This window comes from Artemia sp. Qi Xiang Cuo, chromosome 20 (assembly GCF_049724085.1).
Source record: "Artemia sp. Qi Xiang Cuo chromosome 20, ASM4972408v1, whole genome shotgun sequence".
Classification (NCBI taxonomy): domain Eukaryota; kingdom Metazoa; phylum Arthropoda; class Branchiopoda; order Anostraca; family Artemiidae; genus Artemia; species Artemia sp. Qi Xiang Cuo.
In genome coordinates, this window is record NC_142813.1 from 54663407 (window position 1) to 54794409 (window position 131003).

At 35.3% G+C, this 131003-nt stretch overlaps 1 protein-coding gene and 1 pseudogene across 1 annotated transcript; both read right to left on the reverse strand.

Annotated features, from left to right (window-relative positions):
- Nucleotides 1–11744: 11744 nt before the first annotated feature.
- Nucleotides 11745–77494, reverse strand: LOC148940379 (nuclear RNA export factor 1-like). The gene is made up of 13 exons (XM_089106387.1): nucleotides 77389–77494; nucleotides 64930–65162; nucleotides 62653–62733; nucleotides 52750–52848; nucleotides 49555–49699; nucleotides 47491–47684; nucleotides 43064–43179; nucleotides 37704–37740; nucleotides 35881–36125; nucleotides 30036–30204; nucleotides 19581–19751; nucleotides 16145–16275; nucleotides 11745–12523 (listed from the first exon to the last, which is right to left on the reverse strand). Exons 1-13 carry the CDS (start codon nucleotides 77465–77467, stop codon nucleotides 12424–12426), a joined length of 1800 nt encoding a protein of 599 aa, XP_088962513.1. The 5' UTR covers nucleotides 77468–77494; the 3' UTR covers nucleotides 11745–12423.
- Nucleotides 77495–94151: 16657 nt separating this feature from the next.
- LOC148940380 (hypoxia up-regulated protein 1-like) lies at nucleotides 94152–96131 on the reverse strand (annotated as a pseudogene).
- Nucleotides 96132–131003: the final 34872 nt, after the last annotated feature.

Below are 131003 nucleotides of genomic sequence, written 5' to 3' on the forward strand. Positions count from 1 at the left end.
CTAAAAACTCTAAACTCTTAATTAAAACTAAGCAAAACTAGAACTCTAACAAAAACTCTAAGCTAAGACTCTAAGCTAAAAACTCTAAGCTTTTAACTAAAACTAAACCCACTTAAGACTCTCATCTAAAATGAGGGGTACTTCAATTTTTAAATGAGTTTTGGATGGTCAATAATAAAGGAACTCTCTCTGACAGAGTATTTGAAAATTATTTATTGTTGCTTATGTATAAAAAATTATTTAAAGCAAATTTTTATGTGAACAAGACAGGTACTTCCTATTATACTCTTAGTTGAGGATTGACATTAATAAAAGAGATGTGTCTTACAACAAATTTAAATAGCATTTACCTATTTTGGGTAATTACATAGCTGTAGAGTCTAACCGTTAGTAATAAAGACGGGTACTAAAAGTGGGAAAATAGGTTTAGCGTGGACATTATGAAAATCGCGGGATCTGAAATGCCCTTTGAAAAGTATTGCTTGGTGTTGTGGCCTTCAAGAGCTGTAAAGTAATGTTGTGGTTGAAAAGTATGGGTACTTCAACTTGTAAAATGGGTTTGGGAGGAAAATTAAGAAAAGAACTTGTACTTAAATGCGTTTTGAAAAGTAATTCTTGGGGTTGGGGCATTCAAAAGCGTTAAAGTAAAGTTGTGGGTGAGAAGGATGGGTACTCCAACTTGTAAAATAGGTTTAGAAGGGACATTAAGAAAATAACTTGTTCTGAAATGCCTTTTGAATAGTATTGCTTGGAGTTGGGGCATTCAAAAAGCTGTAAAGTAAAGTTGCGGGTGAAAACGATGGGAACTTCAACTTGTAAAATGAGTTTAGGAGGGATATTAAGAAAGTAACTTGCTCTGAAATGGTCTTTGAAAAGTATTTCTTGGTGTTGAGGTATCCAAAAAGCTGTAAAGTATAGTTGTGGGTGAAAAAGATAAGTACTTCAAGTTGTAAAATGGGTTTAGGAGGGATATTAAGAAATTAACTTGCTTGTCTTAGTTGATTACGGAATTCTATACCCATAAATGAAGCCCCGTCTTGACTTTCTGATAAGGTTCTACCGATTATGTAATCAATTTCTGAGAAATCCATTTGTCCTATTTGATTATTTTATTCTATGTCCTTAAATTGATTCACGTTAGGACCTCCTGATAGGGTTCTACCGATTATGTAATCAATTTCTCAGAAATCCAATTGTCTTAGTAGACTATGTCATTCTATGCCCAAAAAAGAAGTCCTGTCATGACCTTCTGATAGGGTTCTACCGATTATGTAATCAATTTCTCATAAATCCATTTGTCCTAGTTGATTACGTCATTCTATGCCCATAAATGGATCCCCGTCATGACCTTCTGATAGGGTTCTACCGATTATGTAATCAATTTCTCAGAAATCCATTTGTCCTAGTTGATTACGTCATTCTATGGCCCATAAATGGATTCCCGTCACAAGCTCCTTATAGGGTTCTACCGATTATGTAATCAATTTCTCGGGAATTCTCTCCCTTCGATTACGCAATCAATATATCTCTTCCCCACCTTCCCCTTAGAAACATCAAATTAATTCCCCTTTCGTGAATCAATAATTCCCCTTAGAAACAACAAATTAATTCCTATTTCGTGACATATCAATCAATCTTGACATCACCTGTCAGACATTATTAAACTTCGCCTGGAAACAATATGATTAATGATTGACAGTACCTGTCAGATATTATTAAACCTTGCCCCGACACAATTTGGTTAATGACTGACAGCATAGGTTGCAAAGGCTCAATCACTTTAATTAACCATGTGGTCTTCCAAATAACCTTCTGCAAATGGCCAAAAAAACAAAAACAACAATATTTACCATGAAAAATTAGTTCATTGACCCCATTAAACATAAGTTCTCCCTATAGAGTCTATGCCCATATTTGGGGTTAGGACACCATGACATACGCCTCGAACAAGTACGTATCCAAAACAACAACAAATGCTGTTTTCTATTTCTGGATCATAAAATTCGCTGAGAGCATACACTTACAACAACAACAACAACCTTGACCTTGACATTCGCTGAGAGCGTGCACTTACAACAACAACAACAACAACACCTTTGGAAATTTAGGTCATTGACACACTTTGATTACGCAATCAATTTCCCAGAAATCCATTTCCCCTAGGGACTCTATGCCCATATATGGTGTGCAAAAAAGTTTTAGGTGGTAGCAGGGGTGAATCGTGGGACCTATTGAGGCCTTTCTACTGTCAATACCACGCTCTTTACGCTAAAAGTTAAAAAAAATTTTGATTCACAAACCCCTGAATCACAAAGGCCGTTTAATTAGAATAGATAGCTCTTTTGAAAGCACTAAAAAAAAACTGTAGCGTAAAGAGCGAGGTATTGACTTGGGGGAGAACCCCCTCACATACGTTATAATTTCTGTTCGTTTTAAGTTCTAATATTCCTTCTTACTTTCAGTTGAAAAAACTTGTTTTTTTATATTTAATTTCTGATCATTTTTTAAATAATGCTTGGAAATCCGGCACCCCCTTCCGAGAAATGTCCCTTACCCCAAAGAAAAATCCTCCACTGAACTATTCTCCAGATTACCCCCCGCCTCTAGCCCCCCCCCCCTCCAGAAAAAAATCCTTCCTGAAAATGTCTGTATGCTCCCCAATCATCAATAAATAATGCTGGCAAGTCCGGCCCCCTCTTCATGGCAATTTCCCTTCCCCCATGAAAATTTCCTTCATGGACAGATCCTCCAACATAACCCCCAACCCACCCTTCCCTCCCACTACCAGAAAAAAACCCTCCTGAAAACTTCTGTATACTTCCCAATAACCAATACTATATGTTAACTTTGGGTAAAGTTCATAACTTTTAGCCCTCCCCCTGGGGACTTCGGGGGATTAAGTCATCATAAAAGACATATTTATCATATTTTCGACCATGTTGAACAAAATGTCTATCTCAAAATTTTGATCAGGTGACTTTGGGAAAAAAATGAGCGTGGGAGGGGGCCTAGTTGCCCTCCATTTTTTTTGGTCAATTAAAAATGGCACTAGAACTTTTAATTTCCGTTCCAATGAGCCCTCCCACGATATTCTAGGACCACTGGATCGATACGATCACCCCTGGGGAAAAGAAAAAAAAAACAAAAAACAAATAAACACGCACCCGTGATCTTTCTTCTGGCAAAAAATGCAAAATTCCACATTTTTGTAGATAAGAGCTTGAAACCTCTACAGTAGGGTTCTTTGATACATTGAATATGATGGTGTGATTTTCATTAAGTTTCTATAACTTTTAGGGGGTCTTTCCCCTTTTCTCGAAAATCATCCAAATTTTCTCAGGCGCGTAACTTTTGATGGGTAAGATTAAACTTGATGAAACTTATATATTTGAAATCAGAATTAAAATCTGATTCTTTTGATGTATCTATTGGTATCAAAATTCCGTTTTTTAGAGTTTCGGTTACCATTGACCCGGGTCGCTCCTTACTTACAGTTCGTTACCACGAACTGTTCGATGACACATGGTTTCAGTCTGCATTTGATTACTCAGATTCTGCAACAGGAAAGGTGTCCGATTTCAGGAAAATTGCAGACTCATGTAAATATTGGGCTGTACCTGTTTCAGTGATTAAATTAAAAAAAACAAACAAGTTTTTTCAACTGAAAGTAAGAAGCAACATTAAAACTTAAAACGAACAGAAATGATCATAGACGGCGCAATCGTGCTGCCTAAGTAAAGAACGATGTTGGCACAATGTAAATTTTTTTTCCTTTAGACCAGGGTACTTCGTACCGAAGGAGTTGTCGTGGAAACATGGAAAAGGGCTCATTCGATTGGAAATAGGAATGGCTAATGACCTTTTTAATAATTGAAAGTGATTGAAGGGAAACTAATCCCCCTCCCCCGCCCCCCCTCCCATTTTCCCAATATTTTTGAAAACAAAAATTTGCCTTAATATTAAAAAAAAATTAACTGTGTTCATTTCTAATGCTAATTCCCAATAAGGCATCTCAGCAGTATCCCAAGGATGACTGAGGGTATTATGTTCAAACTTTCAGGGCTACTTCTGCTCTTAAAATTTGACCAAATCAAAACAGCGTATGTGTATCCAAGCTATCAAAGAAAGTAAACAGATTTTTTTGCGAATGGTATCAAGTTTTCTATTTCAGGTCAACTAGAGGAGGTATGAAGCTATATTAAAAACTAATATTTGTGTCCAGATTTTTTAAAGAGTGTATGTTGTTAAAAATTGCTGAAAACTTTTCTTCGGCACTCAAATAGCAGGCCAAACTATAAAGTCTTAAAAAAACAAAAAGATTCAAACTATTATTTTCTTTTTCTCTGAAAAGATTATGTCAATATAAAACGAACAGAAATTAATTAAAAAAAAACTTTTCCCACAAAATAAGTTTTCAAAGAAAAGTAAAGAACCCCATTAAACCAAAATGAGCAAAAATAAAATCAAATAATCTACCAAGCGTTAAACTACCAAGCGTCAAAATTGCATCGATAAATAAATGAAACCCAAAACAAACGGAAATTACAATAAATAACCGAGTCAAACTCAAAACGAGCAGAAATTAGCATTAGTAGGGCTCAAAACCCCTATGCCTTCCCAAGGCCAGAACATAATTTACGGTTTACTGAAAAAAATACAAATGAATGTTCATTGTCAGTTTAATATACATATACTGATATTTACTAATCACAAAGTCAATATTATTTGATTTAATAAAGTTATAAAAGTAAAAACATTTATATTTTTTCAGTCAAGTACAAGTTATGTTCTGGCCTTGGGAAGGCATAGGGGTTTTGAGCCATACTCATGTTAATTTCTGCTCGTTTTAAGTTTGGAAAAGTTTGCTAAAGTTTACTTATATTGCTAAAGTTTGCTAAAGTTTACGTTATAAATTTGGAAAAGTTTGCTTATAAATGGTCGTAAATGGCCAAAAACAACGACTTTTGTTGGACAGAAGTAAAATGTTTCTGTTGTAATATTTGAAACTCCGAACAATTTCTTCAAGTACTATCAGGAGTAATGTACTGTATTAGAAGAGAAAGAAAAAAAAAAGAATGGAGAAAGAAAGTGAATGAAAATGTCTTATGCAAAATTTTCATAGATAGTACTTTACGTCACCGACGATCCGCGTATTACGCTTCGCGTAACACGTGGAAAAAAGTTTGAGATATGGTACATTTTTTTGTCTTTGGTACATTTTTCATGGAAATTGTGTTGCATTTTGTTTTGAGGTGTTGGTAACACTGAGAAGTAGCCCCTAAAGTCTGAACATAATACCCTCAGTCGTTCTTGGGATGCTGCTGAGATGTCTTATTGGGAATTAGCATTAACACAGTGCGTTTTGATTTAATCTTAAGGCAACATTTAGTTTTTAAACATAATGGGCAAATGGGAGGGGGACTAGTTGCCCTCCAATCACTTTCGACTATCAAAAAGGGCATTAGCCCTTTCTATTTTCAATCAAATGAGCCCTTTTCGAAGTTCCTAAGACAACTCCTTCGATACGAAGTGCCCTAGACCAGGGCACTTCGTATCGAAGGAGTTGTCTTAGTAAAGTAATAGTAGTTGAAAGTAATTGGAGGGCAACTAACCCCCTCTCACGCCCACCATTTCCGCAAACACACACAATAAAATTTTGAGATAGCCATTTTTTCAACGTAGTTGAAAGTTCTAGAAATTAGGTCTTTGAGGATGGCACCCCTTCCCCCCCCCCCACAGCCGTCAGGGCAAGGGTTGCAAGTTATGCCCTGGGGGCATATATGGTTTTATAGAAAATTTTGTCGTAGAAACCTCAAAAAGGGATCATTTGATTGGAAATTGAAAGGGCTATTGCCCTTTTTAATAGTCGAAAGTAATCAGAAGGGGAACCCTCCCCCCACGCCCATCATTTCCCCAACATTTTGATATGGCCATTTTGTTCAACGTAGTTGAAAGGTCTGGCAATTATGCCTTTGAGGATGACAACCCTCCCCCCATAGCTCTCAGGACAAGGGTCGTAAGTTATGCATTTGGGGCATTTAACGTTTTTATAGAAATTTTTGCAGTAAAAGCTTCAAAAAACCTCGTTTGATTGGACATTGAGAGGACTAGTGCCTTTTTTATTAGTCGAAAGTAATCAGAGGGCAAATGTCTCCCTCCACATCTATCATTTCCCCAAACACTTCCAATCAAAATTTTGATATAGCCATTTTGTTAAGCCTATCAGAAAGGTCTGGAAAATATGTCTTTGAGGATAAAAAAAAAATACCCCCAGCCCTCAGGTCAAGGGCTGTAAGTTATGCTCTGGGGACATATAGGGTTTTTATAGAAAGTGTGGTCATATAAACTTCAAAGGGGGCTCATTGAATTGGTTCTAAACCATTTGCTTTCTAAAAGCAAGAATATAATTTGTACTTCACTGAAAAAAATTCCTTTAAATGTTTTCACTTTTATAACTTTAAGATATTAAAAATTAATTAAGATTTTACAGAATAAATATCAGCATTATGTATATTAAACTGACAATGCACATTTTTTCAGTAAATTCATTTAAATTTGTTTCAGTAAAGTACAAATTATATTCTGGCTTTTAGAAAGCATAGGGTTTAGAAACCTACTCAGATTAATTTCTGCTCGTTTTGAGTTTGACTTATTTTAATTTCCGTTTGTTTTGGGTTTCATTTATTTATTGATCGTGATTTGTGGTAGTTGTATGCTTGGTAGATTATTTGATTCTATTTTTGTTCATTTTTGGTTTAATGGAGTTCTCTACTTTTTTTTGAAAAACATATTTTGTGCAAAAAGTTTTTTTGATTATCATACTCAAAGACCTAATTTCTAAAACTTTTAACTACGTTGAACAAAATGGCTATCTAAAAATTTTGATTGAATGTGTTTGGGGAAAAGGCGGGCGTGAGAGAAGGGTTAGTTGCCCTCAAATCACTTTCGACTATTAAAAAGGGCACTAGCCATTTGAATTTCCACTCGAATGAGCCCTGTTTCAAGTATCCACGACAAAGATTTCAATAAAAACCTTATATGCCCCCAGGGCATAGCTTATAACCCTTGCCCAGAAAACTGTGGGGGAGTGTCCTGCTCAAAGATATAATTTCCTGAACGTTAAACTGCGTGGAACAAAATGGCTATCTAAAAATTTTGATTGGATCTGTTTGGGGAAATGGTGGGCGTGGAAGAGGAGTTAGTTGCCCTCCAATCACTTTCGACTATCAAAACGAGCACTAACCCTTTGAATTTCCAATCGAATGAGCCGTTTTAGAAGTTTCTAAGACGACGCGTTCTATAAAAACCTTATATGCCCCCAGGGCATAACTTACAACCCTTGTCCTGAGGGATGTGGGGCAGTGTCTTCCTCAAAAACATAATTTCTATCTGGAAATCTACACTGAATAAAATGGCTAACTAAAAATTTTGATTGGATGTGTTTGAGGAAAAGGTGGGCGAGAGAGGGGGGCTAGTTGCCTTCAAATCACTTTCGACTATTAAAAAGGGCACTAGACCTTTGAATTTCCAATCGAATGAGCCCTTTTTCAAGTTTCTAGGACAAAGATTTCAATAAAACTTATATGCCCCCAGGGCATAACTTATAACCCTTGTCCTGTTGACTGTGGGGGGAGTGTCCTTCTCAAAGGTATAATTTCCTGAACTTTAACTGCGTGGAACAAAATCGCTTTCTAAAAATTTGGATTGGATGTGTTTGGGGTAATCGTGGGCGTCGAAGGGGTGTTAGTTGCCTTCCAATTACTGTCGACTATTAAAAAGGAAACTAGCCATTTCAATTTCTAATCGATTGAGTCCTTTTTGAAGTTTCTATGACTACGAGTTCTATAAAAACTTATATTTCCCCCTGGAATAGCTTACAACGCTTGCTCTTAGGGCTCTGAGGCGTTTGTCATCCTCACACACATAATTTACAGAACTTAAAACAACGCTGAATAGAATAGGTGTAGCAAAGTATTGATCCCATGTTTAAGGAAAAATGTTGAGCCTGAGAGGGGGGTTAGTTTCTCTCCAATCACTTTATACTAATAGAAAGGGCACTAGCCCTTTCAAGTTCCAATCAAAAGAGCCTTTTTTCAAGTTTCTACGACAACGCGTTCTATAAAAACCTTATATTGCCTAACAGCATAATTTAAAACCCTGCCCCTGGGGGTTGTGGGGGAGTTTCTTTCTCAAAAACATAGTTTCTATCTGGAAATCAACAACGCTGAACAAAATGGCTATCTCAAAATTTTGATTGGATGGGTTCGGGGGAAAGTTGGGCGTGGGGGGCTAGTTCCCCTCCAATCACTTTCGACTATTAAAAAGGGCACTATCCCTGAATGTTAACCCCTAGTTGAGCCTTTTTTGAAGTATCTGTGAAAACAACTGCTATAAAAACTTTATCTGCCCCCAGAACATAATTTACAATGCTTGCCCCGAGAATTGTGGGGGAGTGTTCTCCGCAAAAACATTTATTGTAGGTTTGAATTATCTACGCTGAACAAAATGGCTATCTCAAAATTTTGATTGGATGTGTCTGGGGAAATGATGGGCGTGGGGGGGTGGCTAGTTGCCCTCCAATCATTTTCGACTATTAAAAAGGGCGCTAGCCACTCCAATTTCCAATCGAATTAGACCTTTTTTAAGTTTCTACGACAACTCCTTCGATACGAAGTGCCCGGGTATGGAGAACAAAAAAGAAAAAAAAATAATATATTGTGCCCACATCGTTTTTTACTTAGGCAGCGCTATCGCTCTGCCTATGATGCTAGCTACCGCTGCAACCCGGATCAACAACCTTTAGCAGTAAAAAAGCTTGCCCGGATTGAACAGATTTTGTTTGAACTTAAGTAATTGTTAAAGTATTATCATGAGTCTTCAGTAGTAAAAAAAACATCTGTGAAATGTCCCAAACTTGTAATTTTTTATATATATATTACCATTAACCTTCAGCAGTAAAATGGCTTATCCGAATTAATCAGGTTTTGTTCAGACTAAACCAATCGTTAGTTTATTATCATGAGCCTTCAGCAGCAAGATAACTTGTGTACCTTAATTAGATTTTTTTAACTTGATTAATTTTTAGTGTATTATGATGAGCCTTCAGGAGTAAAATTACTTGTCCGAGGTAATCAAATTTTGCCTGGACTAGAAATTTTTAGCATATAAGGATTAAAATGAATCTGTCCGAACTTGTCAATTTTAATATGTACTTAAAATGACCCTTTAGCTGTAAAATAGATTGCCCTAATTAGTCCCAACTCTAGACATTTTAATATATAACATGTACTTTTAGCAGTGAAATGACCCATTGGAGTTTGTCTGATTCTGTCAGAACTCCACTCCCATTTAAAGTGTCATCATATTATTGTGAGCCTTTGGTAACAAATTAAGTTAATGAAGTAACGATATCGAAGAAGACAAGAGGCTTCTTGCATCACCTGTCTTTCGTCTAGAATGTACTTCCAATAAGATTATCCAAACCTTAAAGATAAATGGACACGAAAAATTCGAAATCCATTGAAAATCACAAGAGTTTTGCTATATGTTAGACCTTTGGTTCTGTACGAATGCGAAACATGGTCGGTGAAGCAACTACATGAATATGCACTGAAGGTGTTCGAGCATACTTGTCTACGAAATATCTTCAGGATACATCTGCGTGACCAATTATCCAATGTGGATATGCGATGAATGTGTGGCATCAAAAGAAACGTTGCCCTCACAAAAAAAAGAATGCCGACTGAAATGGTTAGGCATGTTTTACAGAAGTCATCAGAGAATTTGCCATGTCGAATTCTTCTAGCTGAGCCCCTCAGGACATAAAAGAGACACCAAGGAGGATAGCGGGAAAACTAGTGGAACTTGACCAAATCAGACCTTAAACCTATCGGGTGGTTCAGAAAGTTCTTACACAGATGGACAATCGAGCAGCTCCCGCTTGCAGAGCATCTGACAGCAGACCGCACTACATGCACTATAGAAGTCTTAAAGTTCCTCGATGAAGGGCAAGGTGGGACCATCTGATTCCGCCCCCAGTAAAGTAAGCAAGTATAGAATAAAGACGATATCTAGCCGGCCAACAGTCTAAGGCTAAACAAAAAGCAGTTGTTGTACCCCAATTGGGCAAGAAGAGCTCATAAGGAAAGATTTAAAGAAAATTGGAACTTTTAGGGAGGGTGTGGAGGGAGGCCTTGAACAGAATGGGACGGAGGAGGAGCGTGCGTGGCTGTGTTGGCCTCAGGTGGTTTTATACTGCAGTGAGTCGTTAGCAGCAGTATTAGTAATAAAGACGTCATGACAAAGAATTTTTTTATTGCAATAAAGAAACTCATAAAAGAAAAAATTGATAAAAAAGTAACACTTGGTAGACATATACACGAAATATTAATAATTACAACAAAGAATTTACATAAAAACTGCGTTTTTAATCTTCTTAATATTCCTTTTCTGTTTTATTACCCTTCTTAATGGTACTCTCCCTCATGTATAGTAATTCTCTTTCGCTTTTTTTTTTTTTAGCGAATATTCGCTTATTCCACTTGATTTCATCATGTTAATTTACTGCGACTTTCTGAGAGATGGCGCGCCACCTTACCTGACTGACCAAGTTCTTCCCATACATCCTTTATTAAAATCCCCGTAGACAGGTTATTGACCTCAGAACCATAGAGGTAACATGATAGGCATGGACTTTTAAGGCCTAATGCAACCTCCACCTTCTTTAAGAAGGATTTTCTCACTCAAAGGCAACAGCGTCTTCAATGGGGTTTCGTTATCAGCTACTCAGTAACAGCGCTTAAAACCTCAAAGAAAGGTGCTTTTTAAAGTTTTCTCAATACAGCAAAAAAAAAAAAAAAAAAAAAAAAAAAAAAAAAAAAAAAAAAAAAAAAGTGAAAAGAATTACTACACAGAAGAAACCATTCGTCCTAGCTTCTACTCACATTGTTATATCAGTTTATATTTGTGCTGACTATAAAACATTAAGAAAATAAATTACACAACAACCAAAAACGCAGTAAATTGCCAAGTCAATCATAGTCCCATTCTTTAATTATAATTACATCCCTTCTTTAACCCCACCCCCATAAAAATAGACGTAAATTCGAATTTGCAAAAGAGACCATTCCCTCTTTTGCTACCACACACTAATTTTGGACACAATATATCGTAAAACCTCTAAAATCCTTTTAGAAAGAAACCGAGACATAGAAAATTATATATTCAATACTCTATTTATTCTGTTAGACTTTTTTTTTATCGAAAAGCTCTCGCCTCGAATTTAAAATAAAAATAAAATAGGAAAAAAGGTACTACCGCCAAGATGTGCAATACTAACCGAAATATTTGTTTTGCTTTCTCCTATATTAAGTAAGTATATAATGTACAAAGTAGAAAATACATAAAGAAAACCTAATAATATAAATAGCTATGAAGTCAAAGCCAGGTTTCTTTTTCCACTCAACCCGATTTATACCCAGTCTAATACCCCTTCTATGTATATTTTCTATTCCCCAACTTGATGAAAATTCAAGGGGTCCTTTAGTCTCACAGCAGGAGATGGATAACAAAAACTAAGAATGAGCAATCCATCAAAAGTAATAACTCCGAAGGAATTCAGTTTACGGCCTACGGTAAGAACAGGCGGTAAACTGATAGGACTTTACGTCACACATAGGCCGTAACACATAGAACTTTACTTCAAGAGTGGGACCTGACGCATGGGGATGGGGCAAAGAAAAAAAATTTAAACTAGTGATCCTCAAGCTGAAGAATAACAGCACAAAGTGAAAAGACCATACAAATACACATCATTCATTTACCATCTGATCCTAGGAAAATAAATTATGGAAATATCTCTGACAAAGAAAACATCTAAAATCAAACAGAAACCTGATTATATAAATCTATAATATGAGACTATATTTTTCCCCGATACTGACATAAATTTTATCTTTGACTGAAAAAAACCTAAAAACTTCAAACCCCTCCCCCTATTAAACATACTATTCTACAGAAAGATGGCTTACTAAGATATAAATTTAAGAACAAGACTCAATTATGTTTACTCTTTAAGGTTAAGGAATGCCAAATTAAGTGCTTGCTAAAGTGACTCACAAGTGACGTTTCTTATTTAACAAGCAATAGCATGGTATTAAAGAATCGAAAAAATAGTGGTCCAAGCACAAGACATTTAAGCTAATTACATCTCACAGTTGTAACCAGTTAAAAACAACACTTCCGGGTATTAGATGACTATCACTTGAGTCCATTTTTTGGGTATCACATGGGTACATCACATTGAACCCATTCCTTTTCAGTCCCCATCTTTCAAATTCAATTAGTACTCTAAAAACCAGGATATAATTTTCAACGAATAGAGATTCATGAGCAATCTTTTCTTCTAGAATATTCGGTGTCGCACTATCTTTGAAAAGCCTCAGGAGGTACAGCGTTTGCCGCAACCATCTGTTGAAAGAGTTCAGCCGCTGCATTGTAGTCCCAATTACGACTTTCAAGACATCTAAAAGGAGGAACAATCAATCTCAATACACGAATATATTCACCTAATGCCTAACAATGGGATCAACTTTCAACAAATACATTTATGTCACAAGAAAATGGTCAAAACACAGACAAGTTATACACGGTAGTTAAATATAAGTTGGTATCTTCCAAAGAAGACGTTGGAGGGGGGGGGGGGGTTCAGGATTCTTCAAATTTCATAAGGCACCAACAAAATATAGTCTATTTTAGGACAGAAATTGAAGTACATCAGTGATTCTTTACGAGGAATTTTTATTTTTTAAGGAAGTCAAGAAAGTTTTAATAATACTACAGTGCCACTACATAAAAAGCTACAGATGAGGTTAAACATCTGCACCATGATGGGTTTAAAAAGCCTCATTTTTTTTTAGTGAAAAGTGCATCAAAAACGGAATTCCGATGACAACACCCCCTATCGTCTCCCAAGAAATTTGATGGCATGCGCTTCTGTTAGACAGGGAAAGATATCTACATTGCAACCCTATTCCTTGTCTGGTTTCATATCCAACATGTTAAGATCCTTATGCGTTTTATTTTCTCATGCTTTCCTACTACAGAATTTACAATTGTATTAATATCTTTTTTAAGCCTAATTCTGAATCTCTGTCAACTCTCTAATCACAGAACGTCTATTCAGATCTCTTTCGGTTTCAAATCTAGGGGAGAGAATTTGAAATAATTAAGCGGATAGAACGCAACATTTTCTCAACAGCTTAATTATTATACATTTCTTTCAACAATTTTTTAACATCTGCGGGTATGGTCTTGGAGGATCGTTATTGATCAGAGCGCAACGATAAAAATATTATATTTTTGTCTCTGCATAAAAAAGGGTCAACTAGATTTCAAATAAATTAGGAAAAGGATTTATAATCACGAACTTGATGCACCATTAGATCGTTCAAAACCAAACTCATAGACATAGTCACCTCTTACTCTGCATCTCTAACCCATAGATCATAGTTACTAAAAAACTTGGCATTGGCACCATAGATCTAGTCAGTGTCTATACTAAGGCAAATTTATTTCACCTTCACAAAACAAAGGTAATAAAACGATAGCAAGTTACAAAAACTCACACCAGTTTGCCTGGCGTGACTTAAAAATTGGAATAAAATTCATAAATCGGTGATGCGCTAATTGTCTCCATTATTCTTCATAGATAGGAACCATGGCTTTTAAAGCTTTAAGACTGTACGTAAATCAGAGACAGGGGCACCAATTAGTAAAAATGTGAGAGGAGCAAGAATTTTTTTTTCCGTTCTAAGGATACAGAGAAAGGCCTTATTTTTTTCTTTGTTTCTGAGAAAAATATCCCCCTCCCCTCAATTTTTTTGACCTATGAGAGCAATTAACCATTTAGATTTGGAAAATGCTTTTTTTTGTATCTCTGTTCAACAAAACAAAGAAAAATCAAAAATGGTCCTTTGTATATTTTGACATACCTTCATTAATAATCAATATCATGCCTCCCTCACTACATATTCAAACAGAGATAAATCCTATGCGATCATAAACGAATTTGAAGGCGAGTTGCTAGACTACCAGTCCAGCAATTGACTTAAACGAATATGTTTAAATTCGATTTTATAAAAAATAAGAATTAAACGATATGATAAAGCGACTCTATGCTATTTACTTGCAAATTTGGTTTTTGGTATCTACGGCTGAAGTTAAGAATACTAAAATCAAACATTTCTCTTCTGAGAAGTCTGAAAATCTCTAAGTCTTTGCAGGAGAAGAACATAAAGTGAACGCCGATATGCGCCAGCAATGGCATTGGAGGATCTTTGTCTTCCTGTTTTCAATTAACTATTATTATTATATATACTATACATTAACTATTAATTTAACATTTTCACTTAATCAATTCGGTCAATGGTTAATTGAAGCATAAACTGTTTTAGAAGCAACTAAAATAGGATACCCGAAGAGTTTAATTTTTTAATCAGGTAAGCAAGGGGGAACAAGGATATTTTTCTGTTTCTTTTTTTTCCGTTCTGAGGATACAGAAAAAGGCCTTTTTTTCTGAGAAAAATACCCCCCTTTCTTCAATTTTTTAGATTTGGAAAATACTTTTTTTGCATTTCCGTTACAAAAAAAAAAAAAAAAAAAAAAAAAAAAAAAAAAAAAAAAGGCCTTCCTATATTTTGACAGATCTTCATTAATAAATCAATAACATCCCTGGCTCTCTACATTTTCGTCAATTGGCCCTACTACATGGAAATCAGAATCAATCACAACCAGAGGAGACTGCAATCAAATGTTTCTTATCAGAACTGTTGGTGCTCCAATCTTAACTTGCACTGTATAGACTCCTATGAAAACACCATTTGTATGTAAGTATCAAAAGAAAGATGGCTTGATGAAAAAGAAATTGTCGAAATTAGGAACTGTTTCACGATGAAATAATTTATTTTTTTCCACAACTAATCGCAATTGCTGTAAAAACTACTGTAGAGTAAACTGAGATTGATACATGTCACGCTTAAGAAAAAGCGCTTTAAGCTGTAAGAGTAAATTATCTTGTTAAACACTGGATTGCCGAACACAAACAATAGTTTTATTGCATAGCCCGAACCAAGAGGAAAGGACCAAACCCCCACTAAAAAAAAATATTTAAGAAAACATTATAGACAAAGACAACATACATAGATCTACATTAAACAGCCAAACATCGAGGCAGGGGTCCTCTGGATCAATATCAGCAACCCCCCCCCCCCCCACCCCCCATATAAAAGTTTAGAGGGGGCATTGTTATGACAACTTTGAAAATTTTATTTCAGAGAAGGGCACTTAGAATTCCTGCTTATGAAATAGCTTTAGCAAAGATAAAAAAATCCACCGAGATACCAATCCCCCCCGCCCTTCCCCCCCAAAAAACCATCTCTAGTCTGGAAAGAGTTAAATATTTACAATATACACTTGAATCAAAGATCTACGGTTGTAGCTCTTAACAGATAGGATAATGGTGACGAAATTAGGATTTCAGTAGTCAAAGAAAACATGGGCGAAAGTTAAGCACATGCTTCCAAAAATATTCTTTCCGAAAATTGTTTCAGTTTTAGCAATTAATATCTAATATTTGTGTATTTTTGATTCCTCGGCAATCATAGTCTAAGACTTTTCCAGGAGGCAAAAGGTAAAGAATACTGCACTGGACTTTATAGTCCCTACCGGCGGAGCTAATCTTCATTTCACGGCCCTTCAGCCAAGAAGTGCATGGGGGGGGGGGAGCCATCCTTTGCTTCCGCACACTCTTCCTGTTTACCTTAATTAATTTCAATACTATGTGTCTTCTGCAGTGGGCTAATAGTTATGCATGATAGATAAAACAAAAAACCTTAGAAATATAGATGGAGCGTTTAATGTACCCTCAGCCTGCTAAATTAGATTGCGAGGAGGGGGAATGATATGTTCAACTCCAAAACTTCTTAAACATGTTTCAATAGAAAAAATATGGACATATTATTAATTGTGAAATTAATCACACAAGGGTCTGGAACCCAAGAGAATGGATTCTCAGAGCGAGGTCAATGCTCTATTCCCCGCACCCCAGTCCCGAGAACTTGAATATAAAAACAACGGCAAGCCTTACTGTTGAGCATATATCAGGTTCATTCCACTCTGCAGAGAAAACTGAGCTATCATTTCCCGATGGACTGTCTCTAATCCTGATGAAGTGCTTGGCTCAACCTTCAGTGGTGTTTCCACTGGCTTAAATGCCACCTATTAATAAGAAAAGATCATTAGTCTAGGTCAGAAAACAAGACGCAGCTAATCCTGCTAATTCAAGTAAATGATTGGTCAATCAATATGATTGTACAACCTTCGAAAATTTCGAAGGCGATGATTGGCTGGCCAATAAAATCCGGCCACGCTGCTGGTAAGGTAAATGATGTCAATCAAGACGAGGGTTAACCTAGTTGTTACTTCGAATTGGGTATTCGAGATTTTCAGTCGCCACATTTAACGCATGAATGATCATATGGCCTCAATGAACATTTAGGCATCTACAGCCGTTTGTATATTATAAAACGAAAATGTAACGATCAAAACTACTAGGAATTTTTTGTCTCAGTCTTGGGAAACAAAACAGTTCTAATAAATTTTATAATTACTTTTTGCAAAAACATTCTTTGAAATTTTACTGAAAGTACTTGAGGTGGGTAAATAAAAGACAAGTTTGGATCGAAATCGCCTTCTAAACTGGCTACAATAAGAACAGAAGTTCTCACTTCATTCTTATCACAAAAACTATTTAATTTATTTTTGAGTTTACCTTTATTTTAATTATTTACAGCAAATTTTTAAATCCCATTTCCCCATATTGAGACGGTCTTCACTAAAAAAGTGGCACGTTACATAATTTAATTAAATAGCATTTAATTAAAAATTAAATTTAATTAAATAATTTAATTAATTAAAATTAAATTAAATTTATTTTTGTGACATTGTACGAGTACAAAGAAAAAGAAGAATAGAGTTTGTTTTCTAACAAATAACCAATATTGTCTGTGAAAAAACTAGAACTACGAGTAGGGGTCAAGATAGGAGGTTTTCACAGCAGTAACCATACGAATAAAAATAACAAAACATATCTACTGCTGAATACACTTGCTAGTATATCTAACAACAACAATAATATATTTCACGAATCGTTACCTACCACAATTAGCCCGCTTAAAATTAAACTATTTCAATTTCTGATTACCATATAATCACAATTTACTGTCAGACTCACATTGAGTTCAAGACCAATTCACTTCATATCATTAATAGTTAAGATGGTGGGGTCATGTTCATTCCAAAAAGTAATAACATGTTTATGTTTAGCAAGAGAACTCTTAGGCCTCCCAGTTAAAATACAAAGGCCCCCTCCAATAACATCTTGGATCCACTAATTATTTGAATTCCAATAGTATATAGCAGACCTGTCTTATGACCCTTCACAGGCCCAGGATTCCTCTCGCCTTTTCAAAAACTTGAATTCTGGGATCATCTTGGCTCCAGAAAACCATAGTATTTTTGGGCATTTTATATACGTATCCGCACATTCCAGATGTACGCTCTCTTAACACGTTTCTGCAACCTGAGTAAAAGGCAGCCACGTTTCTACATACTTGAATGTTCACTGGCATATTTACATATATATTTACTACTACTACTACTAATAACTCACTGCAGCAACAAGCCACTTAAGGCAAAAAAGGCACGCATGCCCCTCCTCAATCCCATATTCAAAGCCTTCCTCTTTTCACCCTACCAAGAAGTTGCAATTTTCCTTAATTCCTGCATTAAGATCCCAGTACCCTTTCGAGGACGACCTGCTTTTTGTTTGGTCGATAAGGACGATCTTTGGCAATCTGTTATCGTTCATTCTCAGGACGTGTCCAAACCATCTCAACCTCCCTCTCATTACAGCATTAGAAAGCATGATTGAACCAAATTTTTCATATAGCTTAATGTTTGAAATACAGTCATTCAGACGGCTAACCAAAAGAGTCCATGTGCAATTCCTCTGGAAAACATCTAGCAAATCCTCCGCCGTCTTTCGAATCCCCACGTTTCAGAAACATACTTCAACACTGTCATCATAATGACTTCCAATATTCTAATATTGGTTCGCAAATTTATTTTCCTATTCTTCCAAACTTCTTTTCAACTGCGAAAAAACACCATGGGCCTTGACAATTCTACTTTTAACGTTTTTATGCATCCGCCATCTTTAATTATAATATTACCCAGGGCAGTGAAGCTATCCACTTCAGCAATCTCCCCACGAGGAGGCAACCCATAGTAATTGAATTAGCTAGGAAGTTTTTTCAGTCTGAAAACGCCCAACAAAGATTAATTAGTTTCTAATTAATTTGGATGTACTGAGGTCATTTAACCCAAAATCTGACCTGTAAAAATCATGAAAAGTCAGTCTGTAGTTAGTGAAGTGGATTAGTGTGGGTAGTAACCCATACATAAAATTGTGAGGCTGATTTGATCACATGAACTATATAATTATATATATATATATATATTTAGTTTTAATTTTAGCTAGAAACTAAGAACTAAAGTCCTCGTCTAGTCTTCGTCTTTTTTCTTATACTATAGCATTAGATTCAGAGCAAGAAAGTAGAATAATGCCATTCGTAGGCTATATAGAGGAAACCAGTTTTATATCCTTTTTTCTTGAAACTCTTCCGGCTCGGCAAATATTTCAGTCATTTTCTGCCTAGAAGGCAAATAGCTTGGTTTGCCTATTTCTAATAATATTTGTTTCCAATCTGCAATCGCTTGAAATAAAGCAACATATCTTTTGTTGTTTATGCACTGGCTTTGTATTTATTAGTTACAAGCAATTTACGTACTGTTAAAACAACGACACAAATAGTTTTCTAATCATATGTTTTAACAATACTTGTATGATATAGCCCCGACCACTCAAGTTGTTCATCCATTGACGCACTGTAAAACCGTTTTTTCCGTTAGTTTCTTTCAGCATAGCGTGAGAAAAGACAAGAGAAGTGACAGAATAGATGGGAAATATATAATTTAGGCTATATATTTGCACATTGAGGGGAGGGGGGGGTAAATTATTTGGAAACTGTGAAGTTAGAAAACAATTCTTACTTCAAAATATGCAGAATAATTTTACCTAACACATTAGACATGCAGACACGCTATAGTATATCCCCACCTCCCCTAATATGAAAATATATAGCCCAAATTTGTTTCTAAAATATTATATTTTTATCACACTTGAGTATATCTAATTAGGATTGAGCGTTAGAGAAACAGGTTCTACTTAGATGAAGAAAAAAAGGTCGGGGCTATATAATACAAGTACCGTTTCAACATAGTTGACACAAAAATAGAGAAACAGTTGAAAGAAGAAAAGAAAGGTGAAAAGCTAAGAAGTAATAAGTTAACAAAAATCAGTAGTAGTGATAGATATAAGAAATAAGCATCTGTTGTCGCCAGAAGAAACAAACAAGAAAATTAATCTAGTTAAGAAATAAAGAAAGAAACGAAAAACCAACCTTTTCTTGGGCTTTAGACGCATTTGAAATGAACAGTAGGTCGTTTATGATGTAATAGCCTCCACGTGGGTTAGGACAAATGACAAAAAATCTTGTAAATGACCGAATAACACTTTTAGTGTCAGTTTCTTCTCTAAAGACGCCTTTCAAATTTATTGACATCAAAATGTCCTAAAAATACAACATTGATAGTTAAAAAAAAACTAATGTTGTATTTTTACATTGATAGTAAAAATACAACATTGATTCATAAGCTTCCAGTGGCCAATCGACCAAGAAGTTTAAAACCCTCCTGGGCTTGGTTGTTATCAGTAATTTTTTTTTACGCTTGAACCAAAGAAATTAAGAGACATTAAAACTTAAAACGAACAGAAATAATTCGACAAATGAGGCGGACTACCCCCCCCCCTATTTGCTAGTTTTCTAGTGGGTTACAAATGCTTGTTTTTCCATATCCACGGCCCTTGTGGTTGAGTGGCAGTTCTTAAAGAGTTGGGATAAAGTTAAACTTAAGCTGTATATAGAGAGGGGGGGGGGTTCAGGAGGGGGAACGCCACCTCATTTGCGGAATAATTTCTGCTCGTTTTAGATAGTATACCCAGGATTGCACTAAGTGCGAGGAGGGCTACTATCTCTCGCACCCGACTCTTTAAATCATAATTTAACTTTTATGCAGCAATGCTTAAAGAAAAAAAACCTCATTTAGTGCATTTGCATTTAAGAAAAAAGTATAATTTTCCAAATTAAACAATCATCTCCTAAACATGGGCGTATATATATATATATATATATATATATATATATATATATATATATATATATATATATATATATATATATATATATATATATATATATATATATATATATATATATGGATATATATGTTCGCTAAAACGGCTCCATATTTATCGAGAAAATTGGTATCTTGGGATATTCTCGCTTAAAAAAACCATCTAGATAGGTCAGAAGTCTGAAAAAATTCGTTAAGCGCCTTAATTTTGGTTTTTGCAAATGACGTCATGTACTATGTTATTACATCATATAAGCATTTCTTGTGACATTATGTAAAGCATTTTCTTATATGATGTCATGTATAGCATAAATAAGGTTATCGATTGTCCAACACATCAGTTATTTATATAATATAATGTCTGTTGGAAGGCCCAAAAAATGAAAATTTGCAGTTGGAGTTACTATAAATGGTGATTCTTTGGAAACAACACCTGAACTATCAAACGTGATAAGAAGTGAAAATTGACGACATGGACCATCAATTGCGACAACACCATTACGGGCAGCTAAAGCAAAGGCCATTGCTAAATTGTGTGAAGTAATCCAAGTCCAAAAATTTATCAAAAATGAAAATTAAGAGCAAAGCAAGTCAATGAAAATCAACCTGGAGAGCGAGAATCGAAACGTGCTAAAATTAAAAATGATAGCGATGATGATTAGGTTTGGGATTTCGACATGGATAAGGTCATAAGGTCAGATATGCTTACCATATCTTTGAAAAAAACAACAACAAAGGTTTGGCAATATATGTCTCATAATGACGAACGACATGCCGAGGTAAAACGAATCAAAGAAATTGAAAATGATAGCGATGATGATTAGGTTTGGATATTAACATGGATAGGGCTAAGGTCATTAATACCTACCATACCTTTGAAAATCAAAACCTGGACCGCCGGGCTCCCGCTACTATATATATATATATATATATATATAAATAAATATATATATAAAAAGAAAAGAGAAAAAGATGTTTGTAAAAAAAGGGCCCAACCGGGCCATGGCAAACTGAACATGTATACACAAGCACAAAAAACAAACACAACAGCTATTCCAAAATAAATTTCTCGATACGCCATACTCACACGGATCAATTTACAACAAACTTTTATACTGATAAAATATTTGTTTTCCAAAACCCCAACAAACTACCCTTCTTCACCGTTTTCTACACAATCGAGAAAAAAAATGGAATGAATATTCATCATTCTCTCCACTAATCGGCCAAAAATAACGACCATCTTTAACCTTAACCCTCCCCAAATATTTTCTTCTATCGCCAAGCGGTAAAAAACTCCCTCTTAATGAAATTAACCTTTTAATATTCAATTTTAAAATAATTTTAAAATATTGTGCTAGCATATTAATAAATTCAGAGGGAGTAGTTAATCTGGACTTGTCCCAGTTAAAGATAGGAGTGGCGCCAACAATTAGTGATAAGGAAAGAGTTAGAGATGGGCAGAACATTTGAGAATTTGCTAAACCGGGATAGAGCTACAAGAAAAGGTATAGAGGAAAATGAAAAAGTTTGTGACACCTTGGATGTGAACCAAGATTTATTTTGTGAGGAAGAATTAGTGGCAGTACTAAAAAGATTAAAAAATAAAAAGGCCCCAGGTGCTGATAGTATGCTAAATGAGTTTATTAACTATGGTGGCTATGAGGTTAGATATAAGTTACTGAAGATTGTGAATAAGTTTTTTAAAAAAGGGGAAGTATCTATCGATTTAGGAAAACCCTAATTAAGCCCATGGATAAGAAATGTGATAAGAGTGAGTGTGGTAATTATAGAGGCATTAGCCTGGTTTTCCTAGGTAGCAAATTACTACTACTACAAACAACCCACCGCAGAATCATGCCATCTGAGGCCAACACAGCTACGCACGCTCCTCCTCCATCCCAAACTATTCAAAGCCTCCCTCTTTACACCCCCCCCAGGAAGCTCCAATTTCCCTTAAATATTTTTTTTTACATCCTCCCACCCCAACCTCAGACGACCGACTTTTCATTTAGCCCTAGACGGTGGGCCGAAAAGGACAATCTTTGGCAATCTATCATCCTTCATTGCAGAACGTGCCATAGCCATCTCAACCTTTCTCTTATTATAGCCCTAGAAAGCAGGATTGAATCGCACTTTTTGAATTTTTCTTCCCCATTTGATTGACCTCCATTTGTATGACGATAATTTTTAGACTTCGAGATGTTGCAGACAAATCTTTAAGAAAAGAACAGGGCTGTTTTAGGAAGGGTAGAGGATGTGTCGATCAAATTTTCACTCTTAGGTTAATAATTGATAAGTACCTGGGTTATCAAACACATGTAGTGTTTAACCTAAACAACTAAACTTGAACCTAAATGAGCCTCCTATAAAAACCGCGAACGACTTAAACCACCACCTTAGTTTGATTTCCCAACGTTACCAACCCCTGAATCCGAAACAAATTTCCTCCCAAACCTCTGAATATAATTTACCAATAATCACAAAATCTGAGATTACAAATAAAATCCAAAAATTAAAAAGAACCCGTATCTGTCCCCTAAATATTCCGATCGTACTCCACTCATCGTAGAGCCACTGGTAGATATTTTCAACGAGATCACAAAAACAGGCCAATTCCTGGCTCTTTGGATACAAGGTTACGTAACTCCAGTTCCTAAAAAAGGTGCCGTGGTCGATTTTTACAAATTTAGACCAATAACATTAACACCACTTTTTTCAAAGCTGCGTAAATCACTTTTATCTGACTGGCTCAGGGTCTCAATTGCAGAACGTATTGAAATCCGGCAATTTGGAAACGTCTCAAAAGTGTCAACGTCCCACTATCTAGTACATATGTATGACCCAATACTGAAAAACCTAGAGACACCAAATACCTGGGCTAATCTCATCTCAGTTGACCTAGAAAAGGCTTTCGATTATGTTGACCATAATGTTTTAGTTGAAAAACTTTCCCATAAATTCCAAATCGACCCCTCTCTGGTAAAAATTATGTCATCATTTTTAAGCCAACGATCTCAAGTGGTCAAATACATGAATGCTTATTCTGAACCTCTACCAGTCTATAACGGAATACCCAAAGGTAGTATAACTGGACCCATCTTATTCAGCACTATGGTAAACAATTTGGCAGAAGATATCCCCTTACGATGGAAATTTGTGGATGATACGACTCTACTAGAGGTTGCCAGGAAAAACATAAAAAGTAGTCCACTAAAAATCCTTGAAAATGTTACAATAGATGCCCTCAAAAATAAAATGCATGTAAACCCATTGAAATCTACAATTCTAACAATCAATTTTCTAAGCACAGGCCAATCATTTACGTCTATTATTCCAAGTGAACTTATGACACAGAAAATAAAACTTTTAGGAGTAACTATAACTTCCAATCTTAAATGGGAAGCCCATATTTCAAATATAACCAAACAAGCCAATATCTCCCAAGCTTTCCTTAAGCAATTGGCAAAATATCAATGCCCTGCTTCTCATATTCTGAAATTTTACTTATCTTTTATTCGTCCAACTCTCGAATATGCTTGCCCTTTATGGCACTTCTCACTAAATAAGTATCAAACCAAAAGGCTGGAAACTATTCAGAAAATGGGTTTAAAAATAATCGCACGGGAAGGGAAATTGCCTTACTCCTACTTCTTAAAAAAGCTTAAAAACAAAACCCTGGAAAATAGACGACATGACCTGTGCCTCCGTTTTGGTGGTAATGCGAGAACCAACATTCGAACTGAAGACCTTTTTCCGCCTCCCCATAATCCTGAACGGAAGCCTCTCCAAAGACAGGCAAAAAATCCCATCCCCATCCTAGAACCTGTAAAGACTAAAACAAAAAGATATTTAGATAGCTTTATACCAACCTTCACTCAAATCCTTAAGACCTTCAATACCTCTTAATGAATTCTTTTTTTATTTACTCTTTTGACACTTTTTTTTTATGACTTATTTTATTATATGCTGTTTTATGACAAAATTTTTACCTTTAATACATGACCTGCTTGATATGACATTATTTTAATGCTGCTACTTTAATATTTTTTCTTAATTGTTTAATTTCTATTTGTCTGTTTATATTTCTTAATGTTTTGGTGTCCCTGATCCTAATTTCATTGAAGTGCTTGTGATGGTTGTTGTTTACTTCATTTTTTTTTTGTATGACACGAACTTATATTCGGCGATTTATCACTTGTGAAAAGTTTTAAGAATAAAGCCTTATTCTGTTCTATTCTGATCGTTTGATTCAGCCGATATAAGAGCTTTAGCGAAGGTCTTATCCTTGCATAGTATACCAAACAAATACATTAAAGTGATTAGTGATATGTACGAGAATAACACTGATGCAGTTAAGGTAGGCAATGAGGTAAGCAACTGGTTTCGAATTAAACCAGAATTTAAGTAGGATTGTATTCTATCCCCATTTATATGGACCATTTTGATGGTCTTTGTCTTAAAGAACACAGGAAAGGGAATGGGAGAACACAAAATCAACTGGGAAAGAAAAACTTCCCTAGATTTAGTTTCTGCTTATAATTTGAGCATCCTCGATGATAGTATGGGCAAAATGAATCAACTTTTGTAGGTTTTACGAGTTCAGGGTGCTCGAAAAGGTTTGAAAATTAATGTTAAGAAGGCTAAGTCACTAAGGCTAGGAATAAATGAATATGAAAATGTGACGTTGAGTAACGAATAGATCGATCAAGTGGACAGCTTCACTTACCTTGGTGGTATTATTAGTAAAGACGGTTGGCGCAGTGGATATGTTAGAAGTAGAATAGCCAAGGCCCAAGTTTTTTTTCACATTTGAAAAAAGTTTAGAAGAATAGGAAGATAAGTCTGCGAACAAAATTAGAATATTGGAAGCTACAGTGATGTTACAAGTCAAATGGGTACTGAAGCATGGGTACTCCGAAAACCGGAGGAAGAATTGCTACAATTTTTTTCCAGAGATATAGCATGCGCAATATTTTTGACAGACTAACCGTATTTCAAACAGTAGGCTGTGAAAAGTGTGATTCAATCCCTTTTTCTAGGGCTATAATGAGAGAAAGGTTGAGATGGCTAAGGCTCGTTCAGCGGAAGAAGGTTGACCGATTGCCAAAGATAGGACTTTTCGGCCAACCGTCTGGGGCTAAACTGAATGCCGGTCGTCCACGACTGAGGTGGGAGGAAGAACGATTTAAGGGAAATGGCATCTTGGGAGGATGTAAAGAGGAAGGCTTTGAATAGATTGGAATGTAGGAGAAGCGTGCGTAGCTGTGTTGGCGTCAGGCAGCTTGATGCTACGCTGAGGTGTTAGCAGTAGTAGCGGTAACATCCAATGTCCCCCAACCCACTTTTAAATATAATTACTCCCCACCTTCTTGTACTATTTTAGTAAAGCCATCTTTCTCATTTATTCATTTCTGACTATCTATCTTTTAATAACCTAGCTACTATTTCTACTTCCATATTCCTACCTTCTCCTTCATTCCCCGTTCACTCAATCCGCAATCGTCCAAAATTGATTTAACTGGCCAAGTCTATTTATTTTTCCTATTCTCACTAAACAGATGCATAAATTCCAACTTAACTAGCCTAGTATCCGGTTATTTTGCAGTTCTTTTTCAACATTTTATCCTAACCAACCTATGATTTCTTATTGATCCTAGCCCTAAATCCCCCCGTTAATATCAATTGAATGAATTTTGAACTAAACCGTCCATTTGTATCCAATCTAACTTACACATGTTCAGGCTCAAGGGGTGCTACCATTTTGGCGAACCGTCACAAGTACGAAACGTCATAACATTGAACCGTCATAACATCTAAAAAAATTTATAAGTTTATATAATAGTAATAAGTATATAACATTTAGAAACAAATTTCGGCTATATATTGCACATCAGGGGGGTAGGGGTAAAGCATAGCATATATTAAATGCGCAACCTAATCTAACCTAGGTACCTTTCCCCCCTTAAACACCAAAAAATGAAGTTTAAAAATTTTCGATGTTATGACGGGTCGATGCTCTTAAGGATTTTTTTGTCGATGTTATGACGGATTTTGTACTGCTCCTGACGTTCGTGCTCCTGATAGTTTGATGTTATGATTCCTTCCCCATTCTCAACATAAAAAAAAAAGAATTCCAAATTTTGCAGATAGCAGCTTTAGGTATCTTAAACATCACGAATTTCTTTGCATAGTTTCCACCGAAATGGCCTCCCTTTTTTAGAAGTTCAATTCCTGTTGCAAGCTTTTATCAGCTAATAGTATTTAGCGAGTAACGTTAAAACTAATGCATGTACACATTAAGAATCAGTATGAATAATATACATTGTTGTTGCGTGTGTTGTAATACAAAACTTTTTAGATTTCCAGTTTCTATTGACAAGGCTTTCTATTTCCTTACAGTTAATCATGAATGCGCTGTTACCCAAGGTTCTCTTAAATGTGAAGGAATGCTCCTACTCACATCTTCAACTCAGTTTTTGCGTTCCAGTTTCGTAAAACAATGTTTCAAGCATGACATTCATCCCCACAAAAAAGTTAATCCCTTGAATATTTAAGAGTAGGATGAGGATGGGGAGGGGGGGGGGCATAATGTCAAAAGTCATTTATAGGGTTATCATTTCTTAAGTTTTAAAGGCAAATTCTTCAAACAAACCTATTTTATAGGGATGTTGTTCTCTTGGACGCCAGTAGGGGGGTGATGCCCTCAGCGAAACAACAGACATCAAAAGACAACCTTACCATGTAAACTCGATGAAAACAAAGCGTCTGGTAGTACTTGCCCCCCCCCCCCCCGTCCAAGCCCCATCTTCACTTTTTCACCTCCGCACCGGTACCATATGAATGTAATCTCTTTGGCTACACAGAAAAAGTTTATCGAAATGAGAGGGACACTACCGACCCAACCCCCTCCCCCCCATCAACACCAAGAGGAATTTACTTTAAATTTCTACAATCCCTCCTTCAAAATAGCTGATGCTTAATTATACATCACTGAGCATAATTTTATGAAGAATCAAGTAAATTATCAACTTAGTGAAATAAATGTTAGTGTTTTGAATGAATGAGTAACCTGACCTGACCTTCTTTGGATCAAAATAGTAGTTGGGTGCCCCTACAGGGGAGAAAATGCCACTATCCCGTCAGACAATTTTCGGCCACTAAAAAAGGACACTAGAGCGTTTCTTTTCAGTTGGAATAAGCCCTTCCAAGATCTTCTAGGACCATTTTCTCGATACCATTAGCCCCCCTTTCCCCAAAAACACGCCCGTGATCTTTGTTATGGCGAAAAAAATACCAAGCTCCAAATTTTTGTAGATAGGAGCTAGAAACCTCTACTATAGAATTTTCTAATATACTGAATGTGATGGCACGATTTTCATGAAGAACACTTCCGTTCTTGGGGGTGTTTTCCCCCAGATTTGAAAATAAGACAAATTTTCTCAGGCTTCTTGCTTTTGATGGGTTATTTCAAACTTAACTATTTAGAACCAATACAAATTACTTTTTTGTTAAGTTTTGGTTAGCATTAGCCCGATTTGCTCCTTACTTAGAGTTGGCTATCACGAACTGTTGGACATACGGTAAGGAATCACTTCTTGGACAATACTTTCTACAATATTTAATCAGAATCGTAGAGCAAAACAAAGAAGAAAAATGGCAGAAAACCTCTCAGTACTTAAACCTCTAGAGTCTACTGAATGGTAGAGCTTTTCCTAGGACAACAGCTTCACAGTGTTGCCTGAGGTGTATGAATTACAGCTACCACCAAAACCGTTGCTCCCTGAACTTAATTTCTTCTGCGTTGAAGTAAAGAAGGTTTGAGCTGTCCTAGCCAAGTAGTTAGGGCGCTGAAGTTGCGATCCTAGGTCCTTAAGGGCTGGATTTTGAGTCCCGGTGTTGCTGCTTATTTGGTTAGGGATAGGGTCGGTGGCGTGACTCAGTAGCCCTAGCCAGGGTCGACCCAGCTCTAAATACGCACCCGTTGGAATTTTGGAAATTTAAAGGGGAAGGGTGTGCAAAAGCACAGGGTGGCCGGACCCCAATTCTCCATTGCACTTCCTGGATGAAGGGTGATGAAAAGTGTATGAGCACCACCTGTTTTGACGATAAAGTCTAGTGGCGCATGCGCATAGGAGGTAAAGATTAAGTACATTTTACAAACTGATGTACAATATACATTTAGAAAAATACATAGGATTAAGCAGATACATAGGTTTTAGTGCTTGACAAAGGAAAAAGTTAAAACCCTGAAGTACCTAATAAAAAGCGAGGATAATTTTGAAATAGAACAACACTGAAAAATCAATCTATAGCTTAAACTTTAGATATTTAAAATATACACGAGAAAAAAAGTACCCAAAGACGACCATCATACCGATCGTGTGCTTAAAAAGTTTAGGTGCAAAATATTCTTATTCTAGGAGGTGGCTCACAAATAAATATGTTATTCAAAGTTTATACCGTATCTTCAAATTTGGTGTTTGGCAGACAAGCTATACTTATCAAGCTTAGAGTCAATCATAAAGAGCTTCTGAGACCACACTGCCTGAACAGCAAAAAACGAAAACTGAAAAACATGAAGAATATATACTGACAAAACAAGCAAGCATGATATTCAGCCAGTGAATAGCGGCAACAATGCAAATATTTTGGCAACGATATCCGCTAAGTTGTCTTCACAAACACATTTTAGTTTTCATTAGGGTTACTTGCAAACTATTTTTCTTAAATGGCATAGATGTATATATATTTTTTTAGCATTAAAGGCGGCTTAGCAAGGGTCTTTACAGAAACATCTGCCTCGTCTCCCTCATTCACTGGCTCTAAATTATCTTATCTATTCTCTTTTATTCATTTTTTTTTTCGATTTCGTTTTTCTGTAGAGACAAGACTGCAGATACATAGATAGTGAGAAGAAGAACGATATTTTCTTATCATTATTTCCAATATTACCATTTGAATATAAGACATGAATAACAGGCGTCAGGTTCAAATACGTGTCACTGTCATGTTTCATGCAATATAAAATATTATCAAAATAAAAATAGACTGGATTAGAATCTATATTATAATATCGAACACATTTCTGTCTGTATGAAAGTCCTCTATGCATTATTACTGTTCATCGGCTCACCAAGAAACTTTTAGAAGCTGCTGAATACGCTCTTACAAAAGTTTTGGGTATAAATCCCCTTCTCCGGCCCTCTTGACAATTTTCGCACTGACTGAAAAAAGAGGCCCCCTGAACCCAAATACTTGACAGCTGCTTTTGTTAAAATTATTCAACCTTTCTGGATACAAATTATCCAACAATGCTCGGGTAAGTTAACAACCCTTACTTAATCCTTCAAATACTTTTAAATTTATAAATACAAACGTTATTTTACTGGTGGGAAAATTTTCAAGTGGGGATATTCCGGGGTGGAATTATCTGCGGAAGAGGAGTTTTACACAAGGGGGAGATTTATCTAAGATAGAAACAATTTCAAATACTCATAATTTAAACATACTTTGACTATTAATAAGCGGAGGAGAAGGGGATTTTACGCGGGTGAGGTCAGAATTTTTCCTTTTTTTTAGATCGCAGCAACACGGGAAGGGTGGATTAGAATAGCCTATAGTAGATTAGAGTGGATTAGAATATCCTATAAATTACTTACAGTTACAATAGTAACATCATAACGGAATGACTCTGGGTCATGTACTGATTTAGGCAGAGTCTCGAGCAGTTTAATTGTGTCTGTTCTTCCACGTCGAACCTTTTTTGATCGGACGCTCGACTCTTTGATTCTCATCAAATTTCTTGATTCCATAAAATAAGCACCCAATCTGCAATTTAAAATAATTTCTAGCTGAAAATATATTTCAGCTTTAACTTCCAATTCCAATGGTTCCAAAAGTTGTATAAGCTTTAGAGGTGGCTCATTTGGTTGAAATTGGAAGTTCTAGTTCCCTTTTAAGAGTCAATAGTGATGGAGGTAAAGTAGCACACCCCCCCACCCCATTACCCCTCTTTTCACCAAATGCATCTAATTGAAATTATGCGATGACAATTTTATTTGAAATTGTCCAAAGAACATATAATAATGCTTCCAGGGTTGGCACAACCCCAAGAGTCCTAGGGTAAGGGCCTTAAGCTGTGCCCAGGGGGCATAAAAGGTTTCTTTTGAACGTGTGATCGTATTAAATTCAGATGGGTCTCATTTGATTTTAAATTGGAAGTTATAGTGCCTTTTTAAGAGTCAAAGTGCTATGAGAGAAACCTCCCCCCCCCCTTACACCCATTATTTCCCAAAACAAATATCCAAACAAAGTTTTGCGACATCAATTTTTTCAGCATTGTTGAAAGGTTCAATAATTGTGCGTAGCAATAGTTGTAGTAGCAGTATGCAAATAGCGCCTTTTATTCAACATTCCCTTCAACACACGATGAAATTTTTACCTTAATACGATCAACCGGTCCTGAAACATTGCTGACACGTCCTCTTGACAACATATATGGCCATAGTGTGTTTCGATTTATTTCAGTACAGTTACAATATTGCCCAAAATTTTCACCTTAATGCCCTTAGGTTGATTAGTTGTAGTAGTAGCACCAGTAAATATAGCAGTAGCAGTAGGAGTACAGTTAATAGTAGTAGTCTAAGCTTTAGTAGCAGGAGTAGCAGTAATAGCAGTAGTAGTTGTAGGAGTAGAAGTATTAGTATTATAATTCAAATATTGTCTTTTGGTTAGTTCAACATCCCCCACAACAAGCGTAGTAAGTTTTAATTTCACATACGAAACTGTTCCTAAGATATTGCTGATATGCCCTTTTGACAACCTGCATACGGATGGCGGGTTGTCATCAGTACAACAGAAATATTCTCTGAAAATTTCACCTTCATACCTTCAGAGGTTGTGGATTTTGAGCCAGCCAGAAGACACTGTGTGTATTCACTTAATGCTGCTTCTAAGACTACTGTAACTAACGACGCTACTGGCATTAGGTTGAAACTTTTAGGGAACGCTTAGGAGGAATTTCAATTAAACGAAAAACTTATATGCATGCAGGTATTAAAAGGGCATGTAAGCAATATAGGGCACATAAGGACACAGGCAGCGATGCTCTATCATAGCTAGTAGTATCATTGATATTTTAAAGGGGCTAATTTGATTGAAAATTAAAAAGTTCTAGTGACCTCTTAAGATTCAAAAGTGATTGGAAGGTGATCAGTCCTCCGCTTTAACTCACAATTTTCCAAACGCTTTCAATCAAAATTTTAAGACAGCCATTTTGTTTAGCATAGCTGAATGGCCTAGTAGCTATACCCCTAGTGTTCTTGGGTAGTTCAACCCCCCACAGTTATGGAATTTGCCCAATATGCTTAAAAAATAAATGTTGCTTTAAAATTAAATCAAAAAACACTGTCTATATACTGGTTGCCAATAAGACATCTCAGCAACATACCAAGAACGACCGAGGGAATTAAGCTCAAATTTTCGGGGCTACTTCTATTACTACTTCTGCTCTTAAATTTTACTAAATCAAAAGAGTGTAAGTGTATCCAGTTGTGAAGGAGCACAAATATAATTTTTTGGGAATGGTATTAAGTTTTATCTATCATGTCAACTACGGGATGTATATAACGAAATTAAACACTACTATTTGTGTCATGATTTTCAAAAGAATTTATGTTGTTAAAAATTGCTGCAAAATTTTCTCCAGCATATAAATAGCAGGCCAAACTGTAAATTCTTAAAGAAAATTCGGAAAGATTCAAACTATTATTTCCTTTTTCCTTGAAAAAACACTGTCAATATAAAACGAACAGAAATTAATTAAAAAAACTTGTTCCACAAAAATAAGTTTTGGAAAAAAGTAAAGAACTCCATTAAACCAAAAACGAACAAAGTAGAATCAAATAATCTACCAAGCCTACAACCACCACAAATCAGTATCAATAAATAAATGAAACCCAAAACGAACAGAAACTAAAATAAATAACAGAGTCAAACTCAAAACTTTCTAAAAGCCAGAATATAATTTGAACTTTACTGAAAAAATTCTTTTAAATGTTTTTACTTTTATAACTTTAAGAAATAGAAATTAATTAAGATTTTAAGGAATAAATATCAGCATATGTATATTAAACTGACAATACACATTTTTTTTCAGTAAATCCATTTAAATTTGTTTCAGTAAAGAACAAATTATATTCTGGCTTTTAGAAAGTATAGGGGTTTTGAACCCTACTCATATTAATTTCTGCTCGTTTTGAGTTTGACTGTTATTTTTTTTTATTTCTTTTCGTTTTGGGTTACATTTATTTATTTATACTGATTTGTGGTAGTTGTAAGCTTGGTTAGATTATTTAATTCTATTATTGTTTATTTTTGGTTTAATGGACTTCTTAACTTAAAAAAAAAAAAATTTATTTTGAGGAAAGTTTTTTATTAATTAATATTAATAAAAGAACAGTCTTGCCCAACACTGTATAAATAAAAATTGGGAACATTTAAAACTATATGATTAAATATCTCTGTCTTGATTTGCCAAGATAAGGGTGCATTTCTTATCACAAAATGTCACATGTAAAGGTAATTACGCATACAGTTTTTCCGGGGGAGGTCTATAAAACAATCAATTACTTAAACAAGAAATACCCTGAAATTAGGGTAAAATTTTGGATTCCGTGAGGGGGACGGTGCAAAAAATAGCTAAATGGAGGCAGATAGGAAACGACCCACATGAAAACTCTTTTCATAGTAGTATCGGCGAGCCAGCCCCTACCTCGAGATGACAACCAGCAGAGCAGACAAAGAATCTTAGACGAAAATTCAAAGGAGGCCTAAAATCATCAGGAGATTTCCAGAGGCATGGTAGGAGATAGGACAGAGATTGACTGAAGATTGCACGGAAGGCGCAGCCGAAAGATCGAACTGGTAGTTTAAGGTGATTCCAAGATCTGTTTATTCCGGGCAGGACACCTCATCGTCGGGTTCCAATCAAGTGAAGTTAGTAAGTGGACATTAGAACAAGTTAAAAGATAAAACAATACATTCAAGAGATTTGATTAATTTTAAGAAAAACATTAGGCATATATTACTTTCAAATTATGAATTTTAGATATATTGGATGTTGGGGAGGTTTTTTCTTTTTGTATACTTATGATTATGTTTCACGTCTGGACTCCAGTAAGGAATTATCTCTTTTTCTCTCCTTTTTTTAAAGTTTAGCTAATTAAATTTTCCCACCAACATGGACAAAGTCTGCTTCTTGGGAGGGGGGGGGATTATTTTTAGAGCTTTAAAACGTTTGACACTTTTTTTTACGAAAGAATTAATGCATTGTAAAAATATGAAAACAAAATTGAATTTTAAGCCAATCTTATGAATTTCTCAGTTGAATCCTTTCAACAAATCCGTAAGGGGGATTCCTAGCTGTTTGTAGGTATTGATATTAAATAGACAATTTATGGATTTTTTTTTCAACGAGACTATGAATCCTGAAATTTCTAAAATCACGAACTGAGAGAGAAATTGCCCTACTGATTGGAAATTCATTCTGAGAAAACTGCAATTAAATGTTTAAAACGTTCCGTTTCGAACCCTCTGTAGTCCAGTCAATAAATTTGCACAACCTTAATCTTTTCTTCCGCAGTTAGCGTTTGGTAAAACAAATCAGTGGGATAGATAATTTCTTAGACCTCACTGCTTTTCTATTTACAAAAATTGAGAGAGATCTAACTAGTCGTTTAAGGTGATTCCAATATCCATTTGTTCCGGGCAGGACAGTTCATCGTCAGTTCCCCATGAACTGAAGTAAGTAAAGCTTAGAACAAGTTAAAAGATAAAACATTCAAATGATTTGATTAATTTTAAGAAAAAAATTAGAGAAATGATACATTTAAATTACGAGTTTTAGATGTATTGGGTTTTTGGGAGGTTTATTAGTTGTTGTTTTTGTGGGTATACTTATGATTATGTTTCAAATCTGGACTACAGTAAAGAATTATCTCTTTTTCGCTTCTTTTTTTCCTTTTTTAAATTTATGCTAATTAAATTTCCAACCCCGTGGACAAAGTCTGCTTCTTGCAGGGATCATTTTCAGAATTTTAAAACGCTTGAAAAAACCTTTTTACGAAAGAATTACTTCATTGTGAGAACATAAAAAAAATTGAATTTTAGGTCAATCTTTTCAATTTCTCAGTTGAAACCTTTTAAAAAATCTGTAACGGGGATTTCCATCTGTTTGTAGGTATCGATATTAAATAGACGATTTATGGGGATTTTTTTCTCAACGAGTCTAAGAAATTGCAGGCTATGCATCCTAAATTTCTAAAACCGCGAACTGATAGAGAAATTGTCCTACTGCTTGGAAATTCATTCTGAGAAAACCACAATTAAAGATTTGAAACATTCCATTTCGAACCCTCCGTAGTCGAGTCAATAAATTTGCGCCACCTTAATCTTTTCTTCGGCAGTTAGTCGTAAAAACAAATAAGAAGGATAGATAATTTTTTAGATCTCACTGCTTTTCCATTTGCAAAAATTGAGGGAGAAAAAAGGACAGTTCTTACAGTTTTGTAGTTCTGGGAGTGTTTGAAATGTGAGTTGTATTTATTTATTTTTTGTTGTTGTTCTTTTTTCGTTTTTTCTTTGTGTTTGGTTGTCGTCTTCATTAGATGTGTTAATCTTAAAGATTGTTTGTTTTCCTTCAATCATTTTTTTTCCGTTGAAAAAGGCTCCGAAAGTGGAGTCGGAATATTCGCATGTTTTTTATTATCTAAAGTTTTGTTGTTGCTTTTTTTAATTTTTTTTTCACTACTTTACTTAAATTAAGCCCATTTTTTCTGTCAGTTTTTGTAATATACATACGGCATAAGATAATTGTAATATACATACGGCATAAGATAATCCCCCCCCCCGAATGGGGGGGGGATTATGTTGTTTGGAAGCAGAGCTCCAAAATTTTGACACTTTATGGAATAGGATAATTGAACTCTCAGGTTGCGAAATATCGTGTCCAAACGGGAAAAGACAGTACCCATTATTGACCTTAACGGAATTTACTTTTAAATTTCGATAAAAGGGTATCAATAATTCAGGCAAAATTTTTAAGATGAGCAAAAAGTCTTTTTATTTAAGAAAAGAAACGCATAACATAAACATGATCACTCTTGGTGATCAAATATCATAAATGATAATGATGATAGACTTCTCTGCCGCGTAATACTTGCCTCCTTTTCTTCCTCCCATTCAAATACAAGGACTGTCCATAGGAGATTAGGAAAGGCAACTTAAAATTTAATACAATATTTATGCATAAGTTTTTCTTAAAATGATCTTAGTAACGAACTTTATTTTCTTATCCCCCCGTGGACAAAAATAGCTTCTATCACCCGTCACTTGTCTTTGTTGCTATGAAACCGGATTTCTGAGATCTAATCAAAGCGCAATTCTTGAGTGTTTCGTTTAATTAACAAGTGCCCATTCTTTTATTTAAGAAGACAATAAAATTACTTGAATTGATTTTCTTCATTTTTGGGTAGGGGTCCCGCTGTCAGACTAAATAAGACATCTTCTTGGTACGCTTCGCTTAATTCACTTCTTCGACCTTGGTCGTAGAGATTGTAATACTGATTGACAAACGTATGTAAAACGTCGTTAACTTCTCCATTAACAAGGAACTTCGGCTGAGTGTCGGGCACCTTAAAGCCATCGGGTTCAACATCGAACGTTACAGGCGCAGGTAAAACATCAGAATCCTTAAAGAAGAAATACAAAATACAAAAGAAATGTAAGATGAATGTAAAAAAAGAAAGAATAAATTGGTACTTGTATGATAGACACCTTTCAGTTTAGCATGAAAAAAGACAAAGAGAAGTGACATAATAGATGGCAAATATATAATTTGGGCTATATATTTGCACATGGGGGGGGGGGGTGAAAAGTATTTGGACAGTATGAAGTTAGAAAAAAAAATTCTTACTACATACTTTGCAGAATAATTGTACCTAACAAATTAGGGATGCAGACCCACTCTACTTTTCCCCCCCCCCCCCCCTAATGTGCAAATATATAGCCCAAATTTGTTTCCAAAGTATTATATTTTTATCTTACTTTGGTATATTTCACTAGGATTGAGCGTCAGAGAAACATATTAGAAGAACATAGGTAGGGCGTATATCATACAAGTGCCGAAATGTACAAACGAAATGTAAAATACACATGCACATGGAAAATTTTGCACCAAAGACATTAATGTGAGCTTTTTACCATGTACTTTGGTGGTATTAAATTTGTTAAGAATTTCCTATGCAGTGGAGATTTGGCAGGTGAATTTTTAAAGATTACTAATGGATTATAAGGAGAGATTTTTATAGGTAACAGAAGTAAGCTTGCAGATTTTATTTTGATGTATAATACAAAATGTTATTTTTAGCTAGATATTAATGTTATCTGGCGTTGTTAAGGACTATTTGGTCGTTTTTTTTTCCTAGCTGTTCCCCACGAGGCATACGCAAAGAATGAATATATCCATCTGTCTATTGCAGGGCAATAATCGGCAAATTTTAGGTAAGAACAATTGCTAAGGTAATTTATTTATTTGAGGGTACTATGAAGATGTTTTTTTTTTTGTTATTAAGGATAGGAAGTGTAGTCAAGATTAAAAGTATAATATAAAAGTATAAGATAGGAAGTAAAAAGAAGAATAAAGAAATACGAAGATTTTTGACAGACTGGGTTGTATCCAGAAAATTGAAAGAGAGATATATACAAAATTGACTCATTTTTCTCATCTAAGCTGATCAAAAAACAAAACCACAGATGTTTTAACTTTGCTGTTTCAAACCAGTTAGCAACGTATTCAGCCAAAGTTTTTACACCAATAATAAAAACTAAGTTATAATAACGTAACACTGGAATACAAAGAGAACTCTGAGCTTGATTTTCACTCAAACAAAGCTCAAGTTCGACTAAAAAAAGAAGAAAGTACAAAAGCAAGCAAGGAATGTATTATTCAATTATTTTTCTTCTTTTAAACAGCTAATTTAAAGGATTACAGAATTTCAAACACTTAGAAAATTGACGATTTTATCTAACTTAGTTCTGACAACTCTAATAGGAAAGGTTTTGTTAAAAGAAAAAGAAGAGAAAGAGAGAGAGAGAGAGAGAGAGAGAGAGAGAGAGAGAGAGAGAGAGAGAGAGAGAGAGAGAGAGAGAGAGAGAGAGAGAGAGAGAGAGAGAGAGAGAGAGAGAGAGAGAATGTAAGAGAGAAGCAGATAGGGAAAGACAGAAAGAAAGAGAAAAGGAGAGATGGAGATAGAGGAGAAACAACTTACCAACACAACCACCTTGGGGAAGAACCGTCGAATTTCTCTGCGAAGAAAAATATTAATTCCCAATTCCATCCTAGAGGCCTGAAAAAGCTTCTAGAAAGAGCTGGAGAACAATTAATGACATATAAAAACACTACTATTTAATATTAACTAATGATGACGAAATCACGGAGACTTTTGAAGGGTTTACCCACATGGGCGTAGGGAGGGGGTGGCAGGGGGAGCAGCTGCCCCCTAGACCTTCAAATTTACATTAGATATGGCTGAAAAAGCAGACGGTTGGAAAAGCAGGTGATAAAAGCCCCTCCATCACACTATCGACTGACCCCCCTTCCCCCTAGACAATATGCTGCCTACGCCCATGTTTACCCATACATGAGTCCCTGACGTCTCGTCTATTTAATGCATATGTACAATAATCAAACTCATTTTTGGGAAGAAAACCATAATATAAAATAAAAAAAGTGGGAAGAAAAAAGGGAAAATAACTTTTTATTGAAGAAATCATTCTTCAGGGAATTAGCTAACTATTTATAACTCTGAATAATACCTTTTTAAATAGGAGAAACACCGTCAAGCGCGCATAATAACATTTCATTTTTGCTTTACGTTTAGAAAAATAATTAATTTTATTGTATTTTTACACACATAATTCCTGCGCACGCGCCTGCATGAACAGTTTTTTTTCTTAAGATTTTCTCACGTTTTACGAGACAGGCCTGAATAATGATGCAAGAACACCCACAAACAAAGTAGATTTCATAATTTAATCAAAACCGGTTACACAAAACGCAAGCACACACAGAGTAACAAGTCTGTCAGAAAAAAAAGCCCGACCTGTCAACTATATGAAAAATATATAGTTGCATTATATATATAATATAGTCGCACATTATATATGATTTATACATTTACTTGAGTATGCATGTTTTGTAAACTTTGAGAGTTTGCTGCAAGAAGGCGAATTATATGAACATCATAAAACAATATGTGGGAATTGAATGGCAAGAATTGAATCCTCGTGTAAATCCCAGATTGTAAATATAAGAACTCGAGACGTTGAACACTTAATACTACTACTAACAACTCACTACGACACCAAGCCGCCCGAGGCCAACAAAACTACGCACGTTCCTCTTCCATCCCAATCTATTCAAATCCATCCTCTTTACACCCCCCCCCCCAAGAAGTTCCCATTTCCCATAAATATTTCCTTAAGACTTCCTCCCCCCCATTTGGGGAGTACCTGCTTTTCGTTTGGCTCTAGACGGTTGGCCAATAAGGACAATCTTTAGTAATCAGTCACCCTTCATCCACAAAACGTGTCCCTCAGCAACCTCATTCTTTTGCTTAGCACATCATTAAAATACTATGTTTAATGCCATTATTGACAGTCATATTCGACGGTCATTAGCTTCTGTATAGCATATTTTCAACAGAATAAATATTAAAGCTAAGTTTAGAAGGTAATCTTTCACCACAGAATTGAAAGGTATCAAATGATGTTCGGATGATGCTTTGGAACCTAGAATGAAAAAAAGAGTTAAATAAAGAACACAACTATATCCCGTCATAGACAAATAACGACGTTCCATATTATCTCTCTTGTTGAGGCTTAAATAATTTCTGAGACCACACTGGCTAATCATTATAAAACAAAATATCGCGAAGAAAACGAGGACAATTAAAAAAATCAATTAAAGTCAGTGAAAAAAATTGAAAAATTATGCAAATATTTCGGTCAAGACCTCCGCTTGACCGTCTTCAGTGCAGATTTGCACTTCAGTACAAAACTAAAATTGGACGACCCTTTCTCAGTAACGGTGAAAGGGTAACTCTTTCGGTGAAAGGGTACGGTAACGGTGAAAGGTTACTCTTTCACCGTTACCGAGAAAGGGTCGTCCAATTTTAGTTCTGTGTTTTTATTTTATGTGTTTTTTTTTCATTAGTTTCATTCTGCACTAAGGACAGTCAAGCGGAGGTCTTGACCGAAATATTTGCATATTTTTTCATTTTTTTTCACTGGCTGTTAATTGTCCTCGTTTTCTTCGCGATTTTATGTTTTATGAGGCTTAAAGGCTCGAAAGAGGAATTTGGGGCCTCTATACAGCAGGAGACAGTATGCAATAAAAATTGTTTTCCGACACACAATAAAAGCTTTTGGTCAATGACATCCTTAGAAATTTGTTTTAATTTCATATTTAATACCCTGAAACTCCTCATAGTTAGAAATTACTCACATTTTTCCTGCTCTGAAATTACTATACTCTATCAGTGAATGCAGTCACTTTAAAATGTGAATGATCACGATCAGAGAATTTTCTCCCATAGCTTAATTATTTTGTTGTTTTTGGTTTGCTAAAGGTTTAATAAAACTACTATATAATTAAGAGTATTGGTGACATGACCAAGGCTGTATCCAGGATTCTTGTTGTTGGGAGTAAAAAATAAAACTGTACAAAACACATCCAAAAGTTGGACAAAATTTAGGCATAAGGGAGGTACAAACACGGTACCCCCATGGATATCACCTTGGAGATGAGGCCCACCAATAGATAATATGAAAACTATGTGGATAGTATTCATCATATACTAATATGAAAAAAGGGATATACTATAGCGTAGGTGGCGCCAGTTTCCTTCGAGAGCGGAGACCAAATTAGTCAATTCGTTCTTGGATGCTCATAGAAGAGAATGTTTTGCAGCTAAAGACAGGCACATATATTTTGTTACGGATATTGAAAGCAGCCAATAGTTTTACGAAAAGGTTATGGTTATTATACGTAGTTAGGTAAGCAAAACTGTTTTTTTTTTCACAGTTCAAGGATAAAGTTGGAACTTTCAGGAAAACGTTCCCTCTTTCTGAAGTGGAAAAGGGGAAAAATATTTTTCAGGTTCCCACGAAACAAAAAACGAAACGAAAAATTTTTTTTTTTTTTATTGCATGTGGTTAGCCATGCATGCATGCATGGCTAGAATATACACAAAATATATGATATTTATAAATATAATATACACAGGATCTTACTGTGACAGGATCCAAAATACCTTCAGTGACCCTTTCAAGACAGGAACATGCATTTTAATTTATTATTATTAATTTCTTTTTTAATTGTGACTCGTTTCTTTCAATTATAAAATTCACAATAACAACCCTTTCGTATCCGCAGAATATAAGACAGATCTCGAATTTGAAACAAAATTAGTCTAGAAAGGGAAACTTTTCGGGACATAAGAAATTTGATTCCTTTCTGAATTTCTTGGGATTGCTGGAGTGAAAAAATTCACTACAACAACCTTCAAGCTCAAAACTTTTAAAAAAAATTATCTTGAACTTCGTTTTTCTCTAATTCTTTTCTTTCTTCTTATATATAGAGAGAGAACTAATTTATTCGATGACAAGAAAAGAACAAAAAATATAAAGGTGGCTAGCCATTAAGCTCTAGGGAGCCTGTGTGACTAAAATGCGCAATCCCATAAAGCAGCTGACAGAAAAAAAAGAAAGAAAAGAAAAAATCGAAAAAAAAAATTAACCTAAAAAAACACGCAGGGTCATGGGCGTACGTAGCTTCTTCTCTGGGGGGGGGGGGGCAGCTCATTCTGTGACAAAGGGTGGAGGGCTGAAGTTATATTGGCAGTTCACAAAACCTTACACTGCCAGCAAGTTCTATCATACCTATGAAATCTTTATCAATAAATAATCACCAAAAATCATAAACCATCAATAAGCTTCAGCATTAATCAATCCTCTTGGATTAGACCTAAATCTTTCCAAGATACTATGGATAATTACTTCTTGTTCGACTTTTATTCTGTCATTCCAGCTGTTTATTTCCTGCTTTTTCAACCATCTACCTTTTATCAACTGCTTTTTTAGCCATCTAACTTTTTTCAACTGCTTTTTCAACCATATCTAGTGCAAATTTGGAGTTCTAGAGCAGGGGCAGCTGCCCCACTCTGTCCCCCCCATCCGTACGCCCATGCTCAGAGTTACATAATTATTGTAATCCTAATAAGCCTAGCAAATCCATGAACTAAATTCCCAAAAAGATATTAAAAAAACAACAACCAGAACATGTAATCTTCTTGGATTAGACCTAAATCTTTCCAAGATACTATGGATAATTACTTCTTGTTCGACTTTTATTCTGTCATTCCAGTTGTTTATTTCCTGCTTTTTCAACCATCTACCTTTTATCAACTGCTTTTTTAGCCATATCTAGTGTAAATTTGGAGTTCTAGAGCAGGGGCAGCTGCCCCACTCTGCCCCCCTTCCGTACGCCCATGAACAGAGTTACATAATTATTGTAATCCTAATAAGCCTAGCAAATCCATGAACTAAATTCCCAAAAGGATATTAAAAAAACAACAACCAGAACATGTAAACTTACCTAAAACCTCCCGAAAGGGGCGAAAGATCTGATCTGAAGAGCAACTAACGGCCTTACATAACCCAACATATTTTCTGAATATTATTTTTAAAAGTCCAACAGTCAACAGCACTTTGCTCAGAACATTGGACCGCGTTTTGGGACCCTGAAGGGGAAAATGGAATTTCCCTGGAGGCGTTCTGAGAATAAAATCAGCCTGTCTCGTATTATAACAATGAATGAAGTTACATTACAATGACAAAACGCATTCCGATATTATTATTCAAGATTTGATACATAAATATAACAATAATATGAAATATTAAAATAAATTTGGTATGGCAATGGTAAGCCACTATATGGACACTTTATGATCAAACCCTCCAATAAAGCGAGGTTTAATTTATTTTTCTGTTAATGAAAACAGGGTTGTCCAATCAACTTTCAATTCGAAAGCACTGGCTACGCCAACCACTCATTCCCTTACAATTGCTACCTCCCAGGTTTTACCAGTTTGGTCATAACCCTTTTTGACCTATAAAAATGCCCAAGACACAGTGAGAATTAGGACTGGAAATTCATTCTTGACCGTGAAAGACCATTCTTGACCTTCAGAAAAGGCCTAAGAGAACTCTAGACTTTGGAATAGAAATCCAATATAATTAATATTAATACTTTACTATCTAACTTTTTAGCTATAATTGAAAAATACCATGAGGTACAAATTCAGTAGTGCAAATATTCGTAGTAAAAAAAATGATGGATGTTTGTAGCGAAATAAACCAATTAAAGCCATGATGCTCCTTTTAAAGAAGCCTTAATTCATTCACAGAGTCAGTTTATGATAGTATTTGGGCTCATATCAGAACCGAAATAAAAATTTCTATTTCCCAGCCTTTTGCTACTGGTGATGCTTCAAATTTCATTAACACGAAGTACTAATTATGTAATCAAAACTTTCGGGGTTACCTACTCGTCTTCTTTGAATTTTACCTGCGATACGTATCCTTCCCTTTTTCTTTCAATCTCGTTGCAATGGGATTATCATCTAGCATAAGACTCTCCAACGGCAGCCCCTTCAGTTTTGCAAAAACGTTCAAACTTTGTATCTATAAAAAAAGAAAAAAGAAAAGGTAAACATGGTAAATATGGTAAAAATGGTAAATATGACAGGCTTCGGTGAAAACCTCACTTGAGGGACAAAAACAGGGTAGTATTTTGTTCCTACCTATTAAGATATATTTCTTTAATGCCACTATGATATTAACCGACAAAATGATGAATCCAGAGGGGAAGGAGAACTCCCCTTAAGTGGGACTGCTACTACTAAATACCTCACTGCAGCACCAGTGACTTGAGGCAACAAAGCAGCGCACAGCCCTCCTTCACCCGAATCGTTTAGAACTCCCCTCTATACCCCCACCGAATAAGCTCCAACTTTTTTTTAAATCCTTTCTTATGACATCTTTCCACTCCATTGAAGGACGACCTAGAACGAGTCTCAGTATTATCATAGGAAATTTCTGAGCGTGAAAAGGATGTTAGGAAAAAATGGTATATTATTAATTCTGTTCTTAGACCTACTCCCCCCTCCACCTTCAGTTCTACAACGCTGATTGTCGATGGTAAAACTGTACAAGGAGAAGAAGATGTTCAACTGGAGCTTACGTCTTATTTTAATCAAACAGTTCGTGGTAACGAACTGTAAGTAAGGAGCGACCCGGCTCAATGGTAACCGAAACTCTAAAAAACGGGATTTTGATACCAATAGATACATCAAAAGAGTCAGATTTTAATTCTGATTTCAAATATATAAATTTTATCAAGTTTAAGCTTACCTAAAAAAAGTTACGTGCCTAAGAAAATTTGGCTGGTTTTCGAAAAAAAGGGGGAAAGACCCCCTAAAAGTTATAGAACCTTAATAAAAATCACACCGTCATATTCAGCGCATAAGAAAACCCTACTGTAGAGGTTTCAAGCTCCTATCTACAAAAATGTGGAATTTTAAATTTTTTGCCTGAATAAAGATCACGGATGCGTGTTTATTTGTTTGTTTGTTTTTTTTTTTTTTCCCCAGGGGTGAACGTATCGACCCAGTGGTCCTAGAATATCGTGGGAGGGCTCATTGGAACGGAAATTAAAAGTTCTAGTGCCCTTTTTAAGTGACCAAAAAAATGGAGGGCAACTAGGCCCCCCCCCGCGCTCATTTTTTTCCCAAAGTCACCCAATCAAAATTTTGAGATAGCCATTTTGTTCAGCATGGTCGAAAATATGATAAAAATGTCTTTTAGGATGACTTGATCCCCCAAAGTCCCCAGGGGGAGGGCTGAAAGTTATGAACTTTACTCAATGTTAACATATAGTATTGGTTATTGGGAAGTATACAGACTTTTTCAGAGGAGATTTTTTCTGGTAGGTGGGGGAAGGAGAGGGTCGGGGGCTATATGGAAGGTTCTTTCCATTAAGGAAGTTTTCAGGGGGGACGGGCCAGGGCTATGACGGGGGCGCCGGATTTCCCAGCATTATAAAAGAAAAAGATCAGGAATTAAATAAAAAAAAAAACAAGTTTTTCAACTGATCAACTGATTGTGATTAAGAGGTCATTTTTAAAGAACTGGAAAAAAAAATTCAAACTATAGTTTAAAGAGCAGGGTATTGACTAGGGGCGAACCCCTAATATACGTGTTAAAAATTTATGAATATAGAAGTTCGTTACGTAAGTTAATTCTAAGTTACGTATATTTATTACTAATAAAAACGTTCGTAAATAAAATTAAACAAGTTTCGAGAAAGCCATTTAACCAAATATAATATGCAAATTTTGTTTTAATTATTCGTGTACGGTGAGCCAAAATCAAAACCTGCGTTAATTCAAAAACGTTCAAAAATGAAATAAAAAAAACAAGTTTTTTTAACTGAAAGTAAGGAACGACGTTAAAACTTAAAACGAACAGAGATTATTCCGTATATGAAGGGGGCTGACCCCTCCTCAACGCCTCGCTCTTTACGCTAAAGTTTGACTTTATCAAAACTCTATTTTTTTAAAACAAAAAAAAACTTTATCGTAAATATAGAGGCGTTGAGGAGGGGACCGCCCCCGTCAAATACGGAATAATTTATGTTCGTTTTAAGTTTTAACGTCGTTCCTTACTTTCAGTTAAAAAAACTTGTTTTTTTTATTTAATAATACAGGAAAGACGACTGCGTCCTCTATAACTTCTCGTTGTGATTTCAGAGCCTATCTTGGACTCCTATGTTTAAAGTCTATGGTCTTGAACTTGGTTTCTGAGTTTTAGGTAGTTTGTATCGTGAATGCTCTTAAAAGATCATCGTCTTCCAGGCCAGACAGAATTTCTAAAAGGCTTATCCGTGCCATTCACCAGCTATTCTGTCACCATTGGCTAAGCTTGTCAACTGTCTTTTAAGGTAGGAATTTTCCCTGAATCTCTCAAGCGAGCTAAGGTTATAGTGCCGCATAAAGGTTGGATTCGGACCGACCCTGCTAATTAAAGGCTAATATTTCTTCAATCTGTTTTCAGCAAAATTTTTGAGAAGGCTATGCTATCCAGACTGCTTAGTTTTCTGAATGTAAAAGAATTTTTGCAGAGTTTCCAGTTCAGATTCCGAACGAATCACTTTACAGAGTATGCTTGCGCAACTCTCTTGAATTTCATTCATTCGGCAATATATTTTGGTCTTATCCCGGCAGTTTTATTTTTAGATGTTCGTAAAGCTTTTGATTCAAATGTTTTTTCTTAGTTTGAATCATATCTTTCTGGTAGACCTATTTCGATTGATCCGCTTTTCCCTAACCCTTCTGAAATAGAATATGGCATCACTCAGGGATCTGTTCTTGGCCCGTTTTATTTCTGATTTAATGTTAATGATCTGATTTCGCAGTCAAGAAGACCAGGCCTCTAATATACTGTAAGCTGTATAATCCGGATGTTCCTTCGTGTTTCAATACTAGTTACAATGAAGATTGTCTCGTTGCTTTTGCTGATGACACCACACTTGGGACCCTTGGGAAGACGGATTGTGATATCAGGTCGAACTTTCTGGCAATACTCGAGAGAGTAATTTCATGGTTTGATGGGAATTAATTGGCCTTCAATGTACCCAAGTCACATTTTCTTATTTTTCTAGAATTGGTAAAGCTTACACACCTTCAAGTGTCACAAGGTTAGTGCAGACGAGAATCGTGTGGTCCGGTTTCTTGGTATTCTGCTTGATGAGAACCTTTCGTTTAGACACCATACAGCCATTATTATGGTTAAGGTCTCAGGATTTTAGTATCATTTGAAAACTCGGACACACCTTTCCTGGATCTATTCTCAAGCTTATTTTTTTCTGCCTTGTCCGGTCATATATTTATTGCCCCATATGTCTACTTTTCCTTCTACACTGCGGTCTCTTTGTCAAATAAAGCACGGCGTCGGGTTATGGGCACTAGCCGTTTCTCGCCAAAACCACTCCTAAACATAGTCTTTTCACATTCTTTCTTTTGCTTCTTTTGTCTGTCATCAGCTTCATGGCAATCTTCCAAATCTATTCAAAAAACTCCTGAGTTGATTCCTGATTCAGCTCCACACAGTCTTCGTTCTTCACATATTATCTGTATTCCTCCTACCCCTACTATATGGTCAGATTTCTATCCCCTCATTGCTAGTCAGCAGGTCAGGAATTCCCTACCTTCTTCAGAACAGAGATGCCACTTGTTTGAGACTTTTAAACGGAATTCTTAAGGGCCATTTAGTTAAGAATCAAAATGAGTAGCTTTTTCATTTTATTTTCTTTTCTTCTGTAGAGTTGATGTCCCCTGAGTGTTTATTTCATGATATATGGCGGTTTTCTCTGTGCTTTGACTCCCAGGCCTCCGGTATGCTCTCTTTTTAATCTTACATGGTGTTTGGCGAGCGATCTCTTTTTTTTTACTGTTGCTTCTATTACATTTTTTTATCCGCCTTGTATCCCTAGCCATGGAGCCTTTCGAGGGGGAATATGAGTATTGTGGTTCTAAAATGTAATTATTGGTGAATTCTGAATAAACTCTGAACTCTGGAAAATTATTTAATGACAAGACAAGCTCTACTGTTAGCCTACTGTAGCCTTTAAAGTTGACCCCCCTTTTATAACTGTCGTGATAAACTGCGCAAGAAATTTGGCTCTCTGAGCTTGATTTTCACTCAAACAAAGCTCAAGTTCGACTAAAAAAAGAAGAAAGTACAAAAGCAAGCAAGGAATGTATTATTCAATTATTTTTCTTCTTTTAAACAGCTAATTTAAAGGATTACAGAATTTCAAACACTTAGAAAATTGACGATTTTATCTAACTTAGTTCTGACAACTCTAATAGGAAAGGTTTTGTTAAAAGAAAAAAGAAGAGAAAGAGAGAGAGAGAGAGAGATAAGAAGACTCACCCTATTATTTGAAACATTCAAAGCTTTTACTTCCAGCGATTTGTCCACTAGAATCTCCAAATTATCCAGGTTTTGAAGTTTGTTGTCACTCAGGTCCAAGTTTTTTAAGTCTTTAGTGTTCTCAGTTATAATTCGCATAACTTCTTTCATATTCATAGGACGTGATAAAGGAACGTAGTATTCATGACATAAAGCTATAAGACAAAAGAATCCAGTAGAATTAGGCAAGACCAACGAACACTTGGACACGATTCATTGCAAACCCCAAAATCAATTATTAAGACTAATTTATAAAATGGCACCAAAAACTTCTCTATTTGAATCTAGTGGTAGCAAGACAAATTTAAAAGACCACACAGAATATTTGCACTCAAATGAACTCTTGGCCATCTCTCTACGATATTCTAGTGGTCTCCAGTGGTCGTCAACCACTGTAGAGAAAAAGACGCATCAGTACAACCCAGGCTAAAATATGCCCATTTTGTTCGGGTTTTCAAGGCAGGGGCACAAAAACCTCTGGTTGTAGGTTTTTGACCATGTGAATTCTAATGGCAGGCTTCTTATTTGGACTATTAAGTATTTTCAGTGAGTTTTAACATCTTTTCCAAAACTATTAAAAAATTCTTTTTGGGATTACTTCTTAATATTAAGCACAAACTAGATAATATTCATTGTTCATGATCAGCTTCAAGTGGAGATCCTTCCGCATTAGGTCATTTTTTCTTAATATACAGTTTGAAACCTTTCTTAATTAACAAGTCTGCGAACAAGACCAATATTCAGGTTATTTGTTAGGAAAAATGATGGTACTGAGAAATCGATAAGCCTCTCATTCCGCTTTGAGACGCCCAAACTGGAAAGCCTCTTGAAAAACATGATTACTAAAATACAAAAGCAACTGTAACAAAAACGCCCAGGTATGGTTATACCCCATAAGCAGCCATTAGCCGTAGGTAGAGGGTGGTAGCGATTCCGGCACGCCACCTTAAATTAGAAAGCAACAGCTTTTGGCAAAATCTATCACCCAAAACACTAGTTTATTAAAAAGTTAAATATACTCCCATATTTAACCTGTAGAGTTCATAAAGAGAGACACATTGGTTATCATTTCCCTTCCTTTTCAAGCAAGATATATTATATTGAAATTGTCTCTTAATTCAGTTGAGAAACAGCATTCACAAAACCTGTATATGAGTCATAACATTACAGGATATCTATTGGTTTTCTAAAATCTCTAGTTAAACTTCTACGCATAAAATCTGAAAAAAAAAACCAACTAAATTTAGAAAATAAGCGTTATATCTCACACACTAGCTTTCATTACGAGCCCTGATCTGGATTTGAAAATAAGCCCTACGTTCAACTAACAAAAGTCAAAATCTGTAAAAAATGACAGAAAATTAATAACGGAACACATTAAAACCAAAATTATGCCAAAAAAAATTGGAAATAACGGTCATTATCTTAAACACTGGATGACGAATTCAAGGATTTTACCCAAAAATCTATAAGTTCCTAGACTTTCCCATATTTTGATATTTCCCTACTTTTATAGGTTTCCCCTGGTTTGCTAAAACAAAAGTGACTTAGATGATGAAAATTAAGGCAATTATTAAATAATGTCAACCAATTGGTAACCTTACCTTAATTTAGGGTAGCCTTTTCTTATGGGCCATAAAACAACACTTACGGCTGACAAGGTTAGATAAACTGGGTCCAAATTAACCCAGAAGGTAGTAAACCAATAAGATCAATTGCCGACAAGGCCGTATCCAGGGGGGGGGGGCTTGACAGCCCCCCCTCCCTCCCCGAAATGTTTGTCCAACTCGTAAAAACGTAACAAAAATGAATGTAAAAAGAATTCTTTTGGGTTTTTTTTTGTAACCCTCCCATCGAAAAGATCTTTTTGTAACCCCCCCCCCCCCCACACTCGAAAAAAATCCTGGATACGGCTCTGATTGTCAAGTAGCAACAAGAATTTCCGAATAAAAAGAAAACAGGCTAGGGCGAAGGGATAAAATACGGTTCCACCATGAAAGAGGCAATAAGCAAAACGAAACTTACACTCGTCATAATGGAAATTCGACAGGTCCAGAGACTGGGTAAGTGGATCATAACGTCGCTCGAGAACCTGTCTCAATTTTATTTGCATTCTTTCGTCCACAGGGATGTTTTGGATGGGCATGCGCCTGGTCTCACCAAATTCAATCTAAAAATAGAAAAGAAATAACACAATTAGGGAGAAAAGTAATTTTTTTCCTATTTCGTCCAAAAATTTTCGTATGTGCGATAGTGCTAAAGTGACCAAAAAAAGCACAAGTGAGACGGATGGCAACACTGAAATATTTATACTTCATGGTTATACTGACAGGCACCGCTTGTAGAATTGTAGAACTCAATACCCAGACGACGTCTACATTTTCTTAAAAAAAAAGCCATTACATTTCTTGCGCGAGAATAATCCCATAGCCGCAGATGGTTACTTAAGTTAGTGAGGTTATAATTAGGGAAATTTTATTTTTAAACTCAACATTAGTAACTCTAATAGATTAAAATAACATACCATGTGAAGATAAAATATTCACTAATACTTTTGTATCTTCTGAATTCAAGCCTTATTCATAGTTAAATAAAAAAAACTAGTTTTTTCAACTGAAAGTAAAGAGCAGCATCAAAACTTAAAACGAACAGAAATTATCAAGTAGATAAGAGGAGTGGCCCCCACCTAGCTCTTCACGCTAAAATTTTTTAGTACTTATTCAACAACCCTTGTATTTGAGGAGTCATTCTTAAAGAACTGGGACAATATTCAAACGTAAAGAGTGAGGCGTTGAAGAGAGGACCACCCCCCTCATATAAGTAATAATTTCTGTTCGTTTTAAATTTTGATGTTGCTCCTTTATTTAAGTAGAGAAAACTTGTTTTTTTATATTTAATTCCTGATCGTTTTTTAAATAATTCCCAAAAATTCGGCTTCATCTCTACGGAAAAATCCCCCTTCCCCATGGAAAGATCCTCTAAATAACTCAATTATGGTGAAAATTAGCCCAGTACAATTAGGCCTACCTTACCATCACCGCGCATAAAACTGAGTCAGCAAAGAGAAAGTAAGACAAATAAATATAATTTCGTGTAGGAATTCTGGCAAATTCCCCTAGTGTAAAATTTCCCCTGAAAAGTTCATCCCCCGGAAATTTCTCCACGCAAAAAATTCATCCTCCCCCCACCCGAAAATGTATGCACCCTTCCCAATAACAACAAACAATGGGCAAATTGTATATCTTAAAGACATTTCCTTAGTGGCTGTGAGGGGTCAAGTTATCTCTAACGGCACACTCATTGGGCCTTTCAACAATGTTGAACAAAAATGACTATTTAAAAATTTTGATCAGACGAATTTGGGGAAAAAGGGGCGTGTGAAGGGGCCTAGTTCCCCTCCAACCTTTTGGATCACTTAAAATATGGCAATATAACTTTTATTTCCGTCCGAATAAGCCCTCTCTCAAATTTTCTAGCACCATTGTGGTTCGATAGGATAACCCATGAAAAAAAAAACATAAGCAAAACAAAAAAAAATAAATAAACATGCGTCCATTATCTTTCCACTAACAAAAAATATAAAATTCCACATTTTTACAGATAGGAGGTTCAAACCTGTACAATAGAATTCTCTACTACGCTGAATCTGATGGTCTGATTTTCATTACGATTCTTAGACTTTTAAGGGGTGTTTTCCCCCTTTGTCAAAAATCAGGCAAATTTTCTCAGACTCGTAGTCTTTGATGGGTAAAACTTAACTTAGTAAATCTTATGTATTTTGAGTCAGCTTAATAAGTGGATTTTTTTTATATAAATTGCGTTTTTTACAGTTTCAGTTACTATTGAACCTCATCGCTCCTTACCACTGTATATATAATTAGGCAGTAAGTTTACCGCAGATGATTCCTGGCTCTTCATTCTCGGTGCAAACAAAAAGCTCCTCCCACTTATTCATGCATTAGCGGGTTAGTGTGTATGCGTCAATCAATGAGAAAGGGTTCGAAATTGTATTATTCGTAATTGCGAAATCAGAAAAAAACTTGGTGAGCCGTCTTCTTGCTGGAAACCGGGACTAACCAATCGAATTTGGCTTGAGTGCAAAGACCTGAATTGGGAAACTGGCTGCGAGGACTTCCCCCTTGAACAATTTATAAGATTTTTTTTCGCGCACACGTGCATATTACGAAGTAAAATTTAAGAATCGGGAAATCGAGAGACGTACCTATCAAGGAAAATAGACTAGCAAGTAATTATTTTAGTTTTAGTAGTTCAAATATTTGATTATCTCCTTAATGAGCTCCTCAGTACTACAGACAACAAAAATCAAACCAATATCAATAAATATATGTGAAAAGTGGAAGCCACTATATTTAATTTAGCTGCAAGTCTACTTCATGCCTACCACGTAATTTCCCTTTGAGAAAAAATTGATAAAACCTTTAAAACTGCAATATCAATGCGAAGCGCCAAATATCATAATCAAATGTCATAGCGTTATGGCATTATACAAATAGAACTTATTTTTAACTGGATTACCAGTGTAAGTGTATTCTTTTTTTTTCTTTCCATTCTTGAAACAATGTTATTGTGCCATTTGCTGTATAACAGCCCACTATATACACATTTTTACAAATTTACATACAGTGTAACCGCAATGCCAATTGCTCTCCTTTCTTTTTTTATTCTTTAATAATAATTTCTGATCGTTTTGAGTTTGAGTTATTGTAGACTTCTATTTCTACTGATCTTAAGTTTAATATGGCCTTTACTTTTGTTTAAAAAAAACTTTCTTTTTCGTAAAGTTTTCGTAGTATTTTTCGTAAAATTCATACGGCATTTGTATACGGCAGTGAATGGAGTTTGTTTTTTTAATATGTGAGTTTTCTTTTCCTATTTATTTATATTTTTTCTTTTGTTTTGTTTAGTATGTTTTTTATGTTTATGTAAGAATTTTTTTTCCGTTGAGAAAGGCTCCCGGATGTGGGGCCGAAATATTCGGAGCTTTTGTGTTTAATTAATTGTTTTGTATTTCACTGCTTTATAGAAATTAAAACCCGTTTTTCTTGTTTAATTTTTTGTATATGATTTTCAGAACACAAAACAGACTAAAATACAAAACCTTACAGTTTGGCATATCTTTAAATTTTTAAACGACTCAAGCATTGTTTCAATCTAATCTTAGTTCTCTAAGATAAAGAAACAAAACAAAAACAGGCATACCTTTCCTTGGACAGGTAGCGTTATGTGCAACCGTTGTATTGCGCTAGCTGCTTCAGAAGATTCAACAAAGAAAAAGCCAAACTCTCCACGCAGGTGATACTAAAAAAAGAAAAAAAAAGTCAAGGATCATACTTATTATAATCCCGTGTAAAACAAACAATAAATAGAGAACGAGCCCCTCCCCCCCTAAAAAAAACAACTCATTCGTCCATACTTTACGTAGGCTATATTTTCCTGTTTGGGAATTTGGATGAAGTTCAGCAACAATTGAGACCGACCAGCTAAATTGTTTATTGGGCAAATTATAAACACCAGGCCAACTTGCACATATTTTTGTTCTCTATCAAGTTGAGCAGGCTTATGTTAATAGTCACATTATTCATGTCACTAAAGATGTTCTTGTGACACTTTCTAGGGTAATTTCTTAAATGACATCCACAACTAACGATATTCCAATTCCGAATTAATTACTTTCAATAGGTCTTTTACGGCAACCGAAATACAGGCACCAGAAATAACAACGATACATAGTTGGTTACCGCAACAATTTTTCTTACATAAGTTAACATGGTCAGTTAGCATAAATAATAAGATCATATCGTTATCGAAAAAAGTTCATATCGTTATCGAAAAAAGTTCATATCGTTTTTTAAAGCATTAACTAAAGATTATCGAGGTATTTCATGCTTTCAACGACAACGATAACGCAAACTCTCCAAATTTTTTTGTTGTACAACGGATATTGCTGCCACTCTTAAGGTATATCTGCCCTGCATCAATTTGCCATGTAAATTTCTTTACGCCTGTATTTCCTTGTACTGTACTAAGAGCTTGTTAATTTCTGATCGTTTTTCGAATCATGCAAAATCCACATCCGTAGAAGATTTTATGGTAGCCAACTTACGTGTTATCCCGACCACACTCCTGAAGTTGGATCTCCAGAAGATGCCAAAGAACTGTACTTGAAAAAATGACACCAACTATTGAACAACTCAAGAAGTTGCCCGGCATTACGGCTAGCCAAGCCGATAATCCCAAATGGATTTCTAAGAGATTGGAAACTATTTCAAGTACACGATTCTATTCAATCTGTGTTCGGCGACCTGCCACATCTTCCGCGAGATTGGTCAAAGAAATAGTGACAGGAAAACAAATACATTATAACTAGCAAATGACGCACGGAATCCAATGTGAGCCAATTGCAATTACGTGTTTCGAAAGAAAAAAGGGCGAAATTGTTCAAAGATCAGATGATTTTGGCCTTTTTGCTGATAAGGAAAGGTGGTGGCTTGTAGCTTCTCCTGACGGGATATGCGACTCTGGACTTGTAGAAGTTAAAACAATAGCAAATATTCCAAAAGAGAAAACAACAAAAGAAGCTGTACAAGAACATTTAGTGAATAGTTTTTTCCTTAGGTGGGATCCTGTTGAGAACCGTATTGTACTCAAACGTGATCACAAATACAATTACCAAATACAGGGGCTGCTTAATATCTTAGACCGAGAAACTTGCTTTCTAATTGCTTTTGTTGACGAAAGTGATTTCGAAATTGTCGAGATCCAACATGACACGGAATTTTGGAAAAAGATGTTGCCAAAGCTCGACTACTTTTGGGAACAATGCTTGCTACCCGAGCTTATTGACTCAAGGCTCGTACGAAATATGGACGTTCGTGAGCTTCCTGAGGTCAGAGAGGCTCAATCAAAACTGAAAGAAAAAAAAAGATGATCTCTGTAAAGAAACGGAGAATTGACGAAACCTAATTTCAATTTCTGTCTAATCTTCCCCAGGACAATTTTTCCAATCTCCACATGTAAAAAATAGTCACCAAAGAGAAAATAAGATAAATAAAAATAATTTTTATTGGACGTTTCAACTATGCTGAATAAAATGGCTGTCAAAACTTTTATCAGAACATTTTTGAGACAAAAGAGCGTGGTAGGAGCGCTAGTTGCTCTCCATTCTTTTTGGTCACTTAAAAGGTTACTAGAGTTTTTAATTTTCGTTGCGATGAACCTTTTTCCATTATTCTAAGAATACTGGTTCGATACAATCATCCCCAGGGGAAAAAACTAACAAAAGCAAAAAACACAAACTCGCATCTGTGATCTTTCTTCTGGAAAAAACGGATACAGAGTTCCACGTTTTTGTTTGATTTTCAAAACCCCTTTAAGTATAAGAAATCACGTTTTTTCAACTGAAAGTAGGGAGTATCATTAAAACTTAGAACGAACAGAAATTATTATGTATATAAGGGGAGGGGTGGGGGGTGCCACCTCCTAAATACCCAACTCTTGACGCTAAAGTTGTTTTATTATATTTCCAAAAAAACTTCTGATTTTAATTAAAGGGCCCTTGTATTTCAGTAGTCTCTCTGAAACAATTGGGGCAATAAGTCATACTTTAGCATAAAGAGTAAGATATTGAGGAGAGGATAGCCCCCTCAGATACGTAATTATTTCTGTTGAAACACCTAAGTCTTTCAAAATATTTCAGTCCCCTGTTTTGCTTACAAGCACAGTGTCTACTTTGTCCGTCTTGAGTCAACCCAAAAACTTGGTCACCCCCATTGCAATTCCAGTTGGCAAAGCTCATACAATATGAACAATCTCAGTCACCCACTTTCCTGCAAGTCATGTGGAAAAGGTCGGTCATTAATCTAAGAATCATTGTTGGTCTCCAATTACCTTCAAATGGCTTGCAGAACTGATAGACTATTCGAAATGCCCTTACTTACTACTACTTACTTACTTACTATTTACTTACTTACTCGAAATACCATTAATATCGATATCTACCGATAATTCAAATAATTTCAACTTTCAGTTCATTTTATTTTATAATATTTAATTTGTGATCTTTTTTTAAGAAATGCCTGGAAAATCTGCTCTTCTTCCTCCATGTAAACGTCCCCCCCCCCCCCTACCGAAAACCTCTCGCAGAGAAGTTTCTACCCATATAAACCCCCTCTCTCCGTCAAAAAATTCCTCCTGACAATTCCATTCTCGATTCCTCAATAGAGAATTTCTCTCGCTAAAAATTCCCCATGAAGAATTTCTACCGTGAAAATCCCCCTCCCCCACCTGGAAAGAAAATTCGTCTTAACATCGCCACATGTAAAATTGAGTTGGTAAAGAGAAAGTAATAGGATAAAACGGAAATAATTTTTTTGGTTATCTGTTTGTCATTTATTAGGTCAGAAAAAATACCGTCATAGGGGGGGGAGGCACTGGAAAATTTGTGAACTTCAAAGAACACATTTAAGTTTCCAAGATTTTTCTTTTCTTGTCGTTAATCAAATAAAGACCGCTGATAACGATGAACGATGTGTTTCCGTTTGGAAAAACAAAAGTAACCCGTCGGCAACAGTCTTGTCACTGGTCACATCAAGACTTTTAAATAAGAATGAACTTTGAATTCATAAATCTTATGTGGGGATAATTAAACTAAATTCATCGTATTCTAAGATCGGACAAACAGGAAGCAGATTACATTTTTACTTCCAATTTGCTATTTAATAGGCTAGAAAAAGATTCAATGAAATGCAGGGTAGAGTTTGGCAAAATTTGTAAACTTCAAAAGAGATTTTTTACCTTTTCACTTAGTGTCCTAACAGTTTTTAATTCCAATAGGAATCCAGCCTTTTGAAGTCTTCTATTTTAAAAGCTGGCAGAAAACCAAAATCCTCTATATCATCTCTCCCTCTTTTTATCTTTTATTAATTTGTTATTCGTTATTTATTAGCTAGTGTTTGACTAGTATTCGTATTCCCTCCTTTTCAGGCCGTAGAGATTTTGTGGGGATCAGTGAATTATGTTTTTCTGATGATATTGTATTTTTATAATTATTGTTTTATATTATTAAGATATGTTTTATTATTGAAAAAAATAAAGGAAATAAAACATTTTTTTTGCTATCTGTTTGCTATTTAATAGGCTAGAAAAAATGCCTGCATAGGAGAGAGGGCATTAGAAAATTTGTAAACTTCAGAGAAGACATTTGAGTCTTCAAGAATTTTTTTTCTGTCGTTATCCAATTTAAGACCGGTGATAACGACAAACGATGATTTTCCCGTAAAAAAAAAAACGTCGGCAACTGTCTTGTCACCTTTATGCAAAGACTCGTAAATAAGAATGAATTTCATTGGTTGGCTTCGGCTCGCCTTTTATTTTCATTTTGACCAATGAACTAAGTCGGGATGAAATCTAAAAAGATTGATTTCAACACTAACTAGCGGATTTGGTCGGTCCAGAGGTAAGGTATAAAATACCTTGAGGAATCATTACATAGTGTTTTTTTTATACATCACTAATGATTCTACTTCTCTTGCCTGTTGTGAATAGCAACAGAAAGGGTTTACCTTCTTTGCAATCAAACTACCAAAATGGCAGAATTTCTTTCAATTCTGGTTCTTTTTTAACCACTGATTTCTCTATTTTTAAAGTTTCTTAACAGATATCCCACCAATAGACGGTTCTAGGGGAAACTTGCCCCGGGCGGAGAAATTTTAGGGGCGCAAAATTTCATTATCCCAGACAATTGGCAAACACTGCCTAAATTATCGCACTTGAAAGATTTATGATCTAAATTTGCGAATTTAAGGACGAAGCAGTTACACTTTTTGGCTTCCAGTCACACAAATTGAAATTGTCGCTTGACTCTCATTTCAACTAGATGTAACATATCCGTCTTTCTACTAGCAAAACATTTCTCAAACCACTTCATTAAACGGTTTGTCATTTTTGCAATTTATTTTTACTTCTTTGTGTTTATCCAACCAAACTTAGAAAATACATGTCCTGTTTGGTATTTCGCTCTAAGAAAAGAACAAAGCAAAGAAATTGAACAGGTTCAGAAGAGATCACTACAAATCATCTACGGAAGATTCCCGTTGCCTTACTCTTCTATCTACACGCATTTCAACTTGACTCCCGTTATATACGTCGTAAGAGGGTTGTACATAAAATTTGGCTCAACCCTACTCCTCCATCCCATCTAAAAAATCTTCCTCTCGCCCCCTTTTGTCCCTCTTAGATCCCGACTCTCTAAAGAGGCACCTGTCTAAGTATCCAAAATTAGAACTAGTTTACTCCAGATCATAGCGCTATTCATAAGCCGAAGTTTCATAAATATTCGAATATAATATTCAAAAAAAAAAAAATATAAATAAATAAATAAAAAAAAATAAATTAAATATTCAAACAAACCGAAGTTTTGTTTGTGTTTTTGGTAAGTTTTTTATGATTTGAACCATTTTGATTATTATAGTTTTGAATTTTTTTTAAGTTGGGATCCATTGATTTTTTTTTTTTACTTTTAGATACCATGTTTGGGCAATGCTTATGGAAGTTTGTACCTTTTTTTCGATAAATCATTTTACTGCATTATTCGTGGATGCACTTTTTCTGAACAATTCGACCACTCTGATTAAGAAGATTATCTTGAAATTTTCATCAAAAGAAATTTGAGACTAAAAGCCCAACTGATTTCAGCCTCAAAAAGTGCGCAACAAACTTTTATTTCCAGTCGAGTGAGCCCATTCTTCCAGCTTCTAAAACTATGGTGCCAGAAAACAAGAAGAAACAATACTTTTAACCAAGGCAGCGATACTAAATTGACTTTGAAAAGCGTCAACACTGGTAAACAATGAACTATACAGCTCGTTTCAAGTAAAGAACAAAAAAAAGAGAGAAATTTCAATGAAGAACAAACGAACGGGACTACTGCCAGTAGAAAGAAATGATAAAAACCAAAACGATGCAGGTATTTCGCCTATATGAAAACGAGGTGGAGAATAAATAAACTAAGAATAAATTATAAACAAATAAAAAACAAACCCAAGGAAACAAATTTGCTTCGGTCTTCGCATCTAAGTGGCTCTATTACCTTCTGTGGCTTATGATGATCAGTTGCGACAATCGTAGATATTAATGTTGATTTTTTTTTTCTTGCTTTTGGTTTTTATATGTTTTTAATTTATTCTTAGTTTATTTATTCTTCACCTCGTTTTCATATAGGCGAAATATCTGCATCGTTTTGGTTTTTATCATTTCTTTCTACTGGCAGTAGTCCCGTTCGTTTATTCTTCATTGAGATTCTTCTCTTTTTTTTTGTTCTTTGTCATGGCTGGCCAGTTCGGCTGAAGACCTTTCACTTGTTTCAAGTATATTTTGTTGTGAAACAGGATTGCCTTTTTTATCTTTCTTTTGTTATTGCGAGGGACTTCCTTTTGCGTAAAGTCTACTGAGGAAGTTGATAATGTAGGACCGAGAAGGGAAGAAAAGATGCATTACATTTAGATAATGCCAGCGACCCTGAATCACGCAGGAAAAGTTTGGAAGAATGTAACTGTGTCAATAATAGCCCTTGACAAGTTTCTTTACTTTGGCAATACCATTACTATGGGTAGAACCATTACTATGGATAGAACCATTACTATGGATAGAACCATTACTATGGATAGAACCATTACTATGGATAGAACCATTACTATGAATAGAACCATTACTATGGGTAGAACCATTACCATGGGTAGAAGATGCAGGGAAGACAGGATGCAAAAAAGCAAAAGCGCAAGTGTTTTGGTCGTCTTAGGGTAATAGGGGAGATCAAAGGACTGAGGAACTGAAGTGGAGACTCAGGCTTCCAGAAAAACAGTAGTGAGTGATGCTAAACAAGGCACAGAAGCACAGCCACTAGAGAAAAAAAGAGGAATATACGAAACATGTTCTTCACGTTGTTCAAGAGTATTTTTGCGCGTAAAATTTTACAATGCCATGCCAAAGGCAAATTTTAACCTCACTCAGAGTGGATACGTTAAGTGGCTTATGTAGCTGTGATTAAGTAGTTTATCCTGCATGAAATTTAGCAGTCGACTCTTATATACCTGTTATGTTTTAAAACGCCATTTAAAGTTAAATGAAGTGGCTTATTTTTAATGAAAAAATTTAAAAGTTAGTTAAGTGACTTGATTAATTATCCAACTTTAAGTTTTACTTTACCATTTATTAAGTATTACAGGATCGTTGGAACTTGTTTATATTACTCAATATGCCATATGATGTTTTAAACAGTAATCAAAAGTTATTCAATTGGCTGATTATTGCTCATTGAAATTGAAGTTAAATACATGTTTTGTTTTAAAGGCTCATAGGTAGTATGAATACGTTTGAAAACACGTTTAGAAAAACGTGCCACCAAAGATTGTTGAACATCCATTGGATCCAAAATATCCAAAACCAGTCAATACGAGATAACACTAGACAACCACTTGTGGTCGACGTCATCAGAGTGCGTAGATTGAGATACTTAGGACATGTTCAACAAATGGATGACAAGTTACTTCCCAATGCTGTCCTTCAATGGTAGCCAGCACGCAATCGTCAGAGGAGAAGGCCCAGGAATACATTACGGCAAAACTACCAGACTGACCTATGCAGCCTTAACAATCTTATCTAACCAGAGTGGGAGGATGTAGTAGCTGCAGCGAACCAAAGGAATGAATGGAGGCTCTTCTCCTTGGATGCCTCTGGCTGTACAGACCGTAAGTTAAGACAGTGTCCAAAGTAAGACAGCAGCTTATAAAGTAAGCAGCAAGGAAGGTAGCAGCAGCAAGGTAAGCCACTTACTGATTAAGTGGCTTACTCTGCATTCAATTTGAGATTCAATACTTATTTTGCTTTAAAGGGTCATTCTGACTCCGATAAAGTGGAGCCAGTTTGTCAAATAAATTTATAAGGTAATTAAGCTGCATGATTGGGCGATTAAATGTATTGTTATGCCAAGAATTTGATATTAATGGTAATTTAAAGTTAGTTAAGCGGTATTTGTTTAAATACACTTTAAAATACAAATAAGTTTAATATAAATAAAAATTTTGTTTCATTTAGAAATTTGTATTAATATTGATATAATTAATATGAAAGTTAGTAAATCAGCATTTGAATATATTCAATAATAACGGTTTCAACTAAATTTTAATTAATTTAATTAAAGAGTCCCTAAAAGTAAATGCCTTTGAAGGTTTTAAAAAAATTACAACTAAAAAAATAAATAGACTGAGACATGGAGTGGATGCTGCTATTGAATTTTGTTAAAATAGCAAACTATTTATAAACAGACCATGTTCAAGCTAAACAAAGAAAAAAAAAGCAACAGTTGATGAAGTTTAAAAAAAAACACAAAAACATGACATTCAATTCTAAAGCAATGGAAAAAAACAACAACAAAAACTATTATCTGGTCAAAAGGACGATAAATATAGAGCAAAATCAGCTTTTTTAATGTTAGAACACAGGAAGTTTATAATCTTCCTATCTGTTAGTCTTAGTCTAAAATGGTATCTTCGTATAGCTCATGAAGCTGAATACGCAATGGAAACATTAATAATTTGTTTGCCCAAAAGCCAACAAGGGTTACTTGAAAACAAAACAACAATCAACAAAATTGAGTAAACCATTATCAGCCTATAGAACAAAGTCCTAGTCTTGTTCTAGTCTAGTATTGTTCAGTCCTAGTCTTAAAATTTCCCAGCTTCAAAATTTTTCAAAGGTCTTCTTTTTCAGCAATTTTTAGAATAGGCCCGCTAGCTCGAAATATCCTCCTCGGGATATTTATCATTACAAAACTACCAAGAGTGGGGTTTGATTGCAGAGCAGCTTAAAGTTTAAGCAGCACCTTCAGAAGTGACACTTTAGGTGCTCCATGCCAAAAAGACTTCTGGGAATGGATATCCCAAGGTATTCCCAATGGATTTCCCAAGGTATTGCAAATCAGAGTTTTATACAACCATCTCATTGGTTCGATATGATTCTCTCGCAGAAAAGAAAAAAGGAGAAAAAAACTAACAAAGGTAGAGCAGCTTAAAGTTTAAGCAGCACCTTCAGAAGTGGCACTTTAGGTGCTCCATGGCAAAAAGACTTCTGGGAATGGATATCCCAAGGTATTCCCAATGGATTTCCCAAGGTATTGCAAATCAGTTTTATACAACCATCTCATTGGTTCGATATGATTCTCTCGCAGAAAAGAAAAAAGGAGAAAAAAACTAACAAAGGTTGAGCAGCTTAAAGTTTAAGCAGCACCTTCAGAAGTGACACTTTAGGTGCTCCATGCCAAAGACTTCTGGGAATGGATATCCCAAGGTATTCCCAATGGATTTCCCAAGGTATTGCAAATCAGAGTTTTATACAACCATCTCATTGGTTCGATATGATTCTCTTGCAGAAAATAAAAAAGGAGAAAAAAACTAACAAAGGTAGAGCAGCTTAAAGTTTAAGCAGCACCTGCAGAAGTGGCACTTTAGGTGCTCCATGGCAAAAAGACTTCCGGGAATGGATATCCCACGGTAAGCCCAGGGAAGATTCTTCCGGGTCCTGTAAGTGAATACAGGGAAGATTTTGAAGATGAAGTGAATAAAGAAGCCCAGGGAAAATTCTTCTGGGCACTGAAAGTGAATACACTGTGAACACCCCTGGACTTAAAAGTAGTAAAGACAGTACAAACAGCAGATAACAGTTCTAACAGGAGGTGAGTCATTTTTTGAAAAGTTTTGGTTTGTATAAGATTGCCTTGGCGCAAGAATGCAGCAAAAAGTTGGACATCACCAGGACTAAAAGCCCTTTGAAGGTGATTCCATGGATTTGAGCTAGTTCTGGATTCAAACTAATCAGAAGATCAGAAAGCTGCAGTGATGAATGCATCTATCCTTTTTGCACGTGTCTCCCCAATCCCTGGTAAAAGCCTTGGGTATCCCCCTACCAGTGAAGAGGAATATTATTTAAGATGTTTATATAATTTAAATTAAATAAATTCAGAACGGAAGAGTAGACTTTTTAGCCCCCCACCCCCCAAAAAAAATACGGTAGCTTCTTCTGGTTATAAAAAGTATAAAGCAAAAGACTTACATAAAAAGGCACAAAAGGTACAGGACAAGCTTCAATTATCGATTTGAGCAATTCATCTTTTGTAGCCTTTACATTCTTGATCTGAAAAATAAGAAAATATAAAAACAGAAATATACCAAAACATGATGAAAATATAATACTTTAGTGGGCTATATATTTGTACATTAGGGGGGGATGGGGTGGAGTAAAGCAAGTCTGCACGCAAACTGTGTTAGCTAAAATGATTCTGCATATTATGAAGTAAGAATTGTTTTCTAACTTTACGCTTTCCAAATACTTTACCCCCCCCCCACCCCCTAAAGTGCAAATGTATAGCCCAAATTATATAAGTCCAATGTATTCTGTCACCCGTCACTTTTTTCCACCAAGTGTAAGCTGTTTCTCTCTTAATATAGACAGATAAAACCGGTTTGTTCTCGAGTGTGTACCATTATGTACACAAGTACCTTTTTTCTTCTGCTTTTTCATTTTTGACTTAATATAAGAAAAGGAAATGACCAAAAATGAGGGTTTTAAGGCCAAACGAGAATACTGAATAAACAAACAAAGTGAATATTTCGAGAGGACAACCGCCTCTCTTCTTCAGCGCGAAACGAAATAATTTTTTCAAGAAAAGCGCCAAAGAAAAAAAACCCAACAAAAACAAACACGGAAAGTCAATGTGAAAAGAAACCAAAAAAACAATTAAAAAACCAAATAATTAAAAGATGAATAAAATTCAATAATAGCCAAGAATTACAAGAATTAAAACCAAATACCTGACAACCATAAAAGCGAGTCATTCGCCAATATCCGCGATTTGCACAAATTCCAAAAATTATAAACTACCATCAACGGATACTAGCAAACAACTCTTTTAATTATTATTCATCTTTTATTAATATTTGTCTTTTAATTATTATTTAATTATTATTAACAATTATTCATCTTTTGGAAGTACCTTGAAAAGCAATTGAAATCTTAGGACTACCTTGCTGAAGCAATCGAGAATCTTGTTGATTGTGTAACTTGGTTTTTGTAAGGACTCCAATTAAGCTTACTACTCTAAATTCTGAACCAAATGTTGATGTAGTAAGTTGAAAGTTGTAACCTTTGACACGCACCTATCCAGAAAATTAGAAAAGATTGTATCCAACTTCTCATTTCCTTAAGCTTTGCTTGAACTCTGTTAAATACCCATTCATAACGGATGTGCTGTCATAACTTTGGGCAATACACAGCATCAAATCTACGCCAAGATTTTCTATAGTTTCACATTCCAAAGTGTATAAGCTCAGGGAGACAAGGTTTTGCATGTAAAAGCAGCCAATTGGACACTACTAATTTTCCATCTTATTTATAACTGAGTGTAATCACCTAGAAGTGTCTTTTTTTCTAGAAACGTCTTTTGTCTCATTGACAATAGCTAAGTCAATAGCTGAAGTATCAGCAGCAATTATCTTAAATTCTGAATATGCTGAAATGCAATGCCAATCTCTTTCAGAACGATCATGTTGCTAATATAGCAGAATTGTCTTTCCATTTGCAAATCTTAACTCACCAAAAGCCCTTTTTCCAGCAGTTCTTCCAGTCCATAGACCAATAAAAAAATTCAGCCAAAAACAAGCCCAATCAGAAAAATAGCAACAAGCAACACAAAACATGGTGTTTAAGTTTCTCAAGTATTTAATCCATTCATATGTCTTAAAGTAGATGTTCCTGCAGCTGAACCCTCATGTAACTGAACCTTGTGCAACTGAACCACTGTGCAACTGAGTCCCCGTGCAACTGAACCCTCATGCGACCGAACCCTTGCACTCAGTTTTTCAGTATTCTACAAATATGAGGCAATATCATGGGGTAAAATACAAGTTAGAATCTTTACATGTTTAATCTTGTTGGAAATGTTTGTTTTTAAAGTCATAATATGTAGAGATGTCTGTCAAGATCATTCATAAAACAGGTCTTTTATGTTTTGATCTTCTACATTAGTAAATTTTAAACTCTTGAGTTAAGTATTTAACTGTTCCTGGAAAGTTTCTCTCAACTTTTATTCTTGGAGTCTATCAGTGTCAACAGCAAAACTTAACTTTTTTATGATTCATCTTGACAGGCATTAATGTCATGACTTCAAAAAGCCAATTTGGCTTGTTTAGTATAGCACATATAAGAAAACAACAATGAAATAAAATAGCAAAATTAAAGTGGACAGCTCCACACCACCTAATTTAAATCACTGTCTTTTAAGCTACAATTAAAGTTAATTTAAATTTTGTCAGTAGCCTCCTTGTAACTTACAGTTATTCTATTCCAAAGTTCAACACCACTAGGAATATGCCTTGGTCCTCCTCTTCTATAGTCACGCCTTGGCTCTTGCCTTTCTTCTCTAGCATAACTTAAATCTTCTTGTAGCTGCCTATCAAAATGGTATTTCTGCCCCTTTTTCTTCTGACGACCAATTCTTCCATCCCGAAACCGAGGAAAATCTTCTCTTCTATGATGCATCCTTTGATCATAGCATTCCTCTGAATCTGAGAGAAAAACAAATTACTTTACTAAGTAAAATAAACATACAAAAACTCTCAGTTTATTATCATATCATATAATCAGATATTGCTGTACCTGATACATGTCTGTATCTCTTATTATCACAACAAGGAGTGGGACAATGAACCAGAAATGAAAATTTTGGCATAAAGTTTTTTATTGATGTTTTGATCCTTGTCCCTCCTTACTCAGATGACTCAATAGTCCATGAAGGATGAAAATACATTAAATTACACAAAAATATATCAATGGAAAAGAAATCAGAGTGAAAAAAACTGATAAAAAAGTATAAAAGATAGCACAGAGAAATATTAACACAGAGTACAAAGAAGAAATCTAATAGTTAGACTCAATGGAGTGTTGTTCTTGGCCTATTATCTGTGTTGATGTAAAGTATCAAATCTGTTGCAGTAGATGTGGTCCAGGGATTACAGTTGGAGAACAATACTAAATACAATTTCTCCTAGGTAAGAACTTGTTTGGACTATCCCACCTCTGTTGTTTGCTATTAAATTAAAAAACTTAAAAACAAGTTGTATGGGCAAATAAAAATCCTCAAATGTAAATTCTATAAAAACTGTCTTCTTTTATTATTTCTACAAATCTTGGGATAAGTATTGGCAACTTTTTGAGATAAATTGTAGCAGTTTTCTGACCATTTTGTGCATACAAATTCTTTCTAGCACAATTTAAGCATTCTGCATCAGTTTCTATTTTGCAGACAAAAATACTAAATTAAAAGTAAGACAAGCAACTTTTTAACTAACATCTTTATTCTCTCTCAGAAACCCATAAGCATTACTGAAGATAATGATTGACAGTTACTTGAGTGCTATAATTGCCCAAATTTACATGCTATGCAGCAATCTCTGGTGCTACAGTAAACAAAAATTGCACGCATCACAGCTTTAACAGCAACACATGCACAGTCTGTTTGAGTGTACTTAACTTTGTTTTTATTTCAATTTTGCTGTTTTTGCAGTATTTCTATTGTAATAGAATAAAATATGTATCCTGAGCTGACCAGAGCATTGAATGGGGAAATACACATGCAAAGCTAGTATTTAAGTGTATTTAGATTATTGTCATGCATAATAAACATTGAAACATATTTTGACGTGAGACACACCATGTAATTGCATTTTCTATACCTATAGCACATGCCAGATTATCTGTTTTCTAGAAAAAGCAAAGGGAAAACTAGAAGCAGGAGAAGCAGTCTAGACTTAGTGTTTTTTTTATTGTTTTAACAGGTTTATCAGCTATCCCAGGGCTCTAGCCAAGAGTTTCTTCAGGGGGAAGGGGGGCTGCAATTTTTTTTTTAAGCACATCAAAAATTTATTTATATGCAATTTTGCTACATATTTTACAAGTTTGGAAAAATTTCAGGGGGGGGGGGTGCGTACGCTCCTCCTCCATCCTAAGCTTCTTTCAAAAGCCTCCTCTTCACACCCTCCCATTTCCTTGAATCTTTTCTTACAACATCATCCCACCCCATCTGGGGACAGCCTGATTTTTGTACAGTTGGCCAACAAGGAAAATCTTTGGCAATATGTTATCCTTCATCTACAAAATGGTTAGATGCCATCTCAACCTTTGTCTGATTATAGCCCTAGTAAATGAGGTAGTACCTCATTTTTGTACAACTTACTGTTTGAAATAAAGTCAGTGAGTTGGGTACCCAAAACAATCTGTTGGCAATTTCTCTTGAAACCATCTAGCAAATCTTCTTCTATTTTTGGAGCACCCACACTTCAAAACCATACTTAACCTTTGTCACCACTGCAGCTTCCTATTCTTCCAAAAATTTTTCAATTGTGAAAAAAAACCTGGACTTAAGCTATTCTACTTTTAACATCTTTACTGTACCTACTATCATTAATAATAATAAAATGAAAAAAAGTTTTTTTTAGACTGAATAAAGGAGCAGCATTAATTCTTAGAATGAACAGAAATTATTCTGTATATGAGAGGGGTTGTGCCCTCCCAGATACTGTGCTCTCCACTCTAAAGTTTTTTAGTACTTTTAAAAAGCTTCTTATTGTTTTAATTAAATAGCCTTTGTTCTTCAAGAATTCTTCCTAAAGAACTGGGACAATGAGTCACACTTTAGCATAAAGTTGTTCCTTACTTTAAGTTGAAAAAAAAACTTGTTTGTTTTAAATTTAATTTCTGGTTGTTTTTTTAATAATGCCAGGACATTTGGCCCCCTTCCATGGAACCCCCCCCAAAAAAAAATACAATTCCTCCAACCTATAATACCCCCCAGACAATTTCCTCTTAATGAAAACTCCCCCTCAAAAATTTCTGTGATAATTCCATCTGAAAAATTATCCTTAGCATACTTTCATTTGGAAAAAATTTAAATCTATGTTTGTTTATTAAATTATGTCCAAAATCCCCCCATGGAAATGTTTTCCCAGAGCCCCCCCCCCCCAGTACAAAGGTGCTCCTGCAGATAATTCTTCCTGTAGAAAATTATCACATGGAGAATTTTTCCCATGGACTCCCTCCAAGGGAAGTTCCTCCAGATCTTTCCAATCACTTGCCAACAACTGAGGTGGCAAAGAGAAGGCAAGACCAATAAAAATAATTTTGATTAGGAATTGTGGCAAATTCACACTGGAAGCTCCTAATGCAGGGTTTACACCCTGAACACTTCCCTCCCCACAGAAAATTATCCCTATGTATAGTCCCGCCAGCAGAAAATCCACCCCCTCCCCCAAAAAATGTCTGAAGGCCTATACTTCCCCACAAAAAAATACTATACAAAAATAATGGACAAATTCCATAAAAAACTTTCCCAAGGGGTCATCTTATCCCCAAAGACATAGTTAGTGGACATTTCAACTATGCTAAAGAAAATTGCTATCTAAATATTTGGTTGGACAACTTTGGAGGGGGAAAGAAGGAGCATGGGAGGGGGCAAGTTGAATTTCAATCTCATTGAACACTGCAAAAGGCACTGGAACTTTTAATTTCTATTCAAATGATTTATTGAACTTGAGCTTAGTATGATTTTGAATTTATTCAGTGACTGGTGTTAATTCAATGATCATTCTTTTAAAATATTATGATAAGGAACTTTAATTTCTATTCAAATGTTTATTGAACTTGAACTTAGTATGATTTTAAATTTATTCAGTGACTGGTGTTAATTCAATGATCATTCTTTCAAAATATAATGATAAGGATTAAAAGTATTTACAATCTAGTGACTTAGTTTCAGGATATTTATTAATGTTGTGAATAAATAGATATTTCCATTTAAACTGATTTCTAACTAAGGGTGCCAAGCCATTTTCTTGTATTGTTGGAGATAGACTGTGCAGAAGAAAACAATAGCAAACAATCAAGAACTGTATTGGAACCAGCAGGATTTTAATTCTAAAGCTGCTTGAGATAGGTGGTTTTTGTATCCAGACTTCCCAGAGATTCTATCTACTATGGAAATTTTAAAGCCAGTAAATATTCAGGATATTAATGTGAGTGTCTATTTGTCTTTTATGTAGTCTATTGCAAAAGTTTAGATTGTTTGTTTTTTGTTTTCTATTGGCACTGAGGACAACTTGGCAGAGGTCCTTGTCAAGATATTTGCTTATTTTCTCTTAATGTTGTTCCACTGGCTGGCACTACCCTCGTTTTTCTCTGCTTTTTTATTTATTTATTTTTTTCATTTATTATATTTTATCTTCTTTGTTTCATAGGAAACTATGCTAAAGACAGTAGTGGTAAGGTGACATCCTATGACCTGAAAATTCCAGTCATACCAAGCCACAACCCTTTTCTGTCACAAAAACCTATGACAGTTGTGATTTCAAATTTTCTGTCTGATTTGAATGACCCAGCTAAATACAAGCACATAATTGACCAAGTTTGCAGGCACAAAGCTGTGTAGAGTATCAAACCCTCTGGTGATAAGTTGTTAGTTTGCACTGACAAAATTGCTGCAAATGACTTTTGTGACACTATCTCTAGTGTACTGAGGAACATTGATGTCAAGTTAAGTGAACAAAAATACCATTGAATACTGAAAGGTATACTTGAAAACTTCCAATGGCGTGATTGATACAAAGCACATAGGAAAATTAATGGCAGCAACTTTTGCAGATAGTATTGCACTCTTGAATTCAATGTGGCTCAGCACAATTGAGATATGAAGTCTTCCAAGTTCTGAATGTGAGACCACCACCTTGTTGCTAGAAAGGTCAGTCTCCTAATCAAACAAAATCCAACTGTGATATGTCTATGCACTGTTCTTGATGTGCTGGGCAGCATGAATCCTCCATTACTTCTCACTGTCAAGCAGCAAATCTTAAATGTGCCAACTGTGGCAGGCCCCATGGGTCCTTTAGTCTCAAATGCTGTATCTTTCTTGAAGTCCTGTCTAAGAAGAACAACATCCCTAAATTATTGAATTGAGAAAAATAAGTTTATGCTCCTTTAATATTAACAGGACAAAAGATAAGGACCACATAGTTAACCAGAAAATGTCAGACTATGACATTTTATTTCTTCAAGAGCATCCTCTCCATGCTGTAAATGTCAATTTGCTGTGACAGAGCAGCATGCATTATGTGTTACTACAAACACCAAACATGCCAGGAGGAGGTCCCACTGGTGGTCTAGCTTATATCATTAGGTGAGGTTTGTCAGATCTTTTGCCTTCCTTCTAGAAGTCTAGCAACAATTATAGTGTAATAAAAATTGGTGATTGTGTGCTCATTAAAGTTTACCTGCCATGTGACCTAAAATGCATTGCCGCCCTTACTTGATTTCCCAACATGTGCTTCTCTGTGATGAATCTTGTCAATAGAAAAGTGTGGTTACAAATAGCTATTTATCAACAATTTCAACTGTGATGTGCTCAAGCAGTTTACATTTACTGGTAATCTTATGCTCCCTACCAAATAATTATCAGATCATGAAAAAATACCTTAAATATAGTTATACTCACAATATTGGAGTTTTTTCAATAGGCCAGGATTTACACATAGGCCTGGGCCTAGGTGGACACAATGCCAAGGGGCACAAAAGAGAGCTATTTTTTTCTTAGCAAAAACTGGGCTGATGCAATTTATTGTCAAAGTGCCAAGTGCACTTAGATGTTGTACTGCCTATTCACAGAAGTGATTTTAAAACAACACAGGAATTCTGTAGCTGCTTATAAACTGTCAGATGTCTCCCAAGAAGGGCAGCTGAGAGCTGAGTAATACCTCTCTCTTGTTTTACTTCTGGCTCATCACTCATCAGTTACCTTCTGTTCAGGGCTTCCACTATTCTGAAATTTCAGAGATTTCTCCATAAACCACTTGGGCCTAGGGGCACCAAAAACTTAAATCTGACCCTGCTTGTCAAACATTTATCATTGCATTTGCTCTATTGCTATATCTTGTCTGCCAGTGCATCTAGATGAAGATGAGGGCAATTATGACAACTAACCCCTATATATTACCCTCTCAGTGACTCAGACAAGCCAAAATTTGGTGTGCACTAGAGCAAAGAAGTGGTATTACAAAGCAACTCCTGGCTAATGTCCAAGTCCCATTCTACATGTTTTGTACTGGTGCTGTCTGATCTACAACTTGTTTGGATTTGATGTCTATTATTACCACATTGTTGAATGCTTAAAATATTCTGAAGAAGTTGCTGTCCCTCTAATCCAAGTGCATCCTAATACCTCATCTCTATCCAGAAGGAAGATCCTGAATTAACAGTTGTGAAGAACCATGATAAATTGTGGCTGACCAAAGAGACAACAAATTTGAAACAAAGGTCTAAAATGCATTTTAATCTGTATTTATGCAGTGTTTACTATAACAGCTCTGAGTTTCCTAAAAACACAGCTCAAAGGAGACATGCTATGAATTCACCCAAGGTTGATATACCTGGTGACAGTGGTGTTTGTATTTCTAGTGATGCAGGGCTGAATTGTTATAAAGGGATTTTACTGTTCTTTGCTCTAAACTATTTCCCACAAAAGTCCAAGAAAAACTTGTAACTGTTCTAAATGGTTAAAGCAACTTAAATAAAAAAGTTAAATAAAAAGGACTCTGATGGTATTTGTGTGTACCCCTTGAATTTAGTCAGTTGCTTCTATTCCACATTTACAATTACTATTCCAGATTTGTCTGTCATCTTTGCTTGTTCCAGATAAAATTTTATGCAGTACTGTCACTTCTATTTTGAAACATGGAAACAACCATGTTTCTGTGTTTCCAGAAACAACACAGAACTTTGAAACAACCATGTTTCTGTATTTCCAGAAACAACACAGAAGTTTGAAACAACCATGTTTCTGTGTTTCCAGAAACAACACAGAAGATGGAAACAACCATGTTTCTGTGTTTCCAGAAACAACACAGAACATGGAAACAACCATGTTTCTGAGTTTCCAGAAACAACACAGAACATGGAAAAAACCATGGTTCAGAGTTTCCAGAAACAACACAGAACATGGATACAGCCATGTTTCTGTGTTTCCAGAAACAACACAGAACATGGATACAACCACTTGAAATGCAATTCTTATAGACCAATTACAGGTGCAGGCAATCTAAGTAAGTTATTTGAATACATTCTTCTACCAAACATCAATATAAAATGCAAACTTGATGTAAATCAGTTTGAATTCAAACCATGTATTGGTTGTCAACATGTCTTATTGTGCACTGACTACTTTATTACAGGATGCTCAGACCAATGGTCATGAACTTCCCATTTGTATGTTTCTTTTACCTAATGCTTTGATTCTGTTTGCCATGCCTGGCAAACAGAATCATCAGATACATTTGGGGAAAAAGGGGCATGGGGGCTAGTTTTCCTCCAATCTCTTTTGACTCTCAAAAACTGAACTTTCAATTTCCAATCAAATTAGCCCTCTCTGATGTTTATACAAGCATCTCTTCAATAAGAACCATATATACCCACAGTACATAAAAAGATAACTAAAACTTTCAATTTCCAATCAAACAAGCCATCTCTGAAGTTTGTACAACCACTCCTGACATAAAACCTTATATGCCCTTGGGGCATAGCTTACAACACTTGCCCCTGGGCTCTGGGAGGAACTGTCAATCCCAGAGTTTTTGTAATTTGATCTTTAAACTATTTTGAACAAAATAGCTATCTAAAAATTTTGATTGCATGCATTTGGGGGAAAAGGGCTCTAAGGGGTGGGAGGGTGTTCAAGTTTCCCTCCGATCCCTTTTGACTCTTGAGAAGGGCACTAGAAGTTCTGATTTACAATCGAATAAGCCCCCTCCAAAGTTTATACAAGGATCCCTTCCATAAGAGCCTTATATGCCCCCAGGGCACATTTTACAACACTTGCCCCTGCATTCTGGGGGGGGGCTGTTTTATCCCTGGAGTTTCTGTTTTGAACAAAATGGTTATATAAAACATTTGATTGAATGCATTTGGGGAAATGAAAGTTGGGAGGGAGGGGGCAAGTCACCATCATATCACTTTTCACTCTTAAAAGGTGAATTAGAACTTTCAATTTCTAATCATTTGAGTCCCTCCAAAGTTTATACAATCACCTCTTCCATAAAAACCTTATATGGCTCTGCAGGATAAGTTACAACCCTTCCCCTGGATCTGGGGGAGGGGGTATGTTGACAGCGAAGTTTTTGTTTATATTATCATTGGACTATTTCAAACAAACTGACTATCTCAAAATTTGCATTTGATACATTTGGGGAAAAAGGGTGTTTGTGTCAGGGGGGGGGGGGTAGATGCCCTTCGTTAACTTTTGACTCATAAATTGGTAACTAGAACTTTCAATTCCCAATCAAATGAGCCACCTTTGAAGTTTATACAACCACCACTTACACAAAAACCTTATACGCCCCCGGGGCATGACTTAAAACCCTTGCCCCGGGCTCTGGGGGGTTGTGTCAACCCCAGAGTTTTTGTTATCTGATGTTTGAAATATTTTAAAAAAGTTGTATTGGATGGATTTGGGGGAAAAGGGCTAGGGGGAGGGGTTCTAGTTGCCCTTGGATCTCTTTTGACTCTTAAAGAGTGAACTAGAACTTTCAATTTCCTATCAAATGAGCCCTTCCTGAAGATTATACCAGCATCCCTTTCATAAGAATCATATATACCCCTAGGGCATAACTTACAATACCTGCCTCCAGGCCTTGGGGGGTTGTGTTGACACCTGAGTTTTTGTTGTCTGACCTCAGACCTATTTTTTAACAAAATGGCTATCTCAACATTTTTATCAGATGCATTTGGGGAAAAAGGGGCATGGGGGTTCAGTTTCCTCAATCTCTTTGACTTAAAAACTGAACTTTCAATTTCCAATCAAATGAGCCCTCTCTGACATTTATAGAAGCATCTCTTCAATAAGAACCATATATGCCCACAGGACGTAATTTACAATACCTGCCCTGGGCCCTGGGAGGGGGGGGGGGGGTCTGTCAGGTTTTGAGTTGGAGGTGTTCTGAAAGCCTACATATAGTGATAGGTACTTAAATTACATATCTAATCATTCTCCTACAGTGAAGTGGGGTAGTGACTGATAGTTAACTAAGGGATAAATATATGATCACCACATTTTCTTGACATAGAGTTTGATCATATTAAATGAATTTTATTTGGAAATGCCCAGTCTCTTTTATGATTTTGGTAATTGAAAAGTGCAATAAAAAGCTTATAAAAATAGATGAAAGCTCAGATAAAAAGGATAATATAGTTTATCTTAGTCTTTCTTACATAGGAGGGTAAAATTATAGACAGGCTACTTTTTGCTATCTTGGAAAGGGGTTAGGTTAAGAAAAGGAAACTTTTAGTAATTGATCCAGGACCAAAAACATACTCCAGGAAGGTATTGCCCAGCTACTATGTTAACCCTCTTCTGATTTCTAATTCTTAGAAATTTGCTATTAGAAATGTACCTATTGGAGTTTTGACAACATTATACCTAAATTTTCATTTCTTTATCTCTGGTTTGTTTTGAGAATGCAATTCCTATTATTTTAGTAAAATATTCAGCCATATCAATGGTTTTTTTCTTCTAAATTTAGGAAATGTTTTTGCAGATCTCTGAAACCTCATAAATTGGGATTGAGCAAAGTTGTGAAGCTCAAAATACTTTTCTTCAATTTCATTTAAGCAGAAGATCTATTTTGCAAGGTTTCACTTTTATAACACAAAGATTTTTAAAGGCCAGAGCCCTCTAGATGGATAGGAAGTGGAGGTAGGGACTTTTTTTCTATGTGGCACTATAATTTAGCTAGGATGAAAATGAAAACATCATTTGATGCCGTTTTTATGCTCTTTTATAATACAATAATTGCTTCGGTTGCAAATTGCATCTTGATCCCATCAAGGGGCCCATATAAAATACCTTCAAGGTATTTTATGTGAATTATGAAAGAGCATAAACAAGCATCAAATGATGTTTTCACTTTCATCCTTGCTAAATTAAATGGCCCACTGCAAATTTACCATTCACTTTAATCCCCCCCCCCCCAACCCCTAAGGTGCAAATATATTCCCTGAATTGTTAATGGCTAAGTTTTGAATGGCAAAATTCAGCACTATTTTTCCTGATGGCATTTGAAAAACTTGAAATGGTAGGAAAACAGTTTGAACTGAAAATCAAGTATTTTGCAGGTTAGGTTATAACTTCTTTGTGTGGTTTCAAAAATGAAATGGTAAATATTTACAAAATCATATTATTGAGTTAAGACTAAAGTGAATATACCACTCAATGCCCTTTTTATGCTCTTTACAAATATAATAATCATTTTTAATAATAAAATAATGCAAAACAAATAGGCCACAGGGCCTCTACAAAAATCTTTGAAATTGAAAAAAAATTGTAGGCACTTTCACTGTAGTATTTGTCCAGTTCCTGCTTGAATGAGATTGAAGCAGGAACTGGAATCATGCTGGATTTCCAACAATTTTGTTGGAAATGAATTTTAGCCCCCACCCCTATATATTCAGGGTATATATTTGCACATTAGGGGGTAGGGGTAGTTTTATTTCTGATGTAAATGAGAGGTAAGTTTAAACTTTCCCCCACCCCCCTAATGTGCAAATATATAGCCTGAATTGGTATATATAGGTGTGGGGGCTAAAATTCATTCCTGACAAAAATGATTATTATATTTGTAATGAGCATAAAAAAAGGCATCAAGTGGTATATTCACTTTAGTTGTAACTCAATAATATGATTTGGTAAATATTTACCAATGAAATACCTTTGGGGCCCCTTTAAGGGCTCAAGATGCAATTATTGTATTATGAAACCATAAAAAAGGCATCAAATGACATTTTCACTATTTATCCTAGCTAAATTATAGTGCCACCTAGAAATTTGCCGTTTAAATACCTTTCCAGGTCATACTTTAGTCTGTAGATTTACCAAGAAACTTTAGTGTAGATCTACACTTCTGCAGGTATTTCTGCACATTAGTAGGGGGGGGGGGGCAAAGTTCATTTCCAAAGTAAATGAATGTCAGCCTGTTTAGATTCATTATAAATTCTGATTTTCTAGATAGGTCTAGGCTATGTCTATTTCTTAACTATCTCAGAGTTATATTACTTAGGCTCTATTTTCAGGCCAGTCACATCCAACAAGGAGTTTGACATGATGGATTGTGTAGATTATGTTTTGAGTGCTATGTTTGACATGGGTTTGGGTCTTTTCAGAACCCATTTTTAACCACAATATTCTGGCTGTTACAATTTTGAAGAACCCATGTCCAACATGCATAGAACTTGTAAGATGGAAATGCTGTAAGTTTAGATGGGTTTAACACAGAGAGCCTGAATATGATTTTTGTTGAAACTGCTGAAAACATGCTTCAAGCTTGGTGCCTGAAAACACACATTTGAAAAATTTATCCAAGGTATTTTGGTAAATTTTTGGCAGTTAATATTATTGACTTACAAATAAAGTGAATATACCACTCAATGCCTTTTTTTTATGCTCTTTCCAAATATAATAATCATTTTTGTTGGAAATGAATTTTGTCCACACCCCTATATATACCAATTCAGGGTATATATTTGAACATTAGGGGGGGGGGGGGGTCAAACTTTATTTCTGATGTAAATGGGACATAAGTTTAAACTTTACTCCCACCCCCCAATGTGTAAATATATACCCTGAATTGGTATGTAGGGGTGGGGGATGAAATTCATTACCAACAAAAATGATTACAATATTTGTAAAGAGCATAAAAAAGGCATCGAGTGGTATATTCACTTTATTTGTAAGTCAATAATATGATTTGGTAAAAATTTACCGCCTTTTTTTATGCTCTTTATAAATATAATAATAATTTCTGCTGGAAATTAATTTTACCCTCACCTCTATGTACACCAATTCAGGGTATAGGATATTTGCACATTAGGGGGGGGGGGGTAAAATTTAAATTTACTTCTCATTTGCATCAGAAATAAACTTTACCCCATCCCCCTAATGTGCAAATATATACCCTGAATTGGTATATTGAGGGGTGGGGGTAAAATTCATTTCTGACAAAAATGGGTAAAATTCTACTTTAGCTACTTTTGGTTATCTTGGAAAGGAGTTAGGTTAGGGAAATAAAACTTTCAGGGATCAGTCTACAGGCTAAAGTATGTCCTGGGAAGGTATTTCAAAGTACCTACCTCCACTTCTCCCTCTATTGGGCCCTGAAATTTGCCTACTTGACAGGTCTATACCTATTGAAATTTTGACCAAACAATATTTACTTTAATTTTCAGTTACCCATTTGTTTTTCTTTGGCTTTAGTTCTGACAATGCAATTCTTGTTATTTGAGTCCTAGAATTTAACCAATGTCCTAGAACCAAATGATTGGTATAGGCTATTTGAAAAGAGCATAAAAAAAGGCATCAAGTAGTATGTTTACTTTATTAGTAAGTCAATAATATGAACTGCTGAAAATTTACTGGTAGGCCTATTTCTTTCTGGTGAGACAAACCACTTCATTTTTACTAGGCTAAATGCTGAAAAACAGTTTTCCAAGATTGAAATCCATCAAATCCCAAATAGTCCTTTTTAGTCCTCTGTAATAGCCCATCCCAGCTACATAAACAAATAATTTCCATGTTTATGAAAGATCTTGGAATCATAGAAAGAATCCTGGTGCATGGCCTACTTACCTTCAAAACAAATGCAGTAGGCCTAGCATTCTTTACAATTACCCTGTAAGTACTATAAGAGATCAGTAAATTATTCATACAAACTAAGCGCCGTTCTTCTTCATCAAAACCTGAAGGCTCAGGCCTTCTCTGTCCTTTAAACTTATTCTGTCTTCCCATTTTACAGTAGATCACTAGCAAATTAAGCTATCCTGTATAATTCTTTCTTCTTTGAACTGGAAATCAGAACCATTGCCAAATCAAAGCGTCGTTTCATTTATAAGAAGTGCGTTCAGACCCCGAGTTACGCTAGTCGATTTGAGGTGTTTTCCAAAGACAAACCGGTTTCCAAAAACAAAAGATTAACAATTATCAGTGGAACAAAGAAGCTTATAAACCAAACGGCAATGTCGAACCCCAGCCTACGGAACAATAATTTCTTTAAGCCCAACTCACGACCTAATCCATTAATTAAATCACTAATCCATTAATCACTAATCCATTAATTCACTAATCCATAAGGTAAAATCACTAATCCATTAATTTCTTTCTTAGCAAAGTTGTAAAATTCGCAATTTAGATTATGAACTTACAAAAAGTTTATAAATAATATCTATGTGAACTTACAGTCCCGGTTATAAGAAATAAGGTAAATAAGAAGGAAACATATTTTTTCTAACTCTTTTGTCCTCTTCTGCGTCAATTTCGGCTGAATATGAACATACGATATTTTTTTTTAAATGAAACAAACCAGAAATCACCAAAAAACATCATTTTATATCAGCTTGTGGCGCTCCCTAGCTTGAATACCATTTGGTTGCAATCAAATATATGCAAACAGTAAAATAGCAGGGGTTGGGGCGGGCTAGGAGTAAATTATTTCTTTTGATGTAATATCGTAACCCCATTGTTTCGTTTTTGCTGTTGTGCTTTTCTCACTTAAAAATGAGGGGACCTTCCTCCTAAGTGTTTTGTTCTTTATAAAATTAACTTTTTCATATTATTGCTTCGAAAATAAAATTATCAGGAAAAGAAGACCCCTTACGATATTTTTTAAAAAGGGTTTTGAAATTCCAAAATAACTATATGTGTCTTGAACAGTCTTAGAAAGTGTAAATAAAATCAAATTGAATGTTTGATATATAATGATATTAATTGTTGAAAGATCCATCAGTTCAAAATTTTGTTCCAATATAATTTTATTTTCATTTTCAATGCTGTAAGAACTGGAAAAGAAAATATTTGTAATATAATACGTTTTCAGTGATGCGCCAATGCCGCAGTATGCTTTTGGTTTATAAAGTTAAGGAAGGGGGCAGTATCTAAACTCTTGTTTGTTGTAAACTATATTCGTCTTGAACAATTTCAGAAGGAACTAATAAATTAAACTGAAAATTTGATGTATAATGATATTAATTGCTGAAAGCTCATCAGGTCAAAATTTCAGTGTAATTTAATGTTTATTTGCAATATTAAGCACAAAAGAAAATATTTGTAATAAAATTCGTTTTCAGTAAAGCACCAATGACGCAGTAGATTTTAGACTTTTACAGTAAGAGAAAAAGGCGATACCCAAGCCCTTTTTTGTAGTGATTTTTTGTTCGTTTCAAGCTTGATTTGCATATTCAATTTAATTTTCACTCGTTTTAAGATTTATTTATTCATTTATATTAGTATCTATTGTATGTTTCTTTGCATTGATTGTTTATTTAATTTCTGTTCGTTTTGAGTTTCATTTATATTTTAATAGCAAAATATTTTTTTTTTCGTTTTAAACCTTATTTGCATACTCAATTCAAGCATTATTTGCTTTAGGATTTATTTATTAATTTATATTATTACTTGTTATATGTTTTTTTGCTATGATTGTTTATTTAATTTCTGTTCGTTTTGGGTTTCATTTATTCTGTAGTAGTAATTTCTGGTCGTTTTGAGTTTGAATTTAAACAGGTATTTGTATTTGCTGATCTTAAGTTTAAAATGGCCTTTACTTTTTTTGAAAAACTGCTTTTTCGGAAAGTTTTCTTTTAAATTAATTTTTTTCAAAACAGTCAAAATCTCTACCAACTATGGCTCCAAGGATGTCCACAGGGTCCTCAAACGAATTATATTATGAATATTTTCATTTATACTTACATCATTGAAAAACTTTTACATTGAAATCATATTTTGAATTGACGATCTCTCAGCAATTTGTACTATTATATTTCAAATATTAAGTACAATTTTTGTTAGTTCTTACCAAGGACTGTTCAAGACACATATGGTTCTTACTAAAACGCAAATAACGCAGTAGGCTTTTGTGTTTTACGGTCAGGGGAGAGGGAAAGGGGCAGTGGCCAAACTCCTGTTTTTAGTGATTAATTTAAAAACTTTTTCCAAAAAATAAGTTTTTCAAAGAAAAGTAAAGAACTCCATTAAACAAAAATTGAGCAAAAATAAAATCAAATAATCTACCAAGCGTGAAACTACCACAAATCAGCATCGATAAATAAATGAAACCCAAAACGAACAGAAATTACAATAATTAACCGAGTCAAATTCAAAACGAGCAGAAATTAACATAAGTTGGGCGCAAAACCCATATGCCATCCCAAGGCCAGAGCAAAATTTGCACTTTACTGAGAAAGTATAAATTTTTTTACTTTTATAACTTTAATACATCAAATAATATTAATATTTTGATTACTAAATATCAGTATATGTATATTAAACTGACAATGCACATTCATTTGTATTTTTTCAGTAAAGTACAAATTTTATTCTGGGATTGAGAAGGCATAGGGGTTTTGCACCAAACTTATGTTAATTTCTGCTCGTTTTGAGTTTGACTCGGTTAATTATTGTAATTTCTGTTCGTTTTTGATTTCATTTATTTATCAATGCTGATTTGTGGTAGTTTCACGCTTGGTAGATTATTTTATTTTATTTTTGCTCATTTTTTGTTTAATGGAGTTCTTTATTTTTCTTTGAAAAACCTATTTTGTGGAATAAGTTTTTTAAATTAATTTCTGTTCGTTTTATATTGACATAGTCTTTTCAGGGAAAAAGAAAATAATACTTAAAATCTTTTCGTTTTTTAAGACTTTATAGTTTGGCGTGCTATTTGTATGCTGGAGAAAAATTTTCAACAATTTGTAACAACATACACCCTTTTAAAAATCTGGACACAAATAGTACTGTTTAATTAAGTTTCATACCTCCTCTAGTTGACCTGAAATGGAAAACTTGATACCATTCGCCAAAAAATCTGTTTACTTTCTTTGATAGCTTGGATACACTTACGCTATTTTGATTTGGTTAAGTTTTCAGAGCAGAAATGGGAGGGTTGGCTTGGGAGGGTGGGCGTGGGAGGGTGGGAGTGGAAGAGGTATTAGTTTCCCTCAAATCACTTTCGACAATTAAAAAGGGCATCAGCCCTTTCTATTTTCAATCGAGTGAGCCCTTTTCGAAGTTCCCACGACAACTCCTTCGATACGAAGTGCCCTGGTCTAAGAAACAACTACAACAAAAAATAATACATTATACCCACTTCAATCTTTACTATAAAAATTTCAAGCCTTCCAATCACTTTCTACTATTAAAAAGGGCACTAGACCTTTTGATTTCCAATCGAATGAGCCCTTTTGCAAACGACAACGCTTTCTATAAAAACCTTATATACCCCCAAGGCATAAATTACAACCCATACCCTAAGGTCAGTTAGGGTGGTTGTCATCTTCTAAGACCGAATTTCCAGAACTTTCATGTGGGCGTGAGAGGGGTGTTAGTCGCCTTCCAATCACTTTCGACTATTAAAAAGGGTACAAGCCACTCCAATTTCCAATTGAATGAGCGCTTTTTGAAGTTTCTACGACAACTTCTTCGATACGAAGTGCACTGCTCTAAAGGAAAAAAAAGATAATACATTATTCCAACATCATTCTTATATGCCCCCAGGGCATAACTTAAAACCCTTGCCCTGACGGTTGTTGGGGAGTGCCCTCCTCTTTACTTAGTCCCCATTTCTTGTCTCGTTCTCGAGTATCCACGTTCTTTACTTAGGCAGCGCGATCCTGCTGCCTATGATTAATGCAACAACTTTCTATGTAAACCTTATATGACCCCAGGGCATAACATACAATCCTTGCACTGAAGGCTCTGAGGGGGTTATAATTCTAAAAGACCTACTTTCCAGAACGTTCAACTGCGTTGAACAAAATGGATATCTCAAAGTTTTGATTGGATGTGTTTTGGAAAATGGTGGGCGTGAAAGGGGCGTTAGTCGCTATCCAATCACTTCACACTAGCCCTTTCAATTTCCAATTGAATGAGCCCTTTTGAAATTTCTACGACAACGCTTTTAATAAAAACTTTATATACCCCAGGGCATAACTTACAACCCTTGCCATGAGAGCTCTGGGGGGAGGGGTTGTCATCCTTAAAGACCTAATTTCCAAAACTTTCAACTACGTTGCATAAAAAGGCTATCTAAAATTTTGACTGGATGTGTTTAGGGAAAAGTTGGGCGTTTGAGGGGGGTTAGTTGCCCTCAAAACACTGTCGACTATTAGAAAGGGCACTAGCCCTTTGAATTTCTAATCGAATGAGTTTTTTAGAAGTTTCTAAGACAACGCCTTCTTTAAAAACCTTATATGCCCCCAAGGCATAACTTAAAACCCATGCCCTGAGGGCTCTGGGGGAGTGTCCTCCTCAAAAACATATTTTCTATCTGGAAATCAACTACGCTGAACAAAATGGCTGTCTCAAAATTTTTATTGGATGTGTTTGGGGAAATGATGGGTGTTGGGGGGGGGGCTAGTTGCCCTCCAGTCACTTTCGACTATTAAAAAGGGCACTAGCCCTTTGAAGTTCCAATCGAATGAGCCTTTTTTGAAGTTTCTACGACAACGCCTTCTATAAAAACCTTATATGCCCCCAGGGCATAACTCAAAACCCTTGCCCCGAGGGTTGTGGGGGAGTGTCCTCCTCAAAATCAAATTTTCTATCTGGAAATCACTATGCTGAACAAAATGGCTATCTAAAAATTTTGATTGGATGTGTTTGGGGAAATGATGTGCGGGGGGGGGGGGGCTTGTTGCCTTCCAATCACTTTCGACTATTAAAAAAGGGCACTAGCCTTTTGAATTTTTAATCGGATTTGCCTTTTTTGAAATTTTTACGACAGAGACTTCCAGAAAAATCTCATAAGCCCCCGGGGCAAAATTTAAAACCCTTGCCCTGAGGGATTTTGGGGAGTGTCCTCCACAAAAACAAATTTTCTATCAGGAAATCAACTACGCTGAACAAAATGGCTATCTCAAAGTTTTGATCGGATGTGTTTGGGGGAATGATGGGCGTGAAGGGGGGGGGGGCTAGTTGCCCTCCAATCACTTTCGGCTATTAAAAAGAGAACTAGCCCTTTGAATTTCAAATCGAATGAGCTTTTTTTAAAGTTTCTACGACAACGCCTTCTATAAAAACCTTATATGCCCCAGGGCATAACTTAAAACCCTTGCCCTGAGGGTTGTGGGGGAGTGTCCTCCTCAAAAATATATTTCTATCTGGAAATAAACTACGCTGAACAAAATGGCTATCTCAAATTTTTTATTGGATGTCTTTGGTGGAATGATGGGCGTGGGGGGGAGGGCTAGTTGCCCTCAAATCACTTTCGACTATTAAAAAGAGTACTAGCCCTTCGAATTTCCAATCGAATGGGCTTTTTCTGAAGTTTCTACAAAAACGCCTTCTATAAAAACCTTATATGCCCCCAGGGCATAACTTAAAACCCTTGCCCTGAGGGTTGTGGAGGAGTGTCCTCCTCAAAAACTCATTTTCTTTCTGGAAATCAACTACGCTGAACAAAATGGCTATCTCAAAATTTTGATTGGATGGGTCTGGGGGAATGATGGGCGTGGGGGTGGGCTAGTTGCCCTTCAATCACTTTCGACTATTAAAAAGGGCACTAGAAGTCTCAATTTTCAATCAAATTAGATCCTTTTGAAGTTTCTACGACGACGCCTTCCATATGAAGTGCCCTGCTCTAAAGGAAAAAAATAATACATGGTACACTGTGCCAACATTGTTTTTATGTGCCGTCAGGGAATAACTTAAAACCCTTGCCCTGGGGTTTTGGGGGAGTGTCCTCAAAAATACATTTTCTATCTTGAAATCAACTACGCTGAACAAAATGGCTGTCTCACATTTTTGATTGGATGTGTTTGGGGGAATGATGGGCGTGGGGGAAGCTAATTGCCCTCCAATCACTTTCGACTGTTAAAAAGAGCACTAGCCAATCTAATTTCTAATCGAATGAGCCCTTTTCGAAGTTTCTACGACAACTCCTTCGATACGAAATGCCCGGCTGAAGAAAAAAAAACACATTGTGCCCACATCGTTCTTTACTTAGGCAGCGCTAGCGCGCTGCCTATGATTTTCGTTCGCTTTAAGTTTGACTTGAATATTCAATTTAGTTTTACTCCTGTTAAAATTTAATTATTAATTTATATTAGTACCTGTTATCCATACGTTTGCTATGGTTCTGAATTAATTTCTGTTCATTTTGGGTTTTATTTATTTTTCAATAATAATCATTGATCATTTTGAGTTTGAATTTTCATAGGATTTTTTTTTCTGTTTGTCAAATCAAACGTGGTTCTTTACTTTTTTTGAAAAATTTCTTTTTTCGGAAACTATTCTTCATTCATTAAAAAAAATTTTCAGCTGAAAGTAAGGAGTACCATTAAAGCTTAAAATAAACAGAAGTTATTCCAAATATTACAGATGCTACCCCTTCCTCATCCCTCGATCTTTACGTTTAAGTTTAATATTTTGTTCAAATTGCTTAAGAACGACTTCTGAAACATATGGGTCGTCAAATTGAATGAAAATTAGGCTATTTTTAAAGAACGATAATGTAGTAACGTAACGAGAAAGGGTCGAGAAAGGGGCAGCTACCCTCATGCACAGAACAAGTTATGTTTGTATTAAGTTTTAGCGTAGCTCCTTATTTTCATTTAAAAAGCCTTTTTTTACATTTAATTAATAAATAAATTAAATAATTCATATGAAATGTCCTAGGTAGAGAAGGGCCAAGTTTCAAACCTTGGAACACATTAAATGAACATTCCAAATAATTTCAAAGGAAGTTGACAATTAAAAAAGTTTTGTAATTCATTGATGATATTCAGCTCGATGATTTATTTTGTAGCACGTTATTAGTGATTCTCTAATACCTCATTGACATACCAATGCTTCTACCAAAGTATCAGGGCAGAAACAAGCCTTTACTGCTAAGTTCATTCTTTTAAGGCTGGCTTATTTATCCGCAAGACCTTGAATTCAAAATTCGGGCCAGCCGAGGCTTCCGGAAAAGTTTGCCATCTATCAAGAAAAGGTATGCTGTTGGGAATTCCTCAATAATCTTTTCATCTGTCAGGAAGGGCTGCATTCATTCAGCCTTCAGACAGTGTTGCAATATTGGTTTATTTCCTGCCGGACTGGCTTATTTTTGCGGTGACCGACGGGAAAATTTTGATTTATCTCTACAAGCGTAAAAAATATTGGCTTATTTTATTTGATATGGCTTATTTTTGGCTTGACTGCCTTATCGGCAAGAAATTATATTCCTCATTTGAATCCAATAGTTTTTCGTCATATAACAAAGCTGTATTCTCTGTAATTAACCCAAAACGGTATTAGTATATTGTTTTCTTTCATTATAATTTTAATGATATTAAACAGTTCGGGGTAACTAACTGTAAGTAAAGAACAACCCGGCTCAATAGTAACCAAAACTCCAAAAAACGGAATTTTGAAGCCAATCCATATATTAAAAGAATTGGCTTATTATGCTGATTTTAAATATATAAGTTTCATTAAGTTTAGTTTTACCCATCAACGGCTACGAGCCTGAGAAAATATGCTTGTTTCTCAAAAAAAGGAGGATAAAGCCCATTAGAAGTAAAATAATTTTAATATAATATCCACCACGAAATTCAGCGTATAAGAAAACACTTTTGTGGAGGTTTCAAGCTCCTATGTGCAAAATGTGGAATTTTGATTTCTTTTTTTGCCAGAAGAAAGATCAAGAATGCGCGTTTATTTGTTTTTTTCCCCTGAGGGGATGTTATTGACTGGTTTGATTGTCCTAAAATATCAGGAGAGGACTCTTTCGAAAGGAAATTGAGAGTTCTAGTGCCAGTTTTAAATGACTAAATAGATTAGAGGGCAACTTGGCCCCCTCCCACGCCGATTTTTCTCAAAATTGCCCGATCGAAATTTTGTGATAGACTATTTTGTTCAGCATGGTAGAAAGGCCCAATTTGGAGATTTCATTAACCCCCACAGCTCCTGGGGAAAGCTCTTTAAGTTAAGAAATTTGCCCGTTGTTTACGCATAGTATTTCTTATTACAAAGTATGGACGTATACATACATTCTTTGGGTAGAGGGGGTGAACTTTTTGCTGGTGGTATTCTCCATGGAAATAATTTTTCTTGGGGAGGGGAGTTTTCAGGGGATGAGTTTTTCAGGGGAAATTTTAAACTGGGGGATTTTGCCAGAATTCCTGTAAGATATTCTTCTTATGTCTTGCTTTCTCTTTGCCGACTCAATTTTACGCGTGGAGATATTAATGGTAATTTTCAGGATTAAATATTCACCAGGATTGAATTGTCTAGAGAATAAATCCATGAGGAGGAGGAATTTTTCCATGGAGGCGCAGCGAGATATCCTGTCATTATTTAAAAAACAATCAGACGTAGAAGAAGGCTTAGCAGTTTCAGGGCATTTACCTATCCAGAGCCTGCAATTCCCATTTGCTTTGTCACTTCCTTTAAGATTTCTCTATCTAGAGCCTGCAATTTCTTTTTGGTTTGTAATTTCACACGGCAAATCTCTATCCAAAGTCGGCAATTCCTTTTGCTTGATCCTTCCTGGCACATTCCCTTATAGAGAGCCTACAATTCCTTTTTTTCGAAGGCAACTAACTCCTATAGAGAGCGTGCAATTCCTTTTTGCTTGGTCCATTTCTGCGACAAGGGATAGGGAGCATACTGATATAATCCATCGAGAGATAGGGAGGCATGCTACAAGATTGTATAGACTATGACCCACATACCATTTTTCTTATATGCAAAAATATGTGTTCCAAGGCAAAGTCTCGACGGAATCGTACCTGGTTCTAAGACCCATGTACCAAAATAAGCGTGTTAAATCGCGGTTTAAACCTTTCTTGGAAACAAGGCGGCATTCCATTACAAAATAAACAGGAGATGTATTCAAAAATATTTTTCTCAAATATTCGTGACGTATATTTACGATAGCATTAGATAATCCCCATCTTTTATGATAGCACTATATCCTTTACTTTGCCGGGTACTTCGAGGGAGTACCCCGAGGGGGGCCCCGACTTTCGACCAGGCGATAAAGAGGCTTTTTAAAGAAATGAAGGATTCATTTGAATGCTTTACTAAAATGAACTTTGCTAAGTATCTCAAGGGAGTTTTTTCGAAGCCCAATTCCCTTTAACTCAATTCCGGAAGGCTTTTAAGAATGGAGTATTTATGCTTGCTAATTAGAAATATATTTTTATTGTGGTAATTCAATATGTAGGCCATTATCATGATTTTAGAAATTCTTATGAGCCTATTATATCAAATTTAGAAATTGTGGACTCTAGGATTCTAGGACGAGGATAAACTGAAAGAAACGAGGAGAAGAGTCTTGAGGGAAAAGGAGTGGAATTTATACACAGCACAAGGAACCTCACGCAAAAAGAGGTTCGTTATGTCAGACAAGGAACAGGAACACCAAAATAAGAGACATAGAAAAGAGGGATTTATATACAGAGATAGCTCAAAATATACTATAAAAGACAGTGATGAAATGCACGACGAGTTTGTGAATGAAACCTTAAAGGGAAATGCGTATAACCCAAGATGTAACAATAGATGTTGTGATGTGTACGAACTAAGAAAAAAGAAAAAGTAACCTATCAAGAGAGAACAAAAGGGATTATTCTATAGAAGGGATTTTAAACATCCAAAATTGTCTTGGAAGAATTCCAATATGTCATTTTACGACAAATCTCATTATTGATATACTTGATTACTTTTTCTACTATAATCATATAATAAATTAATTTTTTACATATTAATTTTGTCTTACACCTTCGATAACCTAGAGTAAACCTAGGTAAAGGATACCTAGAGTAAACCTAGGTTAAGGATACCTAGAGTAAACCTAGAGTAAGGATAAAACCAGGGATATAACCATGACCTTTCAAATATACCAGCAAACACATATTTCCCAATATTTCAATATTTTTTTTCTCATATTATTGTCATTTTCTTGGTTTAAAGTGGGCGTGGCTTTTCCACCCCATTTCAGGTTAGCCTGAAATTTTTCCTTCTTACCTTTAACCATTTTTGAGATCTAAGCTTTTATAGAGCTTGGAACTTACATACACTTTAAGTGTATTTTTTACAAAGAGCATACTATGTTGTTAGGCTAAGTAAATGGGGAATCAATGCTTTTGGAGTAGGGTTGTCTCATATTTTGAATTTCGTATTAGGACCCTAACCCTTCTCGGATTTGAAGGTTTTAACCTATTATTTTTATAATACCAAAAATTGGGTCTTTTTCCAGCACTTTATGGTTCACATGGAGTATCCGAACACTTTAAAAGTTTTTGACTGAACTTTTCCCTTCACTATTCTTGAGATTCAGGCTTTTTTAGAGATTGGCACCAATATACACTTCAAAGATAATTTTGACTAAGAGCATACTACGTGTTTAGTCTAATGAAAATGAGGGTTAGTACATTTGGAGAAGGGATGTCTCATATTTTTGAACATCGTCTTAGGATCCAAACCCTTCTCGGATTTGAATGTTTTAACCGTTTATTTTTATAATATTTTAAGATTTGGTCTTTTTTCAAGCCTCTTATGGTTCCCCCTGAGTATCTGAATATTTTTAAACTTTTCGGTGGAACTTCTCACTTCTTACCTTTAACTATTCTTGAGATTCAGGCTTTTCTAGAGATTAATAAAAAAAAAAACTTTCCAAAAAATAAGTTTTTCAAAGAAAAGTAAAGGCCATTTTAAACTTAAGCTCAGTTGATACGAATACCTGTTAAAATTCAAACTCAAAACGACCAGAAATTACTATTAAAGAATAAATGAAACCCAAAACGACCAGAAATTAAATAAACAATCATAGCAAAAAACATACAACATTTAATAATGTAAATGAATAAATAGATCTTAAAGCGAGTAATGCTTAGATTGAATATGAAAATCAAGCTTAAAACGAAAACAAATGTTTTGCTATTAAAGTATAAATGAAACTTAAAACGAACAGAAATAAATACAAGATCTATGCGAACAAACATACAATAGATATTAATATAAATGAATAAATAAATCTTAAAACGAGTGAAACTTAAATTGAATATGCAAATCAAGTTTGAATCGAATAAAAATAACTACAAGCAAGAGTTTGGGTGTCGCCTCACTGCAGAAGCCTAAAACCTACTGCGTCATTGGCGCTTTACTGAAAACAATTCTATGAAATGTTTTCACTTTTGTAACTTTAAGAAATCAAAAATTAATTAAGATTTTAGGGAACAAATATCAAAATATGTATATTAAATTGACAATGCACATTTTTTTCAGTAAACTCATTTGAATTTTTTTTTCAGTAAAGTACAAATTATATTCTGGCTTTTAGAAAGCATAGGGGTTTTGAACTCTACTCATATTAATTTATGCTCGTTTTGAGTTTGACTCTAATATTTATTTTAATTTTTGTTCGTTTTGGGTTCCATTTATTTATTGATACTGATTTGGGGTAGTTGTATGCTTGGTAGATTATATGATAGTCCGGACGCCAGGTGTTGAAAATCTGAATCATACCACGACGGAATGGGGCTACTACGAGATTTAGCCAACCCTCCACCCCCCAAATTGACCTTGCAAATCGAAAAATACCAATGGCATTTGCTTGCGCGTGGTGGAACACTCCAAAACTTGACATTTTATTATATTTTAGAGTTTCATGCAAGAAAATGCATGTTCCACAAAGTTTGAGGTGCAGTTTTCCGCTGAAATAGAAATGCCTAGAAGCTATGGAATGTTTTCATAACAAACTAACATGATTAGTTAGAAAAAATGGCAGAGTTAAAAAAAATGGCAAAACTATATGAGTCTTGAACAGTCTTGGAAAGTATAAATTGTTTATTATTAATATTATTATTATTAATTTTTATATTAATTGTTGAAAGATCCATGAGTTCAAGATTTTTTTTCACTGTAATTTTTATTTTCGCTTTCAATGCTGTAAGAACTAGAAAATAATAAATTTGTAATATACGAGTAATTCGTTTTCAGTGAAGCACCAGTGACGCAGAAGGCTTTAGGTTTTTACAGTTAAAGAAGGGGGCAGTATCCAAATTTTGCTTGTAGTGAAACTATATTTGTCTTGACCAATCTTGAAAAGAACTAACAAATTAAACTGAATATTTGATGCATAATGATATTAATTGCTAAAAGCTCATCAGTTCAAAATTTTACTGTAATTTTAATATTTATTTTTAATATTAAGTACAAAAGAAAACATTTGTAATATAATTCGTTTTCAGTAAAGCACCAATGACGCAGCAGGTTTTAGGCTTCTGCAGTGAGGCGATACCCAAACTCTTGTTTGTAGTTATTTTTATTCGATTCAAACTTCATTTCCATATTCTTTTTAAGTTTCACTCGTTTTAAGATTTATTTATTGATTTACATTAATATATATTGTATGTTTGTTCACATTGATTGTTTATTTAATTTCTGTTCGTTTTAAGTTTCATTTATACTTTAATAGCAAAATATTTTTTTTCGTTTTAAGCTTGATTTTCATATTCAATCTAAGCATTACTCGCTTTAAGATCTATTTATTCATTTATATTATTACTTGTTGTATGTTTTTTCCTTTGATTGTTTATTTAATTTCTGTTCGTTTTAGGTTTCATTTATTCTTTAATAATAATTTCTGGTCGTTTTTCTTTTGAATTTTAAAAGGTATTAGTATAAAAATAGCTTAATTTTAAAATTGCCATTAAATTCATTTTAAAAAACTATGTTTTTGAAAGTTTTTTTTTTTAAATTAATTTTTGTTCGCTTATTATTTCAAAAATGTTCAAGTTTTTATGGAATAGAGGGAGGGGGGTACTTACTGCCCGATTATTATTGACTTTAAAAAACAGATCTAGAGCTTTAAATTTAAATCGATTGAGGCTTTTTTCAAAGTTTATACGATTACCTGTTTGATAAAAACCTTATATATGAACAATAGACAGCTTGCATCACTTGTGGACAGCGATTGACAACAATGAATGTATTGAAAAAATAGCTCCAATAAGGGGGTTTAGACCATTTCACTTGCTGACACAAAGGGATCACGACTATTTGGAATTGACCTTAATAGGATTTTGTGTGCCAAAGCAATTTTGCATCTATCACAGAGTATGTATTTTAACCTTATAGTTGGATAGTTATAATAGATTTTCTATGTGTTCTTCCCATACAAAACCCCTTCCCATAAGTTATAAGCCCCCCTTAATAAGTTATGCCCCAGGGCATAACTTAAAACGCCTACCCGCGGGCCCTGGTGGGCTGTGTCGACACCGGAGTTTTTTGTTATCAGAACTTTGAACTATTTTAACAAAATGTCTATCTCAAAATTTTTATCTGATGCATTTATGGCTTGGAGGAGGGGGGGGGGGCTAGTGACTATCCAATCTCTTTTAAAACTTAAAAAGTGAACAAGAACTTTCAATTTCCAATCAAATGAGCCCTTTCTAACGTTTATACGAGTATCTCTTCCATAAGAAATAATGGCAAGGATTTGCAGAATCCTTAAATTAAAACCTTTGCCCTGAGGGCTCTAGGGGAATCGTCATCCTCAAACACCTAATTTCCTGAACTTAAAACTATGTTTAATTTGATGACTGTCTCAAAATTTTGATTGGATGTGTTTGTAAAAAATGTGGGCGTGAGAGGGGGTTAGTTGCCGTCCAATCACTTTTAAATATTAAAGAGTGCACTCGCCCTTCGATTTTCCTATTGAATGAGCCGTTTTTGAAGTTTCTAGGACACCGCCTTCTATAAAAACCTTATAAGTCCCCAGGGTATAACTTAAAACCCTTGCCTTGAGGATTCTGGGGGAGTGTCCCCTCCCCTGGATCCGCCACTGCCTTACACTCACTGTTTCTTTCCTTGTTAGGGAGGTGAGCACATGCCTAATATGTGTGTGTTAATACCAAAACATTTTAACTCTCATTCGACCTTCAGGTATAAACATAATTAGTTCCAGGAAAGGGGGATGGAAACCAGGCGTGTGGGGGGGGGTTATTTGCCGTTTAATAGGCTTCGACTATTAAGAGCTTTGCTAGAACTTCCAGTTTCCCATTAATGTAGTCATCTCTGCGACTCACATGCTACTCCCTATCAGCCCCCGGGCCCTAGAAGGTTTTGTCGACACCGAAGTTCTTTTATTTAACGCTTCAACAATTTTTGACAGAAGGGCATTTCTAACACTTGTAGGCAAAGCTATTCTGGGGGGAAAATAATACAAAAAATTTAAGCTATATAAGATTTATTCATTTATTTATGTTTGCACCGGTTATCTTTACGTTTGTAAGATAGTTAATTTTAATTTGAAATGGCTATAATTTAATTTGAAATAGTTAAAATGGCTATCTCAAAATTTTGATTGGATGTGTTTGGATGTGTTTGATTGGATGTGTTTGGATGTGTTGTTTAGCCCTTTAATTTCCAGTCGATTGAGCCTGTTTTGAAGTTTCTACGACAACGCTTTCTTTAAAAACCTTATATGCCCCCAGGGCATATCTTAAAACCCTTGCCCTGAAGGTTCTGGGGGAGTGTTCTCCTCAAAAACATATTTCATATCTGGAAATCAACTATGCTGAACAAAATGGCTATCTCAAAATTTTGATTGGATCTGTTTGGGGGAATGCTTGGCGTGGGAGGGCTAGTTGCCCTCCAATCACTTTCGACTATTAAAAAGGGCACTAGCCCTTTAATTTCCAGTCGAATGAGCCTGTTTTGAAGTTTCTACGACAACGTCTTCTGTAAAAACCTTATATGCCCCCAGGGCATAACTTAAAACCCTCGCCCTGAGGGTTTTGGGGGAGTTTCCTCCTCAAAAATATATTTTCTATCTGGAAATCAACTACGCTGAACAAAATGGCTATCTGGAAATTTTGATTGGATGTGTTTGAGAAAATGATGTGCGTGGGGGGGGGGGGTGGCTAGTTACACTCCAATCACTTTCGACTATCAAAAAGGGCACTAGCTCTTTCATTTCCAATCTAATGAGCCTGTTTTGAAGTTTCTACGACAACGCCTTCTATAAAAACCTTATATGCCCCCAGGGCATTACCTAAAACTATTGCCCTGAGGTTTGTGGGGGAGTGTCCTCCTCAAAAAAATATTTTCTACCTGGAAATCAAATACGCTGAATAAAATGGCTATCTCAAAATTTTGATTGGATGTCTTTGGGAAAATTATGGGCGTGGGGGGGAGGGGGCTAGTTACACTCCAATCACTTTCGACTATTAAAAAGGGCACTAGCTCTTTCATTTCCAATCGAATGAGCATGTTTTGAAGTTTCTACAACGATTTCTATAAAAACCTCATATGCCCCCAGGGCATAACTTAAAACCCTTGCCCTGAGGGTTGTGGGGGAGTATCCTCCTCAAAAATATATTTTCTATCTGGAAATCAACTACGCTGAACAAAATGGCTATCTCAAAATTTTGATTGGATTTGTTTAGGGGAATGATGGGCGCGGGGGGGGGGCTAGTTGCCCTCCTATCATTTTTTACTATTAAAAAGGACACTTGCCCTTTAATTTGTAATCGAATGAGCCTGTTTTGAAGTTTCTACGACAACGCCTTCTATAAAAACCTTATATGCCCCCAGGGCATAGCTTGAAACCCTTGCCCTGATGGTTCTGTGGGAGTGTCCTCCTCAAAAATATATTTTCTATCTGGAAATCAACTACGCTGAACAAAATGGCTATCTGAAAATTTTGATTGGATGTGTTTGGGGAAATGATGGGCGTGGGGGGGGGGGGGCTAGTTACACTCCAATCACTTTCGACTATTAAAAAGGGCCCTAGCTCTTTAATTTCCAATCGAATGAGCCTATTTTGAAGTTTTTACGACAACGCCATCTATAAAAAACCTTATATGCCCCTAGGGCATAACTTAAAACCCTTGCCCTGAAGGTTGTGGGGGAGTATCCTCCTCAAAAATATATTTTTTTATCTAGAAATCAACTACGCTGAAAAAAATGGCTACCTCAAAATTTTTATTAGATGTGTTTGGGAGAATGATGAACGTGGGGGGGGGGGGCTAGTTGCCCTCCAATCATTTTCGACTATTAAAAAGGGCACTAGAACTCTCGATTTCCAATCGAATGAGGCCTCTTTGAAGCTTCTACGACGACCCCTTCCATATGAAGTCCCTCTGGAAAAAAATAATAATAATAAAATATGGGAGCCGTATGGCCTTTACTATAGGCAACGCTACAGCGTTGCCTCTGATTGAGATGAAATAAAACTTATTTTAATATTTTTAGGTATGTATATAGTTTCTTTTGTCAAAGTGAAATTTTTAAGTTTTTTTTTTATAAACAAAACAAATTGCGATTTATTGTGTAAAACCACGACCATGTATTTTACCTCAATTGAATGTTTGAAGTTCAAACTTATTAATAGTCAATATATTTCATGTAAAACTAAAAAAGTAGAATTCCATTAATTCTTCTTCTTTTCATAAATAAATTAAAAAATCAATGCTAGGACAAGTTAAAATCATAGTTCTAAATTTGAATTGTCACTATCTTTGCCATTGGCTTTGTTTTGATCGGTCTTCAATTCTTCTTCTGCTTCGTTTTTCCGTCTTTGTGGCTCATCTTCTGTTTTTTTCGGGCTCCTGTTCAGTTTTGTCTTCAGTTTCGTTCATCTTTTTGAATTTACCTTTCCAGCTACTTGTCTCATTCTTTGTTCTAATCTTTTCAACAGCCTCCTTCAATTTTCTTGCTCTGTTTGCCTGCATCCTCGTGGTCAAAATGCGCAGCTCACGTTCTAAATCATTGGCTTTATCCAGAAAGGCTAAATTAGTAAAGCTAGGATTTTCAGTAGGTGCCTTAGATTTTAAAATTGACATTGTGTCGATGAGCCATGCTTTAGGCCTATTAATGAATGCAGAAAGACTATTAGATTCATCTTCTTCCAAGCATCGCTCTTAAGATGTGACATTTCTAAGTCTTTCAACAGTATTGGAGCTAACATTCAAAGCTTGTACAAGAACAGAAACTGCCTGGTCTCGGTTTTTCATTTCCGCAGCTCTGAATTCTACATCTTTAGCAATTTCTTTGACATCCAATAGTTTTTGACGAAGAGTATCAGTTGAAGCTTCAAAACCATATTCATCAAACCAAATGGCAACTTCTGAGCATTTAGTGCGAATTGCTTCTTTCTCTTCGTCTGTTGACACTAATGCATGTTCATCTTCATAAATTTTATTTTGCATTTCCAGAACATATGATTCTAAAAGGTTAAATGCCTGCTCTCTTTCTTTTTTATTTTGTCCGCTTTGTTAATTTTCCGAACTCTGTCCATTATGACGTTAAAAGTTTGAGGGGTAAAATCAGTAAGGTCTAGGTAAGATTCAACAAAAGCTATTTCTTCTTTAATGGTGATTACTTCTGGTTTCTTTTCTTTCTTTGCAGCTGTGCTATTGCGTCCATTTGTGCTATAGTCGTTTGTTGTATTTGCTTCAGGATTTTCAGGAAAGGTGGCGTTTCCAGTCTCGTCCGGATTTAACTTTTCAAATGTGCTTTCAACAGAATTCAAATTTAAAATACCACTTTCATCTATGTAGAAATGGACTTTAATACCTTTAAATTCAGTACTACTTTCAGTATTCTTTTCAATACTTCGTTTGACTCCATCCAGTTTAACCACGCTAATGTTCAAAATTGACGGATTCAGTTTCATTTGCTCAGTAGGAGCATAATTAACGTTAAATTCAAAATCTTCCGTGTGCTTGTTAAATGTCAAGATCTTCTTCTGTGGATAAGGATTCAAGAATGAATACAATGTTCTTCTAACAGCCTTTCCTTTCTTTTCCTCATCTACTTGACGCTCAAACTCTACTTCAATAGGTACCATTATTGAATCCTTTATTATAAATTTCTTAACCTTAAAACCTGTGCTTAGATCTGCTGCGCGGTGGACAGCCCCAAGAGCACATGCTTCATCAGCATTAATATTCTTACTCAATTCACGGCCGGTGATTCCAATCAAACGTGCTTGCACTGCGGGCATCCGAGTATTTCCTCCAACTAAAATTACTTGTTCAATCCTATCCATAGAAAGTCCAGATGTTTCCAGAGCTTGCAGAAGGGGTCCTTGCAATCTATCTAATAGATCAGCTGACAGTTCTTCAAGCTGGGTTCGTGTCACTAAATGTTTAAAGTCTTTTTCGTCTAAAAGACCTTCTATTTGTGCAAAATGTTCAGAATTTGCGCTCAGGACATTTTTTGAACGCCCAGCTTCTTTGAAGAGTTTTGCAAAAGCTCGAGGATTCTTCGTTACATCGTTTTCAGTCTTTTTCATCTCATTAAATGCATTTGCCAAATGTAACTGAAGTCTTCTCTGGATTTCAGATCCACCAAGGATTCAATCAAATCCCACGCCTACAACGGCTAGTTGGGGATTCGTCTCAGAGTACCCTCTTTCTTTTGTTTTAGCTGTCTGATAAGCTATAACAGATGTGAAGTATGGGTGTCAAAGTTTCGAGTAAAAATGCCCAAAGTAGGGGTTGTAAGTAAACGCTCACCACAGTGCCACACCACACTCCAATGTGCCGTGAAATGTACGAGTTTTTCTCGCTCTGATATTCATGTTTTGGGCCTGTTAGATATATAACAAGTATTGGTACAAAAAGTGTGCCTTCCGTGGGCCGTATGTGCCACACTTTTTGGTCCCCAGTGCCTTGGTCTGTGCTACCAATAATGTATATGTAAGAATATGTCTGGGATAGACGGGGGCTCCATTTGATATTAAGACTAACAGTAACTCAACTCTGCCAGGGTTTGGAGAAATAATCAGTAACAATTGTAGAAACATAATTCGCTTTCATTTACTGATGTCAAGTCCAATGTTATTTCGGTGAATTCTAAACAGGAACTAACTACAAAATGTATATACAGAAAACAGGTCAGTACCTCTCTTTTGCCAGCACGTGACGACGTGGGGCAATGAAGCCAATGGAACTGCAAAAATGAAGAAACTTTATCCATTAATTATGATTCAATGGAAAAATTTAGCTTGTCCCTAAGAAGACTAAAACAGAAGTTTAGTGCAAACTAATTTATTCCCTCTTGCGAAATTCTAACCTTTCAACCGTCATTGAAAACAGGCTAGCCTCTGCGAGAATTTACCGTGTCAATAGAAACTACATTGTAGGCAAATCTATGTATCAGAGGCAACGCTGTAGCGTTGCCTATAGTAAGGGCCATACGGCTCCAATGTTTTACTATTTTTTTTTTTTTCCCAGAGGCACTTCATATGGAAGGGGTCGTCGTAGAAGCTTCAAAGGGGGCTCATTCAATTGGAAATCGAGAGTTCTAGTGCCCTTTTTAATAGTCGAAAATGATTGGAGGGCAACTAGCCCCCCCCCCACGCCCATCATTCCCCCAGACACATCCAATCAAAATTTTGAGATAGCCATTTTGCAAGATAGAAAATATATTTTTGAGGAGGATAATCCCCCACAACCCTCAGGGCAAGGGCTTTAAGTTATGCCCTGGGGTCATATAAGGTTTTTATAGAAGGCGTTGTCGTAAAAACTTCAAAACAGGCTCATTTGATTGGAAATTGAAGAGCTAGTGCCCTTTTTAATAGTCGAAAGTGATTGAAGTGTGACTAGCCCCCTCCCCCCCCCATGCCCATCATTTCCCCAAACACATTCAATCAAAATTTTCAGATAGCCATTCTTTTCAGCATAGTTGATTTTCAAACATAAAATATATTTTTGAGGAGGACACTCCCCCAAAACCCTCATGACAAGGGTTTAAGTTATACCCTTGGGGCATTTAAAGGTTGTATAGACGGTGTTGTCATAGAAGCTTCACAAAAGGCTCATTCGACTGGAAATTAAAGGGCTAGTGCTCTTTTTAATAGTTGAAAATGCTTGGAGGGGAACTAGCCCACCCCCATGCCCATCATTCCCTCAAACACATCCAGTCAAAATTTTGAGATAGCCATTTTGTTCAGCGTATTTGATTTCCAGATAGAAAATATCTTTTTGAGGAGGATACTCCCCCACAACCCTCGGGGCAGGGGTCTTAAATTATGTCCTGAGGGCATATAAGGTTTTTATAGAAGGCGTTGACGTAGAAAATTCAAAATATGCTCATTCGATTGGACATTAAAGGGCTAGTGCCCCTTTTTAATAGTCGAAAATGATTGGAGTGTATCTAGCCCCCTGCCCCCGCCCCCACGCCCATCATTTACCAAAAAACAACCAAACAAAAATTTCAGATAACCAATTTGTTCAACGGAGTTGTTTTACAGCGAGAAAAAATATTTTTAAGGAGGCCACTCCCCCACAACCCTCAGGGCAGGGGTTTTAAGTTATGCCCTGGGGGCATATATGGTTATAATGGAAGGCGTTGTCGTAGAAACTTCAAAGCAGGCTCATTCGATTGGAAATTAAAGGGCTAGTGCCCTTTTTAATAGTCGAAAGGGATTGGAGTGCAACTAGCCCCCCCCCCCCCACGCCAATCATTTCCCCAAACACATCCAATCAAAAATTGGAGATAGTCATTTTGTTCAGCGTAGTTGATTTCCAGATAGAAAATATGTTTTTGAGGAGGACACTCCCCCAGAACCTTCAGGGAAAGGGTTTTAAGATATGCCCTGGGGGCATATAAGGTTTTTATAGAAGGCGTTGTCGTAGAAACTTCAAAACAGGCTCATTCGATTGGAAATTAAAGTGATAGTGCCCTTTTTAATAGTCGAAAGTGATTGGAGGGCAACTAGCCCCCCCTTCCACGCCCATCATTTCCCCAAACACATTCAATCAAACTTTTGAGATAGCCATTTTGTTCATCGTAGTTGATTTCCAGATAGAAAATATGTTTTTGAGGAGGACACTCCCCCACAACCTTCAGGGCAAGAGTTTTAAGTTATGCCCTGGGGGCATATAAGGTTTTTATGGAAGGCGTCGTCGTAGAAACTTCAAAACAGGCACATTCGATTGGAAATTCAAAGGGCTAGTACCCTTTTTGATAGTCGAAAGTAATTGGAGGGCAACTAGCCCCCCCCCCCCCACGCCCATCATTCTCCCCAACACATCCAATAAAAATTTTGAGATGGCCATTTTGTTCAGCGTAGATTATTTCCAGATAGAAAACATGTTTTTGAGGAGGAAATTCCCCCACACCCCCCTTGGCTAATGTCTTCCGCTAGTCTGAGGGTTTAGATATGGTTTTTTATAGAAGTCATTTGTAGATAAAATTCAAGAAAGGCTCAATTGACTGGACTTTCCAAAGGATAGTGCCATTTTTAGTAGTCAAAAATGAGTTGACGGCAACTAACCCCCTTCCGTCGCCCACGTTTTCCCAAAACACATACAATCAAAATTTTAAGAAAGCGATTTTATTAAACGTAGTTTTATGTTCTGGAAATTAGGTCTTTGAGGATTACAACTCTCCCAAAGCCCTCAGGGCAAGGGTTGTAATTTAAGGATTCTCCGAATAATTCATATTATTTCTTATGGAAGGGATGCTCGTATAAACTTTAGAGAGGGCTCATTTGATTAAAAATTGAAAGTACTTGTTCACTTTTTAAGGGTCAAAAGAGATTGAATGGCAACTAGCCGCTCTCCCTCCTCCATGCCCTAAAAGCATCAGATAAAAATTTTGAGGTAGACATTTTGTTAAAATAGTTCTAAGTTCTGATAACAAAAAACTCCGGTGTCGACACAACCCACCAGGGCCCAGGGGTAGGCGTTGTAAGTTATGTCCTGGGGTATAAATTATTAAGGGGGGTTTATAACTTATGGGAAGGGGTTTTGTACGGGAAGAACACATAGGAAATCTATTATGATTATCCAATTATAAGGTTAAAATACATACTCTGTGATAGATGCAAAATTGCTGTGGCACACAAATTCCTATTAAGGTCAATTCCAAACAGTCGTGATCCCTTTGTGTCATTAAGTGAAATACCTTGATTGTACATGCTTAGATCAGCTATATAAGCATGTACAATCAAGGTATCTACTAAAAAACTCCACATAAACATTTTGTCAATACCATTGAAAAGATGTCTAACAACAGAATTAACGATTTCAATCCAGACAAGTTGAAGCCACAAATCACATCCAACATCTATGTTTATCTTGGATATACCGTATCTTATTGTATTTTATAAGCCAAACAAAATCCAAGTTTTTTTAAACTGAAAGTAAGGAACGACGTTAAAACTTAAAACGAACAGAAATTATTCCGTATATGAAAGGGGCTGTCCCCTCCTCAACGCCTCGCTCTTTACGCTAAAGTTTGACTTTCTCACAACTCTGTTTTTTTAAAACAATAAAAAACTTTAGCGTAAACTTTGTTCTTCACTTTATTTTTGATACGTTCTGATGCTCGCTTTCTTGAGATTGCTTGAAATTCTCGCTGTCGCTTATCTTTTAGCCGCATATTTCTTTGTTCTTCATATTTGCTTTTGAGTAGTTTTAATTCCTACTGCCGCGTATCTTAGAACCGGATGTTCGCTTGTTGTTTACTTTTTTTTTTTAATGGCTGTAATTTTAGCTGATAGTATTATGGCAGTATATTTTTGTTCTTCATTTTCGACTATCATTACTTTAGATATTTTTCTATTACCCTTTACCTTAGCTTCTTGGATTGGTCTTGTCACGTTGGATGGTCCAGGTTGTTCATTTGTCCTTTTGGTATTATGAAAGTACCTAAAATGCCTTTGGTAAATAGACTAAGTACACTTGGTATTGTATGCTTAGCTATGCTCTTTTTGTAATATCGCCTGCGTCATAGATACGAAAACGACACGTTCACTTCTAGGGTGGGGGGATGAAATGCTCTTTCTTGTTTAAAATATAGTATATATAATGTTTTAGAGGTAATTACTTGGCTTAAAAAAAAAAGAAAAGAGAGAGAGAGAAAGAGAGAGAAAAAGAAAAGGACTGTCATCCTACTCCAGCAATTGAGATAAATGTGCACTTGAACGAGGCTTTAGCCTTACTCATCTTTCTAATTATCTTTGTACTTTTTACTTTCTAATTATCTTTGTATCTTTTTATCTAATTATCTTTGTAATCTTTTCACTAATAGGTGTTGATCGGCCTCGGTTATAAGACCTGTTTAATTTTACTAATTTAAATTTCAGATCCATCGCCAGGCGTGGTGTTAAAACATAGTACTCTGATCCCAACCCGTATTTATCATAGATTCTACACTTATTTTAAACATAATATCAAACAATTTCAATAAAAAGCTTTTAAAGTTCAATTCACAGTGTTCTCCCCCATCTTAACCTATCCTTTGCCCTCAATTTTTAGCAAGTTTATGCTGGGCAAGGGTATGTTATCGCTCGTTAACGGATTAAAAAATTCTTCGGTAGGGGACTGTTGTCATTCGCGATACTGAGAGGCATGCTTGTAATATTTGTAAGTGTATGTTTATTTACAGGTTAAAAAATCATCCATTTCATTTTCTGCAACGGGCCACTTCTGGAGGGTAAAGTTATTAAAATTGTCGCTTTTTTTGCACTTGAATTAGTTAACTAAGAGATGTGGGTCAATAAAATTTTTCACCTCTGCTGACGAATATATTTCCTGGTTAAACTTAAAACTACAAGTTTTTAAGACGACTTTGGTATAGTTTTATACAGAAATTGCTATCTACCCATGTGCCATCTACAACTTCATTTCTTAGCACTTTTCCCATTACTGTTAGTATAAATTTTAAGTTTTCGTTAAAACTGTGTATGTAAACAAATAGAATAGTACCGTTTGTCTGTTCTGGGACTCGTCGACATAATTATTAGCTCTCTAACGCCACCATCATATGGCACTATAGGCGGTGTCGCTAGAGAATTGTAACGTGATTGAATTGTCCCAAGGATTCCGAAAGTTCTTTCCGCGCTGACATTACAACTAGAGCAGGCTTTACAAATTTACAATATGTGGAGGGTGGGGGGGGGTATAAGTGGTATATTATTTGACCTGAGGTATCACATCCTGTGTTTCCTCTAATAAATATTTCCTTAGAAGGGACGGTTTCTCTGGTACATACTGCAACGATGAAAGTTGTCATAACAACGATGAAAGTTCCCAATCAAGACACAGATTTCCCCGTTCATCACAGAGCATAAGTTGTGTAATGAACGGGAGGAGTAAAAACAGAAAATGATGAACCCTCCACTACTTAATCCAGAAAAATAAGCTTGGTGCTAGTCAAGAGAATTGCTAGATCTAGGTTGTGTTATCCTAAGATATGAAACTAATAAGTGAGAAATATTAAAGCTGCCTGTACTATTAAAGGAGTGCCAGTCTTGGACTAAATATTGCACAATGGATACTCTTCTGGGTTAGATGTAGGGGAGAGGGGGTAATTACCTGAGGTGGCACGCCTGGGAATATGACAAAACAAGCTAAAGAACAAATTACAAAGAAAATGTTCCCGAAAGAAGAATTAATTCTACATTTGAAATTATGTTGTAATACGCTGAAGTTTTTTGAGCTGAATACACGTTTTTAGTAGCCTCTGGCCTATCCCTCCAATTTCGCTTGAAGGTCTCATTTGTGTAATAAATCATACTTATGTTATGACTGCTCCATGTTGCAACAGTTTTGAAATGAAAGTGGTAAGCTTTAAGCTAAAGAAACTAAAATTATTTGTTCCGTGTAAAAGATAATATAATCATAGATTTGCCTAATTTTTTATAAAATTAAATAAATTTAACACTTAAGCGACTCGGTGCCGGTGAAAGAGGCGAATAAAAGTTCTTTAAAAGCTAAAATCTTGCTGTAATTGGTATTGTGGCTTGTCTTAATTGACGGACAGTGCCACTAAGGATCTTCGATGTTTGGGTTAACCTTATTTTTCTTTTAGCATAGTCTAAAAGTCCATTAACCATTTTTTTCGGGATGACACGCCCTCTCCCCACAGCCTCTGGGGAAAGGGTTGTAAGTTAAGACATTTGCCCATTGTGTACATATAATGTTTGCTATTCAGAAGTATGGGACATTCAATTGGGAGGGAAATTTTATAGGGTGAATTTTACGTGGGGAGTTCGTCAAAATTCCTGTGCAAGATCATTTTTTCTTACTTTCTCTTTGGTGACTCAGTTTTAAGATTTTCCGAGGAAATTTTAAGCAGGGTGGGAAATGTCTGAAGATTTTTCCATGGGGGGGGGGAGTATTCTTGCAGAAGAAACTTTCCATTTGTAGAGGGAGGGGTTCAGGAAAAAAATTACACAGTATTTTACGGCGAGAATTTTTAGCGAGGATGGAATTCCCTGGTGGAAGTTTACCCAATAGAAACTTTATGTGGAGGAATTTGTTGTTTTGTATAATTTTCCATGGAGGGGAGGAAGACTTCCCGTTTGAAAAACGAACAAAAAATCTTTTTTTTTAAACAAGGTTTTTCAACGTAAAGTAAGGAAAAGCATTAAAACTTAAAACGATCAAAGATTATTCCTAAAATGAGGAGGAATGCCTCCTCCTCCATACCTCGTTCTTTACATTAACTTTTTGCTTTGTCTCAATTCTTTACGAACGACTCCGGATTTATAAGGGCCGTTTAATTAGAATGAGAAGTTTTCTTTAAAGTACTATAAGGAGCAAGGTTCTGAGGATGGGGTATTACATCTCATATACTTAATAACTTCTATTCAATCTAAATTCTATTCAATATCTCAAACGGCATCCTACTGTTAAAAACTATATCTCAAGTAAGTATAATCGGGAAACTAGTTGACTCACAGCTCAAAATAAAACCAATTAAGCACATTTCGATCAGGTTGATCAATTTGGACCAATGGGAATCTTTGGTTCTAATTGATGTTAATTTTTTTGCGCCTCACAAAAAGTGGATGTCAGAAAATCGCAAAAATGTTCTCACAGAAACAGTTCAGTGCAGCCATTGAAGTTTAAAAGATAGCACGAGGGATTTAAACAGCATATGGATAGGAACAGGCCAAATGATGTTCTAAATTCCTAGAACATTATTTAAAGTGCTACCTCTATAAACAGATGGGCTAGCTATAACTAATTAAAAATATAATTCTTACCTCGTATGTTCTTTTCCCTGAAAACATTCCATCAGGCACTAAGGATTCAATTCTGGGATTAAAACGACATGACCTTCATTTTTTTTTAATAATATTATTGGAAAACGTCTGATAAAAAATGATTTATTTCTCAGTTACTACCCGCTCCCTCCCTCCTTGCCCTTTTTATGTGCCTCCTCTCACCAACAATGGTCGAAATTTTTTAACTATCATTTAGCTCCTATTGGTCAACAGATGTAATAGCTAGGCATCCAGGGATTCCATATCCCCCCCCCCCACACACACACAGTGTCGTTGGAAGGATTGTAAATTACGCAATTTATATACTGTTGAAATGCAGGATTTATCATTAGAAAAGGGAAAGTTTTGGTTCTGGGTGTATCTGAAAAAGCTAAGGGCATTAAGGTGAAATTTTCAGAATGTTGAGGGGTATCAAAAGGCATTATATACGTTCAGTTTATCAAAGAGCGGATCTGCAATATCTTTAGAAGAACTGTTGGTGTGACGTTAAAAATCTCATGAAATTTTGAGGAGAATGTTTAAAGGGGTTGGAGGACTGCGATACCCCTCCCATGCCCTCTTTAGCCGTCCTCTCTGCAAAAAAATTGATCAAAATTTTGAAATAGCCTTTTTTTTCAGAATATTCAAGGTAAAATGATGTTGCTTTTGGAGAAAGGGCGTACATGTCAAAAGGGCGTATCAGCAATATCTAAGGGATGGCCTAGGGTATTAAGTTGAAACTTACAGGGTATGTTGAAAAGGGATCTGTGAACTACAAGTACCCCTGTCCTTTTTAAATGCCCCTCCCTTGAACACTGATATTTTACTGGTTCTGTTTGGGGAAGTAGTGTCAGAGTAGTGTTGGGCGATATTTTGATTAATCGATATATCCATATTTTTACTTTCGATATTCGGTATATCGATATCGGTATTTCGGATCAGTTTTCACGATAGACGTAAGATGGGTCGGGTGGGGGGGGGTGATTTTACTTTGATGTGTTTGGCACTTTAAGATTTTGATAAGCAATTTATTAATATTTTTCATTCAAAAATCAATGGGCTCCGTTGATTTTTGAATTAAAATAATGTTGGTTAGGTTCATCCATACATCCTAGAACAGAACTAAGGTAGATTGTCAAAGGACTAGTGCCCTTTCTAATGGTCAAGAGTAATTGGAAAGCAACTAACCCCCCCGTAAAGGCCACTTTTCCCCAAACACTTCCAATTTAAATTTTCAGTTATCAATTAAATTAAATGTGGTTTTAAGGTCAGGACAATAACTCTTTGAAGATGACAATTCCCCTACTGCTCTCAGGGAAAGGGTTGTAATTTAAAGCTTCTCCAAATGCTTCCCATTTTTCCTTATGGAGGGGATGCTCGTACGAACTTTATAGAGGGTTCATTTGACTGAAAACTGAAAGTTCTTGTTCATTTTTTAAGAGTCAAAAGCGATTGGAGGGTAACTAAGCCCCCCCCCCCTCCTCCCAGCCATAACTGCATCAGATAAAAATTTTTTGTCATATATTTTTTTAGGATCGATCAGCTTTCTTATAAAAAAAAACTCAAGTGTCACCCCAGCTCCTCCGGGCCCATGTGGCTGTGTTGTAAGGTGTGCCCTTGAGAATAAACTTTTAAGTGGGGTTTATAACTTTTTGAACGGGGGGGTGTTTGGGAAAAACACATATTAAATCCATTATAATTATCCAACTATAAGGTTAAAATACATACTCTGTGATAAGATGCAAAATTGCTTTGGCACACAAAATCCTATTAAGGCCAATTCCAAACAGTTGTGATCCCTTTGTGTCAGCAAGTGAAATGGTCTAAACCCCCTTATTGGAGCTATTTTTTCAATCGATTCATTGTTGTCAATCGCTGTCCACAAGTTATTCAAGCTGTCTATTGTTCATATATAAGGTTTTATCAAAGAGGTAATCGTATAGACTTTGAAAAAAGCCTCATTCGATTTAAATTGAAAGCTCTAGACCTGTTTTTTAAAGTCAAGAATAATCGGAGAGTCCGGGCCCCCCCCCTCCATGCCATCAAAACTTGAACCTTTATGCAATCAAAAGCGAACAAAAATTAATTAAAAAAAAACTTTCCGAAAAATAATTTTTTCAAAGAAAGGTAAAGACCATTTTACACTTAAGCTCAGTTGATACGAATACCTGTTAAAATTCAAACTCAAAACGACCAGAAAATACTATTAAAGAATAGATGAAACCCAAAACGAACAGAAATTAAATAAACAATCATAGCAAAAAACATACAACAAGTAATAATATAAATGAATAAATAGATCTTAAAGCGAGTAATGCTTAGATTGAATATGAAAATAAAGCTTAAAACGAAAACAAATATTTTGCTATTAAAGTATAAATGAAACTTAAAACGAACAGAAATTAAATAAACAATCAATGCGAACAAACATACAATATATATTAATGTAAATGAATAAATAAATCTTAAAACGATTGGAACTTAAAAAGAATATGCAAATCAAGTTTGAATCGAATAAAAATAACTACAAACAAGTTTGGGTATCGTCTCACTGAAGAAGCCTAAAACCTACTGCGTCATCGGCGCTTTACTGAAAACGAATTATATTACAAATGTTTTCTTTTGTACTTAATATTGAAAATAAATATTAAGATTACAGTAAAATTTTGGACTGATGAGCTTTTAGCAATTAATATCATTATGCATCTAATATTCAGTTTAATTTGTTAGTTCTTTTCAAGATTGGTCGAGACAAATATAGTTTCACTACAACAAAATTTGTATACTGCCCCCTTTTTTAACTGTAAAAACCTAAAGCCTTCTGCGTCATTGGTGCTTCACTGAAAACGAATTACTCGTATATTACAAATTTATTATTTTCCAGTTCTTACAGCATTGAAAATGAAAATAAAAATTACAGTGAAAAAAAATCTTGGAACTGATGGATCTTTCAACAATTAATATCTTCATATTTTTAATATTCAATTTGATTTTGTTTATACTTTCCAAGACTGTTCAAGACTCATATAGTTTTGCAAGTTTTTTTTTAACTCTACCATTTTTTCTAACTAATCGTGTTAGTTTGTTATGAAAACATTCTATGGCTTCTAGGCATTTCTATTTCAGCGAAAAACTGCACCTCAAACTTTGTGGAACATGCATTTTCTTGCATGAAACACCAAAATATAATAAAATGTCAAGTTTCGGAGTGTTCCACCACTCGCAAGCAAGTGCCATTGGTATTTTTGAATCCGCATGGTCAATTTAGGGGGTGGAGAGTAGGCTAATTCTCATAGCAGACCCATTCTGTCGTGGTATGGTTCACATTTTCAACACCTGGTGTCCGGACTATCATATAATCTACCAAGCATACAACTGCCCCAAATCAGTATCAATAAATAAATGAAACCCAAAATGAACAAAAATTAAAATAAATATTAGAGTCAAACTCAAAACGAGCATAAATTAATATGAGTAGAGTTCCAAACCCCTATGCCTTCTAAAAGCCAGAATATATACTTTACTGAAAAAAACTTCAAATGAGTTTATTGAAAAACAATGTGCAGTGTCAATTTAATATACATATGCTGATATTTATTCCCTAAAATCTTAAATAATTTTTGATTTCTTAAAGTTACAAAAGTGAAAACATTTCAAAGAATTTTTTCAGTAAAGCGCCAATGACGCAGTAGGTTTTAGGCTTCTGCAGTGAGGCGATACCCGAACTCTTGTTTGTAGTTATTTTTATTCGATTCAAACTTGATTTGCATATTCTTTTTAAGTTTCACTCGTTTTAAGATTTATTTATTCATTTACATTAATATATATTGTATGTTTGTTCGCATTGATTGTTTATTTAATTTCTGTTTGTTTTAAGTTTCATTTATACTTTGATAGCAAAACATTTGTTTTCGTTTTAAGCTTGATTTTCATATTCAATCTAAGCTTTACTCGCTTTAAGATCTAATTATTCATTTATATTATTACTTGTTGTATGTTTTTTGCTATGATTGTTTATTTAATTTCTGTTCGTTTTGGGTTTTATTTATTATTTAATAGTAATTTCTGGTCGTTTTGCGTTGGAATTTTAAAAGGTATTCATATCTAATGCGCATAATCTTAAAATGTCCTTTAATTTAATTTTAAAAACTTATTTTTTTGAAAGTTTTTTTTTTAATTAATTACACAGAGACACAATTTTTGATCGTTAATTTTATGATCATTTTCATGGTTTTGTTCACGTTTTTGACCGTTCATCCCCAGCTCCAACTCAAAGGGTCTCATATAGCCGTATGGCGTGCAGAAAAAACTAACATCATAATTGATGAAAACTTATTCAGAAACAGATAAAATGGGGAAAAAAGAAATCGATTCATTGATACTTGCTTCCTAATATATCCGTCATTTCTTGGTTAGTGTTTTTGTATAGCGTAGGGTTATACGAGCCTATTAGAGGGGATTGGCGAAGAATCGTCAAAAACGTGAACAAAAAAATGAAATGAGACGGATGAACAAAACGATGAACCTAAGACGAGTGGGAACTGGTCTTAAGTTATAATAATGAATAAAGAAAATCCAAGACGAACATGAATTTAAATGTTTGATCACATTAACCGCGTAAAGATAAACAGAAACTGCGATGGATGAATAAATGGAATCCTAAACCGAACAAAATTTAAAATTATTAATTAAAACAAACTTAAAAAAAGTGAAATTACCATAAACAGGAGCAGAGATACACTGTTCCCTAAGCCTTCTAAGGGCCAGAGCGGTTTATTGAAAACTAAACATATTTTAAACTATTTTACTTTTGAAATTGTCATCGAACATCAAAGATTACCGAAACTTCCAAGAATTAATATCTCTATAAATTAGGTGGGTAGTTTACTTTAATTAGACCTTCCCATTTGCTTTTGATTATTTTTGATATTTTTTCCTTTTTGTTGTCGTTGTTTGGACAAGTAAAACCACCCTTTTCAAAATACATATCTTTTTCCAATAAAACGCAAATGACACACAAACTGTTTTAAGAGGGTTTGAGAGGAAGACGGTTAGCACGACTCTTGTTAGTAAACCTTGATTACTCCTCTTATATCATTTGTTGTTCTGTTGTTGATGTTATGAAAAATATAAAACACTTCGAAATACAAATCATTTTCAGTAAAGCGCAAAGAGCATCCGTTTAGTATATTCGGACCCTAACATGTTCTGGTCTGAACAGCCCCCTCCCCCTTCCTATGATTTATTATGTGATATGTCTCCTTACAATTTACCTCTTTTTTCTATTAAAACTCCACCCTAAAGATGTCTGCCTTCTCTACCCTCCAGGCAATTTCTTTGTGGGTGCCTATAGTTGGACTGCTGACAAATTGAAAAAAATTGAGGACTAAGTGTTACTTTAAAACTTAAAAATTATGATCTAAATTTTAAATTGGTTGTTAATTGTAGTTGGGAGAAGTAAACCAAGTAGATGTTCATCGTTGATTAAGTAAAATCCGGCAGGAATACAAATTCTGAGCACTAGTATTTGGATGTCGTTTCAAAATAAAGGCCATCTAATTACTGCAGAAAAAATATTTGCACGAAACCTAACAGCCACCCAACCTGCATTTAGTTTATCCGTCTCACAGTGAAAGTAATTTATTACCTCTACCGTGATCAGTCACCTGACTGTGGAAGGCAGGCAAAGCGCGTGAAAGACCCATTTCTATTCAAAAACCTTTTTTAGTGGTATAAATTCACGTATTCAAAGTTATTCCATGAGAATTTGAAATTATTCCATTTTATGGCGGATGTCTCCTTTTTTCTTATAAAAAAGGAGACAAATGCCAAGTGCCCATGTTTTAGCTCCATAAGATAATCCTCATCTTTCATTTTGAATTGCAACAAGACCTGATACAAAAAAAAGAGACATGCACCTTTAAGAGGTTTATCAATCTTTTTATCTTCATAATGGTACAAGATAGGACAATTCTGACTGCATCATTCGATTTCTTGTGCTTAGTTTAACCATTATACATACATAACTCATTTTCATCCAAAATGGCATATGTCGCCCCAAATCGAACAGCTGAATCTGTATGTGTTTGAATTTGTCAATAATGGAGTTGTATGTCTTTTATCCTTGTTAAGTTTCCTTTAATAAATGTGGTTTTATAACTATATATTTGTAGATATTGGTCATATTAACATCAATGCCGATTTGCAAAATGTCGATCGCCATGACGCTGCTGCTATTCAGAGCGTAGAAAGAAAATTGCTGGGCTACAATCCTCCAGGAGGGCTGGCTAGCGAGGCTCAGGTACTGTACATCTAATCAGACTTTAAGCAGTGAAACTAGATAAAGGGGTTTGCAGTGTTAGTCCCTGTTCAGAAAAGGCTTAAGTTTTTGACCGAGTGAGGAAGGGCCAATATAAAAAATAAATAAATACATTTTGCATTTTTATTAGTTTAATTGTTGAATTATCGTCCTCTTCTTCAAAATTGGATATAAGAAATTATAATGAAATCGACATTAAAACTTAAAACGCACAGAAACTGCTCTTAACCCCCTACTTTTTACGCTGAAGTTTATAGATCTATGCTGAAAGCGCTTATGAGTGTAACACATGTACGACCGGTTGTCTTTTTAAAACATTAATTAAAAAAAATTCCCAAAAATAAGTTTTTCAAAGAAAAGTATAGGCAATTTTAAAGTTATGCCCAGCAGATACAAATGCATTTTAAAATTAAAAATCAAAACGACCATAAATTACTATTAAAGAATAAATGATACCCAAGACGAACAGAAATTAAACAAACAATCATAGCAAAAAAATAAAACAAGTAATTATATAAATGAATAAATAGATCTTAAAGCTAGTAATGCTTAGATTGAATATGAATATCAAGCTTAAAACGAAAAAAAATATCTTCCTATTCAAGTATAAATGAAACTAAAAACCAACAGAAATTAAATAAACAATCAATGCAGACAAACATACAATAGATATTGATGTAAATTAATAAATAAATCTTAAAACGAGTGAAACTTAAATTGAATATGCAAATCAAGCTTGAAACGAACAAAAATCACCACAAACAAGAGTTTGGGTATGACCTCCTTCTCTCACTGTAAAAGTCTAAGACCTACTGCGTCATTAGCCGCTTTACGGAAAACCAAATTTATTAAAAATATTTTCTTTGTACTTAACACTGAAAATTAACATTAAATTATAGTAGCATTTTGAACTGATGAGCTCTCAGCAATTAATATCATTACACATCAAATATTCAGTTTAATTTATTAGCTCTTTTTAAAGTTTTTAAAGACGAATATAGTTTCCCTACAAACAAGTGTTTGGATACTGAATTCTTTCCTAACTGTAAATAAAAACCAAAAGCCTTCTGCGTCTTTGGCGCTTAACTGAAAATGGATTATATTACAAATATTTTCTTTTCCAGTTCTTACAGTATTGAAAAAAAAAATACAATTACAGTGAAGTAAATTCTTGAACTGATGGATCTTTCAACAATTAATATCGTTATTCGTCCAATGTTCAAGTTGATGTTGTTTATACTTCCCAATACTGTTCAATACACACATAGTTTTCGGTAAAGTGCCAATGATGCAGTAGGTTTTAGACTTGTACAGTGAGAGAAGGTCATACCCAAACTCTTGTTTGTGGTGATTTTTGTTCGTTTCAAGCTTGATTTGCATATTCATTTTGAATTTTGCTTGTTTAAAGGGATTTATTTATTAATTTACATTAATATATATTGTATGTTTGTTTGCATTGATTGTTTATTTAATTTCTGTTCGTTTTTAGTTATATTTATACTTCAATAGGAAAACATTTTTTTGGTTTGTAAGCTTGATATTCATATTCAATCTAAGCATTACTCGCTTTAAGATCTATTTATTCATTTACATTATTGCTTGTTGTATGTTTTTGCTATGATTGTTTATTTAATTTCTGTTTGTTTTGGGTTTCATTTATTCTTTAATAGTAATTTCTGGTTGTTTTGAGTTTCGAGCTTAAGTTTAATGGCCTTTACTTTTCTTTGAAAAACATATTTTTCGGAAATTTTTTTTTAAAATAATTTTTGTTCGTTTTTGATTGCAAAAAGTTTCAGGTTTTTAAAAATTTCTTATTTCAAAATCAAACTTAAAAAAATAAATCAAATATTCATCAAAGTAACAAAACTGATATCAAAGTAACAATATCAAAGTGAAAAAATGGTTTTGTGTCAACCTCAGAGTTCAACTTCTTCCTATGTATCCGAGAAATGTTTGTTGATATAGAATTTAATCACTCCTATACTTAGATTTTGTGAAATTGCTGTATTGTCTGTCTAGGAAGCGACATCAAACAATAATGAATGTTAATAAAGAATTTGTTCAATTTTTTTTTTCATAATTTCCTGAATTAAATTTCTGTATTGTGTATCCAAGAGGTAGATTCAAGAAAGAGATTGTTAGGCCTACTTACTTACTTTTTTACATACTTACAATTTTTTTTTCATAATGACATATCCAACATAGGATGTCGATAAAGAATTTATTCATTCTGATAGTATTTTCGTGTTTTTTGCAAGCCATTCGTACTATGCCTTAAACGCATTCAGATATTTCCTTGATAAAAAAATTTTGTCCGACATATCCGACAAATGATGTTGATAAAGCATATATTCAGTCTGATACTTAGATTTTGTCAATTTTATCCGATGTATCTGACAGAGGATGTTGATAAAAAAATTATTCACTCTACCACATAGATTTTGTCAATTGCATTAGACGTATCTGAAAAAAGATATTGAGAAAAAAAAATGTACACTATTAACATTAAATTTTGACCAATTCATCTGACATATCTATTTTATGTGACAAATTTAAAAAATGATTTTGATAATGCATTTATTTACTCCTGTGCCTATATTTTGTCACTGTTATCTGTTATATTCCAAAAAGGATGCTGATAAGACATTTTTTCAATATGATACTTATATTTTGTTAATTATATTCGATGCATCTGACAATAGATATTGGTATAAAAAAATTTATTCACTCTGACGCTTAGATTTTTTCAATTTTATCCCATATATTCGAGAAAGGGTTGTTGATATAGATTTTAATCACTCTGATAATTAAATTTTTCAATTTTATCCGACATATCCAAAAAGTGATGTTGTTAAAGCATTTATTCATTCTTTAATTTAGATTTTGTCAATTTTTTCTTATGTATCTGACAGACGATTTTGAAAAAAAAATATTTACTCTGACACTTAGATTCTGTCGATTTTATCCGATATATCTGACAAAAGATGTTGATAAAAAAATTTATTCACTCTAACACTTAGATTTTGTCAACTTTTTCCTAAGTATCCGAGAAATGAATGTTGATATGGAATTTATTAACTCCTATACTTAGATTTTGTGAAATTGCTGTATTGTCTGTCTAGGAAACGACTTCAATCGATAATGAATGCTAATATAGAATGTGTTCAATTTTTTTCATAATTTCCTGAATTAAATTTTTGTATTGTGTATCCAAGAGGTGAATTCAAGAAAGAGTTTGTTACTTACTTTTTTACTTACTTACAATATTTTTATAATGAAATATCCAACAACGGATGTGGATAAAGAATTAATTCATTCTGATAGTATTTTCGTGTTTTTTGCAAGCCAGTCGTACTATACCTTTAAGGCATTTAGATATTACCTTGATAAAAAAAATTTTTGTCCGACATAAACGACAAATGATGTTTCCAACTTATGCATTTCAACGAAAGAAATCAAAAATGAACTTTGAAAAATTAATAGAATGTAACTGTGACAAGGTAAACCACGACAAAACACTACTGAAATATTTCAACTCTTCCATTTCAACGAAAGAAATCCAAAATGAACTTTGAAAAATATAGAAAATGTAACTGTGACAAGGTAAACCACGACAAAACACTACTGAAATATTCCAACTCTTGCATTTCAGCGAAAGAAATCTAAAATGAGCTCTGAAAAATCAAGAGAATGTAACTGTGACAAGGTAAACCACGACAAAACACTACTGAAATATTCCAACTCTTGCATTTCAACGAAAGAAATTCCAAAATGAACTTTGAAAAGTCAATAAAATGTAAATGTGACAAGGTAAACCACAACAAAACACTACTGAAATATTCCAACTCTTGCATTTCAATTAAAAAAACCCGAAATGAACATTTAAAGATCAAAAGAATGTAAGTTTGAAAAGGTAAACCAAGACAAAAAAATGAACTTTGAAAAATCAAGAGAATTTTATTCGGATAAGGTTAACAACGTCAAAACACTACTAAAATATTCCAACTTTTGCATTTCAACGAAAGAAATCCAAACAGAACTATGAAAAATCAAGAGAATGTAAGTGTGACAAGGTATACCACGGCAAAACACTACTGAAATATTCCAACTCTTGCATTTCAGCGAAAGAAATCTAAAATGAGCTTTGAAAAATCAAGAGAATGTAACTGTGACAAGGTAAACCATAACAAAACACTACTGAAATATTCCAACTCTTGCATTTCAACGAAAGAAATTCAAAATGATCTTTGAAAAATCAATAAAATTTAACTTTGCCCAGGTAAACCACAACAAAACACTACTGAAATATTCCAACTCTTGCATTTAAATGAAAGAAATCCGAAATGAAATTTGAAAAATCAAGAGAATGTAAGTGTGACGAGGTAAACCAAGACAAAAAATGAACTTTGAAAAATCAAAAGAATGTAACTGTGACAAGGTAAACCACGACAAACCACTACTAAGATATTCCAACTTTTGCATTTCAACGAAAGAAATCCAAACTGAACTTAGAAAAACTAAGGGAATGTAAGTTTGATAAGGTAAACTACGGCAAAACAATAGTGAAATATTCCAGCTCTTGCATTTCAACGAAAGAAATCCAAAATGAACTTTGAAAAATCAAGAGAATGTAAATGTGACAATGTAAACCATAACAAAACACTACTGAAATATTCACTCTTGCATTTCAACGAAAGAAATCCAAAATGAACTTTGGAAAACCAAGAGAATGTAATTGTGACAAGGTAAACCACGACAAACCACTACTGAAGTATTCCAACTCTTGCATTTCAACGAAAGAAATCCTAAATGGACTTTTAAAAATCAATAGAATGTAAGTGTGAAGATGTAAACCACTACAAAACACTACTGAAATACTTCAACACATGCATCTCAACGAAATAAATTTCAAAAAGAACTTTGAAAACTCAAGAGAATGTAAGTGTGACAAAGTAAGCAACGACAAAACACTACTGAAATATTCAAACTCTTACATTTCAATAAAAGAAATCCAAAATGAACTTTGAAAAATCAAGATAATGTAACTGTGACAATGTAAACCATAACAAAACACTACTGAAATATTCAAACTCTTGCATTTCAACGAAAGAAATCCAAGATGAACTTTGGAAAACTAAGAGAATGTAATTGTGACAAGGTAAACCACGACAAACCACTACTGAAATATTCCAACTCTTGCATTTTAACGAAAGAAATCCTAAATGAACTTTTAAAAATCAAGAGAATGTAACTGTGACAAGGTAAACCACGACAAAACACTACTGAAATATTCCAACTCTTGCATTTCAACGAAAGAAATCCAAAATGTACTTTGAAAAATCAAGAGAATGTAACTGTGACAAGGTAAACCACGACAAAACACTACTGAAATATTATAACTCATGCATTTCAACGAAAGAAATTCCAAAAAGAACTTTGAAAAATCAAGAGAATGTAATGTGACAAGGCAAGCCACAAAAAAACCCTACTGAAATAGTCCAACTCTTACATTTCAACGAAAGAAATCCAAAATGAACTTTGAAAAATCAAAAGAACGTAAGTGCGACAAGGTAAACCACAACAAAAAATGAACTTTGAAAAATCAAAAGAATGTAACTGGGACAAGGTAAACCACGACAAAACACTACTGAAATATTCCAACTCTTGCATTTCAACGAAAGAAACACAGAATGAACGTTAAAAAATAAATAAAATGTAAGTTTTACAAGGTAAAACACGGCAAAACGCTAGTTAAATATTCCAACTCTTGCATTTCAGGGAATGAAATACCAAATGAACCTTAAAAAATAAAGAGAATATAACTTTGACATTGTAAACCAGAACAAAATACTACTGAAATATTCCAACTCTTGCATTTCAATGAGAGAAACCCAAAATGAACTTTGAAAAATCACGAGAATGTAAGTGTGACAAGGTAAACCACGACAAAACACTACTGGAATATTCCAAATCTTGCATTTCAACGAAAGAAATCCAAAATGAACTTTGAAAAATCAAGAGAATTTAAGTGTGACAAGGTAAACCACGACAAAAAAATGAACTTTGAAAAATCAAGAGAATGTAACTGTGACAAGGTAAACCACGACAAAATGCTACTGAAATATTCCAGCTCTTGCATTTCAACGAAAGAAATTCCAAAATGAACATTGAAAAATCAAGAGAATGTAACTGTGACAAGGTAAACCACAACAAAACACTACTGAAATATTCCAACTCTTTCATTTCAACGAAAGAAATTCAAAATGAACCTTGAAAAATCAAGAGAATGTAATTGTGACAAGGTAAACCATAACAAAACACTACTGAAATATTCCAACTCTTGCATTTCAAAGAAAAAAATCCAAAATGAACGTTGAAAACTCAAGAGAATGTCAGTGTGATAAGGTTAACCACGACAAAACACTACTGAAATAGTCCAAATCTTGCATTTCAATGAAAGAAACCCAAAATGAACTTTGAAAAATCAAGATAATTTAAGTGTGACAAGGTAAACCACGACAAACACTACTGGAATATTCTAAATCTTGCATTTCAACGAAAGAAATACAAAATGACCTTTGAAAAATCATGAGAATGTAAGTGTGACAAGGTAAACCACGACAAAACACTACTGGAATATTCCAACTCTTGCATTTCAACGAAAGAAATCTAAAATGAACTTTGAAAAATCAAGATAATGTAACTGGGACAAGGTAAACCACGACAAAACACTACTGAAATATTCCAACTCTTGCATTTCAACGAAAGAAATTCCAAAATGAACTTTGAAGAATCAAGAGAATGTACCTGTGACAAGTTAAACCATAACAAAATACTAATGAAATATTCAAAATCTCTCATTTCAGCTAAATAAATCAAAAATAAAATTTGAAAATTCAAGATAATTTAACTGTGACAATGGAAACCACGACAAAAAAATGAACTTTGAAAAGTCAAGTAAATTTAACTGTGATAAGGTAAACCACATCAAAACACTACTGAAATATTCCAACTCTTGCAGTTCAACTATAGAAATTCCAAAATAAACTTTGAAAAATCAAGATATTGTAAATGTGACAAACTGAACAACGACAAAATACTACTGAAATATTCCAACTCTTGCATTTCAACGAAAAAAATACAGAATTAACTTCGAAAAATCAAGAGAATTTAATTTTGACATGGTGAACCATAACAAAACACTAATGAAATATTCCAACTCTTGCATTTCAAAGAAAAAAACCCAAAATGAACTTTGAAAAATCAAGAGAATTTAAGTGTGATAAGGTGAACCACGACAAAACACTACTGGAATATTCCAACTCTTGCATTTCAACGAAAGAAATACAAAATGAACTTTGAAAAATAATAAGAATGTAAATGTGACAATGTAAACCATGACAAAACACTAATGGAAAATTCCAACTCTTGTATTTCAACGAAAGAAATTCAAAATGAACTTTGAAAAATCAATAGAATGTAACTATGATTTTTTGTTTTGTTTTAAGTATGTTTTATCTCATTCGAACACCTGTAAAAAAAAATTTTAAAAATATATAATGTTAAAAAAAGCAAGTAAAAAAAAAATTAAAAAAAAATCAAAAAAAAAAAAAAAAAATGGGGTGAGGGGGCCAAAAAGTTGGAGGGGAAAGGGGGTGCCCTTCGCGTTCGGGGAGAGGGGACCTTTGGGGGGTTTGTGTCTCTGCTGGTTAGGGTCGTTGGTGCTTATGATCCTTGATGGTTCGTACTCACATACACCTTACTACTTGATTTGCAAGGATTTCTAAGGTTTGTTCTGAATTTCATTATTAAAATTATTTTCTTGCCATCTACATCTCTCTTAGTATCAACTTTTTAGTATACTATAACGTTAGACTCTATTTTAAACTGACAACACTGTTCAAAACACCACTTGTGTATTATACAGAACACATCGAAGAAGTAAAGCTAATTATTAAAATTCATTTCTTGCCATCTACATCTCTCTTAGTATCAACTTTCTAGTATACTGTAACGTTAGACTCTATTTTAAACTGACAACACTGTTCAAACGCCATTGAGGTTACCTTAACTGCTAATCACTTTAACCCTTTTTCTCCATCGTCATACGATCCAACTCGCGAATCCCTTATCCCTTTTTGCAAAGGTCAATCAAACAGTTCTGGTTGTAGCATCCATGAAAACGTGGAGTTGAAGCAAACTTGAGTAACAAGCTAGACTTCAGGAACCAGTGGGGAATCCCCGCTCGTACTGCTTGCTTTATGGGTGTTGTCTCAAAAACCAGTCTGGTTGAAAACGTGGAGTTTAAGCAAACCTGTGTAACAAGCTAGACTTCAGGAACCAGTGGGGAATCTCCGCTCGTACTGCTCGCCTTCCCAAATAGCAATGGAAGGAATATAAACTCCTAGAATAGCATAGAAAGGAACATAAGCTCCTAGAATAGCATAGAAAGGAACATAAACCCTGCTTCCCTCGAATCTTTGTGGGATAGCTTCCCTCGAATCTCTTTTGACTATGAAAAAGTGAGCTCGAACTTTCAACATCCAATCAAATGAGCCTTCTCTGAAGTTTATACGAGCATCCCTTCCATAAGACCCATATTTGCCCCCAGGGCATAACTTACAACCCCTGCCCCCGGGCCCTGGTGGGTTGTGTCAACACCGGAATTTTTGTTATTTGATGTTTGAACTATTTTTAACAACATAGCTATCTTAAAATTTTTATTGGATGCATTTGGGAATATAAGGTCTAGGGGGGGAGCTATTTACCCTCCAATATCTTTTGCCGCGTAAAAAGTAAACTAAAACTTTCAATGTCCAGCCAAATGAGCCCTCTGAAGTTTATACGACAATGTTGTCTATACAAAAACTTATGTGCCCCCAGGGCATAGCTTACAACCCTTGCCCTGAAGGTTGTGGTGGAGTTGTGATCCTCAAAGACCTAATTTCCAGAACTTAAAACTACGTTTGATAAAATGGTTGTCTCAAAATTTTGATTGGATGTCTGGGGAACACGTGGGCGTGAGAGGGGGGTTAGTTGCCCTCAAATCACTTTCGACTATTACAAAGGGCACTAGCCCTTTGAACTTCCAATCGAATGAGCCTTTTTTGAAGTTTCTACGACACCGCCTTCTATAAAAACCTTATATGCCCCCAGTGTATAAGTTACATCCCTTTCCTTGAGGGTTGTGGCGGAGTTTCCTCCTGAAAACATATTTTCGATCTGAAAATCAACTACGCTGAACAAGATGGCTATCTCAAAATTTTGATTGGATGTGTTTGGGGGAACGATGTGTGGGGGGGAGGGGGGCTAGTTGCCCTCAAGTCACTTTCGACTATTACAAAGGGCACTAGCCCTTTGAATTTCCAATCGAGTGAGCCTTTTTTGAAGTTTCTACGACACCGCCTTCTATAAAAACCTTATATGCCCCCAGGGTATAACTTACATCCCTTTCCTTGAGGGTTGTGGCGGAGTGTCCTCCTGAAAACATATTTTCTATCTGAAAATCAACTACGCTGAACAAGATGGCTATATCAAAATTTTAATTGGATGTGTTTGGGGGAATGGTGGGTGTGGGGGGAGGGGGGGCTAGTTGCCCTCCAATCACTTTTGACTATTAAAAAGGGCACTAGCCCTTTGAATTTCTAATGGAATGTGCCTTTTTTGAAGTTTTTAAGACAACGCTTTCTGTAAAAACCTTATATGCCCCCAGGGCATAACTTAAAACCCTTGTCCTGAGGGTTGTGGGGGATTGTCCGCCTCAAAACATATTTTCTAACTGGAAATCGACTACGCTGAACAAAATAGCTAACTCAAATTTTGATTGGACGTGTTTGGGGGAACGATGGGCGTGGGGGGGGGGGGCTAGTTGCCCTCCAATCACTTTCGACTATTAAAAAAGGCACTATCCCTTTGAGTTTCCAATCGAATGAGCCTTTTTTGAAGTTTTTACGAGAACGCCTTCTATAAAAACCTTATATGCCGCCAGGGCATAACTTAAAACCCTTGTCCTGAGGGTTGTGGGGGAGTGTCCTCCTCAAAAACATATTTTCTATTTGGAAATCCACTACGTTGAACAAAATGGCTATCTCCAAATGTCTATTGGATGTTTGGGGAAATGATGAGACAAGGGGGAGGGGGCTAGTTGTCCTCCAATCACTTTCGACTATTAAAAAGGGAACTAGCCCTTTGAATTTCCAATCGAATGAGCCTGTTTTGAAGTTTCTACGACAACGCCTTCTATAAAAACCGTATATGCCGCCGGGGCTTAACTTAAAACCCTTGTCCTGAGGGTTCGGGGGGAGTGTCCTCCTCAAAAACATATTTTCTATTTGGAAATCCACTACGTTGAACAAAATGGCTATCTCCAAATTTCTATTGGATGTTTGGGGAAATGATGAGCATAGGGGGAGGGGGCTAGTTGTCCTCCAATCACTTTCGACTATTAAAAAGGGCACTAGCCCTTTGAATTTCGAATCGAATGAGCCTGTTTTGAAGTTTCTACGACAACGCCTTCTATAAAAACTATATATGCCCCCAGGGCATAACTTAAAACCCTTGCCCTGAGGGTTGTGGGGGAGGGTACTCCTCAAAAATATATTTTCGTTGAGGAAATCAACTACGCTGAACAAAATGGATATCTCAAAATTTTGCTTGGATGTGTTTGGGGGAATGTTGTGCGTGGGGGGGGGGGGCTAGTTGCCCTCCAATCATTTTCGACTATTAAAAAGGGCACTAGAACTCTCGATTTCCAATCAAGTGAGCCCCCTTGAAGTTTCTACGACGACCCCCTCCGTATGAAGTACCTCTGGGAAAAAAAATTAATAATAAATAAATAATAAAACATTGGCGCCTTATGGCCTTTACTACAGGCAACGCTACAGCGTTGTCTCTGATTTTGACGGAGAATTGTGCTGTTTTAAGGCAAATACAAATTAGTTAGATCTTCCATTCTTGAGATACTGTGAAAAATATTTTTTTATTCCATTCCAGTTGCCCTTCTGCTAGAGCAGTCGTTTTTTGAGCGTTGGCGACAAAATAAATATACATTAGCATAAAGATGAAAGGAATCGCTCGTAGCTTATCTTTAAAAAACTTTTATTTTTAGAAAGCGTTTGTTTTAAGCTAATTTTTCTTTAATTTTTATTGACATAGTTTTCATTTTATTATTTAATACTAGGAATTTTTGCGGAATGTTTCCTATTTTATATAGGAATGCGGAAGTTTTTCAGCTTTTCTGCTTAAGATTAAAATACTTCTGCTAGCAATTTCAATTTTGAACAAAATTAGGATATTTGGTCAAAATTTTTGAATAACGATAATTTTGCAAAAGAATTTTGGGTGAATGGGGGGAGGTGGGGATGTTATTCAACTGGTTGTAAATCTGTGTAATTTTCAGCATTCGATAGGGAAAAAGACAAACTGACCCTTATCCAGTTACAACCTTGAATATGGTTACAACATCATCAATTATCATCATCAGTTAACCATAATTTTTGCTCAGTAGGGGCGACCTAGTATGAACGAATCACGTCCAATAATAACCAAAAATTTAAAAACACTGTTTAGACAAAGTAGTTTAGTGAACCTACTGATAAAGAATTGTCATTTGTGGCTGATTAATTAAAAGAAAAACTTCTGAAAAATAAGTTTTTCAAAGAAAAGTAAAGTTCATTTTAAAATTAAGCTCAGAAAATAAAAGTATATGTTAAAATTCAAAGTAAAAACGACCAGAAATTCCTTTTGAAGAATAAATGAAACCCAAAACAAACAGATATTAAATAAACAGTCATAGCAAAATCACGCAACAAGTAATGGTATAAATTAATAAATAAATCTTAAGGCGAGTAATGCTTAGATTGAATATTAAAATCAAGCTTAAAACGAAAAAATTATTTTCCTACTTAAGTATAAATGAAACTTAAAACGAACAGAAATTAAATAAACAATCAATGCAAGCAAACAAACAATAGATACTAATGTAAATTAATGAATAAATCTTAAAACGAATGAAACTTAAATTGAATATGCAAATAAAGCTTGAAACGAACAAAAATCACCACAAACAAGATTTTGGGTATGACCTACTTTTCTCACTGTAAGTCTGAAACCTACTGCGTCACTGCGCTTTACTGAAAACCAATTTTTGACAAATATCTTTCTGTACTTAATATTGAAAATAAACATTCAAATTATAGTAACATTTTGAACTGATGAGCTTTCAGCAATTAATATCATCACACATCAAATATTCAGTTTAATTTGTTAGCTCTTTTTAAAGTTGTTAAAGACGAAGACGAATAAAGTTTCCCTACAAACAAGTGTTTGGATAGTGCCTCCTTTCCTAACTGTAAACAAAAACCAAAAGCCTACTGCGTCATTGGTGCTTAACTGAAAACGGATTATATTACAAATATTTTCTTTTCCGGTTCTTACAGCATTGAAAATAAAAATGCAATTACAGTGAAATAAATTCTTGAACTGATGGATCTTTATACAATTAATATCATTATGCATCAAATATTAACTTTGATGTTGTTTATACTTTCCAAAACTATTCAAGACGCATATAGTTTTCAGTAAAGTGCCAATGACGCAGTAGGTTTTAGACTTTTACAGTGAGAGAAGGAGGTCATACCCAAACTCTTGTTTGTGGGGATTTTTGTTCGTATCAAGCTTGATTTGCATATTCAATTTAAGTTTCATTCGTTTTAAGATTTATTTATTAATTTACATTAATATCTATTGTATGTTTGTTTGCATTGATTGTTTATTTAATTTCTGTTCGTTTTAAGTTTAATTTATTTACTGATGCTGATTTGTGGTAGTTTCACGCTTGGTAGATTATTTGATCTTATTTTTGTTAATTTTTTGTTTAATGGAGTTCTTTACTTTTCTTAGAAAAACTTATTTTGTGAAAAATTTTTTTTTAATTAATTTCTGTTCATTTTATATTGACATAGTCTTTTCAGGGAAAAAGGCCTGCTATTTGTATGCTGGAGAAAAATTTTCAGCAATTTTTAAAAACATGCACCCTTTTTTAAATCTGGACACAAAAAGAGCTGTCTAATTTAGTTTCATCTCTCCTCTACTTGACCTGAAATGGAAAACTTGATAAAATTCGAAAAAAAAATCTGTATACTTTCTTTGATAGCTTGGATACACTTACGCTATTTTGATTTGGTTAAATTTTAAGAGCAGAAGTAGCCCCGAAAGTTTGAACATAATACCCTCAGTTGTTCTTGGGATACTGCTGAGATGCCTTATTGGGAATTAGCATTATCACAGTGCATTTTGATTTAATCTTAAGGCAACATTTAGTTTTTAAACATAATGGGCGAATGGGAGGGTGGGATTGGAAGGGGGATTAGTTGCCTTCCAATCACTCGACTATTAAAAAGGGCATTAGCCCTTTCTATTTTCAATCGAATGAGTCCCTTTCGAATTTCCGATGTATTTGGGGGAATAATGGGTTTGGGGGGCTAGTTGCCCTCCAATCACTTTCGACTATTAAAAAGAGTACTAGCCCTTTTAATTTCAAATCGAATGAGCGCTTTCTCAAGTTTCTACGACAAAGATTTCAGTAAAAAACCTTATATTTCCCCAGGGCATAACATATAATCCTTATCCTGAAGGTTGTGGAGGGGTGTCCTCCTCAAAAATATGTTTTCTATCTTGAAATCAACTACGCTGAACAGAATGGCTATCTTAAAATTTTTATTGGATGTGTTTGGGGGAATAATGGGTTTGGGGGGGGCTATTTGCCCTCCAATCACTTTCGACTATTAAAAGGGCACTAGCCCTTTGAATTTCCAATCGAATGAGGTTTTTTTAAGTTTCTATGACAACACCTTCTTTAAAAACCTTATATTCCCCTAGGGTATAACTTAAAACCCTTGCCCTGAGGGCTGTAAGGGAGTGTCCTCAAAAACATTTTCTATCTCGAACTCAACTACGCTGAAAAATATGGTCATCTCAAAATTTTGATTGGGTGTGTTTCGGAAAACGATGGGCGTGGGTGGGGGCTAGTTGCCCTCCAATCACTTTTGACTACTAAAAAGGGCACTAGCTCTTTGAATTTCCAATCGAATGAGCAATTTTTGAAGTTTCTACGATTACTCCTTCTATAAAAACCTTATATGCCCCCAGTGCATAACTTAAAACCCTTGCCCTGAGAGTTTTGGGGGAGTGTCCTCCTCAAAAACATATTTTCTATCTGGAAATCAACTACGCTGAACAAAATGGCTATCTCAAAATTTTGTTTGGATGTGTGTGGGGAAAGGATGGGCTTGGGGGGGGGGGCTAGTTGTCCTCCAATCACTTTCGACTATTAAAAAGGGCACTAGCCCTTTGAATTTCCAATCGAATGAGCCTGTTTTGAAATTTCGACGACAACGCCTTCTATAAAAACCTTGTATGTCCCCAGGGCATAACTTAAAACCCTTGCCCTGAGGGTTTTTGGGGAGTGTCCTCCTGAAAACATATTTTCTAGCTGGAAATCAACTACGCTGAACAAAATGGCTATCTGAAAATTTTGATTGGATGTGTTTGGGGGAATGATGGGCATGGGGGGGCTAGTTGCCCTCCAATCACTTTCGACTATTAAAAAGAGTACTAGCCCTTTGAATTTCAAATCGAATGAGCGCTTTCTCAAGTTTCTACGACAAAGATTTCAATAAAAAACCTTATATTTCCCACGGGCATAACATATAATCCTTATCCTGAAGGTTGTGGAGGGGTGTCCTCCTCAAAAATATGTTTTCTATCTTGAAATCAACTACGCTGAACAGAATGGCTATCTTAAAATTTTTATTGGATGTATTTGGGGGAATAATGGGTTTGGGGGGGGGGCTATTTGCCCTCCGATCACTTTCGACTATTAAAAGGGCACTAGCCCTTTGAATTTCCAATCGAATGAGCTTTTTTTTAAGTTTCTACGACAACACCTTCTTTAAAAACCTTATATGCCCCCAGGGTATAACATAAAACCCTTGCCCTGAGGGATGTGAGGGAGTGTCCTCAAAAACATTTTCTATCTCGAACTCAACTACGCTGAAAAAAATGGTCATCTCAAAATTTTGATTGGATGTGTTTGGGGAAATGATGGGCGTGGGTGGGGGCTAGTTGCCGTCCAATCACTTTCGACAATTGAAAAGGTCACTAGCCCTTTAAATTTCCAATCGAATGAGCATTTTTTGAAGTTTCTACGACAACACCTTCAATAAAAACCTTGTTTGCCCCCAGGGCACAGCTTAAACCCTTGCCCTGAGGGTTTTGGGGGAGTGTCCTCCTCAAAAACATATTTTCCATCTGGAAGTCAACTACGCTGAACAAAATGGTTATCTCAAAATTTTGATTGGTTGTGTTTGGGGGAAAGATAGGCTGGGGGGGGGCTAGTTGCCCTCCAATCACTTTCGACTATTAAAAAGGGCAGTAGCCCTGTCAATATCCAATCGAATGAGCCTGTTTTGAAGTTTCTACGACAACGCCTTCTATAAAAACCTTGTATGTCCCCAGGGCATAACTTAAAACCCTTGCCCTGAGGGTTTTTGGGAGTGTCCTCCTGAAAACATATTTTCTATCTGAAAATCAACTACGCTGAACAAAATGACTATCTCAAAGTTTTGATTGGATGTGTTTGGGGGAATGATGGGCATGGGGGGGCTAGTTGCCCTCCAATCACTTTTGACCCTTAAAAAGGGCACTAGAACTCTCGATTTCCATTCGAATGAGCCCCCTTTGAAGTTTCTATGACGAACCCTTCCATATGAAGTTCCTCTGAAAAAAAAACAATAATTATAAAACATTGGAGCGGTATGGCCTTTACTATATGCAACGCTATAACGGTATAGGCAACGCTATAACGTTGTCTCTGAATCAGGAATGATAACTGTTATTTTGATCAGTCTTAATATGAAATTTTATCATCTGAAATTTATTTTATTATACTTTGTCGTAACTGCTTTATTGTTTAAATAAACACATTCCAAGATCATTTACTAAGAGTTCATAAACGACCAAAAAGTTTTATTCTTTTTTGCAGTTGTACTTTGAGCAAACTCTTACAGATCGCTCGCTACGCCAAGATTCTCAGTGTTTTTCCCACTGTAAATTCTGTCTAATATGGTTTTTCCAGATTATGCTTCGGAAACGGTAAATGTACCCGAGTAAATCAAAAGACGCTGTATGCACCAGATTGTTTAAATCATTACAATATCTCGAGATGGCATAAGGGACCGAGTTGAAAATTTGAAGGAGTCTTGGGTGGAGGATTAAGTGGACTTTAAATTTTGGATTGGGGAGAAGAGCAGAGGTAAATCGAAAGGCACTAACTGTATCCAGTTTTTCAAAGTGCCATGTCTACAATATCTTGAGCATCGAGAAAAAACTTCCAGGTACTCTTTAAAATAAGGAAGGGGAGGGGACATTGAAAGTCAACTTTAGTGTTGGAGCAGTGGGAAGAGATTAAATTTTTGTCTCCAAACCAGACAATAATATTTTTCCTACAGTAAACTCCTTTGAGACTCATAATTTATGCATAGTGAAGTAGTGAGATAAATCAAAATAGGCTAGGCATTCTACGGTGTGAGGTGGAGCAAATTAAAAAACAAATATCTTCTGTATTAAAATGCTCAGAAAAAAAATGGAGAATAACATAATAAAACTCTGCAAAAATCTAAAACAGGAATTTCCCTAAAATTGAACTTACAGGCCTGAATTTTTGGCCTAAAGACGAATAATTCTATGCTTTTTCTTTGGATTGGTTTAAGTGTCGCATACTGTTCTCGGAGGGCCACTTTAGTAGCGTATTTATATGATCGGATGTTGGGGGAAAAGCCGTTGATCAGGTTAAAAAATGTTACAGATTATATAGCTCGAAGATCATCAGCACATTCTTAGATATTCTTATACAGGTGAGTACGCAATAGGAGGCCTTCGGAAACATGTCCTTTCCCCCAATAAAAAAGACAAGATTCCTGCGATTTCTCCTATATATTGTCTTACATTTCCTATATAAATCGCCTGTTTTCCCGAATTTCTCGCGGCTATTTTTATATACGAGTATTTTCATCCATTCAGAGAACTAGTGTTCAAAATCACATTAGTATATATGACAGTTAAGAACCAACGTGAAACATGATGTTACAAATTCGGGCTCGTGTCTTTTCATATGTGCCTCTAAGGTTATTAGTGTTTTCGCGGCAAAAAAAAATCATTTAAAGGGTACCAACTGAATCAGATCTCTCCTAAGACAAGCCAGGATGTTTTGTTAAGAGCACTTAAGTAACCCAACATCCAGGCCAGTGGTGGATCCAGGATTTTGGGACGAGAGCAAGAGGCAACGGCTCGCTGTGGAAGATTTCCGTTCTAAATTAAGCCTAACGTACCTTTCTGATATTGTAAATGGTATGCTTCTGCTTCTATCCATCATTTAGTTGTCAGTCCTGTAAAGCTATCTACAAAGCTACATTTGTAGAAACACTATAATCCACCGTTGATCCGGTACGCAGAGAATGGAGTATCTTGTCCTGTAGATAACGTAGGCTTAACAGATCGTTTGTTACATTTTTCATAAGATTTGCCTTATTTTACATGTTATTTTCTATTTCGCTCATTCCCGAAATTATTTTTTGAATTTGTTCTTCCCTACATTCTTTTCCCTGTGCAGTCCTTTTCCCGGAACCCATGGTGCTACTAAGTAAGACGACCCTACACTGACTTGGTAGATGTTTGTATTTATTCAAAGTGTTTGTTTTACAGTCTGCAGCGGCACTGAACGAAGGAATTGGCCAGCCTATGAATCGTGGAATATCAACCGATATACCAGCGCCTGCTGACATAGATGTTGACAGGGGAACGGCATCTAAAGGTGAATATTCAATCTTGTATTAAATAAAAAAAAAAACAGCTAAGCTTTTTCAAAAGAAAGTAAGTAGCAACATTATAAATCAAAAATAACAGAAACTCTTCCTTATATGGGGGGGGGGTACCCCCTCTTCAACACCATGCTCTTCATGCGAACATTTTTTAGTACTTTTAAAAAAGCTTCTAATTGTTCTAATTAAACGAACCTTGTGTTTCAGGAATTGTTCTTGAAGAATCGGGACAAAATTTAAATTTTAGTGGCAAGAGCGACGTGTTGAGGAGGGGAAACCCCCCTCATATACGAAATCATTTCTGTTAATTTCAATTTTTAATGTTGCTCCTTACTTTCAGTTGAAAAAAACTTGTTTTTTAGTTTAATTTCTGGTCGTCTTTTAAATAATGCCAGGAAATCTGGCTCCACCTTCACGGAAATATCCCTCCTCCCCACGGATATATTCTCTAGACAGTTCAATTCAGGTGAAAGTTTACCCCGGACAACTTAACACCTCCATGCGTAAAATTGAGTTGGCAAAGAGGAAGCAAGACAAAAGAAGAATTTCCTATAGGAATTCTGGCACATTCCCCCAGTGTAAGATTTCCCCTGAAAAAAAACACCCCCTGAAAACTTCCCTCCCTATTGAAAATAATCTCTGTGGAAAATCACTCCCAGCAGAAAATACGTCCCGCCACCTGAAAAATATATGCATACTTCCCAACAACAGATACGGGAATAATGGGCAAATTTTACGTGAACAATAGGCAAATTGTATAGCTTAGACCTTTCCCCAGGGACTCTGGGGAGGTCATGTTATCTCCAAACACATAGTTATTTGGCCTTTCAAATAAGTGGAACAAAATGGATATCTCAAAAATTTGATTGGACGATTTTGAGAAATAAGATACGTTGAGGGGAGTCTAGTAGCCCTATAATATTTTTGGTAACTTAAAAAGGACACTCTAACTTTTAATTTGCGTCTGAAAGAGCCCTCTCCCGATATTCAAGGACCACTGGGTCGTTACGATCACCCCTGGGAACAAACAAACAAGCAAAAAAAATAAATAATAAAACACGCATTCGTGACCGTTCTTCTGGCAAAAAAAACAACAAAATTCCACATTTTTGCAGATAGGAGCTTGAAACCTCTACAGGAGGGTTCTCTGATACGCTGAATCTGATGGCGTGATTTTCAACAAGATTTTTTTACTTTTAGGGGGTGTTTCCATTCATTTTCTATATCAGCCAAATCTTCTCAAACCCATAGTCTTTGATGGGTAAGATGAAACTCAATGAAACTTATACATTTGGAATTAACATAATAAGCCGTTTCATTTGATATATCTATTAGTATCAAAAAAACATTTCTTAGAGTTTCGGTTACTATTAAGCCGGGTCGCTCCTTACTTAAAGTCCGTTACCACAAACTGTTTGATAAATTTCTAGAAACGATTGTTTAGTATATACTATTCAATACCACTTTGGCCACAACGCTTTATGGTATGGGTGGGATAATTTTCCTTTCTTTTGTGAATTTTTACATCAGTCACAAATACTTAACAAATATGCTCATGAAAATTTCATTTTTGACCCCCGTTTGTCCCTATTAATAAAAAATCAGCCTTTTCTCCCAAAATTCAAGACTTCTCTAAACCCTGAATAAAATTTCGATGCAACTTTTAATGTCTATTTTTTTAGTTTCAATTAACATCGTCAATATTATTGTTTTTGGTTATGTTCCTTTTTATTCTGTTGTTTCTTCTTTTTCAAAGCCAAATTGGCATTGGAAACATCGAAATATCCTCAAAATTGGGCATAGAATGGTCTTCCGTTTGCCAAGCTATACAGTTCTTTGGCAACAGTGGCTATACCTTTGAAGCATATAGTAGATCTATTTTTTAGACTTTGGACATATTCGCTTTGATGTTGATTTGAATCAAGTAAGACCTGAAGAGGCTGCTGCTCTCCAAGTTGCAGAAAGTAAAATAGAAGGGCTGGCCCCATCAATTACCGTTGGAGGCATTGGTTCTGCTGCGCAAGTAAGAATTATGACTATTTAATTTGTAATATCAGCGTCTGTTGCTCATTCAAATATTGAAATTTTAAAATTTTAGTCATCTTTGTATAGCCTTAAATTACAAAAACATTTCCTTTTTAGCTGGGAGTGAAGAGTAAAATTTAAATTTGATATGAGCAGAAATTAGCTCATACAAAACGAAACTTGAGTTGAATAAAGCAAAACCTTTTTTAATAAGGTCTCATGCACGAAGCAGCCATGAAATGTATGCTTCGAAGGCCGCTTTTTATTTCGATTACATATGTGACGCCCTTTAATGATTTTCTATGGTTGTGATCTGTTCGTAAAACAGGTGGTTTACAGGTGCCAATACATAATAACCATAAATAGCCATTATAACCATATGGTACTTGCTTCGAAGAGCAAATGCTCGATAAGACCTCAGATCTGACTCGAATTGCTTGAAGATGCCAGTAAAACCCTAGCTGCTAGTTCCAACCGCATTTGACCGAAATATGACTGATCCGAATGACAATAATGTAGTCCTATCTTCACAGAGTTGAGATCCACGGCAGCAAGCGCGGCTCACACGTATCACTCTGTTTTAAAACGTCCCCCCCCCGGTATCACAATTTTGAGCCAGTGCGCTTGCAAACTGTCAAGCACGTGCATACTTATGACAGGTACTAAGTCTGGACTCTCTGTCTCAAATTGAACCACAAGTAGCGTGGAATGAGCTTCGATTGGATGGAAGTGATCGCATGGCATCGCTTTCAACTAATCAGAGGTGTTTTTCACTGAAATAAAGCTATTAAAAAGGGAAGTGTTAATTTATGAGTTTAGTCAAAGCCTCTCAAGTAAAAAGAAATTTCACGCTACTGTTGATTCAAGTTTGTGACAGATGGTGTCAGATCTGAGACAGATAGTCTCAAATTTGAGATAAAGGGTTCAAATTTGACGTAGATGGTCAAAAACAGCGATACTGGGGCATTACACAAATGAGACGGTGTTGAATACCCTGAGATCGAGCAGTCATGGCAAATCATTACTCGTAACAGTTGGCCAGGTTTGATCTAATTTTGCTATCCTATCTTGTAATTAGGCTGCCTAAATCCAGTGGCGGTCCTGGCCTCTCTT

What these genes read in the sequence shown, in the direction of transcription:
- LOC148940379 (XM_089106387.1), bottom strand. Translation starts at nt 77,467, where the DNA reads ATGGGAAGACAGAATAAGTTTAAAGGACAGAGAAGGCCTGAGCCTTCA. An exon ending in AGAAGAACGGCGCTTAGTTT is followed by an intron (nt 65,163 to 77,388) that starts GTATGAATAATT and finishes TTTTTCTCTCAG; the next exon opens with ATTCAGAGGAATGCTATGAT. An exon ending in CGCTACCTGTCCAAGGAAAG is followed by an intron (nt 49,700 to 52,749) that starts GTATGCCTGTTT and finishes TTCTATTTTTAG; the next exon opens with ATTGAATTTGGTGAGACCAG.